Source organism: Epinephelus lanceolatus, chromosome 2 (assembly GCF_041903045.1).
Source record: "Epinephelus lanceolatus isolate andai-2023 chromosome 2, ASM4190304v1, whole genome shotgun sequence".
NCBI lineage: Eukaryota > Metazoa > Chordata > Actinopteri > Perciformes > Serranidae > Epinephelus > Epinephelus lanceolatus.
This window is the reverse complement of record NC_135735.1, coordinates 39,268,461-39,405,189: the sequence shown is the minus strand read 5'-3', so window position 1 is coordinate 39,405,189 and position 136,729 is coordinate 39,268,461. Positions and strand designations below refer to the sequence as shown.

The following is a 136,729-nucleotide window of genomic DNA, read 5'->3' as shown; positions in this document are numbered from 1 at the left end:
TAAAATCTGATCACACAAGTGTGTTAACCATCCCCTTAAAGTCCACAGTGTACTCTCAATTCAGTATTTACAACTTCCAAATCTGGGAAAAACACTTAGATTTTTAAAAAACTATAATTCCCTGGGACCGCGCCATGCAGTTTGATACATATCAGCAACATAGTTGTAGTTCTTCTGATTTGCAAAGTAGGGCTCTAAATAGGGTTGTAAAAAGATATATCTACCCAATATATCTAATATCTAGTAAAGCCGAACTAGTTATTACACTGCACCTAGATGAACTATGTTAAGAAAAAGTAAAGATGTCCGCTAATTTTCGATATTTTAGCTAATACGCTAGAAACAGTGTTTTTGGGACGGTAGGTGTATGCGGCTTGTAAAATAGGGTCGTAAAAAGATACATCTACTGAATATATCTAATGTCTAGTAAAGCCGAACTAGTTATTACACTGCACCTAGATGAACTATGTTAAGAAAAAAAGCAAGGATGTTGGCAAATTTCAGATATTTTAGATAGTATCTAAAAACGGGATTTTTGGGACGGTAGGTTTTTTGCGGCTTGTTGTAAAATAGAGTCGTAAAAGATACATCTACTGATTACAGGCCTATCAAATGTCTAGTACAGCCGAATTATCATGTTATTATTATTATCATTATTATTATTATTATGGTGGGAAATTATAACAGAGGAATATATTTGCCGTTTTAATATCAAGAACACTTTCGTGTTTTGTGTGTATACAGGATGTTATTGAATCAGGGAATTCGTGTGTCCACCACGAAAAAGGATCCTAATTGACTTTACATTGGCATTGTTTCCGTGGTACCAGCACGTAATTTCAACTCATTACGTGCTGCCACAACGGAATGCGGTGTTAAGAGGTCGTGGTCATTTCACATATTTCTGTGAGATCAGGTTGAACTGAAACTCTTCAGGACGCATTTTCAAAGTAGAGATCTGCTGCATTTCTTGCCGCAAGCAGATGGGCAGCTGCAGTGCTAAAAGTGAGTGTGGCATATCAGACAACACTGCTTTAAAATCGGACTCCACAATCAACAGATAAGAAAGCCACAGAATCCAGAGTCAAAACTATTAAAAACAAGGTAAGATGATTACCAAGCTGTCATTGCATTAAGCTGTAATTTGAAAGAAAAATGCAGAAATTCAGTTTTTCTGTCTGTTTTTTGTGTTTAACTGTTTTCTAATTCTATGCAAAGACTCAATGGTGAAATAAATAAGAAAGGCTCAGAAAAACTTGAGGTCTGTGTCTGTTTTTCTCTGTTTTCTTTTTCCCCTGACAAAACCAGAAACTGATGACCGCTGTTCAGTCTGCGCACAACACTTAAACTTGAAGGTGATTTTTGAAAGTGATAAAATCAACACACGGCTCCACACGGACCATGTTACCCTGTCAGTCTGTTTTAAACAGATGTTTTGACAATTCAAAGTGAAGGCATGAGCTAATAAGATAGTTTACAGACTTTTTATGACCTGTATAAAGTTAAAAACAATAAAATGATTAAAGAAACTGACAAAGTCAATCTACTAATCACAGGAACTACTGCAAAGCGTGTGCAAACTTTTGTGTAATGTTGTCTGTGGAGAAAACAACCTCAAGGCATCCAGGCTTGGTCTTGAAGACTTGGCTATGAATTTTAAACTGAAAACAGGTAATTATGTATGAAGAAGACTTGAATGAACTTGCCCTTGTATAGCATCTTCTAGTCTTCCAACCTCTCAAAGTGCTTTAACAGTACTTGCCACATTAACCCATTTGGGTACACATTCATACACCGGTAACAGAGGCTACCACTCACACACCAGTGACACAGCCCCATTATCTTGCCCAAGGATACTAAGACATGTGGACAGTAGGATCTGGGGAACGAGTCACAGCCGTACATAAAAGATGGCTGCTCTGTGCCACTTAAAGATCCAGTGTCTAAGATTTATGGACATTTAGTGGTGTCCAGTGGCAAGGATTGTAGATTGCAACCAGCTGAAACTTCTCCTAATTTAAATTCCCTCTGTCTTCAGTTCAAGAGATTTTTCCTGGAGCTGCATTATCCACAGAGGTTCTCATTCTCTCCAAAACAAATGGACCAGGGGCCTCATTTATAAAAGAGTGCTTAGGATTCATACTAAACGTTGACGTGTGCCCAAAAGCTGAAAATTGTGTGTGCCAAAAAATAATCAGATTTATAAAACTGTGTGCACGCACACTTGCACGCAATGTTCTCTTTATACATCACAGACCTCCTGGAGTTGTGCGCACCCAGATCCGCCTCATATTCCGCCCTCTACACACCCTAGTTCAACCATAAATGGTCATGCAAATCACCTCATGAATGCGATCTGCATATAAATAAGCCGGCATGCGAGTGTTCTTTCATTGTGAGTCACCACGACAGGTGTGAGAAATGAACCAAAAAATGGAATTTCTCCGAGACTGAGCTCGAGACCCTTTAATGGGAGATGGAGGACTGAAGACAGATTTTATTTGGTGGCCACAGCAGCAGGATCACTAATAAAAGAAAGCAAAAAAAGTGGCAACACATCAAGGCTGCTGATGCTGTCAGTTGTGTCTGTGGGACTGTACGGACAGTGACAGAACAAAAAAAAACATGGTCTGATCTAAAGGCAGACCAAATATTTCTACTCCTTTACCAACATGTAGTTAATGTGTTGCTTTTAAATTTGAGGATGTTTGACATTGATGTGTGACATAAAGAATCACATTTATTAAAGGTGGAGGCAAAAAGGAGTATGTGCCAGTGCCATCTTGCACAATTACGCATGAGGGTCACCGCAGTATTTATATGTTTATGACAATTAGTCTGATCAGACTCCCAGCCTGAATTACAGCATGAACCAGTGGTATCCCTGTCCCAAAATACAACGTGAAATTTGAAATACAATTCAAAGATGAAAGTGTAATAGGCGAACACGTATCTTCATGCCGGTTTAGTCATGAACAACACGTCTAAGTAGCGCTGATGAAACGGTTGTGCTTAATGGCTGTATTTTGAGACATGATAAATGCACTGGAAATATTTAGCTAAATAAATAAATATATTCCATGCAGTCGCACCATCCTCTCCCCCCTCCTGCGCTCACAGAGTGGACAATGAGGTGTTAGAGGCAGTGCGGATTAAATACGTACCGGTAATTTGAATCCTCATTCATTCATTCATTCATTCATTCATTCATTCAGTCATTCACTCTGCACTTGCTGCTTTGCATGGGATTGTTGTCAGCAAAAGGCAATTAACGAGGATATTGAGAGTTTTAGAGGATATTCTGTGTGTAAAACTGTGTGTAATATCTTATATTATTTGTGTTCTTGTGAAGAAACCCTGCTGGCTCTGCTGCGCCTTCCCAGTTGAATTACGCACGGCACAGGCGCTCGGATGCACGTAAAAAACCCATGAATGAAGCAGCAGTCCTGTCCTTGTGTCCTGTGCACTGATGTCTAATGTTTAACGTTTGTTGAGCCGTCATCACGTTTAATTGGCACAGCTCTGACAGCCGAAATACACCGGGTACCGGCGCTACACGTCAGTCGGCGGAGTGGTGTGGGTTTTTTTTTTTTTTTTTTTTTTTAAAAAACTTTTTAATTTTTTAATTTCAACTGAGGGTGCAAAAATAATAAATTGATGGTAGCCTACTGCATGCTTTTGCACACTCGCAGAACCGTGGAGCAATTCTTCACGTGACCAGCTGACTTTGCTACGAGCTGATTGGCAGTTGAAACAGGCGACTTGCCTTATGATCTAAAACCAGCCACTGGCGACTGCATGAAAGGCATCTGTCAATAAGTCTCTTCAATGTCTTGAATAGAATCTTGTACAGTAACCTAACTGTATAGATCTGGTCAATACACAGTAGGCCCTACGTTAAGACTTTACTTGTAGACTGAATAATAAGAGATTATAATCACAACTTTACAGGATTTGACAATACACACAGTACAAAGACCCCTCTGTTTTGACGGCGGACAGTCTAGTCAAAATAAAAAAAAAACGGCCCGGCGCAATTGTTTTTGCTATTTTGGGCAAGAGAATAAAAACAAATATTAAAGGGGATGCTGAGCAGTAAGACCCGTTGTGTAAGTAAAAGGGATAATGCACATTCAGCCACACACTACGCTAACAGGCAGGGTCCCCTCTGGTTTACACGTATTGAATGTTGTCGGCTCATGTCGGCTGCCGGAATGTGCGCGCTGTGAGCTGCCTTTCCCCCTCCAACGCCAGTGATTTAGCATAGGCTAACTATGCCATACCCTAAACTTTTGTTTGTGTTTGCGTACTGGGTTATTTGGAATGCGGGGAGAGAGAGAAGACATTTCTACACTGAGTCTTTTAAGGCTATATGGAGTTTTTCGATGATTTTGTGATTTTTCGTTTCGTAGCTTTATTAACTTAATTATTCTGATATTGTAAAATAAACACATTTAATTTTTGAAGTGACGTGACGAGAAGTTATATTGATGATATATATGATATAGGCTATGATATTGATGCCTCCACTCTCCAATACGGTGGAAGGCATTCACATTTAACAGATTTAACAGATTCAAAAGCAACACATCTTTTCAGAAACAGTGACCTGGTGTTATTAGTTTTCCTTAAGTGCTTTCAGCTGAAGTCCCTATGACAAAATATCTTGACAGTGAGGTCTGTGAATTATCCAGAGTACCAGGGACACTCTTTCTACAAAGACAAATTGCTGGTGAACTTATTAAATAACATTTTTACCAGCCGTGACACACCGCGATGCCTGGTATTGTTTTCACCTGTACTTCTGCTTCCAAAGGGTAATACTATTTACACCAGGTCAGGCAAAATCCGTAACTCCCCCCATAGAACCAAGTTGAGTCTTTAAAAAAAACAGCAGCATATTGCACAATTCAACCACAAAATACAATCATTGGACCGCCTTTGAACTTGTTGTGTCTTGTCTTTAATATAAATCCTATGTGTGCAGGAGTATTGCACAATGAACTAATGGCAAGTCTAAAACTGTAAACTTCCAAATGTAGCCAGAGGTCATCTCCATCCCTGTCACTGCAAGGCACTGTGCCAAGCTTACTGGCATATTAAGTGCTGGGCGGCGTTGTGCGCACCTGGCAGAGGTAACAGAGCCAAAACCAACATGGAGGTTGTTTTCTTTGAGTTTCTTCAGCTATAGGGAGAAACAAAACTGAATTTCTACATTTGTCTTTCTTTTCCTCTGAAAACCCTCGGGGAAGTGTGTATTTCAGTGTGGTTGTGGCTGTGCAGGCTGCATACCTCCTGCAACTCAAACTCTGTAGAGAATCTCTTTGTGATCCCGCTGATGAGGTTAGAGAAGGAAAATGATCCACCCCCATACCTAATAAAGAAAAGAAATATGCTGCTTACTTTAAAAGTATAGTGATATAATGATGGTGATTAGCAGAGGGAAATTGTGTATATCCTGCTGTTGATCCCACTGAACATCTTTCTGGGAAAACAACAGATAAAAAAACCTATAAACGGAGAAGTCTGCAAATAAAGGCTGGTGCTGTTGGTGTAAAGGCTCAAAACAGTTCAACATTTTTAGCACTTAATATAGTTATTCATGCTTCATTGTCAAAGACTTGACTATTTTCCAAGCTAACTCAAAAAAGGGAAGGGTCGAAGAAATGCTTGCACACTCAGCAAACTGGGTGAGTAAGTTAAGGATAAAAACCACCATATGCGCAGCTGGGGAAGTTACATTTCTACCTAGAAATCCTCAGCATTTTTAACTTTTACACTCAGCTGGCACCTGTTGTGGATTCTGTGTATCAAATATTCCTCCGACCTTAATTCATTCCTTCAGACTGCTGACTGTTTTTCCATCAAACCCTCCCTGAGGAGTGATCCCTTACAGCTGGAAAATCTGGCTCCATCTTGCTCTGACGAAGTTCCAGGCCAGCGGCATCCCCACAGTGTTTCCGGCGATGTTCTGGATGGTAGAGAGGGCGTCTTGCCTGAGGACTTTACTTACGTCTAGGGTGTACTCCAGATACCTGGCTCAACCAAGACGTTTTCTTACAGAGCAATCATATCCAATACACATTAATAAATTTACTTTAGAAGAAAAAATTACCAGAAGACCACTGAATATAATATGATATAATATTTAAACATGTGGAGCATGTAAAGAGGGTGGCATGGTTGTTACCTTAGTGTTAGGGTCAACTTCCTTCCTGAAATAATACAGTTATTAACTGAGTTGTAAAGGCGTGTTCAGGCAGAATGCAAAGCAGATTTCTGACACCGTTTTAGCACAGCACAGCATTTCCATCATAATTTTCCGATTCGCATTCTTCTTCTTCTTCTTCTTCTTCTTCTTCTTCTGCGTTTTCCGGCGGTTGGCAACCAGCTTGTAAATGCATTACCGCCTTCCCGACCCGGAGTGTGAATATCACCACGGAGAGAGATGCGCTATGTCAGACTTCATTCGAACATAACTGTTTCCATCCCGTTTTGCGAATCAACCTTTTTTGAATCAACCAAAACCCGGCTAAAGCGAGCGTATTTTAGTTTGTGCGAATCAGGGGATTTTAATTCGAATTTTGGCGTTTCCATCATAATTTTCCGATGCGATACTTCTGGATGCGCATCTAAACAGGCTGATGGAAACATGGCTACTTACTTGTGTGGCTTTGTGTCTGGTGACTATAGCCATATATATATATGGGTTTTGGTTGTTGATTCACAAAATGGGGGATGGAAACAGCAGGGGGAGGTGTCGACAGATCCAGCTTGGCGCAGTGACAGTTTCGTGCCAAAAGGCTTCGCCGAAGGTGCGCTAAAAGCTCACCATCTGAAACCAGGTCTACTGTCAGCGCAGGCGGAGTGCAGCCGGTGTAAGCCGAAGTTTGGCTGACCGGCGGACAGTGCGCACACATCACCAAAACCTCACAGGCAGGTTTCCAGAATATCAGGCACATTAACAATGCAATAAATAGCCACAAAACCACTATTCATTGCAACTATCTGCAATCAGCACATAAATGTATCTCTATATCGACTGTTCCTTCACATCTGATGTCAGATCAAAGGGGATTGGCACCGTTTGGCACATTTGGCACGCGTAATGGAAACCCAACCTGATTTGATTAAACAGCTGTAAAATAATGAGTTCACATCCCTCTCAGCCAACCATGAACAGCCACAGCATCAGATAGGGAGTATATATTCAGCATCTGTCATCTTAGAAAAGTCAAAAGAAAAGAAACAGAGTGAGACTGCGAGAGATAAAGAGAGAGAGAGCGCACGCGCACAAGAGAAACACAACATTGATTTACAATTGTGGTGACCTCCTCCCAGGCTACCTTTGCATCATCAGCCCGTGGAGGTCTGCTCGCAGTTCCATATATTCGGACACTGCGAGCTTGGACCTCCCGGACCAAAACATCAGTTTCCTCCAGGGAGAAGTTTGGCTGTCTGACGCTGCTGTTCTCTTCTGCCATGGCGAATTGAGTAAACTCTCATTACACCTTCGCGCGGCGCATTTAAGGGCGAGGAGAGGGGCTCATTTGATTGGTGTGATGTGTGTAAAACCCAGTCCATGCCTTCTCTCTTCCCTCTTTCCGACTTGCGCCGGTAGGAGGGACGGAGGTGGGAAAGAGGAGTAGCTGCGCCAGGCGCACGGTGTGCCAAACTTACAAAATCCACCTGGCCACACCCAGTTAGCGAAGCGCAGGTGCGCTGCGCCCCCGTTGTGCCTGGTCTGCGAAACTAGAGCCCTCGGTGTCTGCAGTTTCAGAAACAACATTTAATACTGGGATCCTGGAATTAAAATAAAGACCAACTGAAAATGCAATATCAAGAATGAAATTTGCCAAAACCAGCACATTTATGATTAAATATGACTAATAAAACATTGAATCCCTACACATGTGGTGCAGGAAATAGGGTAACAAATTAATACTTCCAAGTGAATAAAATCCAAATGTGTTTTATAAAGCAGTTTTATTACATTTTTTATACAATAGGTCCATTCTCCAGTATAGAACTATACATCAAAATGTATTTATACTTGTCTGGCGTATTAGGACGTACACATTAACCCCATCCAGTATCAGCTTTGTGATTGGCCACGTTGGAATGAGAAATAAACTCAGAGGGGATTTATTATGCACATTTCCAGGTTTATACTTGTATTATGGGTTTCTACCAGAACATGTTTACACGTGTTCAGAAACACTTTTCCACCCAGCCAGATCCTGGGCAAGCTAAGAACTGTTTATCTAATATGGGTCAGGTTTGATAACTGACAGAGGAGTGTCACCAGTCTCTGCTTTATGGAGACCATAGTTCACCATCAAGTACCCAGATACATTGATGTTGGCCAGCACCCAGTCCTGTCCCGAAACTCTCATCAGATTGTGAGTGTCTGGTCAAATATCTTAAAGAAAGATATGCAGAATATTCAGTTAATGCCATGACCAGCTTTGGTTGACTCCGCTCATCTGGTAGAAAGTCTTTCCTTCTCTAGTATGCAGGTCTGGCCATACCTATCCTCAGTGGTCGAATTGAGGGGGGATGAGGTGGGATGCCATCCCCTTTGTAAGAAAATCAACCAAAAAGCATCCCCCTTGTTAACCTTGACCAAAAAGCATCCCCCTTGTTAATGTTGCAGTGGCTATTTCCACAGAAATGCCTTATCTAGCTATGCTACTGTTAGCCTAGGCTATTTTGTGATAGAGCTAACGTTCAGCTAGCCAAAGTGAAGTGAAATTGGCCAGCTAGGCAGTCAAGCCAGCCAGCCAGCTAGCTAACTGCAAACTTTACCTGCTTTTCTGCACATGCTTTGGTGACATCTGGTTATGTAGTAGGGCATAAAAATAATTTTGGTATCATTTGTTGTTTGATGATCAGTAAAGCACTTTGGTTCACATATGGGGTGATTGTAAAGTGCTCTATAAAGTACATTTACATTGGATAATGTTAGCTTTCTTCTTTTCAGTAGTGTTAGGCCTAGGCTAGTCTGAGTGGGCGGAAGTTTGCTGCATAGATCAGCCTCTCATTGGGCGGAACAAGCCACCCGCTGAAGTCCTGCCCTACCACCTCCGGTTGTGTAACAGTTTTCAACACGTCCTTTACTAACTTTTGCGGTGTTTGATCTTGCGCGGGATGTAGCCATTTTTCTGCCATGGTTCGCATCCTGTAGGCAATATTTTTGTAAGTGCATCGTTGCTGGCACCGCCAAGAACGATTGTGATTGGTTGAAAGAAATAAAAAAAGCCAGGGCGTTTTTTTCTCCAATCTTAAAGTGAGAGTTGGCACAGCCAGACCTTTCTTTTCTTGAGAAAGGTCTGGTGAGCGAGACTAGGCCTAGGCTAAACGTGTCTTTTAGAGTCAAATCACATGTGTCTGTGAGAGCAAACTAGCTAACTAACTAAGCCATTTTTAGTGAAGTTCATGTATTTACTTTTTTAGAGAATCAAGAGAGTCAGAGAGAAGATGGAGCAGGACAAGAGAGAGCAGGGCACCAAGTAGGAGGAGGAGAGAGAGCAGAAGGACAGGGAGGAGGAGAGAGAGCAGAGCAACGAGGAGGAGGAGGGAGAGCAGAGTGACAAGGAAGAGGAGAGAGCAGAGCAACGAGGAGGAGGAGGAGGGAGAGCAGAGTGACAAGGAAGAGGAGAGAGCAGAGCAATGAGGAGCAGGAGGGAGAGCAGAGCAACGAGGAGGAGGAGAGAGATCAGAGGGACATGGAGGAGGAGAGAGAGCAGAGCAACGAGGAGGAGGAGGGAGAGCAGAGCGACAAGGAGGAGATGAGAGAGCAGAGGGACATGGAGGAGGAGAGAGCGCAGAGGGACAAGGAGGAGGAGAGAGAGTATAGAGAAAGAAGGAGGAGGAGAGAGAGTATAGAGAAAGAAGGAGGAGGAGAGAGAGCAGAGCAACAAAGAGGAGAGAGAGGTACTTCAACAGCAGCAAGGCCAGATGATGGCTCAGGAAGTTCTGGCAGTACCGATTCTGAAAATGATCACGAAGAAAGAACAAATGATGATATCCCAGACTGCTGGACAGAAAAACAAGCAAAGCAGAAGAAAGAGATATATCCATGGCTTGTATATCAAGGTAAAGCACTTGGTTGTTCAGTCTGCAACTAGGTAAATCATGCTGGACCAGAGATGGGTGGAAAACATAAGCATGTAGCAGAGGAGTGGATCAAGGTAAAGGTGGTTCCATCAGGAATAACAAAATGTGCACAACAGTCTCTCCGTAAGAAAATACATCGCCACAGAACATCAGACTTTCACAAGGCAGCTGAGAAAACAAGGCCAAAGTGAAAACGATGGAAACTATGACTGCTGAGATGATGAGGGATCAGTTTTTGATCATTGACAGGGTGTTTAGAACTGTATATAAAATTGCAAAATCCGGAAGGCCATACTCTGACCTAGAAAAAGACATAGACCTCCAAGTCCTGAATGGATTGGACATGGGAAGGACTTTACATTCTGATAAATCTTGTGCAAATATTACCCAGCACATAGCAACATAAATGAGAATGCAAGTAATTGCAAGCGTTTTAGAAAGCGAGTCAAAGATTTCCATTATGGTTGATGAGTCAACCACCATAAGCAAAAAATCAGTACTAATAATCTATGTCAAAGCATGTGTAGGCAACAGCGAAGAGCCACTACATTCTTTTTAGATATTGTAGAGCTCCCGTCCACCACTGCAGGGGTAATTCATACAGAATTGCTCAATAACCTATCTCAAAATGGTTTTACAGAAGACATACTAAAGGAGCAGCTTGTTTGTTTTGCATGTGATGGTGCCTCAGTCATGCTTGGAAGAAAGTCAGGTGTGGCAACCAGAATGACCAATCAGTTCCCTGACATTGTCATCTGGCACTGTATGAACCACTGCTTGGAGTTGAGCGTAGGAGATGCTGTTAAGTAGGCTGCAGGTCTTAATCAATTTCAGTCTTTCTTTGACAAACTCTACAGCCTCTATCATGCTTCTGCTAAAAACCGAAGAGAGCTGACTGCATGTTGTGAGACACTTTTTAATACAGAACTGTGAAAGCTGTCTGGCAACAGTACCCCACCCTATACAAGCACATTTCAGAAGCATCTGTGGACCAAAGCCGAAGCCCTACAGAAAGGGTCATGTTTCGAGGTTTATGTCAAAGGCTCTGTAGTCCAACCTTTGTGCTCAACCTAGGACTCATGTCTGATGCCTTGGAAGAACTGTCTGACTTCTCTCTCTCACTGCAAGATAGGAGTATGACACTTTACAAGGCAGATGCATCACTCGGTCGACTGATTCGGGTAGTGAAATCCATGGCTGCCTCCCCAGGTCTGAAAACACAGGAGACACAGGAGGCACAGCGGGCAGTGAAATTAAGTAACTTTAAAACAGTTGCTCTAGAAACAAATGTCAGACATGACCGTGCAATTAACCAGGAGTTGTTTTTTCATACCCTGGCTGGAAGTCTTGAGCAAAGAATGGGGTGTCTACCAGGCAGGCTGCACAACAGTGAGACATTTCAACAGTTCCTCTCCAATATCAAAACCCTGCAGCCTTCCAACTGACCAGAGGAGTGTGGGGTGAGATATGCTGAAGGAGAAGTGCAGGAGCCCTGCACTTTCTTCAAGCTTGATAGTTGAGAGGCACAGAGAGGTATGCAGGAATACATTGACACAGTCAAGGCCAGTGGTGAGAAAAGTAGTCGTCCTCCAGAAGAGCTTAAGCCTCTCCTACAAGCAGTCAACACACTTGTCGTCTCCACTGCAGAATGTGAACGCGGCTTCAGCCAAATGAACATTATAAGTGAAATGAGGCCCACCCTGGAACTCAGAAGTTTATCAGCTTTGATTTTCATTAAATGCGTTGGTCCTCCCCTGAAACGTTTTTCCCCAAGATGTTATATAAAGTCTTGGCTTCAAAAAAACAAGCATGTCTTGGCTAGTAACATCCAAGCACGAGCATGTGAAAGTAAAGAGAAAAATATGACTATGAGCCAATATGGAGTCTGTTATGAGAACTAGTGATATGTTGAGATTATTACCAGTGATTGAAGGGTGTTTGTGAGACATGAACATAAATCCACTCTGCTGCATAAAAAGGTGCATTTAATGGGCATCATTTTATGGAGTCTGTGAAGGTAAGAACCGCATGGGTTAAGTGGTTAGAGATTTATGTCCAAAAAAGCATTTTTCACTCATGAAAGTGAATTTAGTCTATCATAAGTTTCATGGGGATTGTGTTTAGACCAAAATAGATCATTTTTAATTTGTTTTATACATCAATTGTGGTATCTGTTAACTACAAAATGAGGTAGTACAGCTAGTATGAAAGTGCACCATTTTAGCTGTGGGGGCTAATAAAGTCAATATGGTAGCTATGGGGTAAGTTGAGCAATTTGAACAGGGGTAAGTTGAGCCCTAAGTTTCTGAGAAGAGGCAAAGCTGGATATGGTAAACCAAGCTTTACTTTCAATGAGAAAGATGAGGGATTCTTCCCAAGAAGCGATGTAATCGCAAAACCCCCCAAACCTCAGAGTCCCAGCAGTTTATATTCCCCTGCAACCTGGACAGGTGGGATATTGAGTAAAGGGGCAGGTGGGATATGGATTTAAGGAGGGAGGGTGGTGGATGGAACGAGAGTAAGATGGAGGGAGGAGTTTAGAGAGGATGAAGGAGGCCCTCCTGTCAGCAAGGACCCCAAACTAGGATTCACGTTTACGGATTTAGTTCAGTGTTTTCTTTCCAAAAACACAGCTGTTAAGGTTCTCTTGCTAAGCGTACTTTAAGGCATTCTCAGGCCTATGTTAAAATGTTTTAAAGTTGCTATATGCATTAATAATTAAAAAAAAAAAGATTTGTACCTGTTGAATTGAGTATTATAAATAAAAATACACATTTGAAGAAGCGTCTTATTTAATTCAGTACAGACATGTACGTATAACTGGAATATCTTAACCCAGGGAGGGAGGGAGAAAGGGGGAGGAGAGAAGGTGAGGTGGGGGTAAGGGGGGTAGGAAGGAAGGCGGGGGGAGGGAAGGAGGGAGATGGCTCAACTTACCCCACTGCTATGCTCAACTTACCCCAGACACGGGGTAAGTTGTGCCACGAGACCACTTTTTTTGTTTACACTCATTCTGTTTGTTTGTAGGGATGCACAACATCCTGAAATATATGCACATATATTAGCAACAAAACTATAATAGCCTTGATGTAGTGATCCTGAATATGAAAAGTGGCTCATCTTACCCCAGTCTCCCCTACATCTTTATGTTGTTTTTTAAAGTAAAATGTGCTAATATTTGAGGATTAGTGTTAGTTTACTACAGTTAGGTAAGACTCTATTAATCCCAACCTTGGAAATTCACGTTACAGCAGTTTAGGGCTCAGAGCAGAGGCAATAGAAAAAGGATAAAATATTTTTTAATTACAAATTAGACATAATGAAAATAATAGAAAATTTATATACACCTTTCACTGAAACAGATACTGTATGCTCATGATTAATAGCTGCACAGGATGAGTGTAATACACATGATGTGTAGTATTCTTACTGTTAAAATATAGGAATGTATAGATATCCCACAGGAAGTGGCAAAATATTGCACACAGGAATATCACACAGTATGTACACAGTGCGCAGTTTAAATATAAGGGATGTGGATAAGGATATGTATTTATATATGTATACAGGCCAGTATATTAATAACAGCATAATTATATGATAGAAATGTATTATTACACAGTATAACTATGTGTAATGTGTATATAACATATATTGTTGTCTGCCTTGTTTAAATATGTTAGTCTTTCCTTACCTTGGTGAAACAGCATGTTGCTTTTATTGCTTTAAATTATGTTTTCAATTCTGTCCTTAGTCTTGTATGGTTGTCAAGAGTAATCACATCCTAACATTTATTGATAATGTAATGGTTGTAATGATTTATAACTAATGTTATCTTAATTACTTTCAGTGGGACAGACCGACGACAGGTGACTACCAATGACTGTCAAGTGACAGCACAATGGGTCACTGGGCTAGCAGCAGCAGCAGCAGTAGCAGCAGTAGCAGCAGTTTATAGACATATATATTTTATGTATCTTTGTCTTTTTACTATGTACTTATTTACTATAACAAATGAATTTTTAATAAACTCAGAAACGTGACTTGGATGTCAAGCAGTTTGTCTCTGCCCTTCCTTCTGTGTTGTCCTCTCGTACAGTCTCCACCATGGTGCTGTGTGGGGATGTTCCAGTCGTTTAGAGAGAGAGGTACACATGCACAATTTCTTCACTGACACAGAGATGAGAATTTTTTTTTTTGGCTTAAGTCAGCAGGAGTAACCTGAGACTCACTACAGACTACAACAAAAAAAATATGTGAGTTATCATTCTCAAATACTGCATTAGCACATTTCCACAAACAAATACCACACTATTGGGAAGCTCAGTGTTTGGTTTATTAAAAATAAGGAACAGGGAAAGGCTTGCAAAACCCACGGTGTTGAGACTCAGTGTAAGGGGGTTGTTTCATTGCGGGGTGAGTTCAGGCTCCATTGCATCCCCCTGTTGTTCTTGTGCTGAAAGAGAAAAAAAGAAAGAGGAGAAATGGTTAGGCACACGTATATATGCCTGGGTCTGACGCTGCCTTGTTAGATAAGGCACAAGTATGACAAGTGGCATCAGTTTTAATTGCATTTGTTTGAAGTTGTCTCATGGATATGTAATGAGTGTATATATGTTAAGTAAGTATAAAGTGTTCCCGAATACTGTATGCATTCAACCACTAGGGGATATGTCTGTGGGTAGACAAAAGTGAGTTGTGTGTGGGAAGTCACTGCAGGCACATTTTGATGCAGACCAGTTTGCCAAGACCAAAAAGGGCAAGACAAAGCTTAGAGCAGATTTAATTCCCACCGTCTTTGTGCATCATTCTGTGAGCGCCCCTGCACCACAATGCACCCCTGGACCTGTAACATCATTGTTATTGCCACTCCTGAACTGTAACATTAATGGTCCTCATCCTGCAGCACTCCTGACACGAGGCACGCAGCATCACTGCAGTATAATTCCTTAAAATGTTTATTTATATTTCAGTGTTGGGTGCTGTTGTAACTGATCAGCACACTGGAAACCAGCAGGTGGGTCTACCAGCTCTGGTGTATTAATTTGCACTTGTCATAGTGACTGACTGGCAAGCCAGTTTGCTTTTGTTGTGCTAACCTCAGCATTTGCCTACTGTGTTTCATATGACAGGCCCTCAAATATTCATCCCTATCTCATAAGTTATCAGACTTTGATCCTGTGTCTGGTTGTCCCTGTGTCCACAGTTATCTCTTTATTTGAAAAGGTCTAGGCTATTTAATTGTTTAATATCATCACACTGTTATTTATATAAGCAGGGGATTTTAATACAAAGTTGTAACCACTGTATGTGAATGCGTGAATCGGTCAGATCTGCATTCCAGAGGAGAGCCTTCATTAGACTATGCAATATCACCCACTACTGGATTTGTAAGTTAATGAACTGTAATTAAAGCTCTCTGTGCTTTAAAGTCCCTACAAGGAACTTTCATTTTGAGTTGATTGTGGCGACCCTGTGGACAAAAGCAATAGTGTTTTGCCAGAATGAAGCCTACATTTCCCATGAGCTCTAGCGTGTATTGTCGTAAAGACGCTTACCTGGCTCGCGCATGTGTTTGTTTTGGGGATGAATGAAACAGCATGACGGGAAAACTTTGCCCCCGCTCCTATCGGGGATCCCAGCTCACCTCTGCCGTGCCCCAGCTCCACCTCTCCGGCGTAAGCACCACTGCTGCCGGGGTAAACGTAGCGGTCGGCTGGTAAGGATGAAAGCCTGTTTGGCGAGCACTTCCACGGCTTCTTGGACTGAGTATGGAGCGGTGCCTCACCTCTTTATTTCTTGGCATTCGCTGGACCCTGTCGACGCCTGGCTGTTACCTGTTGTTGGCCCGGATGAGGTGTTCCAGCCCCGCGGCCCCTGCTCTCCTCGTCCCGCTGGCGCGGGGTGAATCTGTGCAACCTGCGGCCTCTGTGTATGGCTCCCCAGACAGCTAACGCTGTGTACCCACCGGCTCCTGCCAGGATTGGGCTGGTAAATGCTAGATTGCTAGCGAACAAAACGTTTATCCTGAAGGATTTCCTGACTTCCCGAGGATTGGGTTTTCTCTGTGTGACTGAGACGTGGCTGACTGTTGGTGAGTCCAGTGATTTCACAGAACTTTTACACAATGATTGCTGCTATTTTAACTCCCCGAGGATGTCGGGTCGAGGAAGAGGAATAGCGACTATTTATAAGAGTCACTAAAAGTAAGCAGCTAGGTAGGATGAAGTGTGCCGTCTGAATGCCGTAAATCACTTCGTCCTGGAAGCGACCTGGGGTGGACCTGGACACAGTTTCCTAAAGGTATGGATATACACTATATAGAAATAGCTTATCTTTACACCGATGGTCTCATTTGCTGTTGTAGGTCACGCACAGACATCAGCAGAAACGAGGGACTTTTGCATATCCAGTTAAAAGTTCCTTGTAGCGGCTTTAATTAGCCGCTATGAAACAACATGACCCTCTTCTATTTTATAATGCCTACTAATATTATATTATTATAATGACGGTAACTGGTAATATGCAATGTATTACATTTTCAAAGTAACTTGCCCAACACTGTATATCATATATTATATATTCAATATAATTACATATATAATTAATATAAAATGCAGTATAATACATATTAAGTATGATTCCTTATCTCTGGAACTACTTGAAACACATCTTGTTAAGTTTTAAGTCTCAGCAAGGTCGACTCAGCACTTATCTGCAGCGTCCTCTCTCACACAGTGGTCCTGCAGCATCACTGCTCCGCCACCACCCAGTGCTCCTACAGCAGGTTACAAATATACAAGATTACATATCTAATACTGTGATAGAATATATGTTTAGCATGATCATATGTATAACACAGTAATATATACATACATTTGGTATTTAGAATAATTCCCCATTTAGCCTGGTATGTTTCATTTATCAAAATAACTTATCTCATGTTTTAAATCTCATTCCGGTCCTCAAATTTCCCTCTCACTTCGCCATCAATGTAATATCAGCTGAGCTGTAACATATTATAGACAGGTATACTCAACAGAATCACGAAACCTAAAAAACAGACCATAAGTTTCGTTTTTGTTTAATTTCACCTCCTCCACTCAACAATCACGCAGCAATGTCATATAACTGAGCTAATAATCAATAATCGCAAAAAATCAGGACTGGAAGCACTCTAACTTTCCAATGTTAGATCAAATGGTTTAGGAAAAGACAATTTAAAACTAACAGGCTGTTCATAGTTAGCATTACCTGTATGGTGTGTACAGTATGTATAGTGTCCTAGCCTAATCTGTTATCTTATCTTTTAACATTACATAAATCTACTAATTTAATGGGAGATAATCCACTAACAAGCTTTAACGCACATGTTAATTTAGATAAGTTGTGCTGATAATGTAAAATTTGAGTCTTTGGACATCTTACTCATTAAAAGTACATCACAGCCGGTGTTGCACCGAAATCTGTGACCGTCGGAATCTGTGACTGCTGTACAGCCATAAGAATATGTGACCTCTGTGTTTCTATCTCTGTGATGATGCCAAATACAAATATATGTGTCCATATTAATGTGAGAGGATGACAAAAGGATTGAAAACAGTTATTTTGAGGTTTAAACTCATTATTATGATTCAGATTCAGTGAGTTCACATATTCTGATGGCTGTGCATCTAGCTCTTTACAGTTGAACTTTGAAATGAAAATACATCTGTCCAAATAATGAGGCAATAACAGAGCACCTGTGTCGATGTTTACTCATTTATTAAACAGTGCATACATTATCACACAAAACGTTGTTATAATAAAAGTAATTTACAACATTTACCTTAAGGCTATCAACTTTCCATTGCCATTGTTGATGGCCATACACACGCAGACAATGTGCAACATCGCCCCCTGCGGTCACAGATTCCGACGGTCACAGATTTCGGTGAAACACCGGGAACTATTGAGAGGATCCGCGAACCGCCATTGCTGTGAAAAAAATGGCCCATTAGAGTGAACGGAGATGACGCGACTCTCTATTCAAGGGATCTGACGTTTGTCTCTGAACAATGAGCACGATTGGCTGAATGGTCAGCTGTACCTGCCCCACGAGGCGCTAGGACCCATCAGGAAGTCGAGCGAAAATGAGATTCAAAACAGAAGAAGAAGAGGAAAAACAGAAGCAAGGAAAATGGAAAATAAAGTAAACACTAGAGTGACTATATTTAAGCAATATCACACGAGAGGGAGTTATGTTGTAATGTATATCGTCACAGCTGTGATTCGGTCATAGGCACGAGGCCGCAGGCTGAGTGCCGAAGACAATTACAGCCGTGACGATATACATTACAACATCACGACCTTGAGTGTGATATTGCTTTTATACAACAGGTCAACAACAGCTTAAACAGCAATGCTGAGTAAGGAAATGTTAAGAAAAAGTGATGAAATAAGTTATTCAAGTATGTTACGTAGCTCCGCGAAAACAAACATTTCCCCCAGTCCGTTGCCAGGCAACGCAGCACACACGCCAGGAACTCACAAGCTACTTTATATTTATATTGATCTGCAACTGTGTAACTTCGTCAAGTTCGGCTGATGAAACGTTGGCACATCTGGATGTTGGCACGGCCGGATTCAGCTTCCACTCTCCCTCATCCTCACCAGTACCTCATCAGATGATCATTAGACTCACAAGTCAGTCTTTAGACGCTTTGTTTAACTAGAGACTGATGTCTTTCTCCTGATTTTGTGTTTAGATGGGCGGATACAATTTCAGAGTTTAAAAAAACTCTCTACGTTGCAGAACCAATAGTAAATTTGCAGGGTGGTCCTTCGGTGGCTCGCTGAACTCTTGTGCTCGTAAACATAGTCCGACTAGAAACACGTGTGGCGATACAAAATGTTTGTTTGTGGCGACACATATCGCCAACTAAAAGAAATCTTTTTCAAGGCCATGACTCATCCGTCCAGCCGGATTACAGAGGGAATCACCTTGTTGTTTACAAATACTTCCAGGTAGAAAACTAGCAGAGTTTAGCTAACGTTATGTACATATACATATATATGTATATATATATATATATATATATATATATATATATATATATCACATTTTTCACGTCACTATATCACCGTTTAGACTAATCTGATGTTTGTAAAGTCTATAAACACAATGATTGAACAAAGATTACTATTTCTGTGTGCACGTTTTGGAATTAATAACATGGTTATCGTAGATTAGCTGGGCTAACCGTTAGCTGTTAGCCCTGTTAGCCGTTAACAGTGTCTGTAATAGGTAATAACTCATTAAACGGTCCGTAAAAAAAGTATTTTTTCCAGTGGATATCTTAGTTACAACATGGTTGAGCTAGCAAAGCAGTTTTGTGTTGCTATGTGGCGTGTCCTTTTCAAAAATGCAAGAGGCGTTGCTTTGTTGCCGGTTGTTTTCGCCGGTGTGTTAAACACAATTTAGAAAGTAGTGTCCCCAGACTATCAGAAGGCGGAGATCTCTGATTGTCTGATGGTGAGACTAGATGATCATTGATAATTCCTGACCGTGTTTGCTTAATTTTTGCTCCTCTCCAGTTTGTCGAGCTCGGCTGATGTTACACAAACACACCTGGAGGTCTGCACAGAAGACTCCTGGCTTTCCTTTTCTTCATCCTCTCCTGATGACCACTCATAATTATTAAATTAAATGTAATTTTGGGGAAAATATCCATCTTCTTGGTGTAACGCTATAGTGTCAGTTTGCATCAATGTAGTGAATGTGACAGTTGGTTAATTAAAGGTTTAATTTATATTTATAACACCTGTGAGCGGAGTGATTTTACTGTTACATGTCCCAGTGATGTTATCAGCACTCACGGACGGAATGCTTCTCATCCAATCAAATTACTCGGTCGAAACTAACTGTTGTATAATTGCCTATAGCGCATCAGTAGGATTGTTATTTTGGTTATGACGGATGTACGATAATTTCTCTCAAAATACGTTAATTTTGAGTCTCTGGTACGATAATCCTACATTTCCCACCTGGCAACGCTGGCTGGAACAAATGATAATTTGAGGCGGTTTGTTTTGAACTTTGGTATACGAAATCTTCTTCCTGATGGGAGAAGTTCGTATTCAGAGGACAGTGGGTGAGTAGAGCCTGAAGAGATTTTTGTTGCTTGTTTCATGACCAACTAATTATACAGATTCTCTATGGACTCATATTGTCTCATACCTATTATTTCATTATTTGATGAATGTGTCGCTGATATGCAAAAATGAACTAAATGACTGTGAGGCAGTGGGCAAGTAATATAATCATAACACCTTTACACACGGTAACCACCCCCCGCCTGGCATAACAACTTCTCTGGCGGAAACCCTGCAAATACTTAAAGGGATAGTGCACCCAGAAATGAAAATTCAGCCATTATCTACTCACCCATATGCCGACGGAGGCCCTGGTGAAGTTTTAGAGTCCTCACATCCCTTGTGGAGATCGGTGGGGGGAGCGGCTAGCACACCTAATGGCAGACGGCGCCCCAGACAAACGTCCAAGAACACAAAATTGAAACCACAAAATATCTCCAACATGCTCATCCGTAGTGATCCAAGTGTGCTGCAGCCCCAACATAAAAAGTTGTTTTATGAACTCTGTTTTTAGCCTCACTGTAGCCTGTAGCTCTGACTGCTTCTCTGTGCTCCGCGCTCACGTGTGCGCGCTCAGGGTGATCGGTGATGCACGGTCTCTGAAGAGCAGCAGTCTCGTCAGTACTGATGTCCAGATTCTCAAGTGCAGGCATTGCCAATTCCCAGTCTGAGCAGCAAAGACTTTCCTCATCCGTTGGCATTGCTTTGCATTTGAGACAACTACACAACAACACCACCAGGTTTCCAGTGCTCGACTCCGGTATTCTGCGGCTGGCTGAGGGTTAGGCTCATGAGCTGCGGCGGCTGCTTCATCCAGTAGCCTGAGTTCCGTCCGTATACTCGGGCTCAAAGAAATAAGGCTCAACAAAGAAATGCTGTTCCTCCTCAGTTTCAAAGTCTTCAGACATGTTGGGCTGTCCTTTGCTAAAAGACCGTAGTGCAAATTATCTTTTAGCTACTGTGGTTACTGCTGTCTCCCCCTGTGGTGCATGTGTCACTTAATGTAAGCACGGGTGAACAAAGCTCATGCTTTCGCTGGTCTCGCGCAAGAGTGCACACGTGAGCGCGGAGCACAGAGAAGCAGTCAGAGCTACAGGCTACAGTGAGGCTAAAAACAGAGTTCATATGACGTTTTTCGGATGAGCATGTTGGAGATACTTTGTGGATTCAATTTTGTGTTCTTGGATGTTAGTCTGGGGCGCCGTCAGCCATTAGGTGTGCTAGCTGCCCCCCCCCCCCCGCCGATCTCCGCAAGGGATGTGAGGACTCTAAAACTTCACCAGGGCCTCCGTTGGCATATGGGTGAGTAAATAATGGCTGAATTTTCATTTTTGGGTGCACTATCCCTTTAAGGAGAGAAAGAGGGAAGTCTGCTTAGGGGCCTACCTTGTGAACAAGCTGTGCAATGAACAAGAAGCTCTGGCCTGACACCTCATGCAACAGCCTAATAGCATAATGGATTTCAGTCATTGCTACAATTACACTGATGGGAGACAGAGTTAGTTAGTTAGTTACAGAGTAACTAGTAATGTAACAAGTATTGTAAGTAATTACTTTCTCCAGGGAGTAATCAAGTAAAGTAAGGGATTACTTTCTTCCTAAGTAATGTGCAATGTGTAATACATAAATTTTTTGAGAAACAACACTGACCACAAGGTTCACATTTATGGGTTTGAATGAAATGTTTCAACAACGACTGGATGGCCATAACATTTGGTACATACATTTATGTCCCCCTTGTGGACTGTGATGACTTTGGTGATCCTCTGACTTGTATCAAAAGTAAACATTAACATTATTAAATGTTATTAAACATTATTAAAATAAACAGCAATAGATTGCTGAATTTCTGTGTTGGACTCTAGCCTGCTTCTCCAATCTGGGAATGTGCTGACCACCATCTATGTAATACACTGACTATGGATAAGTTACTCACACAGCCCCACTTTAAAAGATCCGAACTATCCCTTTAAGATCAGAAACTTGGCCAACATGCTGCTGAACTGGTTTTATTTCACTTCCAGTTCAGATTGTCACTTCCTGTCCAAAGTTGTTTCTCTGTACTGTCCATGTATAATTTATAACTTAATACGGGCAAATTGTGTCTTAGTCTTTGAAGACAGACTTTGTGGATTGATTTTTTTACACTGTTGCTATGTCAACACTGTGATCTATGATGATCCTGAGATGCCTGGAGCAACAATATATAGGCTTAATAACTAAAACTGTGTGGACTTTTATTTTTTAGTTGTGCATTTTACATTTAAATGGACTTTATTTTCCCTGAGGTGCATATTTTCTTACAGAACACAAACTGGGGTCACAACCTTTGTAAAATCTCCAGGATGGCCTCAAAGAAAGTTTCTGTCTTCTCGCTGTTTCTTTCAGAGGAGGTAAACATCCAAGCTGATTCAAAATACTATTCAAATGTGCAGATAAAAAAAAAGTCAAATCTTATTATGGCTTTTATTTCATAGAATGACACAAGATGCAAAAATATATGGGTGAGCACAGAATATCACACTTCTGTGTTGTGACATTCATTCAAAATCTTGAAATTCCTACAAAACCTTTCAAATGTTGACAATATGTACAGTGTTTAAAAATATTTTCCACATATAAAACCAGATTTTGGTATCAAATAGACTTTATTCATAAAAATAATCAAATAGACTTTACATTTTAAAAAAGCTCCATCACATTCAGAACATTTATAGTAATACATTTGGTTCCAGCTGGAGTAAAAGTCAGTGAAACAGTCATACATTTGAAAACTGTGGAGAGTGTTAAACCGCAGAAGAAGTTTCATCGGTGAACCAGTTGAGCACCTGTTCCTTGTTCATGGCCACCCAGTTCATGTTGGCCTTGGTTCTCTCCAGTGCCTGATCAAGAGACGTGGCAATTGTGCCCAACTGTTCTGCGTTGTCTTCTTTGAACTGCAGCAACTGGAGAGGAACGAGGGGAGGGCGTTACTGGGATATAAGAATGTGTTTTCCACATTCGTATCTACATAACAATGCATGGAGTTCATGCTTGTACCGTACCTGATGCACAGCACCTTGCAAGCATTAGTCTTGTTGCCAATATTACAACACTTTTTTAACTTTATGAAATGACATGCTAGGTCATTAGGTCCTACAGTAAGCATCCACAAATATTACAAAAACTGTACCTGATTGTATTCAAACTCAGAGGAGAATCGTTTGGTCACTCCATTAATTAGCCCTCCAAAGGAAAATGCTCCACCACCATACCTGAAGAAAAGGCAAAAACAAGACAGGCTTTGGTCATTTTGCAAACATCTACAGGCTGCGTAACCAGAACTGTTGGACATTTTGATGTCAAGACTAAATAGACAAGACTGAAAGTCTACAGCCATGCTAACAGCTCAGTGAGGCTGTATTCAGGCAAAGTGATACTTTGAACTAAATGCTACAGCTGGCATGCTAATCTACTCACAATGGCAGTGCTAACATGCAGATGTTTAACAGGTATAATGTTTACCATGTTCACCATTTAGCATGTTAGCATGTTAATGCTAACTAGCAGAGGATTACATCTTGACGGGAATGGCATTAGTTGCTGGGATTTGGTCGTAAACCAAAGTATTGGACAAAGTAAAATGTTGTTAGATAAAAATCAGAGGATTACCAAACCATCCAAGATTCATCCTTTGGACACTGAGGACATCTGTGCCAAGTTTCACGGCAAATCATCCAAAAGTTTTTAGATAGATAATGTAGTCTGGACAAACACCACCTAAAATTATCCCTTTGCCTCCATAGCATCATGTTTAACCCTGACCTCTACCAGCTGAGTTTACTGTAACATTATAAACATAAGTGCATCAGGGAAAACTCACTCATTGTATATATAGTCCCATTTGGCTCTGAGAAAGTCCCATGCCAGAGGTTGACCAATGGGGTTACTAGCAATGGAAATGATGGTGGAGGTGGCATCTTGCTTACGGATCATCTTTGGGTCCAGACAATACTCAAGATACCTGAAACACACACACAGAGTGAGGACAAAAGCCAACTGTGCAGCAATGTTTAACGCAGGACCATCGAAACCCTGCAGTAACCATTCTCCGTCTGCACAGGTGAGTTAAAATGATTAAAAAATTTGATTCTAAAGATGAAATACAAAGGGTCTTTGTTTATTCATTGTGCCCTCAGAACATGCTGCAGAGTGCAAAATGACCTGAAGGAGAGCAATGAGGGAACAAGTAATATCCAGCACGATGGTAACACTACTGACCTGTTCAGCAGCCAGGGCTGTTTGGTGCAGGACAGAGCGGACATGAGTTTATCAGCCTCTGAAGCGATGGTGGCGTTCTTGTACATGGACCAAGCAAAGTCCCACTCATCCACTCCTCCTGCTGCAATCGCACTGCAGTACACTGTGTACTTCAAGTTGGGATTAATGCTAAAAACAATTGATAAAGATGATAGAGAGTCAAAGGCAATGACAGCAGTGGCTAGGGAAGAAATCAGATAGGTCGAGTATAAAGCAATGACAATTTGAGAATTAAAATGTAAACAACTGCTGCACTAACATGTTTAGGAAAATTTCAGAGTGGCAACTTTTCAACAGAACCCACCCCCACACCCCAACATTTCCAAGTGGTTTATTGTTGGTGCCACTGTTGCAAAGAAAATCAGATCGCTTTCCTCTTTCCTCAGAGCCTGAAACTACCAACAACACACTGCATTCTGTTTTTCATTGTTACTTCAATTGTTCTACCGTCTGTCATTTCCACTGCTGGGGCTAATATTGATACTCCCTGTTAACTGGGGATAGCTACCAATGGCTACCGGGGAAAACGATAGTGCCGTCCTCTTCCTGTTTTGGTTACACAATGGTTGATGCACTTCCTTTGTGCTGTAAATCAATCATTTTCCCAAGTGATTGCGGCAGACAGAACTGTATAGTCAAGGCAAGGCTAAAGGAAGCCAACCTCAACACAGATGGTGTCACAATTCTATAGTGATTACACTGTACTATCAACATTCACTTCAAATTGATAAGTTAAAGCAAAAGAACTTGTCTGTGTCCACTTTGAGAGAGTATGGAAAAGAAAGAAAGAAAGAAAGAAAGAAAGAAAGGAAGGAAAGTGTGGGATGTGAACATACTTGTTGACAGCTGGGTCTTTCATCCACTCTCTGAACCAGCCAGTGGTCAGCTCCTTACAACCTTCCACACCAGTGTTGCAGGCCAAGGAGATAGCATTTATCTGGTTGTACCTGGACATGAGATAATACAACGGTCAAAAGAAAGTTTGAGGAGGGTCAAACCTAAGGACCTCAGAAGTCTGCAAGTCAGAGGCAAGAGAGTAAGATTCCCATGTGTGAGATGCTGCACTTCCGTCCTTGTAGTCTCTTTTTTCAGGTTTATTTTTACCAGTGGTGTACCTTCTTTTACCAGTATTGTGTGTTATGTGTAACATAATTTATTTATTTCTGCACTGTTTATTATTTTTATAAACAGTGCAGCTTTTCAGTGGATCTACACAGAAGTTTTCCTAGAGACAGAATGTAGGTGAAAAAGAAAATAAAGACTCAAAAGGTCAAATATATGTCATTGAGGATTAATGTAAATTAGAGTAAACACCTTAAAGAGACACAGCGTGGAGAAGGTTACTTGAGGTACAGCTTGGGAAGAGTTTTTTAAGAGGATGGGTAGAGTCTTTGGGAATTATCTAGTTTTCTTGTGGGGATAATTAAAGTTTCATCTAATCTACATTGCATTAATCCTCAGGGATCTGGCTTACTATTGCAATGTAAATTGTCAATTTTGAAAAAAAATTAAAAGATTTTATTTGAGTTTTTTTGTGAATCTTGTGCTTGTCAGAGTTTGCCTTCAGGAAACCCCCAGATGAAGGTATCATCCTGTAAATACTACTCTCGGGGGTTTGCAGGACAAACATCAGTCTAGTCTTGATACCATGATGATTAATTATAACAACCAAACACACAAATTGGAGTCTGATCTTCAGGTGATCATTGTAACATTGTGACAGGAGGATATAAACAGAGGTTTATACATGTTAACATCCTTACTGGTCAGTGTGCTTTTTTGGGATGTCTGTCCAGTTGAGAGTGAGCTCTTTGAAGTAGTTAAACAGAGGGGTGACCTGCTTCTTTAGGTAAGCCTGAGGGATGAAGATACACACATTTTGTTAAATTACTGTCAAACATAGAGATGTGTGGCATCCAGAAATGATTACTCAAAGACATGCATTCAAATTGTGTTGCATATGTCAAGTTATATCTTTCCCAGCCCATTTGTCAGAAGAAAAAGTGGGCGTTGTACATTTCTGCAAACATTATATTTACATGTTCCATACGTATCATTTCAAGGATTTTCAAAGTAATGTTTTATGAGCTGACTTTGTCATCTGGAGATGGAGGGGATGGTGGATGGCATGACACCTAGGTAAGATGTGTGCCAGGCTGCGGACCACTGCAGCAGACCATTGGAGACCAACAAACAACAGCACCAGTTGTGATTTAGCACCGAACATGGGTGTTGTGTAGAGACCTGTTCCTGTTTTTCCAGCAACTTTGTTGGCACCAAATGTAGGTGTTTTGTACCAACCAGTTGCTGTGCTTTTAGCGGCTTTTTGGGCACGAAAAGCAGGTGTTTTTTTACCAAAACAATCACTGGTTTACCTGCTGGAACTGTTTCCCCAAAATCCGGTATTTTGAGCCAAAACATTATCTTTCTCTAACTATAACCAAGTGGTTTCTATGCCTAAACCGAACTATGCATTAACCACATCGCTGTTGAAATGTACATTTTTAACGAATCAGCGACTTAGCATAGCATGCCAATGTAACATATTCGTGGTTTGCCAAAACTTACAAGGCAAACATTTATTTCATTTGGGTTGTTTTTTTCCCCATGTTAACCAATCTGCATTCCTTCATATACAGCTTTTGGGGGTCGGCATTGGAATTAATTTATTGAAGAAACATGAGAAATTATGACCATTTATCACAAACCTGCATGGGTCCATACACTTCACTGCGGTCGAACATTAGGAAGAAGTAGTTCAAGTTGCGGCGGGCTGTCTCCCAGGGCATGTATTCGACCTCTTTATTTAGGAACTTGGTAGTTGTCAGAGCCAGAGTTGTCTTCACCATCTTTGCCCTGAATATGGTACATACAATTGTTCAGCTCTCTATTTCAATGTTTGACAACAATGCTTTGTAAGAAATAAAAAAGAACAAAAACAAAAAAAAAACCTCACCTTGCAAGGTTAAAGGCATCATCGATAATTTGAACTCGGTTGATCACTGGAATATCCTGAAAAGTAAACAAGGAATTGAGCTTGGAGGCTTGGATAATTCTTTTAAAGCACTGCTGAAGTAATGCAGCATTCTGTCCAGTGGGAGGTGTTGTACCTGATGTTCGGAGTTCAGCTTGGCAAGGAGACGCTCCCAGTTTTTAGAGTCATAGTTGACTCTGTAGAAGCCCCTCATATTTATGTTGGCCACCAACCACTCATTAGCACCAAGAGTCATATTTGTGTTTGTTGCTGTTTGGATGGAGACGAATAAAGCATCTCTTTTTACTGTGGTCATCAGCCTTGCAATGCTCTGAACGTACACCTGAAATAAATCTTACCTTCTTTGTCAAGAAGCCAGAACATCTCTTCAGCTCCGCCAGACTTAATCCATGTAATGGGGACAATCCACTCATAACTAGAGCCACATCCATCCAGCCATACATGTATATATGGAGAGAGCAGGTGAGTTTCTTATGACAGGGTTAAATATGAGCACATACAATATATTCAGCACATCCACATAAAACACTAAGAATGTTTCCTACTTGTATGGTGAGGGTCTGTCCACTTCAGAGTCTGGGTCCAACAGGAAGTGTTGCTGGGTAATTTTTCCGGTCTGGGTGTCGATGGTGACCACTGGGAAACCCATCTGTAGTATCCAGCGGTTCATGATATCCTCCAAAGAGTGGGGCAGATCTATACCTGCTTCATGCACTGCCTGATAAAAGGAACATTAAAATATTACTATATAGTATTATGACTTTTTGCTGCTCCCTGCAGAGGAATTCTTTTACTTTTTTAGATATTTTAATATTTCTTCAAGGTGTCATGACCTTTTTCTTCACTGAACATGGGAGCAGCTGGTCTACTAGAGTCTATACTGATGGTTTGATTGTGTTATTGTGTGATTTTGGTGCTTTAAAAGGTTAGTTTGAATTCACCAAAGTAACACAATAACACCAAAAACTACTAATTGAGACAGCAATACACCAGCAGCTCCCGTGTTCGGCAAGATAAAGTTATCGTTTTTGTTAAGGGAGTCTGGCTCTGAAGAGAGCATAGCTCAGTTGCCCGCTAGAAAGAACTGCCTGTTTGGGAAGTACTGAGCATAAAACTGGATTGATGAGACTTGGATTGCAAGAGTTGTGTGAGAGTCTATAAAAGGATGCTTTGCTATAGTTGTGACGCTGGTAAATGTGGTTGCCAATGACTTCAACTCATCAAGAATTTCTTTGTTTTGGATTCTTCATCCACCAGAGGCATGCAAGAATAATCAAACTTTTCTTCACAAATTGAACATAACACAGGATGATTAACTGATACACAGATGGTTGTTTGGGGGTAAAGTATTCCTATAAGACGCTTGTCATACCAGAACAGGCTGTAGCACCCGGCAGACTGAACTATGCAAAGGCGTTCTGTGTCTAATAAATTCGAAGAAGCACATGCTCACTTTTTCTTTCAAAAGTTACATAATAACACTTCACAGCTGCACTGATCAATATTTTATATTAAGATATGAATATGACAATATGAAGTCATTGTAGACTTATGTTGCCTGCCATTTGCCAAACAACAGAAAAACGAGAGAAAACAAGTTAGCCACTAGCATGGTGAACATAGCGGAGAATTTAGCAGCTAAAGAGCCAGATATTTCCTTCAGGAGTTGGTGGAGACCAAAATCAAGCTAATAGGAGAGTGAATATTGGACCTTGATTTTTCTGGTACCCAGAAACATGACTCCAAATGAATATTAATGCTTGCTGCTGGATGTTGTAAAAGGCAGCTGTTTGCTAACATGTTAGCCAGCGAGGTGATAATACATCAGTTTTGTGTTAACAGCTTGTTGGGCCGCTCTGAAGTTAGAAAAAAAAAAAGATTATTCCTGCTTTAAGGAACACTGTTTAAGATTAAGGGGGATTTAACAGCATCTAGCAGTCATTAATTTTACGTAACTTCTCATCCTGTTAGGGGTCGTGGGGAGGCTGGAGCCTATCGGGTAAGAGGCAGGGTACACCCTAGACAGGTCCCCAGACTATCGCAGGACTAACACATAGAGACAGACAACTATTCACACTCACATTCACACCTACGGACAATTTAGAGTCACCAATTAACCTAATGTAGCAGTGAGGAATGTAAATTGCAACCAGCTAAAAATCATCCTACTAAGATTTCCTTCAGTGTTCATTATTCAGCAGAGATCTCCCCCTCTCAGAAACAAATGCACCCAGTGATTTAAACCAGTAAAAATAATGAATACAGCAGTTTCATGTTACAAATCAGTGTTTCTCTGGTGCTATTTGGCATGTCAGAGACAGTGTGCTCATCTTTTTTCTGTGATAACTTAAGATCAAGTTCAGGAGGTTTTTACCGAGAGCCAAATTATCCATAGAGGTCTCCTACTCTCCAAATCAATGGGCCCACTGATTTAAACTGGCAAAAACACTGAATAAAGCAGTTAATGTAAAAATTCAGTGTGCCTGACGCTCTTGTCGCAGAGGGACTGTGCGCTCTGTAGCCAACACGAAAATGCAAATAGTCCTATCTATAGCCAGTGTTTGGTTTGTTTGTTCTGGGCTGCTGTAGAAACATGGCAGTACAACATGGCCATATTTGTGGATGAGGACCTGCTCCCTATGTAGAAATAAACGGCTCATTCTAAGGTAACAAAAACACGACGATTCTTAATTTCAGGTGAATATACACAAAAGAAAACATACTTGTTATATTATATTCCTCTGCTGCCAATATTTCCCCTTAAATCCTACACACTGGACCTTTAACATAAATGAATAGGTACCTCACAATGATTTTAAAGGCATTTTCGTTTGAAGTAGCTGTTTTGTGGAGCATAAGTAGTCATTATGATGATGCTATCTTACCATTTGCAGGTGCTTCCAGAGGTCTGTGTAGACTGCGTTCTTGTACTTGAACTCCTCTAAGTACGTCTGCAGACAAATAACACAACGACCTACTGGTTATGCTCGAGTTGTGCTTTTTGTGGTGAACAAAAGAATTAGTTGATGTTCACAAAATTGTGTTCCAAGAACATTAACAAAATACTTAACAAATTTTAATCTGTTGTACTCACGCTAAGTCCTTTGGAAAAGACAGTCTCAGTGATAAACTCTGAGAGCATCCTGAGGACTGCAGCTCCCTGTAATGAAACGCATGAGGATATTAGCAGTGTCCGTGGGTGATATATAAGATGGGACAGAATTACAGCATTCTGTTAATGAGGATCAGTGATTCATTAGGACTTTAATTCTGTAGCTCCCAAAGAGTGTCAAGAGTCCTTGATTAGGGTCACTCGGGGAAATGTGAACATTTTAATTCATTCATTCACAATACATTCGGGTGAGGAAGTTGTGATGTGTTGTCCTCAATTATAACACACCTTGCTGTATGTGATGGAGTCAAACAGTTGACCGATGTCCGCTGGTGTCAGGACGTCCTCCTCTTGGGAGGAGAGGGGGTGGGAGGAGGCCAAGGCATCCACACCCATCACACCAATGATCTCATTCAGAACTATTAAATCTGTCTGGAAAATACACAGAGAAATATTTGTTATGTTTTGCATTATGGCATGAGCGGACACAATTTCCGATCAACACGTATGTTCAGTATATCCAGCAGGTCTCAACCTGGATGTGTTTCCAGAAGAGAACACAACTCACCATATTCCACAGTGGTTCAGCATAGTTGGCTCCAAGATAAGAGACGTATGTGGCAAAGCCCTCATTGAGCCACAGGTCATTCCACCACCTCGTGGTCACCAAGTTTCCAAACCACTGAGAGGACAGAGCTTCATTTTAATGCCAGGTTTTTAAAACCCATTTCAAAGCTAGACACAGTTACTATTAAAGATATGACTGGCAGTACACCACTGAATGTCCTCATACCATATGAGCGAGCTCATGCGAGATGACTGTTGCCACCCACTCCTTGTCTCCATTGGATGACACGCCTTGATTATATAGGAGGGCAGTTTCTCTGTAGGTGATCAGGCCCCAGTTCTCCATGGCTCCAGCACTGAAGTCAGGAAGTGCGATCTGGTCTATAAACAGTTACAGTATTTAATGTAAAAATGCGGTCTCTGTAGACAGATCATTCTTGTTTTCCCGTTTTGTGTGTGTGTGTGTGTGTGTGTGTGTGTGTGTGTGTGTGTATGTGTGTGTGTGGTTCCTACCTGACTTGCTCAGAGGGTAAGAAGAGTTGTAGTACTTCTGAAAGAATGCCAGTATGGGCCCAGTCTTCTCTAGGGCATAGTTTCCCTGGCCCTCCTCTATAGCCTTCCTGCGAGCCCAGATCCTGATCTAAACACAAACGGTCCCTTATTAATTTGAAAGAATAAAAAGGTAAGGTAAACCAGAGACCTGAGCTGAGCTTTAACTCCAGCAGAGGGCAGCACAGAAACACTGTGACCACCAGGAAGGCAAACGACAGACAAGCCAACATCTTGTATTTGTATTGGTAGTCGTGGTTGTGGCAGTGGTTAATAAAACTGCTAACCCTAACCCAATCAATTATACAAACAGAAACTGTTAAATCTGAAATAGATGCATAGATACACAATTAAAATTAGACCACTGTATGGTCCAGTCAGTACTTTCAAAGCACCTGTTTAGTGGACTAATCCATGGTATGAGGGGACCAAGTTCACAGTGGACCTATTCCACCAAACACCTTGAATGCCATGGAAATCCATTGTATTAAGTTTCATGCATTACTTCCTGAAATTAATGCAGCAATTCTCCTTATGTTCCCTCTCAAACTGGGCATCAACATACAGATCAGATAAGTTGGGCACATGTTTATTATAGACCTATGAATGTGAATATTGTAGATGTTGTGTACCCATATCCATCTGCAGGGTTTCGACTGTAAGATGTTATAAATAATTACCAAAACTTCTGCATCAGGAGTCGATGTATTGAATGCAAAATCGGACACAACAAAAGCCAGCAAGTAGGTTGACATAATCGGGGTGGGTTCAAAACTTGTCTGAATGTGTCCATCCACAGGAGCGTTAACAGGCTCTGTGTGGGGAAAGAGACAGCAACAGATTAATTACAAATGAAAAAATGAGGACAAATAAGCTACTGTATGAAGCAGAATATGTTATGTTTGCTGTTGTTGTAAATTAAATCTGGACATACAAAAATGTAGTTGAGGACAGGTATGTTGCACTTTAAGTTTTGTGTCACTGAGAAATGTTGCACATAGACAGTTCACATGTAAAATGCTGCACTGGGCACTGACACACACTGAAACTTGCCATAGTTCATGCCGTTGGACAGAGCCACAGTGTCATGGGGGTGAATGAGAGTCATGTGAAAGACAGCTTTCATAGCGGGCTCATCGAAGCAGGGGAAGGCTTTCCTGGCATCCGTTGGCTGCATTTGAGTCGTGGCCACAACTCTGACAATAGCAGATAATCATAATTAACACCCACATCAAAAGTTAACCCTCAGTCCTTAGATACTCTCACACTGTAGTCCCTGTTCAATCTCTTCTGAGTTTTTTTTTTTTTTAATTTTTAAATTTTTTACTTAATATACTTTATTAATCCCCCTGAGGGGAAATTCAATTTTTTCACTCCGTTGTCATAAACACACAGGTCCAAAATACACACACATGCACAAACAGGACCTATACATGCACAAAGTAGAGAGATGTCAGAGTGAGGGGGCTGCCTTGGACAGGCGTCATTTTCACCTTTCACCTTTGCCTTGCTCAAGGGCAGCGCGGCAGTGCCCAGGAGGTGAACTGACACCTCTCCAGCCACCAGTCCACGCTCCATATTTGGTCCGGACAGGGACTTGAACCGACGACCCTCCGGTTCCCAACCCAAGTCCCTATGGACTGAACTACTGCCACCTTATTATTCTGTAATAAGGTGGTTGTTGATTTTGTGGTGTACCCACTTTCCCTAAGCCTGTCTTTTTCACTTCTCCCTCTCAGGAATTTTAAGAATACATCTCATGTTATTAACTGAAATATTTCTAGGCTGTTAATGAGCTGTGTAGCAGTTAATTACAGGGGTGTTGAAGAGCAGGGAATACTGAGGGGTCCAGGGGACCCAGAGCTGGACACAGGCGCTGGAACAGGGATTATAGATAAAACCCAATAGAGGATTAGAGAAATGATTATGTACCCAAAGGTTCAAAAAATATCACCACTGGCAGTGGCTGTAGCTTACATGCATTGCTGTCTGCCACAGTGTCCTTTTTTGTACAACCACTAGGGGTAAGCAAAGTGACACTTTTCCAAATCCTGCCCATAGTGGCTGTACATTTAACACTCTAAACTTTGGATTGGGATTTTAAATTCTGTTTAAGTGTTTTTAAAGATAGTTTTAGAATTTCATTTTAGTTGTTTTTTTATCTTGTAAAGCATGCTTTTGCATCCTGGGCCGAAGTTAATTTAAATCAATAAATTACAGACATTGCAACATCTTTGAACTTATTCTGCTAAACAATAATTTTAAGTACTAAGTTGCTGAGGATATAGAGCTACAGATTCCTTTTCATTAATAGCCACCATTATATTATAACATGCAGTTGAGAAGAAATTAACTTTAAATTCAAATAGATAATTGATTCATCTTTATTCTTATTTAAAGGAATTGTGTAATATCTTGGGAAATACACATATCCCTTTCTTGCTGAGACTTAAATGAGGAGATTGACACCATGCTCAGATGGTTATCAGTCTTCTCATCTGACTCTCAGCAAAGAAATCGAATAAGTGCACTTCCCAAAATGCCAGACTTTGTCTTGAAAGGGATAGTTTGAAGTGGAGTTGTGTGAGAAACTTACCCATAGCCTGTGTATTACATACACTAGATGTTGGTTGGCACTCTCCCAGACTGGAGAAGCAGGCTGTAGTGCGACATGGAAGCTAAGTGATGCATTGCTATGGACGGGGTCAGCAGCAAAACGGATTTTAGCCACTTAAAAAAGTCCCATTTAAAAAAATAAAAAAAAAATCACTATCATTTTGAGTTGGTACTTTTTTTGTGTGCACTATATTTGAAATATTTTCACTGCTTTATCCCTACCGTCAGACAGCAACTTCTGATGGGAAAATAAAGCCATAACATTGCTCTCTTTAAAGCCAGACTCCACTGACAAAAGCAGCAATTTTAGGTCGCTGAACACAGGAGCTGCTTGTCTACCCCTGCCTTTATCAGTTATTTTGTTTGTGTTATTTTGTGACTTTGGTGTTCAATTAGTTCAAGAAAGACACACAATTACACAAATTATCTGATCAAGGCAGCGGTAGACCAGCAGCTCCTGTGTTCAGTGACATAAAATTACTGTTTTTGTCAATGGAGTTTGTAGACTTTGACAAGAGCTTAGATGGGGAGCTGAAGCCGTGAACAGCTTCCGTGTCAGAAAGGACAATCTGACAGAGAGGTAAAGCTGTGAAAATACTGTCAATATAGTGCATATTTAAACAGTTGTAGATGTTCTTTTAAACAGCTAAAATAAGTTTTGCTGCTGCCCCCCATCCACAGCTTCCATGTCTGCACTCCTGCTTCACCAAACTGGGAGGCACACCGACATCAACCATATTTGATACACCGACTGGGGATACAACCCCATTTTAAAAAAAATCCAAACTATCCCTTTAAGTGAGGATCTGGTTTAAGTGCCTGCCTGTAAAGCTGTCAAGGTGTTAAAATCCTACATTTGTCCATATTAATATTTACATGTTATTTAAATCCTCAGTGTAGCATCATTCTCAAAATTTTTAAAATTAATTACAGTAAAAATTATGAAAAAAAATCATACTTTTTCACCCCATCTTCCATGTATTCACTCCTGTAAAATCCTCCCAGGTCATCGGCCAGCTCTCCAACAAACTCAGTGAAAAGCTCGTACGTGCTGCCGGCCTGCAGTGGGCTGTTGAGTTGGATCACCAGGTACTGGGTAGGAATCTCCAGCCAGGTGCTTTTCAGGCTGGGCGCAGTGGCTCCATCTAGGCCCCTCAGCTGGGCCAAATATCCCCCGAAGCTGGTGAGGTTCAGCTTGTTGGAGTGGATGAGGATGAGATCAGTCTCCTTCACACATCTGAAGATCACTGTGGAGTTTCCAGTGAAGATGTACAGGCCGTCTGCGTTGGGCTCCAGCCGGGGCCACAGGGTGATATTGTAGGAGACAGGAGACAGGGAATCTGGAAGTCTGTATTTCTGCCAGGGTTCCTTCGGGCTGGATGGTGTGGTGGGCGAGGGGGGGCTGGTACTGGGGCTGGCGGTGGATGTAGGTGTCACTTCATTCTTTGCCTTCTCCTGAGCGTAAACCACAGACAGGGCTATAATGGTGGCCACAGCAGCGATGGCTGCAACCAAACAGGTTAAAGCTACTGCTTTGCTGATGAAGAAGCCCTTCCCCATGTCTCCACCAGAGAAAAAGAAGACAGAAGGAAGAGAGTGATTACTATTTATGCCCTGCCTTTTTAGATCCAGCCCAAAGTTAATGGCTGATTTCCTGGGTGGGGAAAACAGCTGAAAGTCCAAAACATTGAGTTGTAAAAAGTCCTTGAGATAAGAAAGTGTCCTGCCTAATCTGTGAACTTTATAATAGCTTGAATATAGGCTGTCGTTAGAAGCTGGACTGTGTTGTCTCTGTTTATTCAGTACTGTAAATTCTGTGGTAGAGCATGTGTGAGTGCGTGCATGCGTGTGTGTGTGTATATATACAATTTGCAAATGTCAACTGTATACATAACTGGCATATCTGATATTGAAGAAGCCAGATGTTGCATAATGAAATGGGACAAAGATGGATTTATAAAACTGCATACACTCTTATTTAGTTTGTTGTGCAAACTCTGAGTTTGCTTTGGTTGACCAAAACAGTTGTGGCTTGAAGAAATGGAGACATTCCAACAGTTAAACTGAAAACACATTTTGTGCACAGTCGCCTATGTTGAAACAACTGGCACAAAAAAGTCTTTCTGTGAAGTCTGGATTTTGGTCTGCAACCAGAAGTACGTTGCAGTGTACGTGAGAACATACAGTTTATCAGCTCTTGCCCAGTGAGAGGAAGTAAAACAGATGCATCAGCATTTAACTGAGCTGAGTGAAGGATGATGAATCTGACAGTCAGACACCTCTTATTACCAAGAAACCACAAATGTGAAATTCTGTCCAAAGGATGGATAGGAAATGACATCTTTGGTGAGTCACACAAGTTTTTGAGAATTTTGATTTTGATATCTTCAAAAAGAGGTGAGTCACATGAGTCAGATACCAACACTGTATTTAAACAGACGAGGGGCAAGCTTCAGTCCTCCGTCAGGGTCTAGAGAGGATGCGTTCAGGCACCATAATGCTGTGTGGTGAATAGGGCTGCCACAATTAGTCGACTAATCGATGAGGATAACGTTATTTAGTCGGGAATAAATCAGCAGTGTGGAAATATGTTGGATTTCAGAGAAAATGAAGGTCAAAATACAGAGAACATGGCGTATGTAAACAATGATGTCATGAGATAAGATACGACGTAACGTTACCTGCCTGGTTGGGCATCTCTTTCCGCTAATTTCTCACTGCAGCAACATTAGCCGCTCTGTATTAACGATGTTAGGCTGAAAAAACGTACATGAAGGCTGAAATTCAGCATTATTGTTCTGTTGAGTGCAGTGACTTAAACCAGTGGTGAGCAGAAAAATAATAAGGCTATGAGCTATGAGTAAAGGAAAAAAAATCCACTAGCCGCTAAGCTAATTTTGTGCAATGTAAACATGCTTAAGCTAACAGTGGGTGACTAGCAAAAAACAATTGTGTCTGTGAACCTTGACAGTTAATACTGGGCTGAATTTGATACGTATGTTGAATTATGTTGATGTTAATCCATGTTTTATGGCTGTTGGGAGAAGTTTGCCCTCAGGACTTTAAGCCAGTTAACCCTGAAGTTTAAGGAAAAAGATTAGCATTAAGGTTAAAATGAAATTTTAATTTAAAGTAAACGTTACTGCACTTAAGCATTTACAATTACTTATATTATTTATGTGTTGTTTTTACCTTTTATGGCTAAAAGCAAAAAAAAAAAGGAATGGCAGCGTCTTCTGTAACCAAATGTGTTAAATGGGCATACAATATCGTCTCATATTGATTGCAGGCCCCTAAATTGCATCAAATCAAAACCGTATCATGGCAGACCTTGTAATAACAGTAAATACCGTATCATTCTCTAAATCAATATAATATCATATCGAAACTAGTGATTTACATCCCCAATGCACATAGGCAAACATAACATATAGTGGTTGTTCAGAGACGTGTGTTATACTCAGGCTGTTCTCATGTACTGTTCGTATGTTTTCCTACAAAAGCATTGAACCAAACTTCGTACAGTCTCAGATAATAGAGAGGATGAAATTATCGTCACAGTGTAGTTGTAAAGTCTGTCTCAAAAAAGAGAACATTTGATGTCTATTAAACTTTCAGACTCGTTGATCTAACCCTCACACTGGCTTTTCTGGATCATATGTAATCATCTCTCTGTTGTGTTTTCGATCTAAATGCCTAAGAAAAATAAAACAAAAAAGCCAAACCACTCTAAAGAGCCTCATCACATTCAGGCACAGCATTTAACACCAAATTTCAGTTTGATGCAATGACAGCTTGGTAATCTTCTTACCTTGTATGTAGGTAGTATGGACTCTGGATTCTGTGGCCTTTTCACCTGTTGATTGTGGAGTCAGATTTTAAAGCAGTGTTGTCTGCTAAGCTGTACTCACTTTTAGCACTTAAGCTACCCGTCCGCTTGCGCCAAGAATTGCGGCAGATCTCTAATTTGAAAATGTGCCTTGAAGAGTTTGAGTTTGTTGCCAAAGGGGAGTGCTATTTATACCAGGTCAGGCAAAATCTGTAACTCCCCCTTTAGATCAGAATTGAGTCTTTCCAAATAATCAAGCAGCATATTGCACAATCCTCAACCACAAAATACAAACATTGCCCCAGTCTTGAACTTGTTGTGTCTTGTCTTGTCTTGAATATAAATCCAATGTGACGTATTTTGTCACATTTGTTTTTAGCACACACCATGTTCCATGCTTGCTGATGCAGCATCAAGAATTCTTGGTAATTTTTTTTGGGAACAACCGGATCTGCTTTTCTGACTGATGTTTAAAAGTGTTTCACTTCTGCTTGTAAAGCTCAGTAGCTTTGGGAAGGTTAAAGGTGCAGTGTGTAAGATTTGGGGGGATATATTGGCAGAAATTGAATATTAAGTACACTTAATAAGTATGTTTTCTTTAGTTTCATCACCTGAAAATATTCATATCTACATATGTAGCAGGTCCTCATCTATGGAGACCATCATGTTGTACCACCATATTTCTACATTAGCCAAACCAAACACTGGCTCTAGGTAGGGCTAATTGCATTTTTGCTGTTTTGTGTTGGCCACCATAATGAGAAGCTCCTCATCAGAAAAACACAGATTTCTTTCTTCTTTTTTGCTTTATTCATTTTTTTTTTTTTTTTTATCGGTTTAAATCACCAGGTCTGTTTGTTTTGAAGAGGAAGAGACCTCTGCGGATAATTAATCTCTCGATAAAAACCTGCTGAATGTCTGGAACTGCCTGTCTCCAACATGCCAAACAGCATTGAAAAAACACTGATTTGTGATGTGAAGCTGCTTTATTATGTGTTTTCGTTGGTTAAAATCATTGGGTTGGTCTGTTTTAGCGAGGAAGAGACCTCTGCGGATAATGTGGCTCCTCGTAAAATTCTCTTGAACATCTGGTACAGAAATAAGGTGAGCACACATTCAGTTATCAGAGAAAAAAGGTGAACACACATCGCAGGTGTTGGGCAAGCTACTTTAGTCAGTGTTTTTACTGGTTTTAATCACCTGGTCCATTTGTTTTGGAGAGAACGAGAACCTCTGTGGATAATGCGTCTCCAGGAAAAACCTCTTGAACTGAAGACAGAGGGAATTTAAATCGGGAGAAGTTTCAGCTGGTTGCAATTTACAATCCTTGCCGCTGGACACCACTAAATGTCCATAAATCTTACAAACTGGATCTTTAAGTGAAATTGCGCTGAGCAGCCATTTTTTATGTGCGGTAGTGACTCAGTCCCCAGCTCCCACGGTCCACATGTCTTAGTATCCTTGGGCAAGATAATGGGGCTGTGTCACTGTTGTGTGAATGGTTGCCTCTGCCACCACTGTATGAATGTGTACCCAAATGGGTGAATGCAACGAGTAGTGTTAAAGCACTTTGAGAGGTTGGAAGACTAGAAGATGCTATAAAAGTGCACGTCCATTTAAGTCTGTTTCATACTCATTGACTGTTTCCTGTTTAAAAATTGTGCTCCTCAAGCCCGAGCCTACATACCCGTGTGAAGTCCCTTAGGCTGTTTTCTCTACAGAAGACATTACACAACAGTTTTCACACGCTGTGCAGTATTTCCCGTCACTGGTAGACTGACTTTGTCAGTTTCTTTAACCATTTCATTGTTTTCACCTTTGTACAGGTCATAAAGAGTCTGTAAGCTGTCTTATTAGCTCATGCTGTCACTTTAAACGGCCAAAACAAATGTTTCAAACAGACTTTCTCCTCTGTAGTGAGGTGGAAGATTTCCTTTCAGTTCCCAGTAAGTGCTGTAATTATGACAGTGTGATCAGACTGATTTTCCAAAGGAGTGAAGTCATACATACACCCACACAGAAGTATGGACAGGGAAAAAAATTCCGTGTGGAGCCTTTGATTTTATCACTTTCAAAAACCACCTTCAAATTTAAGTGTTATGCGCAGACTGAACAGCGGTCATCAGTTTCTGGTTTTGTCAGGGGAAAAAAAGAGAAAACAGAGAAAAACAGACACAGACATCAGGTCTGTCTGAGCCTTTCTTATTTATTTCACCATTGAGTCTTTGCATAGGACTGGCAAAAATTAGTACACCCTATAGTGCAATGATTTATGATGTTATCAAGTTTTTAAAAAAGGACAAATGACAATAAGACTAATACAAATCTAATCAGATTAATTTATCCAATTTATCCAAATATTTCAACCAGTGTTGAGAATGACGTATATCAAATAAGCTGCAGGCAATGTTAATTTATCATAGCTGTTAATAACATATAACACAGTCATTTTTAAATATGGCATTAAGTTAACATCCCGTCATGATTAGGGTCACTAAATACACTCACAGGTTTCAGCCACTTGTAAAATGAATGCCTATGAACTCTGAAGCTGCTCTGGTGCTCTGCACATGGCTCACATACATCATAGTAAGCAGCAATACGTAATGTGAAGTATGGAGAAAAGAAAAAGACATAAAATGAATGCCTCTCTGAGATTAAAAATAAATGCTTTTCTCTCTGACAATCACAGACTAGGGGTGAAGGTTCAACTTCTTTATTACAGCTACATCACTGATATATGGTTATATAAGTGGTTCACTGATCATAATATGTCGTTTCTTTGTGCTGAATGACCAGTGAGGTATTGTTTGTGTCACTTGTCTTTACCACACCATTTGCTGATCATGATGATTATAGTGATTGTCATTCATTATGTATCCCTGATAGTACAAAAAAAAAAAAAAAAGAGAGAGTGTCTGACTTTGACTTTCTCAGTGTTCTCATGTGGACTCTTCAGTAAACCACCTCAGCACATGGGCTTTGTTCTCCGTCACCCATTTAATGTTGGCTGTTGTCTTCTCTATAGCCTGCTCCAGGGCCAAGGTGGCGGAGCCAAAACCAATGTGGAGGTTGTCTTCTTTGAATTTCCTCAGCTGAAGGGAGACGCAAAAAACAAAGACAGAAAAACTGAAACCTCTGAAAACCCTCAGGGAAGTGTGTATTTCAGTGTGGTTGTGGCTGTGCAGGCTGCATACCTCCTGCAACTCAAACTCTGTAGAGAATCTCTTTGTGATCCCGCTGATGAGGTTAGAGAAGGAAAATGATCCACCCCCATACCTAATAAAGAAAAGAAATATGCTGCTTACTTTAAAAGTATAGTGATATAATGATGGTGATTAGCAGAGAGAAATTGTGTATATCCTGCTGTTGATCCCACTGAACATCTTTCTGGGAAAACAACAGATAAAAAAACCTATAAATGGAGAAGTCTGCAAATAAAGGCTGGTGCTGTTGGTGTGAAGGCTCAAAACAGTTCAACATTTTTAGCACTTAATATAGTTATTCATGCTTCATTGTCAAAGACTTGACTATTTTCCAAGCTAACTCAAAAAAGGGAAGGGTCGAAGAAATGCTTGCACACTCAGCAAACTGGGTGAGTAAGTTAAGGATAAAGAGCACCATATGTGCAGCTGCAGAAGTTACATTTCTACCTAGAAATCCTCAGCATTTTTAACTTTTACACTCAGCTGGCACCTGCTGTGGATTCTGTGTATCAAATATTCCTCCGACCTTAATTCATTCCTTCAGACTGCTGACTGTTTTTCCATCAAACCCTCCCTGAGGAGTGATCTCTTACAGCTGGAAAATCTGGCTCCATCTTGCTCTGACGAAGTTCCAGGCCAGCGGCATCCCCACAACATTTCCGGCGATGTACTGGATGGTAGAGAGGGCGTCTTGCCTGCGGACTTTACTTACATCTAGGGTGTACTCCAGATACCTGGCTCAACATAAAAATTTTCTTTCAGAGCAATCAAATCCAATACACATTAATACACTTACTTTAGAAGAATAATTACCATAAGATCATTGAATATTTTAAACATCTGGAGCATGTAAAAAGGGTGGCACGGTTGTTACCTTACTTAGTGTTATGGTTGACTTCTTTCCTGAAATAGTACAGTTAACTGAGTTGTAAAGGCGTGTTCAGGCAGAATGCAAGGCAGATTTTTGACACTGTTTTAGCACAGCATTGTGAAAGTCAACAGAGAGGCACCGGTGGCTGTGAAATGATGGAGGTTTGCTCTCAGTGGCACGAATTTAAGATTGGTCCTTCCCACTAGAAAGTATTTTAACTGTTCTGAGATTAGCTGACATATCTGATACGTGGCCGGGCGGCATCAGTGTGAAATGCAGCCGGACGTAACCAGTCTCATTGTTATGATATGCCGCTGGATGGAGTCAGGTTGAAACACTGCTGGTTACGACAGAAGGAGCTGGAAAGTCCTTATAGTGTGGGTGGGAGGGGTAGTAGATGGGTCCAACAAACCCCAGACTCTCCCCTGAGAGCCTGGGGTTCACTTGCTGTATGAATGTAGAGCCAAACCATGACGTTTTTTGTTGGTAGCGTGTCCTGGAAACCATCAGCAGATGCAGAAGAATACCTAGCGCGTGTGATGACTTGGGATGAGAATGTGCTGGTATGTTTCTAGCTATAGCTAGAGCTAACATCTGTAGTTACTGAAAATTCACGGCAAATAAATACGCTGCACTAACAGTCAAACAGTCAAATTAGTGTGACTAGTGCAAGGCAAAAATGTGCTACAACCGACCTATTGAGACTATGTAACTTTTCAACAACCTAATGGCACATCTTATAAATATTTTGCTGTGATAGTCTTTCTTGTTCTGGTATGACCGTTAGCTTATGGTGGCTAACGTTATCCAATGCTAGCAGGTGAATATTAGCCTCCTCTTAAACTGACATTTCTGATACCCTTTTTTCAACCAACATTAGCACATGCGTGAGGATTTTTTAAACGTGGGAAAACCTGTTAAAAATAGACACTAAACTCCTTTCCCATTGCCAGTAGACTGGAGCTGTGTGCACGGTTCTGCAGCAGACAAGTGTGTGTGTCTTTGTCTTTTCTAGTGAGTCAGGTATGACGTCACGGACAGGTTGTAAAACAGGAAATTATACAGTAGAAAGCAGAATGGAGCCCAGTGGAAATTTACAGTGGTTACACCTTTTATTTATCTCTTACTTATTTGGCCTTTCTTTGGAAGTCAGTGCTGACTGAATTTCAAAAGATTTTTGAATGCTGCTCTGTTGGAAACGGATGGTATTTTCTCACAGCCTGTCATTGTGTGGCACCGGCAAAGAGGCTGTAATTGGCGTACCCACCTGGGTGTTGTTGTATTTCCATCACTGCTGATCAGAGCTGGAGCTGATAAATTCTGGTGACCTACTGCAGTCATTTGACTCAGGTGTGAATGCTGATTGTAACCTTTTCTATTATAAAAAAAAAACCCAGATGATTGCAGGTATTAGTGGGTTTTTTGTGCAGCGGGAAAGGGGGTCAAGTCATTTTGCTGACTTTAACACCTTGTTCAGACTGCCTGATATCTGGACACATAAATCCGATCTGATCACTTGCAAATAACAGTGCAGTCAGTCGGACTAAAGGTCTGATTTAAGAAACAAATCTGCAGTCTGAACGTAGCCTTTGACTCTATATATCATGTGTACATTTCATGTCTTTGAAAGTACAGGAAACAAGCAGTCGAAGGGAGAGACCTTGTACACTGGTGGTGTACGGATGTCTCATTCAAAAAACTCCTTGAATGAAAATACTCCTACAAATCTGGCTGTCTTGCATACCTGTTCAAAAGCCAAGGCGCTTTGGCGCAGGCCAACGCTGTCCTGAGCCTGGAAGCTTCAGATGCCAAAGTGGCATTCTTCAACATTCTCCAGGCAAAGTCCCACTCCTCCACACCACCATAGGCTATGGCATAGCAATAAACTGTGCTTTTCAAGTTGGGATGGATCCTGGTCAACATCAAGGCAAACACACAGGAGACTGTAGAATGAATACCACAAAAGTCTCTCTCCTCACACACACACACACACACACACACACACACACACACACACAGATGTTTCAGTGGCCCTCTTGGGTGAATTAACACACTGCACACACAGTCAAATTTGTGTGAACATGAAATTTTAAACCACAAAAGAAGTGACCCTGACTGCTGGATACTCACAGGTTGCGATGTGGGTTTTCCATCCACTGTCTGTACCAGCTTTTGATCAGCTCCCTGCAACCCTCCACACCCGCACTGCAGGCTGTTCCAATGGCATTGATCTGATTATACCTGAGAAGAGAGATGGGAAACACAGCAACATCGGATGACAATGCCCAATATGCGTGAGACTTGTGGAAAAGGTAACAGTAGAAATTAAGTACTGCATTGAATTACATCACCAAATGGTAAGTCACCTTTTTGTTTTAAAAATACATCTTCTGTTCTATGAATTCTTACTTGTCAGTGTGTCCTGATGGTACTTTGGTCCAGTTAGCTGTAATTGTCTTGAAGTGCTCAAAAAGTGGTTGGATTTGTTTCTTGAGGTATGACTAAAATGAAAACATATCAGCAATAGTTGTTATGTGAGGCCATTTTACACTTTCCTGTTAGCATCAAAATGAGCAGTATCTATAGTAAAGCAGTATTAACCTGTAAAGCTCCATAAACCTCAGAGCGGTCAAACATGAGGATGTAGTAGTTGAGGTTTCTCAGAGCTGACTCCCAGGGGATGTACTCTCTTTCCTTGGACAGGTATTTGGTTGTTCTCAGGGCCAATGTAGTATTGATTATTTTGGCTCTGTACAAGGGGAACAGATCCTTCACATTCTTTGCAGACATACAATGTGTGAAAGATTCAGTACTTTGAATACTTAGTTTTCTTTACCTTGCTAGGTTGAATGCATCATCTATGATCTGTGCTCTGTTGATAATTGATAAGGCCTGAAAGAAAAACATCACATACATGTTCAAACATGCAGTTTCAGAAACATCATTTAATGCTGGGAACCTGGAATTAAAATTTAAGACCATCTGAAAATGCAATATCAAGAATGAAATTTGCCAAAACCAGCACATTCCTGCATCAAAATGTATTTAGACTTGTCGGGCGTGTTAAGATGTTCACACTAGCCCCATCCAGTATCAGCTTTGTGATTGGCCAAGTTAGAATGAGAAATAAAATCAAAGGGGATTAATTATGCACATTTACAGGTTTATACTTGCATGTTGGGTTTCTACCAGGACATGTTTACATGCTTTAATGTTCAAACAACACTTTATTTCCACCAGATCCTGGGCAGGCCAATAGCAGCTGTTTATGTAATATGGGGCAGGTTTGATAACTGACAGAGGAGTGTCACCAGTCTCTGCTCTGTCCACCCTAACATGCCAGGCTCACCAAACTGTGATCCAACTTTTCAAACCATGGCCTATTTCCCACCTAATACGTTTGCAGAAACACATTTTCTTGTACTGTCTAGCTGTGATTTGAGGAAGTTTGTGACCAGGCCGCCAATGGACGAAGCACCACCGCAACTTGCATGTTTTGCTCAGTGCCACATCACACCTTTCACTGCTCTGATTGGTTGTAAGTCTCTCGAGTTGCGTCCAGAAGCTTTCTCGTCTGCGCCTGTTCATAACACCCCCTGGAAATCAAAAATGAGCTGCCAGGCTACAACAGGTACCCTTTACTCTTAAGCAAGTCTGCAACCCTCTTTATCTTGCCATTTTCTGTATTCATCTAAAAGTAGACGTACAGCACAAACAAAACTGTCACGGAATGGAATGAGAGATGCTGGTGAATGGGGATGTGACTCACCTGATGGTTGGTGTTGAGCAGGGAAAGGAGACGATCCCAGTTGCCAAGATCATAGTTCACCCTAAAGTACCCAGATACATCGATGTTGGCCAACACCCAGTCCTGTCCTGAAACTCTCATCAGATTGTGAGCGTCTGGTGAAAAATATGAAAGAAAGATATGCAGACTATTCAGTTAATGCCATGACCAGCTTGGGTTGACTCCACTCATCTGGTCGAAAATCTTTCCTTCTCTAGTATGCAGGTCTGATCTAGAGGAGAAGTGGGTGTTACTCAGTATGACCATACCCGTCCTTTGAAGGAGCCAGTACTGTTCCTGCTCCACACCTGTCTTCATCCATTTAATTGGGACAAACCATGTGTAACTGGACAGAAACATGGATAACAACAACGAGTCAAAATGTGGAAAATTCTGCTTTTCAGCCATGTTAGCTGCATGGCTTTCAGGATAGCAATGTGAGGCTGTTGGTCAGGCTTTCTGTCGTCCTTTTGGATGTACTGCCATTAAATTTAGTCCATAACATTTGGCATCAAGGAATCTGATTTAATGTCTGAATGGATCTAACTGATTCCTACTTGAACTCAGAGGGCCTGTCCACTACAGATTCTGGATCCAACAGAAAGTGTTTCTGGGTGATACTTCCTGTGCGGGTGTCAATAGTGACCACTGGGAAGCCCATCTGAAGAGTCCAGCGGTTCATGATGTTGTGGACGGTATGAGGAATATGAATACCTGGTGTGTTTTCAACTGCCTAACAACAAAGAGAAAGTCACAGAAAATTAAGAAGAAACACACACACATACAAAGACCATTGCCAAGTAACATCATGCACAACATGTTTGTAACTGTTAAGCCTTTTGACTGTTCCAACCTGCTGGAGATGGTCCCACAAGTCTGTATACACTGTGTTGCCAAAGGCGAAAGTATTCAGGTAAGACTGAAAAGAGAAACTAGTTATGAACAGCAGATCAGGCATCAGCAAGATTACTGTTAAAAAGTTGCATTAGGCTGCATGTTTAAAAACACATTGTGTTGTAAGAGTCCAACCACAGTACACAGGAAGCGATAAATCATCAATTTCAAGCAAGTAATCCTTAGTCAGAGTAACAATAACATGAATACAGTGTGATTCATCATACCCACAGACTCTGTCACTAGTGCGCACAAGCACGCACGCACGCACGCATGCACGCACACACACACACACACACACACACACACACACATACACAGTGACAGTAGTAATTAAGTAATGGGGCTGACAGTGAATACTCACACTGAGTCCTTTGGCAAACACAGGCTCAGTGAGAAACTCTGACAGCATCCTGAGCACTGCGGCTCCCTGACAAGAGCAAACACAGAAACCACAGCAAAGGAGTTTGTGTTCAATTTAATATATTTGAGCAAGGTGGTTCTCTGACAGGGCAACATGGCTCCTGATTCAGGAAATGACAAGATTCAGGACTAGATGAATGTGAAATAGACTCAAAAGTGAGAGTCATTCTGAATATGCTATAATTATTTGGGGTATTTGTACTACATGCATTTTCCAGGGACTTAGAAAAGGGGAATAAGATAAAACTAAAACTTAATGATAAAAAAATAATAAAAAATAATAAAAATTTGATAATAAAAAATAGAAAATCGGCATGAAATGATACCAATATAATAAGATATTTTTGAGTATTTTTTAAATCAAGTAGTTAATAAAAATTAAGTGTGTGAGAGGGAAAAATTCAAATAAATACAACTGTACAAAGTGATGCAGGGTTGATGTTTTATTTTTTTTTTTTGTAGGCCAACCCAGAAGTTAACATCGCCCTGGTTCCCATGTCAAAAAAGTCTGTGGGATTTTTCCATTGGATTTTGGATTATTACAGAAAATAAGCTCTGTGGCAAACAACAGTTGATGACACATTTTGTCCAGCAACACAATCTTCACCAAACATCGCTTTTATGACTTTTTGATGCATAAATGTAATTGCCAAAAAGTACAAAGCTGATGTTGGGTGGGTATTTACTGATGAATTTTGTATTGTGGCACAAAATGTTAATCTCTTAAACTTGATGATAACAGACCTATTTTCCTAGGCATCTGACCAAAAATGCATTAAAAAAACCCATTAACGTCTCAATGAGGGAACTGAGAATGCGAAAAATGCAAATTAATTTCCCAGTTGTAGGACTCATTCCTTCACCACTCTATCAGATTACTGTGTAAAACATTGGCAGAGAAGCAGACCTTGCTGTAGGAGATGGTGTTGAACATCTCACTGATCTGAGCAGGAGTGTTGACCTCCTCTTCTCGACGGGACAGTGGGTGAGAGGTGGCCAGGGCATCCACAGCAAACACTTTGTGCACATCAGACAGTACGATCTCGTCTTTCTGCAGCCAAGCAGAGAGATGAGTTAGGACAGGCTTTCTGACCCATAGACACCATTGATCTGTGAAATGTAATTGGGCCCTCTGTCTTTTCAAGCATGGCTCTTACCATGCTCCAGGTGGGCTCAGCATGGTCAGCTCCAAGGTACTCAACATATGATGCAAAGCCCTCGTTCAACCACAGGTCATTCCACCATTTCAGAGTCACCAGGTTGCCAAACCACTAAGAAAACACAACATAAAGAGTAAAGAGATAAAGAGATTGCCACAGTTACACCTCAGTTATTCTCAGCACATTCTCAAGGAAGGAAAATTCCCACGAAAACTGATGCTGTCTGAAAGTGTGTTAAGATGTTGGCCAACATTACCACTAAAGTTCCACTACAAGAAATATAAAAATCTCAGTAAGCAGGGGCTTACCAACCACGGAATTTGACATCACTTAAGATGTCTAACTATGAATACTTCTGAAAGGGAGCAGGGTTAATTTGTCCCCAGGTGATGATCCGTCATCTGCCTTTGCAAAGGGAGGTTGAGTACTTTGGCTAAATGTATGTTTACAACATTACTGTGTTCTGCACAAGAGAAGAACTGAGACTGCACCAAATCGATGTCCTGATTATTAACTCCCATTATAACTTACTACATGATCTTTCCTCCTTATTACCACAGCTGGAACAGATATGATGATAGCAATTTGAGAGAAATATTATGGTCTACCATGTGTGCCAATTCATGGGAGATGATAGTTGTAATTCTCTCTTTGTTTCCAGTGGAAGACATGATGGGGTCATAGAGCAGGGCAGTCTCTCTGTATGTGACCAGACCCCAGTTCTCCATTGCTCCGGCATGGAAGTCAGGCAGAGCTATCTGATCTGGGGAGGACAAAGACATCATAAAATGATCAGAAATCAGAACTAGAAAGGGCCCACGACAAGACATTTGAAAAAACTGGTGTATTTAGCATGTATGTGATTCACTGATAAGGTTTTAATAATATATGTGTTTAATTGTTTACCATCCACATGTTGTATGTGACACAAGAAGTTTAAAATGAAAAAAAGGGAAGTTAACATACTCTTGAACTGAACTGTTTGCTGATGACCAAAGTTTTTAAATGAAGCTTGGTACAGCAGGGACAATGGAGCAGATTTGGGGAAAACATTTGTGTTGTGATGTCTGGTTTTTGCTTTTTAGTCATGCTAGCCTCATGGCTGTAGGGATCTGCAATATCTGAATATCTGTCTGTCAGTCAGTTGGTTGATCGGTCGGTCCACCACTTTGGTCCAGAGTGAAATATCTTAACAACTATTCAAGGGATTGTCATGGAAGTTTGTACAGACATTCATGGTCTACAGAGGATGATTCTGAATAACATTGGTGATCCCCAGACTCTTTACTGCCACCATGAGGCCTACATTTGTTACTGTGAGTGAAATGTCTCAACTATTGGATGGATTGTCTTTATCAGGTTAAATTTTTACTTTGGTTTATGACCTATATATATACCTATAAAACCTAATGATAGTCCAATCAGACTCAGCTGTACTTTGTGTTTACTGGTAATCAGCAAATGTTAGCATGTGAGCACGCTAAACTAAGATGGTGAACATGAAATATTATGTCACTGTGAGCATGTTATTAAAATTGATCTCAAAGTACTGCTATGCATACATAGCCTAAAGCCTCACAGAGCTGCTAGCATGTCTCTACACTTCAGTCTCAATGATTCATCACGATTTGTTCTTTGTAATGTAGTTGATCTTAAAAGTGACATGTATTACTGGAAGTCATTTTGGATACAGGATAAAACATCCAACAGCAAAGCTAACACATAATGCACAAAATGTTCCTTTTTCCAATTGAATTGAAGACTGAATGCCAAGCTATGTGAGATAAAGGAAATTAGATTAATATTTCTATCATCACAGGAAAATGTTGACCCACCTGACTTGGAGAGCGGATATGTGGCATTGTAGTAATGCTCATAGAACTGAAGGATTGGCCCTGTAACGTTGAGAGCATAGTCACCCTGCTTGTTGTCTATGGCTTTTCTTCGAGCCCAGATTCGAATCTGCAAAGAATTCAGTAGCTTTATTTAAAAACAAAATACCAGTGATCATTTTAAAAATTGTCCCACAATTTTTTCATCCTGTGGTCACATGAATATCCAGATGGTGTGACCTCTGACCCTTGTCATCATTAACACTGGTTGTTTGTACTGCTTTTGGTCTATGATCAAAATTAATGTGTATGCTGACTACACTGGTAATGTAAACAGGGAACCAAAAGTCTCACCAACAAATTGTTGTTAAGGGTTGATTGAATGTCAACAAAGTCACTGACAATAAATGCCAGCAGATATGTGGACATTCTCTCTGTGGGCTCAAATGTAGTCACTCTGACAGGCACGTTGTCAATGACAGAAACCTCAATGCCTGTTCAGGGAGAGAACGAGTTAGAATGACACAGCATGTAGTTGCTGATTTTCCCATTACATGCCCAAGTTGTTAATTATTGACAATCATACTGTCTTACACATGACACATGATAATCCTTTTTAAATAACAAGTCAGATATCTTGTACTAACCACCATTTGTGTTATATTGCAATTACTTAAAATTTTTCACTTCCAATATGTTTTGTGTTCCTATTTGATTCTACCATTTGCTTTTGTACTGACCCAGTTTGCACAGAGAATTAGGATGTAAAAATATGAACTTGTGTTTCTAAAACGAACCGGTTTCCCTGCCGTTGGACAGAGCCACAGTGTCTCGGTCGTGGATGATGGTGACGTTGAAGACGGCTTTCATTGCTGGCTCGTCAAAGCAAGGAAAGGATTTCCTGGCATATGTTGCTTGCATCTGCGAGGTAGCGACGACTCTGCAAAATGTTCCAATTAAACATTGATACAAAGTAGACATCAATCAAGCCAAATACTCCAAAGTCCCACCAAGAGGAACACTGGAACTATAAAAAATACAGTCAAGAGCACAGTGATGGTGCACCATTTTGCAGTGCTGCATCATTGCTTACTTCTTTACACCATCCTCAGTGTATTCACTCCTGTAGAAGCCCTCCAGATCATCTGCCAGCTCCCCCCGAAATTTAGTGTTAAGTACATATGATGTTCCAACAGTCAGTCTGCTGCGTAGCTGAAGAACCAGATACTCCGTCCGCACAACAAGCCAAGACCTTTGTATTGTGGGCGCAGTGGCTTCACCCAGGCCACTCAGCTTAGCATGGTGTCCCTGGAAGGTGGTGAGGTTCAGCTTGTTGGAGTGGATGATGATGAGGTCTGTTTCTTTCACACATCTGAAGATCACAGTTGACTGTCCAGTGAAGATGTAGAGGCCGTCTGCGTTGGGCTTCAGCCGGGGCCACAGGGTGACATTATAGGAGACAGGAACAAGAGAGTCTGGAAGTCTGTAGTAGTCCCAGGGCTCCTTAGGAGTAAAGGGAGTGGTGAAGGGTGTTGGCAAGCTGGTGCTCTCTGTTGCTCCATCTCCAGGCTTGCCTCGATTCTTGGCCCTTTCCTTGTCATAGGCAATGGACAGAGCTATAATTGTAGCCAGAGCACAGGCCGCCAGCACAAGCAATCCGAGGCCCACGTTTTTACTGACATAGTAGACTTTCCCCATGTCCGAATCAGGAGTTCAGAGATGAACTCTCAGTCTGTGTTTGTCCAGCACAGCCGGTCTCTTCCCTCCTCAGTTAATGGTTGAGATATTAACATGGCAAAAAAGACATTTTCAGAACACCTAAGAAGAAATGGAAAAATACGAAGACCTTGGTCATCTAGTCTGCAACCTGGTTCCTAGATTTGCAGATGTGAAGTAATAGAGCACAGTGTCAATTAATGTCACAAATTACATTTCAGTCATTCACTTTCAGTAGTTATCATCAATACACATCACAAGCATCCTCCACTGGTTTTCCAAGATGTTTTACATAGTCTGCCACCAGAATATCTACACGCAGAACTGATATGATATCATGCATTGCAGTCTTTCATGCAAGGAAGCATATGGAAAGGTTTCCTCTGATCAGTGTTGGAAAGCAAGGTACCAGTTGTTACCACTTGTTTCAGTATGGGAAGCGCTGATGACTGATGGAGGAATACACTGACTGCTTTGGACGGAAAATTACCCCATTGTTATGCTTTTAATTTTTCAAACAAACAAATTAAACAGTCTCTTCTTCAAAATTGTATGTGGCTGATGAATAATACTTATTATATTGTCAGGTGCCCAAGTGGTTAGACCACGCCTTCCATGCACAAAGACACTTTGCCGCTGTGGGTTCAATGCCAGCCTGCAGCGATTTGCTGCATGTCATCCCCTGTCAAGCTTCAGTCTATCCCAGGGGCGAAAATCCCATTTCACAGTTGGGGGGTGGGGGGGAGGGGGGGTAAACTGGTAAACTGGTTTATAAACAGTGTGCTGTGAGATCTGCCGACGCACAACAGTTGCGCGTAATGACTGCTCCTCATCGGTTAGACTGCACGTCTTTCATGTTTGTCTCACTGACAGGTGGAGAGCCTACAGACAGGTACCCATTAGCTACGAGCCGCTCCGCCACTGACTGCTCTTGTCCTGTCCTCTCCCTCTTCTTTCTCTCCTGTCCTCTCTGACTATCACTAAACTCTGGCTTTTGAACAATGCAGGAGAAATGGTGCAGACAGCTTATATTATCAGCCTGGGCCTGGGGCTTGTTGTAACAGTAAATGGGATGTGTTGTAACTTGTGTCAGTTAAACTGTGTCTGTGTGAGTGAACATCTTACCCTGCAATGTGCGATGTGGGCAGCGGGTCCAGCCACTCGTTGCTACTGCTGCCTAGTAGCCCCGGCCGTTGGAAAGAGTGTGTGATATACCACTACTAGGAATGGGAGGGGGGGGACTAAATCTTTTAAGATTTAAATAGCACATTATTGCGCGATTATAATGAGCACCGCTTAAATTGTGCTTTCAATAAATACTCCTGCACTGTTCAACAATTATTACATGTGTCTCAAATTATTCTAGGGGGGGACAGCTTTACTGAAGGGGGAGTCATGTCCCCCCGTCCCCCCCGGGATTTCCGCCACTGCACTCATCTCTAATATGAGTTTTTGCATTAAAGTTATGCATCAGACATGTACCCAGTGGCTGGTTTATTTGGAAGAAAGAGTAGGATTTTCATATGTGCTACTGCTATGAATATAATAACCAGAATGAGTGTGTCAGTGCTCTTAACTTGTGCTCTTAACTATCATTGCTTCTAGCTGCCCTTAATCACTGGAGCATGTGCAGCTAGCCGGAGCTGACAGATGTTTATCAAAGGTGGCATTAAGTATTATGACATAGAGATTTCATAGAGATAGAGATTTCAATGTTTTGTTCAATGACATTGAAAATATGTCAATCAATACCCCCACTTGTAAATTTTTAAGCTTTTAGGTGTCATAAAACAGACGATTGCTAACAAGTGGCTAAATGAGGATACGAAGCATCATGACATCAAACCTGGCTTTACAGCCTCATTGCTATAGGAATAATAAGTCATGCTGCGGTGGTGTAGTTAATTTATTACTGCCTAACATTAGCTTGTTATTGAGGATTGCTTTTATGCTTCAAAAATCATAAAAGTGGTGTTTATTTGTGAGGATTTCCTTGCTGAAAAAAACATGTAAGCATCATAAAGTATTGCCACAGAGACTGTTTTTTGCAATAATCCAAAATCCAATGGCAATCCAATCCAATGCAACTTTTTGCTTAGGTCCATGATGTGTGCATATCCTTGTAATCTGTAAATGGGAAACCATTTATTGATTTCTTCTCCTTTTTATTATTGGTCAGTCTGTACTACATGTATATCTAGTACTATATTTCCTAGTATTTTCCATTTCATTTTGTTGTCTGGGCTGCAGATTTTAGCATTGTTGCCTCACAGCAACATGGCTCCAGGTTTGAACCCACTGGCCAGCTTGAGCTGGTTACTTTAAATTGCCTATTGATGTGAATGGTTAGGGTTAGGATTAGGGTTATAATGGTTAGGTTAGGGGTTTGTCTCTATGTGTCGGCAGTAGGGTGGCAACCTGCCCAGGGTGTGCCCAAACTCTTGCCCAGTGTACGCTGGGATTGGCTCAAGCCACCCAACAAGCGGTTACAGAAAATGAATGGATAGATTTTGTTTTCAACTCTTCTGTGTGTGACATTTATTTTTAATAAAACAAAAACCAACAGGGTGGATAAAAGTCATAACAATATCAGGATTATTTTAGAACAAAGACTATCCAGGAGAAAACAGACCATATTAACTCACTTCTGTGCAGCCTAGTACAATTCGACTAGGACAAAGATCACAGCGTGGTGTGACTCTGGTTAATTGTCTTATCATTTAACATTTACAACTGCTATCTGTCCCTGATGCTCTTTGATGTTCTCAACAGTCTGACGTTTTTATACACTCATTCATGCTACAGATCATAAAAGCTCATTGTGATAACTCTGTCAAGAAAAAACAGGCAATAAAAATATCATGGTGATATGATGGCTTCAGAGCAGCTGACGCTTACAAATAAAATTTTAACCACCAAGGTATTTAAACTTAGCAAAACCTTTCTCAGATGCAAAGTTTACCAGTGAGGTAACAGCAGTTTCCTTAAGCTCCTCTGTGTATCAGAATCACTTGACATTATCAGTAACAGCACAGGGAGTAGTGTGGTAATATCTGTCTGTACAGAGTGTGACATACAGTACTTGATAGAAGAAAACACAGACTCAAATCAAACTTTGTTCCTTTTATCATGTGAAGGACAAAATCCTGACTGCGCAGTTTTTGTCCTAGTTTAACATCCCTGCTTTCTTTCCTATCTGACAGCATGTGCAGGTGTTTCCTGTACAACGTCATCATGTAATCATCGTACCGCACATGTGGAAGCACATGACAAACACACAGAAATGTCAGTAACCCCACCAGTATTTTAATTATTACACAGGTCTTTCCATCACATACATACTTGAGATTAATTATACCCCAACTAATGGTTAATGTACAACCCATGCTGTGTTGTAATAGTAATCTATAACAGTTAGCCTTTGATAGTGAGAGGCTACAGCTAAAGATTTCCTTTGTTACAGGAGCCTATATTTGGAAACAAGTTAGCTGACTACTACTACTAGCTACACTCCCCAAGAATCTCGTATGTAGGCATCTGTTTATTAGGCTTTATTTGTATACAGATAATATTCCATTGGGCTATTATGTTGGTAACAGACATTCCTTGTGATAAAGGTACAAAGCTTTTCATGAATTCAAGATTTTGATTATGGAAATTTGAATCTCTGTCTTAATATTTCCGCCTATTACCTTCTGTATATCAGGCAGCAATAAATGAGATAGTCATATTACAAAATCTAGCAACACTTTATCAGGGTTATCTACCATTTTATTAACAAAGATAAGAAGGCTGAAAAGATCAACGAGTCCTTCAGACATCAAAAGAGAAAATAAAGATCTCAACACCCAACAGGTACAGAGCATCTGGAAACTCTCTACAGACCAAGACTACACAAATGTAGACATTCTAGGATCTCACTATAATATGAAACATGCCCTTAGCCACCTATGTTCCTACCATGCAGTGTCTAAAAAGATATAAGACCTACAGTACAAAGGTAGAGAGCTGTTACTACAGAAGCAGTGAAGTTAAGGAAAAGGGGTTCGAAAAGACAGCTCACCCAAACATCAAAAATACATATTTCCTAGAGATTTAATCCAATTGAATAAAATATTTTTTTCTGTACAATCTAAAGACCTTTGACATGAATAGTTATTAAAGGCTTGAGTTATTGTTAAACCCTGTGACTATGACGAGGTGTCAAATTTCCATGTTTTGCCTGGGAACAGGAAGTGGTTTGTAACCTGCCTTCAGATGGTACAATCTGCCTCAAACTTCTCATGTTCGATAAGAGTCCGACCCTGAACACATCTATATGCCAAAATGTTGTGATAGTTATAGTGCTACCTAATTGAAACAGAAAATTACACGTTTTATGCTATGATTTACTTCTCCTAGCAGGTTGACCAGATCCACCTCACGACCTTAATGATGCTTTCAATGAAAGTTGTGAGTTTTTATTGAAAGACGTTGTCCAGCCGTAGTGGCCATTTTGAACATTTCACCAAAAAACATGAAGTTGTAACTTGAGCATACATTGTCCAATCTGCCAAAAATTTCCAGGTTCTTGGTATCTGCGTGCCAAAATGAAGTTGTAGACTTAGCAACACCTTCTGACTACAGGAAATGTTTTCTACTATGACATACTCCTCCCACAGGAGTGACCAGATCCACCAAAGATTTGGTCAGCATAGTTGCAAGACCTTGATGATGCTCAGTTGTGAAGATTGTGAGTTAACATCGAACAACGTTGCCATGGCAATGCCTAATGCACCATGAAACAGGAAGTTGTGGTTACTTAAGTGTACTTTTCCAGTCTTCCCCAAATATCACTTGTTTTATAAGGCTCCGGGGCCTGAAGACGTCAACATGCTGATGACGTGTCATAGTGACTGCGCCACTACTGACAACAGGAAGTAATACCTTGTTAGACAGTTATTATTTGATTTACATGAAATTTACATGGTGTGGAATACAACTGACTTACAGCAACATGACATATAATTTGTGTGTTCTCCAGTGCCACATAGTGAACACAGAAAGTTGGACAAAATGTGAAATAGGTCATTCCAGCGCCCACGCTCTATGAGGGGTATGCCATCTCACTGCTGCATGCAGTGTTTGAGTTTCACGGAAATGAACTAGTTTATGTGTTTTGGCTTTGTTTTCAGCTCTCTTTTGCAGTTGCTGCAAAAGCAGTTTGCACAGAAATGACACATTTCTGTGACATATTTTTTTTATACAGTAAACAACAGGTGTCAAAAAGTTAGATTAAGGCCTTCTCCCTCAATTTTGGCCAAAGGTGTAGATAATTACTGCAATTTGTAGTCACAGTAACCTTGTCTGTTCTGATAAATAATAGGAAAGTTCAACATTTACAAAACATTTCCTAATAACAGGTAAGGTTGGGCTTGTCATGACATGTCTGACTCTATGTGTATTGATAATATATTGTATGCATATATATACATACATATATATATATATATATATATATATATATATATATATATATATATATATATGGATACACAGTATTAAATCTCAATGTAACAGACCAGAAGGATTTTGATGCAGGTGCGGTCAGTGCTGTAAGTAAAAAATGATGTTATTGTTCGTCAGTGAAGATGGTAAACAAGGGTCAAGAAAGAAGTAGAGTAAATGAATCACGTCTGTTAGATAAATGCTTCTAATGTCACAAATATCCCTTTAGGCCAAGTTAATAAGCAATATAAGCCAAACAAATCACAAGCACGTTCCCTCTGCCAGTAGAGAGTAGGATAATCTTGTGAGTGGGAATGTTTATCTTGGGCGTGTAAAATCACATTTTTTCATGGAGTAAAAAATGACAACAAAAGAACCATGTGACCACCTCTGCTTTGTGGTGTGATTTTAAACACACTCTGCTCTTCGGCTCCCTGCAAGTATTCTGTATTCTTATTGGTCAAAACCTGTGCGAGGATATGAGTAGAAATCGTGTGCTCCTCACGATAAGCCCTGTGCTCATGCATGACACCCGTGCATCAAAATAGGAGTAGTTAGTATTGGTAGAAGTATTCTGCGGTTTGCACAGAACTGTAAATCACTGGTGATATCTGGGAAGAACTAAAACTGGGGCCCTGCCTTCTTCCTGTAAATCTTCATTTGCCTAAAAAGGGGAATTACATCACCAGCGTGACACACTCACTTCTCTCACACTTTGCCCTTTGACACTTCAAACAGATATCGTGTTAGGGATCAATAGTTCATCTTATCTCAAGAATGTGAAGGTAAAATACCTTTTACTACCTATACACACTTTTGCATCATCGTTCTACCTGCACTTGAACCTGACTTACATCAGCTCTGTGTTGCCTCAGTTCCCCACTGTGCAGATAAGTTTCAGCCAGCTGTGGGAGTTGCAGAGTTTACCTCCAGTACAGTCCACAGTGGATGTTGACAACCGTTTAATCCAAAGCAGAGCCAAGAAGTCCAACTGGGACCTTAAATATACAGTCTTTTCTCAGAACTGCATTGCACAAGCGCTACTAATGGTTTGCATGACACTAAAATAGTGGTTACTAGCCTTGATCTTTTGTTTGACGTGGAAGTAGTGAATCCATAGAGGAATAAGGGAGAAAGAGAAGCAACAAAGGCTCAACTGGCTGCTTTGTAGTGACATCAGAAGTCAATCATCTTTTTTTCTTTTTATCACTGATGTCCATACACAGCATTTTGTGGTAAATTTATTCTATCCATGCTGCATTCACACACCATTTGCAAATAATCAGTGAGCACTCTCTGCTGCAGGCCGATTCTAAGAAACCTTCTTCACTGTTAAAGAAGCCGCACAACATTGCACCAGATGCCAAAGGCTGTAAAGCTAATACACAGACAGGCTATCACTGAACCTTTGCTGTGAAGGAAAACACAACTTGCAAACAAAAGAGGTAACTTGGCATGCAGCATGTTGGATAAATTAACATGTCAAACATGGTGAAAAACAGCACATACCAAACCTCGTGTAGCTGGAAGTCCACCACGAGCTCTGATTTAAGTCTGCATGAGACACAGAAGTTGAGCTAAAATGAACCCGGCTGATGTGTAACACTCAACAGTCTGCATCTGTGAGGGCGGAGGTGGGAGGTTGAGAGAGCTACCACAAGTTTTTCTGGGGATGTAGGGAGGGAACGACTCCCTCAATTCCACCCCCCCCAAAAAATCCCTAAATTAGTGGGAAGGGGGGCTGAAAGAATGTGGCTGTATCAACAAGACTGCAAACTCATTGTGGTTGAGCTGAAAGAACTCGGTGTGTATGATTCTCAGAGGTACAGAGTGTTCTGACCGGTATGGTGCGAGCTTCACGTGATGCTGGTTGACCACAGCCTGGTGACTCAGTTTACCTGCTGACAAAGTAAAAACTCCAGGTTGAATAAGAAGACACACAACAAAGCACAGCCACATGGATTTTTGGTTTTCATTTATTTAATTTACCTTGGCAAGGAATGTCTTTGACACGGAGACATTTGCCTTTCTTGAGAGGCTCAACAGAACTTAATGGTAAAACTCTACCAGAGTATGGCTGAAATGACTTTGAATCTATGTGACCACTAAATACAGTCAACCAGACACAAACACACTTTATACAAACACTTTAACATACTAAAAAAGGTCAAAGTTAATCTCCTGCCTCTGAGCAGACGTAGGCAAGATCCTAACACAGCACATGAAAACTTGGCTAGAACTTAACAGAATTTACATTTGCCGTACTGAGCACATTCTGCACTCAGGAGAACAATAATATTATTCACAAATCACAAAGATGCCAGAGACACAGTATATTACAGAGATGGAAAAATAAATTGTGACAAGCAGTGCAGTCTAATCCCAGTGTGTATGAATACACACTTTGAACAGGAGATAAAGATGTGTTTGAGTAATTATAACCAAATATAGAAGCCGAAAGATCTTATTACAGTGAGCTGTGCCGAGTCCAAAAGCTCACTCCAGTCAGGGAAAGTTTTCAAGCCTTGAACGGCACGACCACTGATGAATGTCAGAGATTTGGAAGAGTTGTGCAGGAAAATACAGTGAGCCAACATAGTTCATTTTTCTTTTGGAGAGAGAAGGAAAACGCTAGAGGAAAAAAAAGACTGAACAGCAGAAAATACACAGATATTAATATTCCTCTGGATACTTGATAGACTTTACATTATTGTGCAAATCCTTCAACTGGAGCAATATGTAACATGTATACAGTAGTACTCAAAAGTAATTCACTGCTTATCTCCCGTTGATGTAAGAAGATAGGAATGAGTGGGAGAATAAGCAGCCGTGGTTCCATGATACACATATAAAACGGTTTGCTCTGTATTAACAACAGAACTGGGTGGAGGGGAACTGCATCAGTAGTACATCGACCCCGCGGAGCTCAGCGGGAGTGCTGCTCAAAACGGGGAGAGGCTCGGCACTTTGATATTGATGTCTCCGATGTTGATGTTGCGGGGAATCTCGGGCAGGTTCATGTTCTTCACGGCAGAGACGGCGCGAGCGGGGGCCGCTGATAGACCTCCCTGCCAACACAAAACGACATGGAAAAAACCTTTACAGCCACTGTGAGTGGGATATATTATAGATCCTGCTGCCTACACTTTTGACAATGTTGTGAGGAGCTGTTCACAAAATGTCTTTTTGTCACTACTGAAACTTAAAGAAATAGTTCAACATATTGGAAACTAGTCTCATTTGCTTTCTTGCCAGGAAATAATGAAGTCCAGACCTCATTTTCCATCAACGTACAGTAACTCATAAACATGATGCCTTTTTGGCAATCTACTCTCAAATTTTAGGTACGCTTTAGGAATCTCCCACAGGCCCCTGAATGCATCAAAAAGGAAAAACAGCCCCACAAGTGCATCACGATGACAGAACATAAAAGGCTTGGCATTAAGGCAACAGTAAGTTGGCCTGAACTGCCATTTAATTTCATTTAGTCTGACGTGTTCATGTGGAGGAGGGTTCATTTGTTTTGCCCCAACCAATCAGTAGTGAATGACACATCTGTCCTGCATTGCACATTTTCAGTTGACTCAGAAGCTGCAGAGGCAGTCACTAAGAGCTGTTAGCTTAGCAGTTTTCACAGTGGTTTAAGAAAAATGTTGATTTTTGCGCACCAAAGTCTGTTTCCAGGTCTTGGGAGGGACTGCTGAATGTGTGGAAAAAGTTGTCTTGAGTCTTTTGTGGCTCCAAAGGGACCTACATATGGTGTGATAAACTGCCTCAAAAGATGTCACTTGAGTCAGTGTTGGTTGGGTTTGAAGACTACAGGTTGGAAAATTTAAAATAAAAAACATCCGGTGTTGTAGCGTTAAAAGAAGTGAGCTTACCAGACCTGTGTAGCCAGCAACTCAAGGTTACTTTAACCACTACTAGCAAAACACATCCAAATCTCCAAGGGAACTGTAGGTGGGTGAGTTGCATTGTGGGTAATACAGGCACTGAGTTACAACAATGAAGAACAATGCATGGAATTAAAAGATGACATCTCTGGTTCTGCTGCATTTTTTTGGCCCTTATGAGGCCTAAGCTGTGTCGGTCTCATTGTCGCTCCCTTATTTTTCATGCATGTGGCTAGCTAGCTATGTAGGAAGCTGATGTCCCCATTAATAGCCACTACGCCTACTAAGTTTTGATTGGGCAGCAGTTTCTTCAACCACAGAAAACCCGCATCAGCGGGCACAACGTCGGACCTCACAAAACTAATTTGAGATGTTGGTGGCAATCCAGAGGTCAGGAACCAGGCTAATAATGACAGTGATTCAAGCAAGCTTTAAAGTTTCAAATCCCATGATCCACACTCATGGGATGGTTCCACAAGTTGCAGAGCAAAAATATGCAGAAACATGGGCGTGGTCCTTTAATGTGGCTAACATACTGACCTCTGACTTCTCCATGCGGTTCTGCACCTCGACCTGGGCTACGATCTCATTCATGTTGGTCTCCAGCACCATGCCTCCCATCACCACCTCCTGCAAGATGTAATGGACCTGCAGACACACGTTGTGCATTCAGAACACACTGAACATAAGAAGTGACCGAACATTTTAAATGATGTTAGACATAAAATCCAGTAAACAAGATTACACAACATCTGGCTGCCAAGTGTTTCAAGAGGGTGAATCTGTGAGCTTCACAATCCTGCAACTCAGCTAATTTTTGTTTCTTTCTACCCAGTGATACAGAGGGGATGCAAGAGGTATAAAAATCTAATGCTGGAGAGAGGTCAGTCCTCTTTAGAATGTAGCTCTCACTCATAGCTCACTAGGAGACCGTTTCAATTTTGCTCTGAAATTGAGATTTGTGGATTCCTGTGGGCAGAAAATATTTCGGGGGAACATGAGACTGTCTTCTGTTGCAAGACTACTTTGAGGTTTAGAATGAGAACCTGGAAACAATCATGCCTGGGACAGCTGTAAAATCAGTAAGGTAAAGTATTCCATAAAGCTATAATCCTAAATGTTGGACTATATGAGTAATAGCTGGATGAAATGACAAATGGAGAAGAAATTAAAACTGGTGTAATTTATTAATCTGCATATGTCCACGACAGAGAAGTGATATTAAATCTGCTTAACCCTGCATGCGTGCATATATTAGACTTTTACGATGCTATGCAGGGCGATGTTGTCCAGCTAGCAGAGCCCTCCGAGAGCAAAAGGTTTAGTAGAAATATTTCCAAGTTTCATCTTGGGCACATTCCTAAGGCCAAACCCCACTGCACCACATGACATCGATTTCCTGTTGAGAAAATTCAATCAAGATGGCAGTAGATGTGTATGATTAGTCTCCAGCAACACTTGTAGCTCAGCTCCAGGCAGAGGAAAGGAGGCTTTCTTGTAGCAGAGCTTCCCTCTTAAGGACACAGTTAGAATGCAATTTTTTAAAATCCATCACCTGATAAAGTATTTACAAGAAGAAACTGTTTTTGTCATCATTCCTCATGATAATTCCCATTTCAAAACAAAAATGCAGCCCTCAGGCACTGACGGCTCTTATTTTTCTGAGGGGGAAATGTCAAGAGGAGGAGGAATTTCGGAGCTGCAGAATCGCTCGTGAGAGATCTACTGTATGACCTCAGGAGCTTACTTTGATATACAGTATTAGTAAAAAGGCTAGGCCCACACACCAAAAGGAAATGGATCAATCATGGCAACACAGCTGTTCCTGAAAAAGCAGCTGGCTGAACGGAAAAGACAAACACACACGACTGCGCTGCACATTAGCTAGGGGTCATATCTCTCAACAGCTCACTCATAAATCCAAAGTTCCCCCACATCTGAACCCATTATTGAATATGAAAAACATAATCATTTATAACAAACTGTTTTGGAGTTGGCACATGAGCAGTAAACATAATGGAATAAACATGAGGTGGTTTTTGACATTTTGAGATGAAAATAACAGACTTGTGTGTGCAAAGGCCTTGACGTTCCCATAGTGTTACAGAGCCTGGTTACCACGGGCTTCATGTTTCAAGGTACAACACTGGGAAAATGTGCTTTCAATTGATTTTTGCCTTACCAATTTGCTTGCATAAAACACAACCAGAAAATAGTAGCACAGAAAATGTTCAAATGTAGAAGTTGACCGATTGGCTTCAACTAATCTCTGGTGATTGAGTCATTGCTTCCTTCAGCTGTCTTGTAAATCTTTTATTGTAAAGGCTACACTGAAAGTTACTTAACGTCACATGCAAGGGTTGTTGTTCCACAGGTTAAAAATTAACAGTGCAGCTTGTTCTGACACTGAAAAGGGACATAACCTAGCCAGTCATCACGTGCTGCTAATCCACGTCTAAGTCAAAGCTCTGCGCACAACAACGTGGCACCAATAGTAGCATGTATGTTGTGTGTTGCTCCCCTGTTCCCCACTCACCTTGTCCATGTGAAATATGAGGTCCAGTTCACAGACGTTTTCGAAACATTTATCCAACGTTTCCACAAACACCTGCAACAACATGGATTTTGAAAGGTTAACATCCCAGAGCCTTCAAATGTTATCAGACAGAGAAACATTTTGAAGATTATTATTTGAGATTTATTATTAATTATTTATTTTCTGATTAAAAGTCTGCTGAATGAATAACAAAGTAACGATGGTTATGATCCAAACCTGCAGAATGTCTGTGGTTGATGCAATGACTTCTGACTCATACTATATATTTTTAAGAACACAGAAACGGTGACTAATTTATTGACTAATACCGATGACATTATCAATACAGAGCGATGAATTTACAAAACTTTTCCATAATATTTAACCCCATTTTCATGACTTTATTTACATAGTAAAATAAGCCTGCCTGGACACCTCTCTGACAACAAGTGATCTCAAGTATGGCACAATTCCGAATGTGGAGAAGTACATAAGCTTGATTTTCCCACAACTAAATTTGGCCACTATTCTGCTCAGCACTGAGCATGAGCCATGTATTATGGTTGTTCGAAAGCTAATACGTTATTAAACAGCACTTGCGATTAAGCAAACTGCGAGTGATACTAGTGATGTTTCAATGGTCACACAGTGCAGCACTAGATTTTAAATTAGTAATACAAGGAACACCGTTGGCTCAACATTAGAAATGTTTTGGGGATTTTAATGGTCATATTTTAAACCATAGCTGGGATAATGTGTATTCAAAACTTTTCCAAATGATTCTGTTCATTCCAAATCATTTCAAGGCCTGGAAAACAGTTTTTCTAATTTCATAACTTTTCCAGGAATTTCATGACCTTGGGAACCTTGGATCAGTCATTAAAAACTCTAAGGAGAGCACCTTAAGGGATCCCACAATCTTGATACATACACAGGTTATTTAGTGAAAGTATTTCTGCTTTTTACCACGTGTTGGTTCACTTAGTGTGAAAGTAAGGAACATTTCTAGGACAGATACTCTGTGTGGCTGTGGTTAGTTGCCGGTGGTCGTCACCCACTACTTTGAGAATTTCAATCTTTACACCCCAGTGGGTGCTGGTGAGTCTTCTGTTCCACATACCATAATTCTCCTTGATTGATGACTGCAGATTGCGCTGGTAAATATCTAATGTCAGTGTTCCTTTAGATGTGTCAGTGGGAGTACTGAGCAGGTCAACCCAATCTGAATATGATGTTGCTTAACTTTTTAGGACACTAATGTTGTAGGTGTGAATGACTTGTGTCCCTTATCTTTTATCTTTACTGTCTTATCCAGAAAATTTTCCGCTGAGGTCAACAGTAGAGTAAGTTTCATTTCTTGGACCGCAAGTGTTCAAACAACCAGTACAGAGGCAACAGGTTTGTTTCATAAAATGAATCAGATACAGCATTAGGTAATGGAAATAAGCTTGTAATGGAAATAAGCTTGTTAAGTTGCTCAACCAAGAGACTGGGAGTCTTCTTTTAATGCTTGGAACATTATATGTGAAAACAAAAGGTGATGTGCGATTTTACTTCAAAAACACACTTCACATATGTTGTTAAAGCAATTAAATAAAGTAGAAGCTGACCTGGATCAGGTCCAGAATGCCAAGCTCACTCTCAGACGAGTCCACACAGAAGACAAAGTAGAGGGTTGCGTAGTGCCGATAAATCAGCTTGTAGTCAGAGCCACCAATGAGGCTGCAAGAGGAGAGAAATGTGACCTCACCGGAAAATTCATGTGTAGCTTTGTGCTGTGTGTCAATGTGACAGCAGGAATGAAACTTGGTCAAACAAATAAATGTATGCTATAAAATTCACAGCTGGGGTTTGGTGTGTAAATGACCTGAGAAGAGAAATGAAAAGAAGTGACTGAGACCAAGTCTATTTTTGTGGATTTGCCTCCATCTGTTGGTTAAACCATGCAGTAGCATGGTTTAACCAACAGATGGTTAAACCATGCTACTGCATCCGCAGTCAGCTGCTGATCAGCTGCTCTCTGCTGTCATGTGATGTCAGCTTCTGTGGTAACATCAAACCAAATAGAGAAAACCCACAAAAGTGGCCCAGAGATTTTTTTTTTTTTTAATAATAACTCAGATTACAGCTCTGCGCTTCAGTCTCTGGCAGCACAAATTTAAAAATCTCCCAATGTAAATGACCTCACATTTAGCTGTCACACTAACACAGTCTTTGCATTACAAAATCCCAACATAAACAAAACAAGTTGAGTTGCAGCAATTTTCTGATAGTAGCGCATCGCTCACCACTAACAAACACATCTGTTTTTTCATATGTCCGTGTAGTATACATGCTTAGTTATTCAAAATGTGATATACATATACAACTATAGCAAAAAAGCAAGACTTGCCTTCCACCCTCCAAGAAGTTGCAGACATTGTCATCTCTCTTAGATACCAAATGGAAAGTCTCCCGAATTATCTGCTGCTGCATGTCCTCCGCCTGCAAGAAAACATGTTACACAGTCAGCAAATTGTCGAACATTGTAGGAAATGTAGTCTGTGTTTGGTTAACAGATTCACTCTACAGACACCTATTATTTTGCATCATATTGTATTTTTAACATTTAGTTGTCTGACATAGTAGTAAAACTTACACAAGGCTCTCATGGCACCATTCACAGATAGCAGATACATATTGTTACACCATTGAAGAATGGGTGATGAAAATGAGAGCAGTGATGCCCACCGATACCTGATTACTTGTGAATCAGGTTGACATTTTTGTATACTTGCTAATAATAATAGTTTTCTTTTTTTTTTTTAAATCCAGACACTTCCTTTAAATTGAAGCTTTGAAAACAAGAATAAGTCAAGTTTAACTGTGGCCACTGAAATCTTACATAACCATAGCAATTATCCAAAGTGGTGCTACATTTAAGTACTTACGGAAAAATAGTAGAGGGGAGTTATTATAAGTCCTGCTATTCATATTCAATTCACTGATCACCCTTTACCTGCAGTTATGAGCAACAACATCAAAAGGCAGATGATACTCCAAAGTCATTTGCCTGCTAATTAGGCCAATAAGTAGGTAGTTATAATGTATTTGTACAAAGCATAAAGGCTTGGCGAAATTGTATCTACGGTTAAATAGCATCGGTTCAATACTGCTTAGGGAAGTATGCATAAACCCAGTTACAAAGAGAAATATTTCCTTTATCAGGAGGGAACTGAAACTACAGTGGCTGGATGAGCTGTGAGGTTTGCTCCCCTTCACCATAGCAAGCTAACATCAGCTAACGCTATTTGTAGGTTGTAAGTTGGTTAGTGACGGAGCTGATCCCAAACTGACTCCAAACCAAATGAGAGTGATGACAGCAATAGAAAAATGCTAATGTTTTGAACAGCAACCCCCAAAATACTTACAAAATACTGATAGAATCGGATCAGCCGCGGCTTCCCGTGGTTGTTAAATATCAGGATGGCTTTAATCATGTCTGCTCTTTGGTGTTGCCAAATAATAATATCAAGTAATAATTGAAATGGTAAGGTTTTGACTGTACAGACGACGTTAGCTAGCTGTAAGGCTAAACGGCCTATCTGCTGCCGGACGAGTTAACTGGTTACATCCGGTTGGGTATTCACATTCGGCAGCCGACCTCAAACAAGTGCTCCGCAATACTTAGTTCCGGTAAGGTCATTGAGTTTATACGTGCGCACTTGAATCCCGGGCATGATTTTTGGAGTATCCCGGTTATCTGTTGTATATAGAAAACTTAAACCAAGTTTCTGATAAGACAGGACTCAACACAGGTGATCAGAAAGTTGGACACTGTAGCATCATGTATAATTATGCACGTTTCTCATCTTCCATGTAAACATCATATCCCGGGTTAAGGCTAAAAACATTGGGCACACACATTAAAATGACACATCTTCAGACTTTAGTCTACATAAAATATAAAAGGCCTACTAAAGCCATATAGTATAGCAGTTTGGTGATGCTCATATTTTTTATTGAGACTTTTTTAGGTTATGCGCAGTGTTGTAAACTAGTCAATATCCCATTACGTGTCAGCATCAGTGAGAGTTTACACTGTTTCTCTTCTTCTGTGTGTAACCCTATAACCCCATGAGTCATCAAAGAGTTCTGAGACTTTTCCCTGCCACATTACATAATTTTGCAGTCTTTGTGGCTAATGCACCAGCAACTGAGGCACCATGTAATCACTGGACCCTTTGTACCTTTGTCAGCTGCTTTACACTGCCTTGAAATCTCAAAGCAGTGATGTCACACCAGCTGCACCTTTCTTTGTTGTGATCTGTAACAGTTGGAGAATCTGATCGACAGCTAAATTATGTAATACAGCAATAACATATGGCAAATATCAATATGATACATATTGGCCAAAGACAGACAAACTGTATTAGGCAAAAGGACTGACTCATTTATTTACAGTAAATTTATCGTGAAGCATTTTTTCCCATCCGCTGCATGCACACAGGGGATATTTAATATTTAATCGGGGTCATGGGGGTCATTAGGGAGCTGAGCACAGAAACAACATGGGCAAGAAAACAGTAATGCATTTTATCTATTCTTTCCATCGACTCTTTAGATTCTCCATCTGCCTCACCTGTATGTCTTTGGACAGCTGGATGAGACCTTTACACAAATCCCACACAGTGAGCCCCGGGGTCAGCATGTAACTGTTGAATCTTGGTGTGAGGCAACAATGCTAACCATCTGCCCTGTTAAATAAAAATATCATATAAATGGGCACAGTGGTGCAGTGGTTAGCATTGCCGTCTCACAGCAAGAGGGTTCCTGGTTCAAACTCAGGGTGGGGGGGTTTGAAACCTTCAGGTGAGGAAGCTCTTCTGTGTGGAGTTTGTATGTTTTCCATTTTGTCCAGCTTCCTCCCACAGTCCAAAGACATGCAGGTTAATTGGTGACTCTAAATTGCCTGTAGGTGTGAATGTGTGCATGAATGGTTGTCTGTCTCTGTGTGTCAGCCCTGTGATAATCTGGCGATCTGTCTAGGGTGAACCCTGCTTCTCACCCAACGTCAGCTGGTTGAGGCTGAGTGGTTATGGAAAATGAATGAATGAATATAAATGCTGACATGCGTCTAAAGGCAATAGGCCTTTGTTCAATGACAGGCCACAGTAGGAAAAGCACAGGTGTAAATGATCAAATTAATAATGGCTGCATTTAGTGTTTCTGCCTCATTGTGACAGTGTTTCATTGCTCACTGGGACACTTGAATAGAACAGAGACACATTAATGTTATTAGTAACCCCCTATACAACAAGTTAAATGTCTAATTGAGATCATAACAGGAAATATTAATATTTAATGGACCACATTGTGTTGTTCACGTGTGTGTTTATTTGAATATAGTCAAAATAATAACTAAAATTGTTACATTAAGACAGACATTGCTGTGGTATAATAATAATCATAAATGAACTACACAAATTGCCTATTGATATTAGTGATTATAGTAGAGTGTACTACAGTACTGTATGTAGTTTGTCAAAGTGGTGTTGCCATACCCCAGTAGAAGCCATTGCTTGACATTAATATATATATATATATATTTTTTGCACTGGAGTTGTTATTTCACAGCTAAGTTACCTGCAGTTTATTGGCCACACATTTACCCACTGGCCAACTAACAGTGCTCATGGGCGTCTTTGACTAACGTTGATGTGTAGGTTATGTTATATTTGTCAGATGACCCAGGTGAAGTCTGAATAAAGTCTCAGTCATTTATGCTGCACTGCATGTGTCATTAATTTATGGACAGAGCAAGTTTTCATATATTACGTATTCCTATAGTGTTCTGTATAGCTGTATTGCTTATGATTATTAATATAATATAATATAATATAATAGGAAATTAGTTTTACATTTTTACATGTTTTTCTGGGCCCCCTGACCCTCCCGCAGATTTGGTCCCTTCCTAGTGTCAACTCCATGGCTACGGCCTTGATGTGTGTGCTGTTTATTGGCAGGCTTTTGCCTTAAACTGTACTGGATCTACAGTGTATGGTTTAGACAGGTATCTGCACAATATCATCCCTTACCTGTCAGATGGGGGCTCATCAGTCAGACAAAGCTTACTGGTTCTGTGGTCTAATGTCAGTCTATCTGGGGATTCTTGAGCCACAACTGGACCACTGCTTCCAAACCAGGCCAGCCGACATCCTGTATATCTGTGTGATCAGACCCAGCAACATCAGAGTGTCAGACCACATTTCCTGTTCTGATTTCATATCCATTAATTCTCTGTTCAACGTTTTTCATCATTAGTACAGCAAAGCCACCCGGGCTGTTGTCTGCATATCATCTATTATTTCCCCTCTAAATTCCCTTCCTCCTGCATGAGCACAGTGGAAAACAAACAGACGCTCATTAGCATGTGTGACCCGTTGGTGGTAAACAGGCTTATTTCCACATGAGTGCAGTGCGAGAATGGATTCCATCGGGACAGTCAAGGTAGGTGGGCCCACCGGCTGCCTTCATGGGGACTTTAATAGGGACTTAACAAATGCAAGTGGACAGGCACAACATTCTCTGGCACAGGGAGGTCATGTTGGTACAGTGAGCACTTGTTAGAGGGTGACTCACTGTATTTGGACTCTTGGGTGGCCACTGATATTCACTTCATTTTTAATGTGCATTTTTTTTCTCTCTCTCTGTGCTAATTGTTGGATTGTGACGGATGCCGAGCGGTGTCTGCCAGAGCTGAGGTAATGTGTGGCGTTCAAATAATGCCTCTGTGCTGTGCTCTGTAAAGTGATGAAAGCAGCCTGTAATTACAGGGATAATCAAAACTGTCAGGGGCTCTTCTATGGACGGTTTTGTTTACTGTCTGCTTCTCTCACAGCATCACAAGCCGCTGGCCCTCCACTTCCTCAGCCTGGACCTCAGACCTCAAAAGATCACTGCAACTGTACCTGTCTGTGTCTCAAACAAAGGGGAAGTCAGTGTGATGAGATGAGTTGTTTTAAAATCCCCACATACAAAGGGTGCAACTTTAACTGTCCTGTCTCCCTATATATATTTAGCTCATAAAGCTACAGTATGACATTGTTTTACTGACACTTTTGTAGCTTTTTTGGGAGCTAATAGACCATGCAAGGCCATGGTAAACAGATGAAACCCCTCTGACAAAGCATTAACACTGTCATGGTTACTGGATTTATACTCACTGCAACCTCCCATAATAGCGACACATGCAAAGGTTGAAGAAAATCACATTTTAAAGAATGTCCGCTGGGGGAATACATTCATATTTTCATAGTTTTTCGCAACAAAGGTTTTAAATTTCACCCCTCCTGTATTAGGCTATATTTTACTTTAACAGGCTGTGGATTGTGAGCCTGCAGTTGGGTCCACTCCCCTCAAGATGGCAGCATTTCGGTGTCGTTTCAAAGGGAAACCCAGAGCCAAGTGTTTTTGCATGAGTTGCTCCAGTACCAAGCTCCAAAACACATGACTACGTGATGATTTTTGTGATACAGGCCTAACATTACACAGCATGGGGATTCAGAACAAAGCGATTTTGTGATTTTATAGTTACTTTAAGTATAATATGAATGATATTCAAGTACAATGGACAAAACTAAATAGCTTAGAATCACATCATAATGTAAAAACAACCATGCCCACATGTTATTTTATGCCAAGATACCAATAAAACAGATGGAACACAGGCACTTGCAGGTTAATCCCTAAGAGCAATATATGAATATGAAGATGAAAGCTATGTGTGTACATGTCTGATGGACAGGCTTATAAATGAAGTCAATATACATATGAAAACACAGCTGTGACTGCGTGGATTCAAGAGTGTAATTACAGGTGGTGCAGACAGACACGATCTTTGTATCAGCAGCCCTCTGCTGTGTGTTTGTGAGCAGCAAAACAACCCTGATCCTGGATCAGCATCCCGGCTTTCCTTCACACCGCGTCGTAAACGGAGTCGCTACGGCGGTGACCAGAGAGGAGAAGGAAAAGTCAGAGGTCTCACTCTGTCTACATTTTTTCATGTTATGGTGATGTGGATGTCTATGAAGAAGTGCACAAAATAATGTATTCGTCAAATTGCAAAGTTTGTTTGTTTATAGACTGCAGGTAGATAAATGACGGTACTACTTTGTAAGCCCTGCCTCGGTGTCTGGTGTTGACGCACGACAACAGTTGGCGCAGTGAAATAGCCTAGCGTTCCACCGGTGCAGATGATACTGACAAAGTAGAGACATGTGGTGTCCTCTTGTTGATGTTGTTTACAGTTTATCCTGTTAAAACACAGGGATAAAACTGACCTTGTGAGTGCCAGACTAGTCACTATGGTAACTGCTCTTGTGTAGTTTGCTGAACTGCAGTCAGAGTGACGCCCACTTTAACAGAAGGCGGGGCAGAAGCCGGAGTGATTCATCTTTTGAAACAGAGACGATCTCTGCGCAGGGCGCCGTGTTTACAGCGAATACGGCAGACTGCAGACTGGCCGAAGGAGACCGTGTATGTACCTGTACATTAATCTGTCCAACTGCGCTGCCCGTTCAGCTATCTATCGACGGAGGGCATTAGATAACCAACTGACTTGACCTAACCTGGAGCAATAAGGTCAAATACTCCATTTTCCGTTGATATGAAGGTGATTTACTCTTACCACAACAACGCGGTGTGTGTGTGCATGATGAGCGGCTGAGGAGGAGGAGGAGGAGGAGAAGAAGAAGGAGGCTGCGGTCTGAAACTAGATTTTATCCAGGATATTTCGAAACAAACGTCGTGTCTTTCACGCAGGGGAGCTGCGTATTGATTTAATATGATACTGAATCGCCTAGACAGCCTCTTTCCATCACATTTTTGAGGGGGTTTGACCCGTGTTCTGCCTCCAGAGGGTCCTCCAGCAGCGGGACGTTGAACGTTTTTCCTCCAGATATGGAGTGTGAAGATGCGGATTACAGAGGAATCCCCGCCGCTAGTTTAACCGCATTGGTTTCATCACACACACCAATGCGGCGTTGTTTTTGGCAGGAATAGACCCGAACTATGAATTCACATTTTCACACCAGAGGGATAAATCGGTGATTTTTTGGAGCACGACTGGACTCCCATTAGGAAACGTGAGAAAGCTACCCCAGCTAGCCCGTTTGTAGTAGCTATTAGCTCCATTAGCCGGCTAACTGCTAAAAGGTGCTGGCTGGAGATTAAAAAAGCTTTTTAATAATTCTGAGCAGGGTTTGTCCACGTTTCCCCCCTCAACATATTTATTTACAGGATTTGGGAGGATTTACTCATCCAGGAATGAGGTCTCGTACGGAAAGGAGCCGCTTGACCTTGTTTTGGGGTCTGATGCTGGGTCTGTCGTCCTGCCTCCGGCCCGCCACCGCAGAGAGTAAGTAATACTACTCCACATTACTACACATGGGGAACATTGTTTTTTTTACATCCTCCGTGTCTGCTTCAATAGGGGAAATAAAGTTAGCGTCCGTCGCAGTGGAAACACAATGCTTTACTAACGTTATATACGCTGTGTATACATAGTGCAACACTGTAATGGGTCGCATTTATGGCGAACATAGAAAAATAAGTGTTTGTAAACAGAGAAGAAACATGCTGTCATTGTAGCTATGTGGCTAAAGGTTAATAAAAGAATTGCTTTTATCTTAATGCATGGAGATCATGTGTTAAACCATTATACAAGGTGCATCTCTAGAAATTACTTTTATATCAATGGGAAAATAATTAAAAATGTAATGTCTTTGTGTGCAAATAACTGAAGATGACTTGGTTTTGGTCAATACTGTGATACAGACTGTAAAAAGACAAGTTGTAATATTGTAACTTGATTTTAAAGCACGCCACAGAAAATGAGTCAGTCCAAGTGTGTTGGTAAATACATTGCCATGACTCAGCCAACGGAGAAAGTCAGTCAAGCTATATATACACAGCACATTGTCAACTCTGAGTCACAATGAGGTGGATTAGAATCAGGCAAAAGTGGAAGGTATCTGTGATCTCAACAGAAAACAGTAAACAGGATTTGAGCACTTAAAGTGTAGGTGATTGCTGGGTTCAGCCGAAGCTTGTCTTTCTCTGCATTCAAAATTTGATTTATTATTGTCATACCCAAGTGAGATAAAGCAATGCAAACTGGGTGCCAACATAAATAATTTGTTGCTGCATGTAGTGAGAGCCTTGACAAATTCAGCTCTGTATATGCTATTAAAGATTAGACATTTCAATTTATTTTTTTAAACAGCGCAGGTCACAGGAAATGATTGTCAGTGAGGTGAAGGTGTAATGGTTGTACAGCCTGGTCCAGTACATTTGGCGCACAAGGTTTAGCATCAAAACATATATATGCCACATAAAGAGAGCAATTGAGCTTTTGGTTAATTTTGTATAATATAAAAGCTTAGCCATTTTCAGTCATTTTATTAACTTCCCAAGGTTTCTGATGAGACAAAGTAGACCTTAACTGGGTGAATGCAACACAACATTGATCTGTTTTGGGCATTCTCTTGTGCCTGGGCATCCTTTCCATTTTGATATTCCCAGTCATTTATTCTCCTTTACTAAACAAACCTGGGGATACCTTGACCTTGGAAATATTTTCATGAATGCCGGCATGCTGCAGCATCCACCCATCCGACAAACTAGTTACCACAGCTCTGAGGTTATGGAGTTTAGTTGGATGTTAGTTCATTGAAGTAATCCATACTTCTTTTAAAGTTTGACGTAACTTTGAGAAGCACCAATTGGCACTGCACAGATGTCCTAGTGTAAGAAATGGGACTTTCTATAGACTTTCTGTATGGCAGCATATATACATATTCTGTCAGCATATAAAGCTTCAAATTGAATGAATTTAAAGCTTCTTTATATATTCAAATTTTCTTTTTATGTGTTGCCATCTGATTTTCTCCCATGTTTCCAGCTAAACTGTAAACTAGGCTCCCTGATTCATCCCATTCATCATGACATGTTGGGGAGGGGTGGGTTGGGGGATTGAACCAGGGTCTGGGTTTTAAAATAGAACAAGCCAAAGTACATTCGCAAGCAAAACAGACTAAGTTCTGTTGATTGGAAAGAGTGAGGAGCTTGTGAACTGTGTGTCATGGGGTTTACTGTTAGCCCCAGTGGTTACAGGACAAACCTGGGAGAAGCAGAGAGGTTCTCCCATCGAAATCCTACGTTTATTCTCGCTCCGGTGTGGAGCTGTCTAAAGGTTCCTTGTGTGGCTAAACTCTGAGCATTCCTGCTGGTTTGCTGTATCAGTTGGAACTAAAGGGTTAGTAGGTTTGGGTTAACCAGGTTCAGCTGTGGTGCTGCAAACAAAGCCTCTCAGATGAATCAAACAAGCTTTATCTGTCAAGAATGATCTTTTGCTAAAGCTTCCCAGCGCATTTCTTCTCACCTTGCCTCTCATGTGGAAAAGTATTTATGAATACGTTCCCCCCCTCGGGCAATCTGTCACTAACGGGATGGAAATGAGGAGTAAATAGACTTGCTGCAGTCTAGTGGCAGTGTATGAAGCACCAGATTAGAGGGCGTATTGCTTCCTATTTCTTGTCTTATGACACTTCTAGTGGATTTCCTCTGATTGTCTGCGGATAGTCTGGGTGCTGCAACCAGCTGGGGAAAGGTTATCAAAAGTAAATATGTGATCTGGAGGCTCATCAAAGCTGCAGAGATAGGCTTGTGTACTCAGCTGTTTAAAATGTGTCAGTATGAGAGGAGAGGGAGGGGGAGTTATTAAGCTGCTACACCTGCTATCCAAATTTTCACTTAGCTGAGCACAAGATGTAAATTTTGATCAGAAACTTGTTTAGTGTCTTCATGAGCGTGGTAAGGAGCAGTTCCCATGAAAGATGGCCATGCTGGCGTTGCAGTGAGGCCACAGAGGGTGAGGCATTAAGGCTGCTGTGATGTAACGTCACTAGGCAGTGTGTCTTTTTACAGGCCCGGGTGTTGGGATTGTATTAACAGGTATGCAGCTCGCTCAAGGCTGCTGACAGTGTGCACTGACAAGTAGATTATAGAGAAAGACATAACAGCCATACCAGCACACTGCCTGCCTTAAATCACACCAAAGGCATTTCATAATGGCTCACCAGAGGCTCTCACGTCCTCTCTAGAGGAGATTTAAACTCTCAGCAGTTTTGGTCAAAAAGACTACAGTTCTTAACCCGCTATTTTATGTGAGAGACAAATTATCCCCAATTAAAAAGCCAAATGCAAAGAAAGGCGATACAACTTTGTCACATTTTAGCTGGGCACTGGTACATTACAAGCTACAGCTCCAGTGTGCTTTGAAGCTTATGTCACAAGTGGGGTTGAAAGAGGTCAATCTTAGGGCAGTTTTACATTCGGTATATTTGTTGTCTGTAGACTTACTATTGTAAAGCATGCTTTTTGGGGAATGAATTAAAGGACAATCTTTAACTTGTTTTCGCCAGTTTACTCACCTAATTTGCACAAATGGGTCCAACTTTCTTTTGCATTTTTCAGAGAGGAGCTGTGGGTCTGTCTGCCCTTTTTTATTGGTGTCTGTTGCTTCTTTCTATACTTATTTTTAACATTCAGTCAACTGGGCTGACTAGTAGTGATTAAGTTTTCAATTTTGACCTGTCACAAATATATTTTCCTATGTAGAAATTACATTTCTGATTTATAGTTATCTTTGATTTAATTATAGATATCAGGAATTTCTTTTTCACCAGTAAGAATAACATTTACAGGTATCTACAATTAAATTCCCACATGTTGAAAAAGGATTGTGACTAGTGGAAATGTAATTATCCATTTCAGATATCAACAACTGTATTCCCGATATGTCCAACATTGTAATTATAACACATCAAAATGGAATTATAGATATCTGTAACTGAGTTTGGATAGAGATCAATGGTAAAAGTTCGCTAGTTGTATTTAAGTTACAGATATCTACAGTGAACAGTTCCACTAGTAAGAATAAATTATTGATATCAAGAATTAACATTTTGAATAGTGAGAAGTGAATTGGAGATATCTTTCATTAGAGTTAGAAAACTCAAATGAAACTTGCATAGTTAATATTTGGTTGACAGTTGCAGTCATAGACAAAGTTCTTAGACACCAGCAGACACTTTGTGTCTTCCCTGGTAACTAACGACCTGTCAGGTGCAGCCACCGTCACTTGTTGCTTCACGTTCTGTGTGCAGTTTTCAAAACCAGGATGCTTAATAGGAGAAATTTTCCCTGAGCCAAGATTACAATCTGAAAGATGAAAAAAGGTGTCATGCTTCCCGTTCTCTGGGCTGCATTTTAGGACTGCTGTGACATCAGGAATTTTTAATACCTGTTACATACAGGAGATGCTGGTCGGACCTGCGTCACTGTGTTAATGTGAACTGGGTATAGGAAAGTTACCATCTTTTGTGAACTTTGCTACTGCTGAGTTAAACTGTAACATTGTGTTGTTCACAGTTACAGAAACGTGTTTGATTTTTTTCAAACAGTAAGCACAGTTAGTACAATATATTTTAGAACAGCAGACATTTTTCTTTAGTTTCTCAAATGGAAAAGTACATTTCAAGTTTCTGAAAGTTAGCAGGAACATATTACCTCCCTCACGAATAAGTGAGCGATCACTATAGGAGGGTTACTAGTCACACACACTCGTGAGTTTAGTTGTTTTATTACTTACCCTCAGTGTGCAGTAGGGCAATGTCACACAGTCATAGTATTCAGATTCAGAATACTTTATTGATCCCCGGGGAATAGCCTTTCCTTCTGTGTGTGACTGACCGCAGAGCTGCTGTTTAGTGAACACGTTCAGAGCATGTGAGCTGCACAACTAAAAGATTTCAATTTCTTAAATATCATGTTGGTCATGAACTTCAGTAGTGGTTAACAGTCTTGTTTATTTAAGGGTGAAGCATACAATCTTTGACTATAGCAAAGCATTCAATTATGTTTTCATTTTCTAATCCACAGTAAACCATTACTGATTATTAAAGCTAAAATTACAACACACTGTATTGAGAATATAAAATAGTGATAGGCTTTTCCAATATTGTGATGTGTCATTTTGTGCTATGCCGTCGAACCGCATTGGAAGGTTTGGGAAAAATTTCCATTGCCAGTAGAAAAAGTTCAGGGTGTTCTTTTGGAAATTAAACATTGTTCCACCTCAGAAGCAGTGTGGGTTTCTCGAGAAACAACACATATGGTTTGCGGAACTACAGATTTTGGTATCAGTAATACTGTCTTATTATGTGCATTTATTGGTCTTACTTATTCACATTTAACAGTTTGTAAAGTACTGTCTAACTTGTTTTTCTACTCTTTAAACTTGGACAGTGATGCATAAAGTATACTCATTTGCCTTACTATAATTTGTTAGAGAATGATTGGAAGATTAAAATCTAAACAGTGCATTTATTGTGACAGGTTTATTACATATTACACTATAACTTATTTCCCTAGATTATACAGTGATGTGTACAGCCTTGGGGTACAACATCTAGTGTGAGAATATGTGTAGCTGTTGGCACATTGCACAAGCTCCAGGTTTTGCTTTTAGGGCAATCCCCTGATTAAACAAAATGACATGAATTTACACCTGCAACACCAGATCAAATGTTTAATTATAAATTGTATTTTGTTAATTAAGACAACCATTGAATGTTTGCTGGTTATGTATAGTCTTTTCCAGACCTCTCTGTGTTGCAGTCATACAGTAAAACTTTATAGACGAGCATTAAAGCAGTAGTGTGACAACCTGTTAGCTGGTTGGTGTGAGTTTTCCATGACTCACTGCCCTCCAGCTTTTGAAGTCTAAATCCTCCTCACAGTGATGTGTGATAATGGCCTCCATGTTTCTGTGGGTGCTGCTGGGGCTTCAGGCGAAGTATTGTTTAGAGCATAGCACACAGGTGGGAGTAAAAGTTGGAAAGGCAAACACTCCACCGATCATCACCATCATGCCGTACCAAACTTTTCCTAATGCGGGTTTGGATTTAGAGCTGTGCCTTTCATACACTCTGTTCTGCAATTGATTTGGTTCAAAGTATTTCTTTGTCTAAATAGAGTCAAACACTACAGTCTCAGTAAATAAAGTACGGCTCATGAAGTTAAAAACCAATCTAAACAAATGTATTTTACAGAATGCATTAAATTGCAGCTGTCCTTTGTTGTCTGTTCTTTGAGCTGAAGCCCAGAAATGTTCACCTCTGCTGTACATCATTCTTCAAGTCATTAGATAGTAGTGAATACAAAGGTGCTACATGCTCAGACTTTTCCAGGAGGGCATGCTACACTGCATCTACAACAGCTGCTTTTATCCATGTTAGCAGTAGAGCTGCAACAATTAATCGATTGATTAATTAGGTGATCGAAAGAAAATTATTTGCCAACTATTTTGATACACAATTAATCATTTCAGTAATTTTTCAATCAAAAAAAAAATCTGGTTCCAGCTTCTTAAATGTGAGAATTTGCTGCTTTTCTTTGTCTTTTACAAAGGTAAATGAACAGTCTTGAAGTTTTAGACTGATTTAAAGATGTCGCATTTAGCTCTGGGAAATTGTGATGAACATTTTCCGCTTTTTTTAAATGACATTTTATCGATTTAATGATTGATCACTCGTAAAAAATAATCAGCAGATGAATCCATATTGAAACGGAAATATCTAGTCTATTGGCTAGATTGTCACTTTACACATTCATGCTCCCCAGAGGTTAAATCCTACTTTTCCTCTAGGGCCTCTCTAGGCATGGTGACATTGATTGACATCTGTGATTTTAACAGGTGATTTTGAATGAAACGTCTTCTCAACTACTGAATAGATTGTCATGAAATTTAGTACAGAGGTTGATGTAAGTTGTAACAAATGGAGACTTGACTTGAGCCAGTACTTTCTTTACAAAAACCTGCATCAGCCTCAGCTGTACTTTGGTTTTAGGGCCAATTAGCAAATGCTAGTATGCTAAAATGCTAAAATAAGATAATGAACAGGGTACACATTATACCTGCTAAACGCCAGCATGTACGCATTTTTATTGTGAGCATTGTAGCATGTTGACATGGGCATGTTAGCACAAAACACCGCTGTGCCTCACGGGCTGTTGCCTTGGCTGTAGACTCTTGTTTCGTGAAGAATGATGATGACCGAGCACTTGTGAAACTCCCTCATGATTCATTTTGTCCTTTCATTTAACAAGTTGCTTTGTCACATACACTGTATTTGATCAACCGAGTGTGCACAGTTTTTTATGGATGATGTATTTTATAGTTGATTGTTTCTATTGCTTTCATGTGTCGTAAAAGCCTGACTAAAGCAGACAGTGAAACAAAAGGCTGGGGTCATATCAGGTGGACACAAGAGCAACAATAGCCTGAAGGCAGAGTAATGTAAACTTTATTGCACTGTTAACCTGAGCTTGAATAGAATCTGACCCAAGTATTTACTCTGTCACGCCATGTCAAGATGACATTGATGATGAGAACTGCAGGGCAAACATGTTTTGTCAACAACTGCACAATTCAAGTGCACTGTCAATATTTAAAATACGTACAAACAAGCATCTCTTTATAAATGTAACTATTTCAGAAATGAACAGTGTTTTGTTAATTGTAACATTTAACATTACAAATAGAGTGTAAATAAAGTGTAATATGTCAAGGTCATTTGTAAGAATGTGTTGACTTTTAGCAAGAATAGGCAAGGCTGTTGTGATGATGAAGCTGTTATGATCCCTGCAGAGGGCATCACATAAACGGATACAGCAAAGAAATAAGTAAGAATGGAGCAAATAATGTTTTAGATATTTATGTTACTGTTGAGTTTAATGCATCGCGGCCCCTCAATCTCTACTTTTGTTTGTCTCCTACAGTCTGTGGCCCCAGCATCGACATCGGGAATGACATCAGTGAATTCAGGCGTCTAGAGAACTGCACAGTGGTGGAGGGCTACCTACAGATCCTCCTTATCGGTGACAAAAACAACAACAACATCAACCAGGAAGTCTTCCGCTCCCTCAGTTTCCCAAAGCTGACCATGATCACAGACTACCTGCTGCTATTCCGGGTGTCCGGCCTGGACAGTCTGAGCACACTCTTTCCCAACCTCACCGTCATACGAGGACGGAACCTCTTCTACAACTATGCCCTCGTGATCTTTGAGATGACCAGCTTGAAGGACATTGGCCTGTACAACTTGAGGAACATTACCCGTGGCGCCATCCGCATTGAGAAGAACCCCGAGCTCTGCTACCTGGACTCCATAGACTGGTCCCTCATCCTGGACGCAGAGTTCAACAACTACATTGCCGGGAACAAGCAGTCCAAGGAGTGCAGCGATGTTTGTCCAGGCATCATGGAGAACAACCCTCAGTGCAGAAAGACCATGTTCAACAACAACTATAACTACCGCTGCTGGAATTCCAATCACTGCCAGAAAGGTAAGCTGACTGTCACACATGATAGCTCCTCAGGGATTTGAATTGCAAATAGATCATGCAGACAGTCTAGCCTTTGGCCTGATTTGTGTAGATGTGAATTTGGGAGTGTAATGAACGGCTCTGTGCCTACAGCTGTGGCCTGCTACCTGTCACTTTAACTGCTTTAGCTGTTGTGTTTTGGCTGCGGGGAAGGAGGAAAGCAGGGGGATGTTGTTATGCATGATTGGCTTGTCTGCAGATCTTTGCTGTAATATATCTCAGCTGTTTATCCGAGTTAAGGAAAGATGAAGAAAGAGCTAAACAGGGGCATTGTTGAGACTGCAATTTTGCCTCAGCCCATGTTGTTGTTGAGAAAGATTTTCTAAATGTAAGCGACTACTGGCTGTAAAGTATCAACCTCTGTTTACTTAAATGCAAAAAACTTGTATTTTAGGGTGGCTACCCATAGTAATTGCAGTTTTCTCAACAGAGACAGTAGCTCACATATTTGGGTGTCTTGTGGCGTTCGTTTGATGCCATGCAAGTTCAATACAAATGTTCTCATCTGCCTAAACAAACTGAACTAAAGGAGTAAATGCTCCAGAGTTTAATTAAACTACTCCAGCACAATGAGTGTGAACTCGCCCTTTAATTTTGTGTTTACGACTGCAGCGTTTTAGATGACTTGTTTTGCTGGTGCGTTTCAGACAATGTGTTTTGGCTGACTGAGTGCGTGTGTCTGGCTGAATTGTTTCCCTGGTGACTGGCGCCTTGCTGCAGACTCAGCATGTTGATGTTTTCAGTCTTGTGACATGGAACTGTCGCAGGACTGGCCTGGATTGCACGCATGTACATACACACATAGACACACACACACTGTCACCATCATTAAACATACTCGAAGCGCAGACAGAGATGCAGGCACACACACATGCAAACAGACAGATCACAGAGATGCAAATATGTCTGACTGTCTGACATATGCACATACGCCGGCCCTCTTTGTGGGTTGTTGGAGTGGCAGAGTGTAGGCATGATGGAAAAGAAGCCAGGAGGTGGAATATGTTGGAGGAAGACATGTTGGATGGATGGAGGGGGTGTCAGGTGGAGGAGCAGAACTCTGTGCTGTTTATCATTTCTCTTGTCAGGAAGAAAATATTAAAGGATGTCAAGGTCACTCAGCAGCAAAACAGGTGAAAAAGATCAAGATAGTTAAGAGCTAAAGTCTACAGAAAACAGTGTTACAGTGAACCACCACATCACCGAGTGATCGAGAGAAAAGACAAGGAAAAATAAAGGGAACCTTTGCTGATATTCAACCAGCTATATGTCATCAAAGTGTGCGCAGGTAAATGATGTTTGGCTTCTCCCTTGCCGTTAGCGCCTGGACCTTCGCCAGTGGATGAGTGGGGAGCTCAGGGAGAGCAAGAGATTGTATGGAGCACAGCTGTGTAGTTGTTGGACCCTTGTTGGAGCTGGCCAATGCTTCGCAATGATTTAATGCATTCAAGGGGTGGGACCTAGCAAATGGTCAATTGCTACATTGTTAGCATTACCAGCAACTAGAAACTTGGAGATAAAGTTCATCAGTGTGATATTTATATGGTGTGTCTAAGTATTGTTCGGGATTTTGTCTGACTATTATGATGATAATATTGATGAAAATTATGAAATTGACATTCAGGCACTTTGTCTATACATATATATGCAGTGTTTCTCCTATAATTGTACAGGCCAACAGGACACCTGTTAGGCCAAACAAAAATTTCTTTAAATGTCAAAAACAACGCCAAATATCCATTCCAGTGTTTGCCTTATAGTTATTCTGCAGCAGAGCACTATGTGCTATGAAATGAGCGGTGTATCGCCATGAGTCTGTGAATGAGGCAAGTGTCTGTGGTTAGTTGACATGTCTGTAATAAGAGCAGGACAGTCTGATATCTAAATTGCTTAAGTCGGTTGAATACTGACCAGGTCAAAGCAGGCAACCTAGGGAAAACACTGCATATACTAGTATGTGGTAAGGAGGTCAAGTGTAGCAGCACTGCACAAGGACGGCACAGGGCCATCTTTCTGTCTCCACTCTGTTGAGACTAGACTTAAACATGTTGTTCAGAGGGTGGGGGCTGTGAAGGACAGGAAAGAGATTTGGATATTATTTTAACTTTTATCTTTAATTTAATAGTAAATGAGTTACTCATGAGAATATGCTAAGTAAAAAGGGTAGGTATTATAAGCAGAAGCTTCTGCCTCCACCTTTTTGGTCTGTATTTTTGGTTTTCCTTTTGATTTAATGCTGTGATGTTATATATTCTTAATTATGTGCATTGCTCTTGGAAAATTATTAACAACGGCCAAAATATATTACCCCTACTACTACTACTACTACAGCTACTACTGAATAGCCAACAACTAACACAAAATGCCTTGACTAGTAGTACTTCTGTTACCAGTGCTAGTGCTGCTGCTACTACAGTTTCTCTTACTATTGCCTCAACTACAAAGCCATCTGCTGCTCCTACTAACTACTATTACTACTACTTCTCCCACTAAGATTACAACAGTTGTCTGTGGATACTGCTTTGTGTACCACTTTGCTACTAAAACCATTATTAACAAGTAATAGTTCTCGGGTCACATTCTTTTTGTATGCAGCTGTATGATGTCAGAGCCCAAATAGACACATGTACACACAGACCTCTGCTCCACTGTACTGGTGACTTACTGGTGCCAGCGCAGTTTAAGCGGAGTGAAAAGCATCCTCTTCTCTTAACTTAAGAAACTGTACAATTAAACAGAAAAGAGTACAAGGAAACAGGAGGGACTCTCAACCTGTCAATCTGGAAAGGTGAGACACTTTTAGGAATAACTGATGTGTTCAGTTGGCATCTCCCTATCCAAGAGGTTGGTATGTATTGTTAAGTTTAAGTAGACTAAATATAGAAGAAGTGGAGAATGATCCCGTGAAGATGCATAAGCAGTCAACCAGGCTCCTGAGGGAGTGTGCCAGCCAGGGCAAATGGGCCATCATTTGCTGCTGCCGCTGCCTTAAAACAGCATTGATCTCAAACAACATGAGCACTACTGCTCTCACTGCAGAGACTGCATTGTTGTGCTATTTATTAGGCGGTTTATTGGAGAAGTCTGGTGGTAGTAAAAGCAGGCTTCATTAAAAAGGGGAAGGCCGATAGCTGGAGTAGTTTTAGCAGGCTGACCAAACAGTGCTCATTCCCTCAAGTTGTTGTCTGGCGGCTCCAGTACCTGCAGATCAGAGGCTGTTTATATGTATGCTATTTAGTCTTGTGTGTTAGTTTGGAGCAGTAAAAATAATAAAGCCTGATGCTGCTATACTTGGAATCGTGTCTTTTTACTTGGTTTTGGACCAGTATCAGCAAACACTTTGACAATAGAGGATTAAATTATGATGGTTTTCATTTGTCTCTGCAGATAACACCCTGTATCAAGCTTCAGTAATCTTATCTGGGATCTATTGTTTAAATGTGTGCCTTGCTTACAGGCCTTCTGCTGTGCTGGCATGGGAGTCAACTTTGTATTCAGAGGCATTTTATTTCCAGACCTGGTCATTCATCAGATCAATAAATGAGGGAAGGGAAAAGTGCAAGCCCTGGTTTTATGGAGTTAATAATATAAAGGACATTCTTTCAGCCAGAACTCATTCATAAAACTGTTACAAGGAAAAGAGGGTTCAAAGGCTGTTTCCCTCTCTGGGAAAGTGGAGTGTTTTTCAGTCGTGGTGGTGGGGGCTACATTCTCCCATGTTTACTTCCCCCGTTTGTTTTTTTGGAATCTGGTTTGGGTGTTTTGTCTCGTTCATAACTCATAGGCTTCTTCTAAAGAAGAGCCATGTCCGTGCATGCTGGGAAACAAACACACACTCTCTCTCTCAAACACACAAACCCGCACACACGCGTTCTCATTGAACAGCATGGGGGATGTTTTTCTGGTGCTTTGTATGGTCTGAGGAGATGAAAGCACATCATTAAAGTACAAAGTAGGTCTTCAGGGGTTTACTGGAAGGAATTTTTGTCTTTTGTCAACCCCTGGCTGAAGGGATTACACATTAAACTAGAGGGATTGTCTTCAGGGTTGTTGCTAGTTTAATTTACTGCACTTGACATGTCAGTGTTTGCTCATTTATATTTGTATTTAAAGTATGTAGTTAGCAACAGTAGTGTTGCTAGTCAGGATAGAAATCAAGTATGGAAACAAATATTATGTGTAGGATTTGAAAGTTTTGGCCCCTGCAAGACTTGGCCCATATGGGGTGCACACTCTACCAGATAAGCTGCTTCGCAATCTCTAATGGTGGTATCAAAAAAGACACTGGCAGACACACACTCGGCCTGTTTAGGGCTGCCACATGATTTTGTTTTGAAAATAGAAAACTTTTGGCAGGAATTAGTAGATCGTTTTATTTGCTCACAAAAAAAGTACGCCTTTACAGTTTAACTGTGATGTAAAAACAGTGATCTGTGCTGACTCAAAGTTTTTGATCTCAGTAAATGGTACAAGACTTGGACGGTATCGAGTTATTACATTATATCATGGTATTTAGAAATACTGTCAGAAATACAGGCTATCCTCTTTCCATTAAACTGATACAGAGATGCTGTAGTGAGGCGATGTGTTGTAGTGCACAGCACATGTCACCAGAGGTCCATCTCTAGAGGTGGAACAGGAAGCTGAGAAAGATAGCGACTTGGAGTGGTGGGGTTAACAATACCATATACAGTAAAATTGAAAAATGCCTCTGCTCCTGTTTAGCCTACTGCTGTTTCGGTATCCACTGCAGCAACAAGTGTCATTGGATCTTAAAGCAAGAATCCATGGAAGAAAGGCACTTATTTCCTTACTTGCATTATTCTATGGGCTGTAAATATTCGAACCCAGCAAGACTTGTCAAAGTTTGCTTATTGCATACACACAGCATTGTAGGCTAAACAATGCCATAAATGCTATAATGACTTCTATCACAAGCAGCTCAGATTTACACCTTTTTTTTTTCTGTACAAATGTCGTCATGTAAGGCATACCCCAGTGAAATGTCAGGAAGGTTTAAAAAAAACGGATACTTCCCAAGCCTAAATAGATAGAAATTTCTAATAGAAAGTCCCTTAAGGTACTCTGATTCACTGTTAATTACAACATTGATAAGCTTAGTGCTTAATTGCTTTTATTTAGCACACAAGAAAATGATCAACTTCATTTTTCCTAGAAATATATGTCTTTTTGACCCACAGCAGATGTATTTGTATGGTGTATATGTTGGCTGATAAGTAACAAGAAATTGCAGTGCTCATGTACCAAGATAGGTTTGAGCCAGTTTGAGTAACTGCCACTAATACATAGTTTATCCAGCAGTGAGCACTGACAAAAGAATTTTTTAACTGTTAAATATCCCACTCAGTGCTTATTTTGGTCACAGGTTTTATCAACCAAGATTAAGGGGTCATTGTCAGAACGTTTGTTTTAAGGTGTGTTTTTATGCTGTACTGGCAAAAAAAACATTGGCCTATATTGCTGTCCGATGTTTTTTTTTTGTTTCACAATCAAACATTAATATCACTGTCTGCTTATGAGCTCTTATGAGTTGGGGCCTTCTTGGTATTTGAGGCACATCCCATATAACTACAACATACCAGGATCAGTTCCAGGTGAGGACCTTCATTTCATGTTATATCCCTCCTCCTTTTATTAGTGTTGATAAATGGGGAATGACGTCTTCCACCAATTCTCAGCATGTCAGATTGTCTGTTTATGCATTATGCAGAAACAAGTAGTGCTGTTATTTTTTTTAATGGAAATCCTGAACACATTGCTGTGGTATCAGTGAAATTGTGCGTGTTAGCTGACATGCAGGCGACACACTATCAGCTGTCTAGCAGGAAAACGCACACTGTGTGTGTGAAAGAGAGCTTAAGAGAGTCACTCACCACAGAGGGTGAGTGAGTTGTGGATTCAGTCCCAGCAGCCCCCCTCCCTCTCCTGTTTTCTGGTTGGTTTTGGATGTGGTAGATCCAGTGTTTATTTACCCAGTGCTTCTCTAGTGCTAAATGTGAGGCCATTTTTAAACTTATATTTTCTTAATGTGAACTAGCTGTTTTTCAGATTCTACCTCACTAATAGGCCCGTTTCCACTGAAGAAGTTCCTGGTACTATTTGGGGGGCAGGAACTACTACAGGAACGTCCTCTCGTTCGGCCCTCTCAACCGCCGTGTCTCCACTGAGTGGAGTACGAGGAAGGTTCCTGTAAAGTTACGGGCTGCCTCTGGATGTGACGTAATCGTTGCGCGACCATTTTGACCGGGGCAACGTAGGGACACTGTTAGCCGATAGCAGTGTCTGTAATAACTCACTAAATGGCCCGTGAAAAAAATATTTTGTCTTACTTACAACATGATTGAGCTAACTGGAGTAGTTTCATGTTGTATCCGACAATGGGAGGCTTTTAACAGATGACATCTTGATGTTAGCTGCTGCTGTTAGCTGTCCCTGTCAGCTGATGCTTTCTAGACATCGTGATTTCCCAAAACTGAATAAATACCACACATAGCAACACAAAACTGCTTTGCTAGCGCAATCATGTTGTAACTAAGATATCCGCAGGAAAGAAAAAATTTTCACGGGCCATTTAGTGAGATTTTTTTTACATGGCGGCGAAAGCTATATGAACGAGCTAATCCTCGTCTGCTGAGTTTTAAAAATGCCGGCTATTTTGTTGCTTTCTGTTGACGTCACATCCCTCCTTGAGTATATCCAATCAGCACCAAGTAATCCCCAAGCCCCAGCCAGGAGTCTTTCGGGGCCGTTCTGAGTACCTACCCCGAGGCAGGGACTTGTTTAGCCCCCGTAAAAGTTCCGTAACTCTGTCCCTCGGGGGTGGTTCCTACGGTGGAGACACGCACCAATGGCCCCGGCCCTGTAAAATTACCCTGGAGTTCCTGCGGTGGAAACGGGCTTAATGTTTTGGGGGTTTTCAGTAGTGAACCATCCCTGCTGTACCTCATCTCGGAAGTTCCTGTTCTCTCCCCGCATCTTTAAGATGAGGTAGCTGGGATGAATATGGATTGTGTTGAGGCATTGATGTGGACTATAAAGTGTTGGGTTGTGTTAAGACTTTGGGACTGAGACATAGTTCCATTGATGAACTTTGTAATAATACTTCCTCCTTGCGCCTTTTGAATACAACCAGGCGCTGAAACCTGGTATTAAGTAGTGTTGATAACCTCCCACAATATCTGTTCTTTATCTTGTACTTTTGTAATACCTATACCACTTAAAATTTAAAATTATGTGTTGACCAAGTAGCGTCAGTGTTCAAAATTATATTTCCTTGGCTCAGTCTGTCATACCCACACACTCAGCAAATTCATCATCATTCCTGTGCCAAAGAAAATACAGACAGCCTGCCTAAATGACTGCCACCCAGCAGTAAACATTCTGTTGCTGCCGTTACACAGGTCAGACGCAGTGTTAGTCCTTGAATGAGAATGCAGCTGGTTTCATCAAAATCCATCTGCTCCGTCTCCCCAGACAGAGTACTCAGACTACATTCTGGCGCTCTGAGAGAGTGGTGCTCTGAATAACTGAATGGTGTATATATACTCCAACAGCGCCCCACATTAACAAACAGTTCTGTTTGTGCCAGAGTGCACTCTAGCACAAATTGCACAGGGTGCAGCTCCAAAAATAGAAAATCTATATGTGGCGGTAGTGTTGATATTGTGGTGGGCCGCCACAAACTTAACTTGTGTGTGGGAAAACCTGAGTGCTTTGAAGGGCTGGTTAAGGATTACATCTGCTCCTCACTTCCAAGCGCATTGGACCCACTTCAGTTTGCCTGCTGTCCCAGCCAATCAACAGATGACGCCATAGCACACATCCTCCACACTGACCTCTCTTTCTTGGACAAGTAAGGGAACTATGTGATATTGCTGTTTATTGACTACAGTTCAGTATTTAACACCATAGTTCCCTCCAAACTTGTCACAAAGCCTAAGGAGCCGAGATCAAGGTGGAGAGGGTGGACAGCTTCAAGTCCTTTGGTGTCCATATCACAGAGGGCTTGACCTGGACGCTGCATACTGACTCAGTGGTGAGAAAGGCAAGGTAGAGACTGTTTCATCTCAGACGCTTGAGGCAATTTCAGGTATCCCCTCGAAAACTGAAAGGGTGACGTGGGAAAGGAGTGAATGAGGAAAGGAATGTATGATAATGTGATATACTGAAGCAGTGAGTGTTGATGGATACATTGCAGCTACAGCTGTTGTTTCACAATGTTGAAGCCTTTAGACACAGTTCAGTCCAGATGATAAGTGTTATAGTGAGTTCAGAAATAGTTTTTTCTCTACTTTTGTTTTTAAGTGAAGTAGGGGAGTGACACCTGCCAGGGTTTATTAGGTAAAAAGGAATAGCCAGTTGTAACATAATACAACAAAGACATGATGAATTGAAAGTAGAAGAAAACAATGGTGGTAATTTTGGTGTATTTCACCCTCTCCAGCCTTAAATATTTATTATTCTATTTTGATATTAATTAAATATGTCTGCCTGCAACAAACAAAACTTTTTCAATTTTATCAGTTTATCAATAAAAACACACATTGCACATGCATGACATGGCTGTGTCTAGTCTTATATTTAGATATTTTAGTGAGAACATATACAAGTCACTATGTTGGCTATACTAAGAGCACTCGTAGTTGGTATATCCAGCCCTTAGGTTTGAATCCAGGCTTTGAAAAAGCCAGTCACATCTTCAGATATAAGTCATATTTGGTTAAATGATCTGTGAGAGAACTGAGTTCAGATCCACTCTTCTTGTATGCTCTCAATAAATGCCATAATTACACTAGATAAAACCTTTCAAGATACTTTGATATGATGTTCTTGTCCTTTGGGAATTGTATCAACAGTTTTATTGTCTTCTCCTACAGCAGACATTTTAAAAGCAGTTATTGGTCATCACAAAAAAATCACATCAACATGATGATCCACAACTAGCCATGCACCCCGTACCCTGACCCAGAACCCGGAGGCTGTCAGGGCTTGTAATTATAGGGACTACTTTGTAAACCAGGCACATCCATGACTACTTTTAGTGAACAGTCACACCCATCCCTGGAATTCCTGGAAGAGAACATTACTGGTTTGGCTGTGTTGAAGTGCCTACTGTAATTATGTGGCCTTTAATTGTGCTCTGTTAACACCGTCAGATTCGGATGAGCTGTGACCAGGGACTAAGATGAGTCTCTTGTTTGTGGATTTGAGGCTGGATGGAATAGTTTATGTTTTGTTATAAGGGCTCATTTTCCATCACTTCACTCCGCTATGATCACAGTAAAATTAGAATGAAAGAAGGAGAAAAAAAAGGCAAAATACTTTGGCATTGTTGGAAGTTTTGTGTCCTCTTGTTTATGACTGTAGTTTTGCATTGTCTGACCAATTGTCTGTAATTGTCAGGATGTAACAAGAATAAAAACAAACTGTTGATACATTTAGGCTATCTAGAGCTCAATGAAATGTTTTAATTTTTCCCAGATTCCATTTCATTTTTTTCCAAAATCTGTTTTCCATTTCATTTTTTCTGAACTTTATGTTTTACAATTAAAGGGTGATTTCAAAATGCCTGACAAAGATCTGTGTTAGATTGAAATGTTGCACAATCGAAATTACTGTGAGCTTTTAATACAGTGTACGGATCTCCTGTCTGGTTGTTAGAATTTAAGCACATCGTCACATTGTGGATAAATACAATTTCAGCAGTTCAATAGAAAATATTACAAATTGAATGAATATAAATACATTTGATGTAAAAACATTGCATTACTTTTTATTTAAAAAAAAGTGCGTCAATACCATTATATAAATATAATATTTCATTCTGTTGTAAAATTAAGTGCTTTGTATCTTAGCTTCATAACTCTCTGCTCTAAATGTAGCTGTTAGTTAATTCCTCAGTTTGTTTGGATGATTAAAGCCTTCTCAGGGGGACTTCAAAGGCCGTGACACACCAAGCCGAAGTTTGCCCATTAGTTATTGTTGGGCTGTCATTGAGCGTCTGTAGGTGTGGGACATTTCACTGTTGCCCCGTGTAGGCCCTGTCGGCTTTCTTTTGCTGATTCAGCGTGTTGAATTGGCAGCGGCAGAGCCTGTCAGTGAATGACATCACTGTCATTGGTAGTTCAGCTCAGCGCACGAGAAGGGAAATGGAAGTGGGGAGTCAAGAGGAGGTAATATCAAAACAATCTTGTTATATAAGGTAATATTATTTTTCTTTAGCCATTGAACTCTTTAGCTGAAACATTTCCTGATGGTTTGTGTTGTTGTTCCCTGGTGCATGGTAAATATGGTTTGTTCTCTGAACACTGGATACTGTTGGTAATATGCTAACTAGCATCGAGATGGTTTTTAGTTTCCCTTTTTGAATGACAAATACAGACTATCGCCATCTGCTGGTGTGGAGACTTATTTCTTCTCACACAGGCGCAGAACATACATTCTGGTTGGCTGTCAGCTGTAGTCTTTGTAGTGTGTTCATGTGCAACTTTCTGGCCGAGCCACAGGCATCATGGGGCAACACATCAGTCAGCTTTCATTGCTGCTAGTTCTCTGAAGTCGATTTGGTGTGTCTGGGCCTTTACACGTTACTGCAGCCTCCGACAATAACACTTCCTGTCAGGATTTGTTTTTTCAGCAAACCATCATTAAAGAATAAAGCAATTTCTCTCACAATTCAGTGGGATTTCCTAATTTATAAGCGTGGCAGGTTGCATGTTTCTACATCGCAGAAATCATAGGACCCTAATATATTGAGCTTTCCTGTCGCAGTTTCAGATCCAATTGGTGCGCTCATTACTAATAATCTTCAGACAGGTTTGATAGTAGATGACATGGGTATTCAGTACCTGGTGACCAGGTTCTGTCTTATCAGTGATAACATGGAATCGTTCACTGACCTGTTGTAGTTTCAGTCTGTTGCACCTTGGATCAACCCATGCATCACAGTTGGGGTGTGGCTGGCATTGGTTAGAAGTTCTGATATGTCACCCTCTTCATACAAGGTAATCTATCAGAACAGGGTCGCTTTGAGAATCTTTGTTGATGTGAATAACATCCAGGCTTAGAATTCTGGTTGTGATGAGATGCCCAACATGTGGTAGGTCATTAATAAAGCCAACCAGGCCAGGCAAGCTGCCCTTAAGGTGTAAGGGAATCGTATCCTCTGCCTCCTTAATCCTTTACATCAAAATTCCAGAGATATTGACACTTCCTGTGCCAAGTAAAAACACAAATACAAAGACTCAGGAATGAAAACAACTCCTTGGGATTCAGCCTGTGAGTGTCTAAGTTGCTGGCTTGATTATCAAGACTTACATTTAGCACATTTTGAATCTCTTCAAACAGCTTCATATACCCATTGATTGAAATGACAGTTTTAGACTCAAGCGGACCGATGTAGGTGAACTCAATCTGTGTTTGACACTGACTCTGTTGATTCACTTTGTAGGTCTTGGAAATTAATCTGCTGAACCAAAACTAAAAACTAGAAAAGGATGTGGCTAGTCATGTGGATAACAGCAACTATAACAACAGCTTCAGTAGTTTGTCGAGGGCAGAGCTGTTAATGAGTTGAAATTGAACAAGAACATGATACAGTGAAGAGGAAACCAGTCCAAGTGAAAATACACTCAGTGATGGTCAGGCTGAGGATTGGCTTTATTGAGTTTGTTAATATGGAAAGCCTGGGTTCAATGTCATGTCCTTTTCACCTGAGCAGAAACAATGTGATGTTTCATCAGATTTACTATATTATTGCCGTGTTTCACTCTGAAGTTGAGTTATTTACATCATTACATTACAAATACAGGCTGGTTTTAACCACTCTTTAGTTTTAGAAATTGTTTTGGCTTTGAGGATTATTGTCCAACTGTAGTTGTACCCTATGGAAGAGCTGCTTTTTGTATGAATGTCAAAGATGTTGAAATCACATGTGATGACAAACAGCATCATCTGTATTTACTGAAGACAATAGTAATGATCCAAGAGATCTGTCAGTGGTTGAAACTGTCTAATTAGTTACTGGATTTTGAGCTCAGTCCTCTTCCTCCTTACCCTTCAGTGCTGCCATGGCTCAAAACTGAGCTCAACATGTGTTGCTTGCATGTGTCATTGCAGCAGCTTATGTTCATCTTTTGCTTTGTGTACAGTTTGAATCATGTGCTTGCATTAGCTAATACTTTATTCCTGTTTTCCTAGCAAGATGCTCCCAATCATCCTTATGATATTACGTAACACAAATTCAAAAACACATGCAGAGACACCCAAATTTAGGGTTGTCTGTATGCCACATTGGATTTACAGTAAAAGTTTAGCAGTTTAGTGAACTGTCTTTTGAATGATAAAATCAGGTTTTGTGTGATTTCTTGTCATATCGTGTTTGAGCCCTCATCTTTATCCCATCACATACAGTAAAAGGTCAAACCTTCCTCACTGGACAAGACTTTAAGAGTCTTTTTTGACCAAGACATCACCCTCAAAAGCTGTCTTACTGTGGCTTTTGTTATTTCTGCAACTCTCTGTCCCTCTGGAGCTGTAGCCATATGTGATATCTGTCCTCATCTTAACTTATCTTTGAGATGTAGGTTTTAGGAAACAGCTGATGTGATAGCTCCTTGTAAACCCCATCCACCCTGTTATTGTCTGGCCTCTGTGGAGACTCTGGGGACCAGAGTATTTGATTTGTCTTGTCTTTTCCAGGTCAGACAGCAGGGGGATGCCAGGAATTCCCTTTGTCTGTAGTTATCCTGTAGTGTCAGCTGATCTGACAGATGTTTGGTCCTAACAAGTTCCACAAGGCTAACTGTTGGCTCTGTTTAAACTAGCTTTATCAGGATATTTTTCTGATGTTGTTTCATGTGCTTTGACTATTAGGCTATTACAAGGTATATGATTAGCCCGGCCCTTCTGACACCACATTGTGTTGTTTAATACTGTTTAATGGTGTTGTTGATAAGCATTGTTTTTAAATTCCTGAAGTGTAGTGGATGATGGGGCTTGAAGGAAAAAATGGAATAAAGTAGGTATGAAAGTTGTAAATGCTGCTGGTTGTTATCATTTTATAAGCTGTGTATGGTCGCCAAACTGGATTAGTGTTTTGCACTGAATGAAGTATTTTGTTACATAGTCTGCACTTACTGCACATGTCAAGCTGTCTCTCTTCCTGTCTAAAACTCCAAAACATAGTCTCATTGGGTAGGATTACAAATGGGCGATGATATGAATTGGTAGTGTTTGCAGATGGGAAGCCTGTAAAGGATTTTTTGCTTTTTTCTCCTGCAATAGTAACTCATACTTGTTGGAGCCTGCTTAGAGGGGACTGGGATCCGGTTAGGATACCTTGAACTGATCAAGTGGGATAGAGATACTGAGGTAATGAAGAGCTGTGTACCTACGATAAGGACTGTTGTAAAATTTATTGAATACTCCAAACTAAGTTAAAAAAACAAGAAAAAGTAAACTGTTGCGGTAGAGAAAATGAGTGCTGCTGTAACTGTTGTACAGTCCTGCCTAAAGGAGAATAAACAACTGTCATCTGTCCTTGTGATAAGCCTTCAAACTGGGCTTCCTGTTTGCACTTTATCTTTTCACCAGTTCCTTGTGGCAACTTGCCCACACCAACAGAGACTCTTGCAGGTGCTTCGCCATGTCAACACCAAACCGGCTATACATCTAATGTTCATGATGTAAATGCCTTGCCTTTCATTTTATTTTCTGTTTGCTTTGCTGACAGACAGCCGGCTAGTCGTGTTAACATACAGAAACATAGCGCCCACTGCCAACCGTGTGGTCTCCACTGGTTAGCTAACGTTAGCCTTGGCCACTCTGGGATCTAGCTAGCAGCACTGCTCATTTAGTGATTACCACTAGTAATCTGTTATCTTTGCTGCAGATGGTGACCAACCTCCGGCCTCCCTTTAGGTAGCCCCTGTTAGCAAGTAGCTTCAAAACCCCTTTAGCACGGTTACCTATGCTAGCAACACTAGATGTGTTGACCTTGCTTACAGCACTTACAGAGCTTACAGTGGTTAACAATGCTAAAGGTGGTTTCCTGTTAATAATTGAGCCACTTACTAATTAGGGCAATCTGGGAAGAAACCAGGGGGTGGGCATCGTGTTACCACAGCAACACTGTTGGGTCAGGATGGTGATAGAAGCGGTAATGGCCAAACGAGCGGTACCACTATTTTAAGTTTGCTCCCGACAGTCATGGATGGTGCGCAGTGCAGTAACTTGAAGAGTGGCAAAATTAACCTATAGACCACCATGTGTAAATATAAATATATGGATATATTTTTAATTCAAATTTCAGATTTCTGATTTTATCAAATTAGTTGACCTACTCTACATTATTTCAATTCATATCCAAACAACGGTAAAAAAAAAAAAACCTTGGTGTACATTACAGGTATTCACCTGTAATTATACTGTCACATGACTAAGTCTCAGAAACTGCAGTCCATCTTGGTATAATGTCATGAGGTGACAGGCAGTAGGGTCCACTCTCATCAAGAGGGTGAGCCAGAAAGAGAAGCATGTCCTGCTTTTCATCACTTACAGGAAAGATGTTCTCAGAGCACCTCTCTTAGTGTTTTTCCCTTTGAACAGACTGTAATTATCAACAGGAAGCTTCAGACCACACATCTCCTGTGGGATGTCTTCTCACACTGGGAGCAGCAGAGGGTGAGAAGGAAATCCAGCGTTAGTTTAGATATTTTTGTCAGCAACACTACAAACTACATCTCTTTACCTGGTTAATGGTTATATTGTTAGTACTTACTCAAGTGTTTGCTTTTGTTTTAAAATAAACCAGATATTTTATTCTGCTTAAAGTGTAGTAAAGCCTTTTTGGAAAACCCTTTTGTGCATGATTAATTTATTAATTAAATTGGGACAGGACCAAGTCAGGCTGTCTCTATGAGTCATGTAATTGGAATCCAAAAAAAGTACTTAGCACCAGCCAATGAAAACTATACCTCCTCTGTCCTGTTTCCAATCATTGTTTCCGTCCAATGGTCAGCCATCAAGAGTGCAGAGTGGACTGAATAAATGGAGATCTTTGTTCTACTGACGCAAATCAGCCTGTAGACAACACAGACACCACTGACTGACTGTTTTTCTGAATGACTGATTCACTGACTGAACCTACACACTAACAGACTTCCCAGCAGCAACAGAACGCACTTTGTATCTTTGTAGGAGACTGGAAACACAGCAATATAGGTGTGTTTTCTGTCCATCATCAACTTCTGGTTCAGTCTGAGGAGCCTGTTCTGTTGCTGTTTATTACCTGATTCAGCCTGCATGGTGCAACGCACTGGAAGAGTATGGAGTATGGGGATTTTGATGCAGGTGGTGGCTGGTAGCCAGACCCAGCTGACACTGGGTGAGAGGCAGGGGCAGGTCGCCCATCAATCACAGGACTAATACATAAATAGGAATCCCAAGCACTTAGAGGAAACCCATGCAGGCACAGGGAGAGCATGGAAAAAAAAGACAAAAACAAAGTGAGTGTGCAGTTTGTAGTGGGCCTTGTAGGCTGGTTTTGTGTCAAGTATGTTTTGGTGATTTCTGTATTTTCAGAAAAATTATTAATATGCATATATTTGGGCCTAATTGACACGTTTATAAATGTAAAAGACAGTGTTGGTTGGGAAAGGCAGCAGATGCAAACTTGGTAATACAGTACCATTTTTCCATACAAATGCTGGCTAGGCTTGGCTTGGCTACCTGTGTCAGGTGTGTCTTTACTATGGATGAGCTGAGTGATGGCATTTAAACACAGCAGGCTGATCCACAGCTTAAGCCCCCCTTTATTTTGTGTTTTTCCATCACACAGCAAAGCAGGTAAAAGAGGTTTACCTGTTGGAGGTGAGGTGTTTGCAGAGATGCAGTAAGAGCCTGTTGTCTGCAGCTCTTCATCTAACATCTCACTGTGGCTGTTTCTGCTTTAACTCATCCTGCCTGTGGTATTAGTAGGCTTATTTTTGTTTAAACATTTATTAATAGCTGCTAACAAAGTCCCATTATTTTGATGATTAACACAGTTCATTTCCTATACATTCCTCACAATAAAAGTCCCCCTGTATTTTGTTTGTAGAAGCTTTTATTGTGAAGCAGCAAAATACGGTGATGTTGAGTTTTCATCAGCAGTAACTTAACACAACTCCTATATAGCTGAAAGTGAACACAAAACAGTAAAATAAAGCAGATATTTTAAATATACAAGACAAAAATTAAACTCCAAAACATAGATTCAGCTAGAAGCTACACAAGTACTGAGAACTGAACACACAGAGACTTTAAAAACATCTGAGTGTTTTTTGATGGGGACATAGGGGTAGAAGAAGGGTTGTCAAGAGTTGGCTGTGGTCGGTGAGACATCACCGCTACCACTGCTTGGAGATGGCCGGGTGGGCTTTTGGCCCTACTCAGGACTCAGGAGTTGGCCCATCTCAGGCGCAGCTTGGCATGCTTAAACTGACAATGGAAACACAAATTGGCGAGGGATAGTTTGGCTCGGAATACTCCAAAGTGCCAATGGAAAAGCCCTACAAGCTTGCATCTGCAGTTTGTGATTTGAGTCAAAGAAAGAAAAGAAAAAACTCCTGATATCCCTCCTGAATAATCCTGAGGGAATTACAGAGAAATTACAGCTTGCTGGGCCCAAAACCACTTGGTTTCAGAGCCATTTGAGTTCAGGCTGAGAATCAAAGCTGTAGTGCACATACAGTGACTGAGGCTGAATGTTGATGAATGAAATGGTGCAGATCAATATTCCATTGTCTGCTGGTCAGTAGTAACAGTGATGTGTTGTGTGTACTTTTTTTGGTAGTGGTGAGTTTATTCATTTTCAGTTCTGTTTAAAATAAAACTCTGGAGTATTCTTTGATATTACTTCTGGACAGTGACAGGGAGAATCAACAGAGACTACTTTAGGATATCTGACTTCTGCAAAGTACTTCTGACTGGCTATTGGATCTCAGGGCCTTCTGGTTTTGGTAGTCACTGCCTGTCTCATTCATCTTGCCCAGTTTCTGCAATGAAAGCACAGCGTGACACATCATCGTCTATAAGAATTGTTTAATTTCCATGTATGTAAGGTTGTATTTAGAGATTTTGAATTTACAAATCATACAAGATTGCCAGTCCAACGTCAAGTAAACATTAGAACAAATCTTTTAATTAGAGTTCAGATATTTTTTTATATTGATATAAGGAAAAGGACAATGTTAAATATAGTTTTAAAAATACATAAGCCAGATCAGTCATTTATCATTTATCATGATTATGCCTGTAACAGCTTGTCATTTCAGGCATAATGGTACTGCCCTGTCATATTGGGATGGGTAATTACAAAACCAAATCATACAGGAAGTTGTGGGAGCCCCAGGGGCCTGTTCCTGGCAGTCTTTGTCACTAGGGCAACACAATTAATAGCAACCCCTCCCATCTCAATCCAAATATTGACTACAGCCATTTCCATCATTTCCATCTAACATCCTGATCTAACATCCCAAGTTGCTTATGAAGCCCAAAGCTACACATCGGAACTTTTTTGATCCTGTAAAACCACAACAACAGAATAGAAACAGTCATTTTTCTATATATGTACCTACCTCCTCTCTACTCTTAAGCAAAAACTTATGATGTCATGTTTGCCACTTAAAGTAGAGATAGAGTGGGGTTTCATTATAATAAAAAGTAACATTGTTATTGCGATATTCAGCAACATTATAGCACAATTCCCTAATATCATGCAGCCCTAGCAAAGAATGGGGTTATTAATCTGATTTTTTTTTAAAAAAAAAGACAAATGTCACTTGTCCTACCAACATATCATGTGGGTTAAATTTACACTTCTGAAATATTAGCTGATGGATTTCCAGTTGGGGCCATTGGAACTGTAGCCAATACAGAGCTCTATCTGTGTTTTTGAATCAGCTCTGCTGTCATCAGTCTAGACATCTGCCTTTGCCTGTTATTGTTGTGCTGTGCTGCTGAGTAGTACACACTGCTAAAGCCTGGAGCGTCATCACAGCAACTATGTGTCTATGTGGGACATCCTGTTTCTATCACCCCGAGGATGGGGGCTGAAAACAAGGATTAACAGTTAGAAAGGCTTTTAATTCTTAGTTGATCAGCTGATCGAGAGAGATAGACAGAGAGACAGAGAGAGAGAGAGAGAGGGAGACAGAGGGAGAGAGAGAGAGACAGAGAGACAGAGAGAGAGAACATCAGTCCACCTGCCATTTTCATTGTTTAACCAGCCAGCAAGATATTTAGAATAATACATGACTCCGAAATCCTGTTTGATTCTTTCCTGCCGTTTGGCTGGTGACTGGCGTGAGTTTCCCAGCCTACCTTCCTGCTGGGCTGGTATTTCTGTTTGCCTGGAAACCCTGTATTGGCTTTTTGACCCACAGCAGCGATCTTTATTGCACAGCCAGAGTGCTGCGTGATGACAAAAGGTGAACGGTTTTACTGTGTGGACTCCAACAACTCTGTAACTACTTACGGTAACTTTCTACAACCCAACACTTAGTTTTTTAATGCTCCTTCCAGGCTGACACAAGGACACAGGAAGGAATAACCCATGTAAATTAATGTGTCATTTAAATGATAAAAAATAGTGTAGTGTAGTGTAATCGTGGAACATAAAAAGTTATCACAGTTTTCCCTATGCAAATGTGCAAATGCTTTGATAACAATGGCCTATATATATCCTCCATGTTCTCTTCCACACATCCCTCTCCTGTAGTTCATTCTCTTCCTCATCTATCCTTTACACTTCCTCCTTCTCAATCTCTTCCTCTACCGCTTCGCCTTCCTCCTACTTCTCCACACACTCTCCTTGTGCTGCAGCTCTGCATCAACCTGTCTCTGAAAGTGCAGTGAAGGAGCGTAAAAGCTGGGACCCATTATGTTGCAGATGTCCAGTGGAATGCTGGTGTACACTGTATGTTCCCATCAACCCCTCCGCCACCCTACACTGGTCAGTCAGTGGGTTGTGTTGAGGAGGCCACAGACAGCTCCAGCCTGAGCCAAAACTTCAGGCACAGATTATCTCCTTCCTCTCCCTCAGCTTCCTCTGCCTACAGGCCCGAGGCTGTACATTATCACATTGCAAAATTACACCTTTCCAACACAGCTCCCATCACCCCATCGCAGAGGTCAGAGGGCGAGATGGAGTCGGGGGGTGGCGGGCCCTCGGAGCAGAGAAAGAACATTCTGTGCCAGAGAAACGCAGCACTAGTTCCCTCCCGCTGAGCACAAACAGCCTGCTGAATGGTTGGTGGGACCACACAGTCTGAAGGTTCTGATTGGCTTCTGAGTCAGTCAGGAGGCGGGCTGGAAGGTCATCTCATGGGCACTGTCTGATGATGAATGTTTGTCATATCAGAGGGACAGTAGATTTCTCCAACATCCTGAATACGGCTGTCACTCATTAGCAACTGAAAAAAATAATGAATGACCAGAGTGCTTAAGATGCCTGGCAGAGGCATGGATATTGTATTTAATTTTTTGTATGCATTTGACAATGCAAAAGAGGATTTCCTGAGCAGGTGGGCCGCTTTTGGTTTCACAGATCATCCAGTATTTGGTTAATATCAGTATCCTATTTGATCAGAAAAACATGCGGACTGACAGCCTGTTTAGCATGTACAAACTCAGTCAATCAGTGTTATGATAAAATAGTATGAGATTAAATGGTCATTGGAAGCTTTTGTGGGGTTGCAGCTCAAAATGGCCGCTTTTCCCTCCATTTTTGGAACATTTCTTTCTGTTTTTCAAACAATAGTCAACCCAAAAGTGTAAATGTGCAGTGTTCTTAGCATAGAAATGCTAATAGTTTCACTTGTGTCTGAAATGCTACAGTATATACAAATCCTTTATCAATTTGTGATTGAGCTGCAATTATAAGTTGATCGACAAAAAAATGAAAGAGCACCTAAAGGTATTTTATAAACAAAAATGCCAGAAATGTACTGGTTGCAGATGTGTGAATGGTAATGTGAATTGGCTAGTCTTGTAAGATATTATCATATCTCGCAATTTGCAGTGTGCAGGGGCTGGTCGTGAATCATATGGTCTCAACTTATTTGCTTTGAATCAACCCACTGGTTGCAAACTAAAGGTGCCTGATGGATGTCAATGTAAGATATTGTGTTGACTGACATAATTCAACTATGCTTTTAGTGGCAGCCACTTTACCCCAAAGCACACTTCTTTAAGCCCGTGGCTCCAAATTTGAGAGGTAAAAGATCAAGCAGATGGTTGGAACCTCTCTGCTGGGTTACACACCCAAGGAATGACTTCCTATTCCAATTTGACATCTGGTTTTTGGGGGGCTTTTTTTTCAAAGAGCCTTACAGTCAGCAACCAGCTCTCTTAGCATCAGTTTACACATTTTGAAAACAGTAATAAAACAAGTAAAAAATGCTGATATCCTGACCAAAACATTGAGTCTGGAGTCATGACGGATACATCACTAAAACATAATAATAATAATAATAAAACATAAATAAGAGGAGTAGCAGTAGGCATCTCTTCCGGCCTGGAGTCTTCACTTTGTTTGACAGAAAGGCTAGAGGCAACATGTCGAAGCGTGTTTCAGTGTTTTATCACTCAGCATCCTATAAACAGCACATCATTTCCCATAACTTTGTTTGGTCTCTGTTTAAACACAGCCCTGGCTAACCTAAGTGGATGACATAATCCAAATATACAGTTTTTTTGTATATCTAGTTGTTTCTGGTTCAGATATGCCTCTCCTTTTGTTTATGCATTACAGGACTCATAAATAATTTCAAGCAGCGATTCAAAGTGTTTCCATAGCAATTAGTGTTTGTTTCTGTGGCAGACGGTTAAAGGGCTTTGAAGGTCTCATTTCTCTATGTAACCTGAGTTTGAACCAATCAGCTTCTGTCTCTGTGTGTACTGTTCTGTTGAACCAATGAGCAACTGTCAGCAAAGCCAGGTGAAAAGTTTAATGGTGATGATGAAGGTGTGCGTCAACTTGTTGAAATGATCTGCTGTAGCGTCTGGTTGCTCTCTACCTCCATCATGTTTGTTTAAAATTTCCCTGCCGTAGAGACAAAGGCCACCGCGAGGTGTGGCTCCTTTCTTTACTGTACGTAGGTCAGTTCAGTGTTTTCCTTCTTGGAGCTCTTCAATCAGTTTTCCCTGTCATCAGTTACAATATCCTCTTATTTAGAGGGACACCACAGCAACTGGAGGAGTTATTTGTAGCAGTGCTCAGTGGAAAACCCGGAGCGGAGAGGCTTTTGTCACTGTGGATCTGGGATGAACTACTGGGCTCAGCACCAGCCCACCCAGCAAACAACTGTGTTATCTAATAAAAACAACCTGTCAGAGGCTTTATCTACAGTTTTGTAGCTGTATTTGCATTTTTAGAGAAGAGAAACAAAGTTGTCGGTTAGATTTGAAGCAGCCCGCATGACTTCCTCGTGGTTTTTTAGCCTTTTACAAGCTGGTTTTGGAGAGATGATGTGTGTGTTATTATGTGTGTGTCAGCATGTGTGTTGTCAGGCACTCTCCACTTAATGCAAATCATTTGTTCAGGACTGTAGCCAAAAGCGTCATGCCACGGACTAATTCAGGCTGAGTACTGGCTGGTTTATTTGTTACATGCTGATGTATCGTAAAGTAGGGAAATGCCCCTTTATTGTAGGGGGAATATTGTGTTTCCTGGTTGCTGGATGTGGATTAAGAGTCACAAGAACAGGGTGATTCAGGGAAGTGTTATTAGTGATACATTGAGCTGATGTGCAAAAACAAGTTGTCTGCTCAGGATGTTTTTAGTACCTCATGTGGCTCAAATTTCTTTGCAATGTAACTCACAATTCTTTAAGTGCACCAGCTAGTTAAAACACCTCTGTCATCACACTAGAACTGTATCCTAATACTTAATGGTGGCATTTCACATTTTGCAGGTGTAACCACAAAATGTTGAAAATGAACCTATTATGTACATTGTGTGAATGAGAGGGCGTCCCATCTAATCTAAAAACAGGAGTAAGTGAATCTCCCAAAAAGGTCAAACGATTTCTTTAAGGAGTAGCTGTAGGTGTAGAATATATTTCCTTAATGGAGAGCTTTTCAGCTGTCAAATGGCTTTGCTATTTTTACTCTGTGTAGCTGGAATATATTTCAGAATTGAACCAGGATTAGGGGCAAAAAAAGCTGACATCTCTATCACAAGTTATACTATATAATTTTGGATGGACGTTCTAAAGTGTCATGAAAAAAGTAACATTATTTATTCATCTGCATCAGTAAAACATGTCCCCTCTCTCTCTGTCTGCCCACCAGAGTGCCCGGAGAAGTGTGTGCGGCGAGCGTGCACAGCGGACGGTGAGTGCTGCCACCCTCAGTGTCTGGGCAGCTGCACAGTCCCTGGTAGTGACACAGCATGTGCAGCATGTGTGCATTATTACCACCAAGGACGCTGTGTGGCCGACTGCCCTCCCGGCACCTACAAGTTCGAGGGCTGGCGGTGCATCAGTGCTGAGCTTTGCTCCAAAGTCCACCTCCCCGACTTCAACAGCTTCATCATCCACGGCGGCGAGTGCATGTCTGAATGTCCACATGGGTACATGCAGACCGCACCCAACAGGTGAGCTGCCATCCACCCAGCTGGCTGAAATGGAGACACTGGGTGGAGGTACTCTTATTGTTGGCCCGACACTGGTACTGATTCCACACCCCGCTATTAGTTTACATTCTTAAGTCTCATCAGGGAAAAAGTGAATGTAACAGAACAGCTACGATGAACTGCAGTAAGTGAAGAGGCAACCATCCATCCTTAGTAGCATTATTAAACTGTAGTAAAATAAAATAATGAAGGTTTCTGGTTAAATCTCAGAATCTCTCCTAGACATCCTTCAGCTGGTACTATCAAACATTGACACAAAACTTTTCAGGGACGAAAATAAAAAAAAAGTTAAAGGTCAGGGGAGAGCAAGAGTTTAGAGAATGAATGTACGTCAGTAACCGGACATTTGCCGTCTCCTGTCCCCCTCTGTCTGCCCCTGTCTGTCTCCAGTATGTTCTGTACAGCCTGTGATGGCCTGTGTGATAAAGTATGTGAGGAGAAGGTCATTGACTCCATGGATGCTGCTCAGTCTCTCAAAGGCTGCACTGTTATCAAAGGAAACCTGCATATCAACATCCGCAGAGGCCGTAAGTACTGCAGTGTCCCAAAACAACACTACAGTTAATACTAACATCTCTACACTGCCTCGTTACATATTGTTTGTTACATATTGTTAAACCATAATAGGTGACAGCAGTAGCTCCTGAAGGCATTGGTCCCGGATTCTCATAAAGTCAGCCGTTACTTTACAACACCTCTGGACTTGGGTTTTAAAACACTTGAGACCAAATAGGGTTTGTTTCACTGAAAAGCTCTGTGAACATAAATTATTCTACAAAGGTTAGACTAGACCAGGGCTTTGATAAAGTTCTAAAAAAAAGTCTGGGAAGTCTATAATTTCCAAGTGAAAGACCTTAAATACACATGTTAGGATAATGAAGAAAGCCCAAGGGAAAGGGGATGAGAAAGGATAGGAGAGAGGAAGAAAGAAGAAACGCAAGGGAAAGAAATTAGGAAAATAAAGGCATTCCAGGTGTATAGCTGTTTATTATATGATTTATGGTATGAGGTGATTTCCAGTAAATCTCATACAAAAAAAAGATGTTAAAACCTTGGAAGTTCCAGATGTTATAGATAGTATGAAATATAAAAGCAAGATTTATAATTCCAGGAGTTCAGGAACATGAATGTAGTAAAAACAGAAGGTATAAATAGATTAAACAGGTGGAAAAACGAGGTTGTACCAGTTGTATGTCTTTGTGTGTGTGTTTAGACAACATCGTGGCAGAGCTGGAGAGTTTCACAGGTTTGATCCAGAGGGTGACCGGTAACGTGTGGATCAGACATTCCCACACTCTGAGCTCCCTGGCCTTCCTCCGTAGCCTCAGATACATCGACGGAGAAGAGCTTCTGGACGAGTAGGACCACACACAAACACACATAAACTAAAGTACAAGCACAAACACACAAAATCACCAACAGCTCACCATTGAGACTGATGTTGGCGTACACACTGGTTACACTCTGAGTTCTTCTCTTGTGTTTTCTTGAAACATCTTTCATCTATAAAGGATTCTCCTGAATAGTGTACTGTAGTGAATACTACTCAGCTCCAGAGTCCGTAGACAAATATACAAACAAAATATTGACACGAAGAAAAGTGTTTTGTTGCCACACTCTAATGTGAGGACGACACTTGTCCCTTCTTATTCTCAATGTGCCTGTTGCTGTGAGAGTTGTCGTAGAAACCGAGCAGCGTATTTGTGCAGTGTTGGTGTTCTAATATGGCTCGCCGAGGTCATCGCTGAAAGGTTTGCAGGATGGAGAGAAACTGAAAGGATGTTTTGACTGTGAGGGTGCAGACTGGAAAGTGTTTTATGTAGGACAGACTTACTTGTTTTGGGTTGGTAACTGTAATATCATCACTGAAATGAACAAAAAAACCCACTTGAGTCTGTCTTTGTAGCTGGAAAAGTAAATATACTGGCTAAAGCTAATGGCAGATGTCCCCCTTTTTTTATAAGACCTTGAATGCAGCATAACTTCCAACAGTCCAAGGAAAGGTTTTCTCAGGGTCACAGAGAGGCCTTCACTCCCTCCACAGTCTGTTTCTCCTTGAGTTTACAGGAATCTTACTGTCCCAAGGTCCACATTACTCTCATTCCTGAATGTCTGGGTGTTACCCAGTGACTCATAAAAACTGCACCTCTCCTCTCCTTTCCAATGTAAAAAAGCAGTCCCTGGTTAATCTGATTTCCCAGGTTGATTTTATCCCTCTGTGTGAGCCAGTCCCCCTACTGTCTAACTGGGTTATTAAACCACCAGCTGAAAATTTGGAGTAAAGCACTTCACAGCTACCTTTTAGCCCCTTATAGAAAAGTACTAACAGATATATAGGACTTTTACATGCAGTCTCTGTTTGACATCTCATTGTGTGGTTTTCCATCATGCACCAAATAAGGCATTGTCTTTAATAGGAGAGGTGGCCTTCAGCTCTGCACAATTCACAATACACACAATAAACCAACACAGAAACATTATACAATGAAGGGAGATTCACGAGGCACATTGTTAACTATCATTCATTCATCCTCTCTTCTCTCTGCCCTCTAGCATGTACGCCTTCTTGGCAGTTGACAACCAGCAGCTCCAGTATCTTTGGGACTGGAAGCAGCACAACCTCACCATCAAGGCAGGAAAGCTGTTCTTCAGAGCCAACCCAAAACTGTGCATGTCCGAGATACGTAAGATGTGGGAGAAGACAGGCATCCAGGGCCACTTTGATGAGAGTGATTTCCGAAACAACGGCGACAGAGCCAGCTGTAAGGGTCACGAATTTCAGTCTGACAACCACAAGTTTGAAACTGCTACGTCCAACACATGTCCAGCACATGAGCCTGATGTTGTTCTGTGCCACATGACAGTGTTTACTGCACTACTCTCTCAACATGACTTAATGCTGCAGTGTTAAACAGAAACATATTTAAGGTCTTTGATTTTAGCTCACCCCCGTGTTCCTGTCTACACAGGTGAAAGTACAATCCTGAAGTTTAAGTCCAACAGCACCAGCAGTACAAGGATCAAACTGACCTGGCAGCGCTACCGGCCCCCCGACTACAGAGACCTCATCAGCTTTATTGTCTACTACAAGGAGGCGTAAGTTCTTCAGTATCACCACAGTTGTTGCTGGTTCCTTCCTTCTATTGATTGTAGCAGTGATGAGAGCTGCACCATGACTCCCCCTTATTAATCGACTTGTTTTAAGGCAGTAATCAGGGATCTATTGGAACCTCGCTATCAGATTGATTAACAGGACTTAAAATACACTGAACAACAAATAAATCTAATTTATTAATAGCCAAGTGTCCATCCAGATTTGGCATGAACAAAAGATAAGAAAAATAACATATTAATGTGATGTCACATCCACTATTGTTACTCTTGATCTTAAGGAGAGAAACGGTTGATGTTGTTAATCCTGGGGTCAGGTGCTGTTAAACCATTGCAGAAGAAGAGGGCACAATGAGACAATGTCATTGAAAGGACACCAGTCAAACCTCAAGCAAACAAAAAAGATGTAGAAATGTGATTGAGTCAGATCTGATATTTTCTGCAGCTGCAATTTTTTTTTTATTATTTTTTTTAAATCTCTTCAGTGGAGTGGCAGCTCCAGTCTGTTGTCATTGCACTTCAAGACATTTTTTATAAGCAAATTGCAAAAGGTGCATTAAAAAAAGAAACAGAAACACACTTAGTATTTTCTAATGCTGTTTAGGGTTTGTTTACATCAATGATATATGTAAACTCATGAATAAAGCAGGTGTATATCAATTATAAATACATGACAAACACAAATTTTTGAAGGTCAGTCTCTTCAATAATATATGAATACCACTGTTACGTTAAGAATTAATTATGAACCTTTTCCTTCTAGGCCGTACCAAAACATAACAGAGTTCGAGGGGCAGGACGGCTGTGGCTACAACAGCTGGAATATGGTGGATGTGGAGCTGAGGCCGGACAAAGAGACAGACCCCGGAGTTCTGCTGTCCGGCCTGAAGCCCTGGACGCAGTACGCTATATTCGTTAAGGCCATCACACTCATGGTGGAGGGCAAACATTTGCCGGGTGCCAAGAGCAAAGTGGTCTACATCCGCACCAGCCCTTCCGGTAAATATAATGTTATAGGTAACCAAGGGTTCAAGCAACAAGTTGTTAAGTTGGAGGTCAAAGTAGCTGATGTTTAACAAAGCCTCAGCTAAGCTTAAAGGAATCAGCAATGAAGGAGAGTGTCTTGAAGTGAGACATTCACATGCAGTAAGTGGCTGATACGTTGGTCAGAAGTCATTTCTTAATGTGGGTGGACAGTAAAGGAAGAACAGGCGATAGTGGTTGTTGTGGTCCTGGAAAATTGGAAAACCATTAATGCTGCAATTCATTTGTTTCATTATGATATTTAAGTTCTCATTTCTTCAGAGCACTCACTGACATCCAAACGTTCTGTCCACATTGCTGCTTGTTTGTCAAATAGCGGCTGGATTGTTTTATGATGACAGTGTGCGAGCATTTCTGGATGCGATCCAGAACATAGTGTAAGAGGATGGAGAGGAACACTGTTTTAGTAAACACAGCTGCAACTCTGAGAGATGGAGAAAAATCTGATTTACAAAATCTACGATATAATTAGATGAAATGGAAGATTGCTTCAAGTAAATCCAGCTGCACTGTAAAGACATAGCAGCCCTGTGATGTGATGAGAATCACATCTGCGCTGGCAGACTGTTTATCACAGCCTGAAGGAAGAAGGCAATGAAACTAGGTTTACTGTATCAAGCAGGCAGTGACACCAAGATCAGAATAATTCAGGTTTTTTGTCTGTCTTTCAGCGCCCTCCATGCCTCAGGATGTGCGAGCGTACTCTAACTCATCCACACAGTTGGTGGTGCGTTGGTCGCCCCCTGTCTCACCAAATGGAAACCAAACTTACTACCTGGTCAGATGGCAGCAACAAGCAGAAGATCGAGAGCTGTATCAGCACAATTACTGCTCTAAAGGTACACACACAACTTAAATACACTCTTTATAGGTAGTTGTTGAGTTACACCTGTCATGAAAGATGTCTTTTCCACCTCCTCCAGAGCTGAAGATCCCCATAAGGATTGCGGCCATAGGTGTGGGAGACCAGGAAGAGGACACCAAGCCCACTAAGCCAGATCCCGACGGACCAGACAAAGGCCCCTGTTGCCCCTGCCCCAAATCAGTGGAGGTTCTGGAAGCTGAAGCTGCTGATGCCTCCTACAGAAAAGTCTTTGAAAACTTCCTGCACAACTCCATTTTTACACCAAGGTAAGCGACTCATTGTCATTGCTTTTTTTTTGTGGCACTGGGGTGGATTGGTCATGGCAGAGCAACTTCATATTTATTGATTTTCTTTTCTAAACCAGGGTGATGAAGAGCTGCTGTTAATGTTCATTTCTTCTGTAACATCTGAGGGCAACATTCAAGCTAACTTAGATCAGTAACTGTCTTCAGTTGTTGGTCATCATGTAGTTATGCTTAGTCGTAAAAAGAAACATGGCCCATTTATGTACACATGAAAAGCTCTTTTCGCCGCTTTTCTAAATAATGTTTTGGCTTCTGACTGATTTAGGGAGTCCGCCTGCTGCCTTTCACTTGAGACATCTGGATCACATTATGTCTTTTTGTCTTTGCACATGCACAAACACTCACACACAAACATATGCAGAGCTTGGCCCAGTTGATGTTATTTAGTTCTCAGTATGTTTTGTAAAAGAAAGGGATGGATATATTTTCTTCTAAAGATAAACAGCAGGTGTCATCATATTTGTCCCCTCAGCTGACCCCAGACCCTGACTGTGTGAGAACAGACATTCGTGTCACCTTGAACTCTGAAATGTCTCAGACTGTGAGAAAAGAAAAACATGTTTGTCCTGAAAAGAGAAATATAGTTTAAGGTGAATACATAAAGCCCTTAAAGGATAGTTTAGGTCTTTTCAAGTGGGGTTATATGAGGTACTTATCCATAGTGAGTGTATTACATACGGAAGATGGCAGCCACCTATAAATAGTCCCACCTAAAAAATTCACTATCAGCTTAAGTGTACGCTATATTTAGAATAATTTAACTGTCCTTTCAGTCAGGCAGTGATTTCTGACGGGGAACTGAAGCAGTTATATAGCTCTCTTCAAAGCCAGACTCTATTGAGAAAAACAGAAATTTAACATCACTGAACAACTGGAGCTGCTGCTTTACCGCTGCCTCGTTCAGTTAGTGTGTTTGTATTATTGTGTGACTTTGGTGTTTTGAATGGTTAGTTCAGATTCACGAAAGTCACACAATAACACAACCTAACTAACTGATCAAGGCAGCAGTAGACCAGCAACTCTCATAGGTGGCTAAAATTCCTTTTGCTCCTGCCCCTGTCCACAGCAGTGCATTGCTTATGTTCCATGACAGTACTCTCGCCTGCCTCTCCAAACTGGTTGCGTGCCAACTGACATCTACTGTATGTAATTCACTGACCATGGATAAGTACCTTACATAACCACAGTTCAAAAGATCCAAATGATCCCTTTAAGTAATTCTGTTAAGAATGTGCCTACCAGCTCGCCTACCATTTTCATACTGAATAGAAATGATCACAGACTGAAGGTTGAGCGTGGAAGGATTCCTAACAGTCTTTGACAGTCCTGTCTTGTGCTTTATCCACTTCTGTATACAAAACTTTTGTACTCTGTTAACATTTACTCTTGGAAATTTTGACATTTTAACTTTACCTTTATCATTTTCTTTAAAATTTCTCTCTTAATCTTAAATTGTCCTCCATCCTCTCTCTCCTAACTTTCTCCTCCATCCATCCATCCCATGTAACCCTCTGTCTCCACTTTACCATGCTCTTCTTACCTCCAGGCCACCAGATCGTCGCCGTAGAGATCTCTTTGGCATAGCCAACGCCACTCACCCCCGCCGGACCCGGCTGCACACCAACAGCAGCAGCAGCAGCAGCACCATCCCTCCTCTCCTAGCCACTGGTAACAGCAGCACCTCAGATGTGGAGCCAGCTGACAGAGAGTTTGAGTTCATAGAGCAAGCGGTGACAGAGCGAGAGCTGCAGATCTTTGGCCTGCAGCCGTTCACAGTTTACCGCATCGACATTCATGCCTGCAATCGGCAGGTCCAACGCTGCAGCGCTGCAGAGTTTGTCTTCTCCAGAACCAAGCCTGCAGGTTAGAGGAGGAATGATTTGTTGATCTGTAGTATAGTGGCTTTCAGGTATTATTTCTGCTGAAACGCTAATGGTAGCTAGCGGCTGTTAGGATTTACTAGCTGCTAAATATGTAGAAAAATTCGCTGGATATACACAAGGCTGTTGCAGTAATCAAACCTCCGACCTCTGTGTTCATCATGGTAACCTATTCTCCCTGTGTGTCTCCAGAAAAGGCAGACGACATACCTGGCCCAGTGACCTGGGAGGGCCATGAGGACTGGGTGTTTCTGCGCTGGCCAGAGCCTCCTCACCCCAACGGACTCATCCTCATGTATGAGATCAAGTTTAAACTGGCTGCTGAGGTAAAACAACAAGCATCTACCTTCCACATCACTAAAGGCCTGCTGTTTTTGACAAGAACTAGAAAGCCAGAAAATGAATTCAAAAGTCATGATTATTCAGAATTCTAAGAGTTTATTCATCAGCACTGTCCACAACTGAGCTCAGTGTTGGTTGACCCCTCTGTCTGGCCAGCTGTCAGTATCCCCTTCATGCATATTGTATATTACTCGTGCTTCATAGGCTAAGTTAGTCTGTTGCCCCTGGGATATTTCATTATGTCCATCTAATACTGTGGGCACTCCATACTACCTGATGAGAATGTTTTGTTGTTGAGTCCATACTTATTATTAAGTACATTATACTGATCTGACAGATGAATGACCTCTCGCAACTGGAGTGTGAAGCATTCCACTAATAAATGGATGCAACATTCAAGCGTAACCTAATGTCTGATAGTAGTGCAAGCGAGGTAGATCTGGAAACACAAAATATAATGTAAAGATAGTACATGGGCATTTTAATTTTCTTAACACAAAGCAGTCTCAGTGTGCTTTTTGCCCCTGTCACATTTTACTCACTGTGGCCTCATTTTTCTCTGCAATATACAAGTCTTGCACATCTATGGAAACAGCTCCATTCATGACTAGAAGCAGAGAGAACTCAAAATGTCTTTGTGCAGTATGACACAGTTCTAATGCTATAAATCATAAAAAAAGTACAAGTTGAATTTCTCTGAAAAAAAGTGAAATCAATATCTACTACAACATTTTCAAGTATACTGGAAACTATTTTAAGCTTAGAATTAGTTATGTTTTCTGACTAAGGTGTTTGTTGCACCTGATATGTTGAAGGACCATTGGGAGATTTGAAAATTTCAACAGCTTTTGGTCATGAACTCAAAGAGAAAGACATTACATTCAGTATACACTGACCCTGTAAACAGTAGTGAAGTATCAAAAAAACAACCCAGAAAACAAAGAAACCACAATTTAAAGGTCCAGTGTGTAGAATTTAGTGGCATCTAGCTGTGAGTTTGCAGAATTGAAACTTCTTCGGTGTGCCAAGCGTGTACAGTGGCCGACCAGAAAGTGTGAATGGTCCTATCTAGAGCCAGTGTTTGTTTTGTTCGTTCTGGGCTACTGTAGAACAACATGGCGGACTCTGTGGCAGAGGACTTACTCTGCATGCAAATATGAAAAGCTAATTCTAAGACAACGAAAACAAAGCGTTTCTTATTTTTAGGCGATTATAAACTAGTGAAAACATAGTTATGAATATTATGTGGGATTTCTGCCGATAGATGCTCCTAAATCCTGCACACTGAACCTTTAAGTGGCTCCAATTTTTCTTACGTATATATTGACCAATCAACTGACCCAGTGACCAGACATGGTGAACCATGTTAATTATTAATCAAGAGGGAGGATAAGTCCGAAACTGTCCTTCCTTTTATTGATGAGATGAAAAACAGCAGGTCTTGGATTCTCTTTTAGTTTTTGCATTTGTCACATTCTGTCTTTAATAAGCCTTGTTTCATGATTGTGTGTGTGTGTGTGTGTGTGTGTGTGTGTGTGTGTGTGTCAGACCGAGAAGCACGAATGTGTCTCTGGTCAGATGTATCACACACAGCGTGGTGTTCGGCTGTCCAACCTCAGTCCAGGAAACTACTCAGTCAGAGTGAGAGCCACGTCACTGGCTGGCAACGGCTCCTGGACACACGCTCTGGATCTCTACGTGGCCGAACGTAAGACACACACTTTCACGTGACTGCATCACTCCTTTGTATCTGTACATCTGTTTTTGAATAGCACAGAATTGATGATGACTGTGATCAGTAAAGTAATCAAAGTGTTTGCCTCAGCAGGATATGAAAACGTCCTCTACGCTATGATCTTCGTTCCCATCGTCATCATCCTCGTCATCTGCCTTTTAGTCTCAATGCTGGTGGTCCTCAGCAGGAAAAGGTGTGTGTGTGTTTCAGTGGCAACTAATGGAAAGGGTCCCTGCACAGATAGAGGATAGATGTAAGGAGTAAGATCTTTTTTGTTTAACCAGAAACAGCCTTGAAACTGCTATCGTCAAACCCACCAGACTCCTTTTAAATAAACAGCAATTTTATCATTGTAAAACACGCTTCATTCAAAGGCAACAAAAACAATATAAAACAACAAAACCAATCACCTACTCTGGTTAAAATAATCTCTTAATTCATCCAGTTAGATGTGGAAATATGCTGCAGTGAGTGCAGTAAGTTGCCAGTCACTTAAAACAACAATCACTGACGGTGCAAACATGTTCCAAGTGGTTACATTGCAGCCTGTTTCGCCACGGCTGATTGCAGCCGTCTCGCTCAGAAGTGGACCAATGTCAAAAATTGTTGTTCCCATTAGTCACTTTGGCACCATGGGAAAACAGGGTCAGGGTTGAAAAATACTGAACTTACCCTTTAAATTGACATAAAAAAACACATGAAGCAAAAGCACGTGTATCTATGTGATTTAAACTCTGGGAGACATTTTTGTGATATAAAGAATTTCATTTATGCAAGAAATTAACAACAGTCACGCTGAAAGAGTTATTTATTGTTTTCTAAGTTAAATCAATATTTTGAATTGCTTCAACCCCAGAAGGATTTCAGAAATGTTTCAGTGTTGCGTTGCCAGTAAATTTTGGAAGGTAAAACTGTGATATGCACGATTATACACCGAGCAAATCCCCAAAGTATGCATGCGCATGGTGTGTGTGTGTGAGAAGGTATGTGCAAGTGTGTTTGTGTGTCTGTAAACACTTCTGTTTTTGTTTTGGTCAGAAACAGTGACCGGCTCGGAAATGGAGTCCTGTACGCCTCAGTTAACCCAGAGTACTTCAGCGCTGCAGAAAGTGAGTGAAGTGTGTGTGTATGTGTGTGTGAGAGAGAGAAATATAGTTCACAGTTTTATTGGTGTTGTAAAAATAACTGAAAACATCTATGCTGCGTCTTTAACATGTGTTTTGCCTGTGCAGTGTACGTGCCTGATGAGTGGGAGGTGGCACGGGAGAAGATCACCCTGAGTCGTGAGCTTGGCCAGGGGTCCTTTGGCATGGTGTACGAGGGCTTGGCAAAGGGTGTGGTCAAAGACGAACCAGAGACGCGTGTGGCCATTAAGACTGTCAACGAGTCGGCCAGCATGAGGGAGAGGATAGAGTTTCTCAATGAAGCCTCAGTCATGAAGGAGTTCAACTGTCACCATGTGGTATGAACACACACAAACACACACACAAACAAACACATGCATTAAGATCATACAGAGCAGTGGTGGGGTGTGCACGTGCTTCATAGAACAAAGACAAGGGTGTCAATTCTTGTGTCTTGGAGATATGACGTGCTGTGTTTGGTGCAGGTTCGTCTCCTGGGAGTGGTTTCTCAGGGACAACCAACCCTGGTCATCATGGAGCTGATGACGAGAGGAGACCTAAAGAGCTACCTTCGCTCCCTCCGACCTAAAGAGGTACTGAGTGACTGAAATATGCATCGGCTTCCTTCCACTATGTACCTGTTGTTTGTACATTGATTAATGAGTCAGCTTGATTTGATTGTTGTTGATTTGACAAATGTCTGGGTTCTTTTTTTTCAGTTGTTAATAGCTGAATGGAAACATATATAGTTAAGATTTGGGAGAATGTAGTCACCGGTCATAAGACTTTTAACAGGGTCTTGTCAAATACACTGATGTCCTAGTTTGTGTCTGGCTCTGAATCTATGACCCCCCTTTACACCTTGCATTAAAATGTGTTTTGGGTGATCGGATTTCAGTCATACAGTGCTTGACAACATGAAAGTACAGGTGCAAATGCAGCCCAAATCACTGTGAGGACAACCAAACCACCTCCCCCGATGGTCAGGGACACATTGTGACCACATAAAACACAAATGTATTTTCAATTTTTGTAATCGTGCCAGACTCTTCCTGTTTGGAATAATTGGATCTCCATTTGGACACAGGATACATATATTAATACCAGGTGTAAATGTAATCAGGTTAAATCACATGTAGATACAATCTTGATTTGAGACAAGGTGTAAAGGGGTTAGTGCACGCACATTTTCCCCTTAAAAACAACATCTACAGTCAGTCGTGCCTTAATGATAAGAGTGACAAATGTAAGGAAAATAAGCAGTTTTTTATCATCTGTAACAAAGCATAAGAAGTATCAGGATGCATTTATTAGCCAAAGCTGCGGTAGAATGCGGGTCAGTTTTAGTATAAATACAAAATCATCTTAGACTTTTGTTTTCTTTATAGAACTCTCTATTGTGGAGTAGGTGCACTGTATACAGTAAACACTGAGGGAACTCAAAACCTTTGGCTCAGCTACAGGACCTTGCTCTTCTTCTGAAAACCTACTCACTCCGATCTGTCTGTCTGTTTGTCTGTCTGTCTGTCTCCAGCAACAGTGGTCGAGCCTGTCTCTCCCTCCTCTAAAGAAGATGCTTCAGATGGCCGGGCAGATCGCTGACGGCATGGCTTACCTCAACGCCAACAAGTTTGTCCACAGAGACCTGGCAGCCAGGAACTGCATGGTGGCCGAGGACTTCACCGTTAAGATAGGAGGTAAAGAAGTGCAAGGCTGTCAGCGGTCAGCTATGGACCAGAGGTGGGAGGTGGTTGGGAACATGCCGATGAAGTGGAAATGTTTTAATTATCAAGTTACCGGATGGCCAAATTGTCAGGGTAACTTTAATTCCAGTAAAGGGAACGCTGTAGGGGCAGTAGTGTAGCTCTGTCAACATGTTTTCATCCCCAGAGCTGACCTCCTTGGTGGAAATGTGATGCAAGTAAACATGTTTCCAGATGTATTTCCTATCAGAGAACAGGATGAGACCCATATGAATGTGTAAACATTTTGAGTGTGAAAAGGTCATCATCAGGACCATTATTATTCCACTGATGTGCTAGGAAATTTAAAAGTCAGTAATGTCAGTATAGAGTAATGTACAGGGGTTACAGTAATATGTCTAGGCCTATAATCTCATTAAAGAGCGCCCTCCAGTGGAATATGGACCCACATGACACGACGATAACCAGCTGTAGGACTTAGAACCATCTTTACCAGATGCTGTGGATGTTTTTTTTAATAGATGTCAATGCTTCACTCCCTCTGTGTGTGTGTGGGTAGACTTTGGCATGACCAGAGACATCTATGAGACAGATTACTACCGCAAAGGTGGTAAGGGTTTGCTTCCTGTCCGGTGGATGTCACCCGAGTCTCTGAAGGACGGAGTCTTCACCACCACTTCTGACGTCTGGTAAGCAGGCGCACGTAAACAAACACATTCACATGGTGGCTTTATTGTCTTTGTTTATCTCTGCCAAAGAATATGTTCAGAGCATGACAGTGATAATAGAGACGCAGTGATTTAACCCCCTCACTCCACTCCTTCCTTCTGTGCAGGTCATTTGGAGTTGTACTGTGGGAAATCGCCACTCTGGCAGAACAGCCCTACCAAGGTCTGTCCAATGAGCAGGTGCTCCGCTTTGTCATGGAGGGAGGGCTGCTGGAGAAACCACAGAATTGTCCTGACATGCTGTAAGACACCAACACACATACAATCAGCAGATTTCTCACATTTCTATTGACAAGCCAATGTCTTCCTGTCTGCCATGTTTTCCTCTGCTTTGCTGACTGCAGTTTATTCACACAAACAACAAAGTGAAACTTCTGCCCGTCAGCCTGCAGTCATTGGGATTTCCATACCACGGTGCTGATTGCATTCAAGGCCCGTCTGTTTGGCATCGTGTGCTTCACGATGTGTTTGTTCTTAATATGAAACAGCCCAAGTATAAATCCACATCAAAAGAGTTGTGAGCGTGGCAGACAAATTTGGCCACCAACCACACAACACTGAGGAAGAATCAGATGGTGAAGTCATGTGGAGAACAAATGTGATGGCTCAGGATTTGCTGTGGGAATAATGACGATGCCTTCCAAAAGCAAATTTTTATTGATGAGACAGTTCTCTAACAGCAATCATTTTTAAATACAGTGGCCATAAACTTACTGTTAAACATATAGATACAAGCACTTTCATAATAATTGCAATGTGATTGTACAATATTTCTAAGTCTTGTACAGCTTAATATTAGAGTTGAGGCAAATGCTTTGATGTTTGATTGTTGCCATGGTTATTGACATGGACATATATATACAAAAATCCAACATGCAGTCCAACAATTATTCCTTATGCATCAACATTATTTTTAGTTATTCTCAGACAAAGACATTTAAACTTCATGATAGTTTTGTGACTTAAATCTCATCTAACGTCTACTAGTAACGTCAGTCACTAGCAGTCCAGCACTCCTTAAACTGGGACAGTTTGACCACACATGAAAGTTTTACAGATAGGCCAGCAAGATGTCAAAAATGTCAAGTGTCTGGGATAGTTCCAAAAGTTGTGAAGCTGACCCCCAAAAGTCGAGTGCCAGATACCCCAAAAGAAGTTGGCATATCACAAATCTGCAGCTAGCTTGGCAGTCACCCAAAAACTTAAAGTAATAGCTAAGTCATCTTGCAAAGTATTTTTTTCTAGCTGTTATGGTTAATGTGTGATCTGCATGCAAATAAAGTGGCTAAGTGGCTTATCACGTGATAAGGTGCATCGACTGATGTTGTCATCTCTCATTTAGCCCCCTCCACCCTCAAAGATTTAAGTAATCATGAATATTTCTCAATGAAGCTTCGATGCCCAAAAAGTATTCGGGACAGCCCTCTTAATTTGTAGCTTTGCATTAGATTTTGATAGGTCTGCCATTGTGCTTGGATGGTATCTAATTTTAATACCTTCCTGAAATTTCACGGGAGTATACGGTAAATTATGGTATTAATGTGCGGTGCTATCTCCCCCCGCTTGCAACCGGCAAGTTTGCTACTTTCCTCAACCTCTCCCAGCTTTTATAGCATAATTAATACACAATAGTTATATTTATACACAATTTTTTCGTATTAAACAGAAAAATAGAATGGTACACCTTTTGAATTCAAGTTTCTCTTTTCATTGAACTACGACTAACATTAATAACGCTTAATTGCTTCATCAACTCACAGTGAAACACATTAAATTCAAGCTTGACAGAAACAGAGTAAAATTCACCCAAACCATCCTGGTTAGTCTTGTTTGTCATTTAGTTAATGCAGTGTTCCAACGATCACAGACTCTGATTTAGTCAAAATAAACTCTTAATTCACAGAGGTAGATGTGAAACCATGCTGTTTTCCCTGCTGTCTATCTCTTTGCTGTTGCTAACTGGCTGTTTACAGTCCAATGACGTTATCCCTAATACCACCAGCTGCCTGTTCCAACATTATAGATCAGAGACTGACCTCAATGAGTTTAATAGAAAGAGAAGGACCTGTACTTTTGATGGTGCTGGAAATCATATCGTTGGGACTTTTAAATACCGTGGTATACCGAAATATTGTGATACCGCCCAGGCCTATCTGTCACTGCAACTCTTAATAGCATAGACAGTAACCATTGCAACCATTTATTCCTCCTTAAAGTAATAGTGCAACATTTTGGGAAATATGCTTACTCGCTTTTGTGCCACAGGTTAGGGCCTCTGTCCAAAGGTAACATGATCTACCTATCAGCACCTTCAAAGCTCACAAATTAGCATGTCATATCCTTTTTAACCACACAAAGACTGAAATGTAAAAATGTAAAACATTTTAGGGAAGGCCTGTACGTCTGGACAGAGCTGAGCTAGCTTTTGTCTTTGTGCTAAACTAAGCTAAATGGCTGATGCAGTAGCTACACAGTTAAATGTGCGAGTGATATCGACCTTCCCATCTAACTCTCAGCAAGTATTGGCATATCCTCCAAAATTTTGAACTAATTCACTTATCTTGCTTGCTGTCACTGTACTCCACCAATAAAAATGATCTTTTAATGGTAATTCTGTGCCACAAACAAGAATCATTTAGCTAATCAATACATGCCATTATACAAGTGCATTGAAAGAAAAAATAAATGACAGATGAACTGTCACAGAAGACTGGCTAAAACAGCGTTTGGTTTACATCACATATTGTGATCTTTGTGGTAGCAATCAAAAGCAAAGCATATCAGCATCTCAGCCAAAAATGCTGTAGCTTCTTTGATTTAAAATGAAAGAGCTTCTGTCAGAGAAAGCATTTGCTACACTTGATGTATCATTCAGTAAAGGTTGCCATCTTGGTGTGTCAGGCTTGTCAGATCCAGGGTTGATGTAGAGCTCGCCGTGCCAGCTGCTGGACCCTGGTGAAAGCAGCATCAGCTCTGTGCTTCATAAACAAGAAGCAGGGGGGTCACATACGGCCGTTTTAGCAACAGAAAGCAAACATTTGGCAAAAGTAAATATTGGCTTGTTGGTAGGAAGGCACAGTTCCTCTGGATAGAGTAATTACTACAGGAGACCATGTTGTTGATGTAGACTGAGCTAAACTCTGTGTGTGTGTGTGTGTGTGTGTGTTTGTGTGTGTGTGTGTGCAGGTTCGAGCTGATGCGAATGTGTTGGCAGTACAATCCTAAGATGCGTCCATCCTTCGTGGAGATAATCAGCAGCCTAAAGGATGAGCTGGAACCAGCTTTCAGAGAGGTTAGTTTCTTCTACAGTGCGGACAACAAGCCGCCTGATGCTCCGCAGCTCCACCTGGACAAGATGGACAACATGGATGATGTTCCTCTGGAGCCCCCCTCATCCACGCAGCCACAGCAAACCCCAGTCCCCCAACAGACCCCACCCTCCCCGAACTCAGAGGCTCCACCCGCCCCCTCGTTAGCCCCCAGCTCCCCCTCCTCTCCCTGTACGTCGACCGCTGCCATGGACAAGCAGCCCTCTGGCCAGCAGGCAGCCAATGGGCTGTCGGGGGCGGGCCTAGCAGCGGGGTCAGGGGTGGTGCGGCCGTCTCTGGACGAACTGCCACCGTACGCACACATGAACGGAGGACGCAAAAATGAACGCGCCATGCCCCTCCCACAGTCCTCTGCCTGCTGATGGGACAGAGACACCCACCGGACTGCAAACCCTGCCACCTACGTCTCTACAGAACCTGATGTCTCAGTGGGTGGGATCTCTTTAAAATAAAAAAAAAACACTAACAGCAAAACCATGTCCACCAGCTGGGTGTGGCTACTCAGTGAGGAGCAAAGACTCACAGGAAGGTAAAGAAAACTGTCACTAAGTCCATGTTCTGCTGTACCTCCACACACCTTTTTCATATTGATCTAGTTTTGGTTTCTACCAGCTGGCTGTCAGACGTGACACTGCCCTCGCTGCTGAGTGGGAAGACCAAAAAGAAAACAGAAAGAAAAAGTTGATTTGAGGGAGACCGCTCTCTCTCTTTATGGCTGAACTTATTTTATAAATTGTTGTTTGTTACTTTTTTATACGTATTTTCAAAATGGGAAAACAAAATGTGTAGGCCTTTATAAATGATCAGCGTCGTGGTCGCTTTTGGGCGGGCATTATGGTGAAACTGTCAAGCATATCTAACGAAGAAGCACTTCAGAGAGGTCAGCATCTAAGTGGTCATCCAGTAGTGTTGTTGCTCTGCAGGCTGGGTGTCAGCGTAATGCCGGGTCAACAGCCAATCCGCTGAAACAAACAACCAGAGGGAGAGAGGTCAAATCTGCCAAATTTGTTGCCAAAATTGTACTTCTTGTCAAATTCTCTCCTCTGCAACCCGGATTGAAAATGGAAGCAAAAAAAGAATTTTGATCTGCTCCCACATTCTTAAAATGTGTGATCAATGGGATATTAACTTCCCTCTACAGTCCTACACTATCCACAGCTATTGTACTCAGATGACATTGTGTGTAACCTTGGTTACATCAGTTTATCTGAAATCGAGCCACATCCTCTCACAAAGTGCCGTTCCGCTACGGTCTAAACACCAAATCCAGTCAATAAAGAAGCAAAAACAAATAACCTTAAAGCAAGGACTGCGGAGGGAAGCACATTAAGGAGAAAATCAAATACGAACACTAGATCTACAACGGCGTCGTTGTTGTTGCATACAAACAGGTACTTTTTTAGACTAGTCATTAGTCTCCAACATCTCTATGTGGGCAGATCATTTATGTACGCACCAGTTGTTTGTGTCACTTTTCTAACTTTTATACTGTTGGAGACATTCATCATGTACAGAAAGAAGCTGCTATTCCTTATTTCTCTTGTGGTTGTAATATAGTTGATATCTATATATATATATATATATATATATATAAAAAGAGAAAAAAACTCCTTCAGGTTGGATCTATGAACGTTTCCACTACAGTCCTTTTTTTAAAAAAAAATGCTTGTAATTGTGTAAAGTGTATCTGAGCTGGTTTTTGTTTCTGTGTTTGCGTAAAGGTACGACAGTTTGCCTTGTGTTCTGAAACACCGGTGACTTCCCCTCCCATCTGACTCTAGAACAGTGATGGTACCAATGATCGATGTTCTATTCTCTCAGGACGCCTTGGCCTCTGTCCTCTGGGGTCTGTACTGGGACTCCTTTAAATTTGGTACTCTCATGGGTGTGGTGCTGCAGGACACAGCAGAACAAGCTTCAGATAGCTGGTAAATTAGGCAAAATAGCCTGAATAATACACCCATAATTTATGAGGTCAGTTTACTCCATGTATATTAAGTATACTTACAGAATATATGATTCATATTTTCCTAATATTTGTTAAAGTGCGGTCTTCTGTGCGTTTAATCTTGGTCAGGCTAATACACATTTTATAGGTTACGGTTTGCTAGCTTATTCAAAACGTGAGGAGAAAGCCCAATGCAAGCCAACGAGAAGGTGTGTCAGGCACACAGGATGTACTGCACTGCCACCCAGGTGAAAGAAGGAGTCCCGCTCTAAACTCACACCCAGAGGCTAGAGGTCAGGCATCAATGCTGAGTCCCAACTAAATCTCAGGTCAAAGAGAAAAGTGAAATCCTTCTCTAGTTTTTTTTTTTTTTTTGTGCTGTCATACCCAGAGACATCCAGCCTGGTGTTTGTGTGTTAACCTCTGTCTGGTTCTGTATCCCTCTGACTCTGTTATTTCATTTTCTTTGATCAGTAGAAAGAGCAATGTTTCTTACAACGGTCTGAAACCAGAAGAGGGTGTTTCCAGTTTTGGGTGGGTCCTTGCACCAATGACACTAAAGCCCCACTAATGACAAAATGTAGTCAAAGGTCATCAGACTTGTCAAAATATAACTGAATACATCAATAAGAAATATTGTTAGTTAACTAAGATGGAGCTTTTAATTTCACACAGTTGGTATATAAAGACAAAATGCTTTTTGTCTTTAGATGAATAGAACTGAATGGTGATAGAAGAAAATAACATTTTATATATTGTGGTATACAGTAATATTTTTGATGTATCTCAATACTTTGACAACGTTTTGTGAGTTTCAGGGCTCCAAGTGTTTGTGCAATGTAAGAACTCTGAGTTCAAAGTACAAATGAATGCAAAATATAATTGATTTAATGTAGCAGTCAGAATATCTTATTTTTCTCAGTGCAACAACCTGTGTGTGGGATAATTTCACTTTCTGCAATCAGCTTTTCTCTTGGATCAGGGGTGGTTTTCTGTATGCTGCTGGAGTTAATCCACATTATTTATCTTTTCTCAACATATTAACATGTTTGTAGACGATTGCTGATGTTGAATTGGCTTGAGAAACGGGCAAAGTGGAATTATCCTACAGCTTTAAGAAAAATAAGATTTCACAGTTGAGGGTTAAAGGACTTGACAGTAACAAATGCTCATGAGGCTCTTCTTCTGAATGTGTTCTTTTTATTACATCTAAATTCAGCACAACACAATTGATGAGAGAGCTAACTGTAACTGGAGATCCCCATGCTGAACATCTGAGCATCAGACAGACTGCTTTATTAAGGTTTACTGAAGAAACCCATGGCACTAAAATATGAAGACGATCCGAGAGGACCGCGTGGAAAGAAAGGTTTGGATTCCCAGCCCAGATGTTTCTAGGTTATTTATGTTGTTTTTTTTTGTGAAGTGTAAATCACTGTACAAATTCCCCACACATTTTTCTTCTCCCTCTAATATTTTGATGTTCTTTTGCTATTTTGGGGGAAGGTTTTGTTTTTTTATTCCTTCAACCATCCATCTACCTCACTTTTTTCTCTTTTTTTTCTATTTACATGTACAGAAAAACAAAACATCTCACCTCTGTGTTCCCCGCTGTAATGACGATCATACTGAGTGCTGTTAATATGGTCAATCTCAAACCACAAACCGAACCATCCTGGAGGGGAGAGGGCACAAAACATGGTAGTTAAAGTGGAAAACTAGGTTCATGCTGGTAGATATTTCTCTTTATGTGCAGATAATCAGCAAATCTTAAGGTTTTAATAGCTGCTGGTTTTCTTGGTGTCTGGCAGACTAGATGCTCTGTTGTTAGAGGAGCTGTTAGAAACATGGTAGAAGGAAGGAAGTGCAGTGTTCTCCCCCTGTTATTAAAACCTCCTGACCTTTCCCTTCTGCCTCACCTACTCCTCCTGTCCCCCAGGTACTGCTCCTTTTTCAAACCTACAGTCTGAAGTCAACCCCCACACTGTGCCTCTCATGTATGGTCATGACATTTGAGTCACATTGCTCTGCATCTGCTTTTTGATTCTTGGAAAACCCAACTGGTCATTTTACAACACTTCCTGCTGTTCTATTTCCAGAATGCTCAAAGACGTTTTCCAAATTGGGATTAGTATAACTGATAGTAAAACTTTGGATTAGGAAATAGAGCCACAATTTGACACATGGGTTTAAAGTCCTTTTTTCGTATGCTGCAGACAATATTTTTTAGTCAGGATGTTCAGAAGAGCCTTTGAGGATTCTGGAAAATTTTAGAAACGGTAAATGTTGTTGGATGCTTAGCCCTGTGATTCGAATGTAATGGTTATACATCAGAAGCACAAACTGGGACTACTGGAAGGTGTCAGTTGTGAAAGAAGAATCCACGACATGTCAGAAGGTCCATGCTGTCTTTAAGCAGCAAGCGAGTTTCTAACTTGACGATTTCAGACATTGAGTCTAAACTCTGGTTGAAGCCAGCGTCTTGACAGGAATGCTGTAACTGGATTCTTTGCGACATTAAGAATGGAATTGGAGGCATGTTGTTTTGGTATGACGATTTTCACTACACATAAAAGGACATTAAGCGATATCTCCTTTTGGCGGGGTCTGCATGTCCAGTTTGAGACAGTTTACACTGGTTACCTCTCAACATGTTCCTCAGTTCTTACCACTTCTTGTTTTTGCTACAGTGAAATTTATCCAAAGACATGCTGAGTGTTCCAGTTTCCCACCCTCTGTTAGATGAATTAACTGACAGGTAATCTGTATTCCCACATACTCAGCTGGGTGTAAGTGTTCACTGGAAGCTATTTGTTCTCTATATTACTTCCTCCTCATGTCTTTACTGCCATTACAAGACTTTTGACGCTGTTCCTTGTGCCTAGACTTGTTGCCATGGTGATCATAATACCAGTAAAGAAAGCATCCCTCTCCCTCCCCTTACACGGCCGGTTTGTAGCATCAGGCTGGGAGTGATTTTAGCTCCTTTCACCCAGTCCGACCACAGCCGACCATATGAGACCAGGATGCATACTTCAGTGTTTGTGGTCTGATTTTGGCCTCACTGTTACCACTGGAACACCACAGAGTGGACATGAAATCGAACAAATTTTTCTTTTTCCCCTTTTGTGTTACATTGATGGCCAATTTGTTACCAAGATTTTGATGTGTGTAAGTTATTCATAGCCTTCCAACTCTTGCGTTTCTATTGAAATGATCTGTTAGATTGAGGTTTCATTTTGGTTTTCTTTTGTACATGCTGTTAAAAGAATTTTTCCTGTTATCGATATATTCTGAGTACTGGGAAAAATGATTGGCTGAAGGAAAAGAGAATGTCTGTTTCTCTGATTCTTTTTTTTTTATACACAAGATTTAAGATGAATAAAAATGTATGCAAACTGTTTCACTGCTTGTGTCTGTGGGGAAGTGTGTATTATTTGTGCTTCCACTGCCACAGTGGTACTGCCATATTTGAAACAATGCAAGAGAGGGGACACATTTCCACACTTCACATTTTGTCCAGCTCTGTGACACAAGGATTGCCTCAAACATCATTGCCTACACAGTACAGTAGCCATAAAGCTAAACATATAACTGGATCCACAAGAGAAGTGTGTAATGACAAGGACTGGTCCCAGCAAATGAGGAAATAATGTGGGTATATCTGGAGTCAGAAAGGATAAATACCCTTTACTCCACTATAACTACAGTTACAAGTTACCACTGCCAAATTAGGTAATGCCTGTACATACAAAATATAAAGTGGAGACATCCTGCACTCAGTCCTCAACATACACACCAGGTTTAATTCCTATCAGTTAAAGGGAGGTCAGATGGTGGGCCTTTAAATGTGCAGTGATTTAAACTCTGCATCATAGACTGTTGGTCTCCTTCATTCTTAAGACAAAATTAGACAAAAAAATAGTATAAAGTCCCTTCTGCGGGTAGTTATTATTTAAAAATACATAATATTTTATCAGAATACCATATATAGGCTACTGTATTTAAATCTTAATCTGCAAAATAACCTGTAGTTCTCAAATAAATTTTGTCATTTACGATGCAGTTTAATAATGTAACAGCAGGTGGCAGCATCAGTGCGCAACAGTGTCCTGCCTGCAGTGAATTAAGAAGAAGAAGAAGAAGAAGAAGAAGAAGAAGAAGAAGAATGAGCGTGACGTTTGACGCAACAGTGACGTCTTACGTTGTTTACGACCGCTGGTGTTCAACAGCCCATTACAGCCCATTATTAGCTGTTGTGCTTTTGCAAACATATATTGAGCATTAGTGTGCATTTGCTGGAAAAAAGAGTAGAATAGAAAGTTTCTGCACAATTAAGGTAAATAATTGTTTTCTTCGCGGCTTATTGTTATCGACAGTAATGTGCTAATAGCAGCCACTTAGCTAGCATGGTAATGGTGCTAGGTATGACAGATGCAACGTTAAACGGGTAGAGGCGAGCATCATGTTAGCGAGCTGAAGTCAGCTTTCACTAACATAACAACAGATACAGGCTGTAGTGTCTTTTTGTAGTATGTGGCGTCTGTAACAGCAGCTCTCCTGCGTCGTGTTGTCAAAGCCACCAGAAAACTGGCGGTAATTTAGCTAGAAGTGGCCTGTTAGGCAGCCATTGCCTCCCACAGCAACATAGTTTGTCATACATACAGAAGTTAGAGGTCATTTTTTTTTTTTATTTTGCACGTCACGCTCCTGTGTGTGTGTGTGTGTGTGTGTGCGTGTGTGTGTGTGTGTTTGTAAAACTTTAAAAGTTTAAAACTAGTATGTCCTCGCAGAGTATGCTTGTTATTATCTAGAGTAATTCACAGTGCAGTTATTTACTTTGTACTTGGTGTAACAATATTTGGTCCTAATGAGGCTGCTGTGTTATCCTGGTCTGTTCAGCCCCACTGGTCAAATAAGCTAACACTGATGTCTCTTTGTGCCTCTGTTCAATTGCTTTTCTTTCAGGAAGCAGTTATGTCATAGTGAAAAGAGTCACTGTCCATTCTCCTCCACTGGGGAGGAGAGGTTTTCTCAGAGATGGCAACTGAACTCCATGAGACTATTTGCATGGCCAAGCAGGAGCGCCACAAAAATCTCTTTCTTAACTACAGAAACCTGAATATTTTCCCTGTAGAACTGCTGAAGGATGAAGGCCTGCAGTTTCTGGAGAGACTGTACATGAAGAGGAACTCACTCACAACACTGGTATAAATGGAGTGCATGCTACACGAAGTATATCACTGATGCAGTTAATTGTTACAAACAATTTACAGCTGTTCGAAAGTCTGCTAGTTCAACAAAAGAGGCAGCAGTGAGCAGGGCATTTTCACATGTTTATTTTAATGTGAAGCTTACAGACTATTTCTGCTTCCTCTTTCTATCAGCCTGACAATCTTGCTCAGAAGCTCCCAAATCTCATTGAACTGTGAGTATTCAACAAAGCTGTGTTTTTTGTACAAATGATAGCAGCAATTTTTATTTGATAGAAAAGAGCTGCTGTGAAAAGTTGCATGAAACTGCATTACTTTATATTGCCTGGTTTCCCTGGTATAATGGGAAGGTGGCTGATGAATTTATGTTGTGACTATCTGATGTATTCCTGAATTGCAGTTCTGACAGACTATTACACTTGGATGGTTGCCCAGCAGTTCAAAATGACAATAATAGGCCTTACACTGTTTTTGAACAATAACCAGGAGATGTGAAATTGTTCGGCCTGTTCAAACTGTAACTTTTTTTCTTTTTTGTCATTGAAGGTATTTGCACTCAAACAATATAGTCATTATTCCTGAAGGTAAGTCCTCTGTTATGACATAATATATGCCTGTGTATACAATGATTCAAAGCAATTTAACAATATAAAATAAGGGACTACTGAAATCTGTTAAAAGTTTAAGAAAAAGATTAAATGAAGCAAAACCAACAACCACAACCAGAAAAAAGATTGGGCGCTCAGGCTGTAGAAATCCTCTTTGAGACACATTAATTTATTAACAGTGACATGGCATAAGATGATACAGAATGTTATATTAGTAAGACCTTTAATAAAATGGAGAGCAGAGGAATTTAAACTAGAGAAATTCTGAGATGAGGTCAGCCTGACAGTTGTATTTGACTGCAAAGCCTTTATCTGTGCTGGTTAAATTTGACTTTTTACAATAAAGAGAGCAACTGTGGTTTAATCCCCAGCTATTGGAAACTTGGCCAGACTGCAGTCATTGGACCTGAGCAGTAACGCCCTCCAGTTCCTTTGTCCAGAGATTGGACGACTGAGGTCTCTACGGCACCTGAGACTGTCCAATAACCAGCTGAAATGCCTTCCTCCAGGTAACACACAGCGACTGTCTGTCATTAATTTCTCACAGTCCTCTCCAAGCGCAAAGTCAGGTTTACCTTGTCACTTTAATTATGTTAAAAGCACAGTTGAAATTTAACAGTGGTTTTCCATGCCCGCTGTAACTGATAAATGTCAGACCAAACATATGGTAAGAAGAAAAAAAGATGTACACATACACATCTTAATTGTGTGTGTGTCAAATATATGTGCACATATAAACATAGTTATACACATACACTGACCAGCCTAAACATAAAACCACTGACAGGTGGAGTAAATAATTTTGATCATATTGATACGAGATTGTTATGCACCACCCACCTACACAATGTAACAATGTTGTAGACCAAGTACCCCCTCACACAGCAACAGAATTGAGTTGTAAGTATTGAAATTGCCAGCAGAGGGCAACAGAGCTTCAAAAATGAGAAACAGCATTACTGTACTGTGTGCCCGTAACACAGTGAGAATATGAACATTGTGTCTTTACTACAGATGCAGAGACCAGGCATTATAACTGAATCTAAAATCCAGATGAATTTGTTTTCATATTTTTACAATTATGGTTTAACTTGACATTTTAATGTTGTATTACATTTCAGCATCAGTACATTTTTTTTTTTTTCAAACAATTCAGGAACATCTGTGACATTTCAGCAGCCTATTATTAGTAACTGACAACAAGAACATCCCACAAATGAATCTGTCTATACTAGTCTCTTAACACGCTCAGTCAGACAGCGATCTGTTTGCCATCTAAAGATATTTTCCATTTCACTGCCATTTACAGCCATTTAATGCAAAGTGCAATTGTTTTGCTAAAAATACAGTTTGATACCAAAAGGTCACAGATACGATCACAGCAACAGTCTGACTGACTTAATTCCTTTTGACCTATCCTCATGTCACTGAATCCTCTGTCTCACTGTCAGCAGGAAAGGGTAATGTGATATTGAGAAACACACAGGTTACAGCCCAAATATCAGAGTGTTCTGTCTTGGTTTCAGACTATTTGGAAATATTAGAGGACATAATGCTGCTGTTAGTCAGCATTTAAAGTTACAACAGATTTAGTCAGCTAAAACTGTCAAGTTCCAAATCCTCCCATTAAAAACACTTTGTCACATTTTGTGCTGTTTTATTCCGAGATTTGTTGTTGATTTGGGTTTTTTACAAGGTAGAGATCTAATTTTGAAAGACTGTGTCAGACTCTCTCTCTGTCATCGTGTCTGTCTGATACCTTCAGAGATCGGTGATCTGCAGGACCTGGAGACTCTGGACGTGTCAATGAACCAGCTGATGTCGCTACCTGACCGGCTGCGCCGCTGTGTCTCTCTGCAGAATCTGACGGCCGATCACAACTCGTTGAGCCACGTTCCCCGGCAGCTCTGCTGGCTCCACCGCCTCAACCAACTCTCCATGGCTGCTAACAGGCTGACCTTTCTACCGCTCGGTCTGTAATACCCCCTTATCTCTGTGTTTCCATAGTGATGTAGCTATCATGAGGGAGGCATTGTTAACATCTTTGTGTGTTTCAGATCTGGGCAGATCACGAGAGCTGCAGTTTGTGTTTGTGGACAACAATGGGGATCTGAAAGGCCTCCCCTCGTACCTGTACAACAAGGTCATCGGCTGCAGCGGGTAATACAGTCTATTCAGACAATTCAATTTGATACAGAGCAGTATGAGTTAATTTAGCTATGCGTTGTTCGAATAGTGGAATTAAATTATTAAAATGAAAAAAAAATGTGATGGTAACAATATAGAAAAATTGCAGTCACACAATGTTTCACATGAGACTTAAAAAAAATATTCAGCGAGCATATGTGTGTGTGTTGCTGCTGTTTAGGTGCGGTGTGTCAGCCCAGGTGTTGGAGGGTGACATTGGTGAGGCACTGGGTGAAGAACTGAGTGAGGCCCTGGTCGGGCTTCCGGCTGAAGTGAAGGTGGTGGGCTCAGAGACGGATAACGTGATCCCCCTGGAGGAGATCGCCTTGAGGACCCTGCACCGCATGTACCACCAACGCCCATCCGGTGAGGAGTTATACACCCCCTACTGAATGTACACATGTGGTCAGCTGTGCCTCATTAACGTAGAACCTACACCTAACTTATATTTTGATTCGATTCAGGGGCCTGCGATCAGTATGAGACGACATTATATGATTAGATATTTAACACAGTCTGTCACAGAAGAAGCTGCCTTTTGCTTTTGGCCATAAAAGATAAAAACAACACATAAATAATGTAAATAATTTTAAGAGAGATGCTTTTATTTTAACTTAAATCCTTGATCCTTTTCCAGAAACTTCAGGGCTATCTGTCCCTGAAGGCAAACTTCTCTCAACAGTTGTAAAACATAGATGAACAGCAACGTCATTTAACAAATAAAAACTGTCAAGGTTCAAAGACAAAACAACTGTTTTTTGTTAGTCAGCAGACTAACAAAACATTTATGGCATTGCATAAATTAGCGCAGCAGCTAGCAGAGTTTTTCTCTACTCGTAGCTTAACAAATGACATGTATTACTTCAACTTTTTCTTACTCACCATTGGTTAAAATCACTGCATCACCGGACAGAATATCACAGTTTCATTTCAGCCTGCCTGCACGTTTTTTACCCTAACATTGTTGAAACCGAGCAGCTAATGTTGTATTTTAATGTAGTTAATGATGACCATGCTCATTATCCATAAGTGCGACAAAAAGGTCAATTTATCAAACACTTAAACAAACGGAACACAAACTTGCAAAATGTCTTTTTCTTCTTCTTCATCTCTGCCCACTGTAACTTGCTGCATCCCCCTAAATCCGCATCCAGTTTGCTTTACACACGGAGCTCGTTATGCTAAAGAACTTTTCTTATCCTCCAAAACTAAGTAAATAGTTGACATAAAAAGACAACACATCGATTATATGGAAGTGATTTGAATTTCTCAAAAGCGATGAGGTGCAGACGGTCTGCAAAATATGCTGTTGGTCAGCATTATCAAACCGAATATTTTAATAGATATTTATATTTTTCAATATGGAAAATGATATTGTGATCATACAGATACAGTTTTCCATATTACCTAGCCATAGAAAAAAGTGTGATAAGCAAGTTGGTTACAATCAAGTTTCTGAATATTTTCTTTGTTTGACTGCATATAGTAATGAATGCTTCCTGTACGGTTGTGTTTTCAGACCTCAACTTGCTGCCTCCCATCAGCCTCCCAAAGAGCCTGCTGGACCTGCTGCAGTTCCCCCTGGGACACTGCCACCGATGTAGCCAAGCCATGTTCATCATCATCTACCCCAAACTCTTCCCCCTCCGTGATACTGCACTGGCCGGAGTGCACCGCAGGTCAGAACAAACACACCTCCAATCCTTTGCAAAATGAGTGCGACAGATTGCTGACTGGTCCTACTGGATTTAGCAGATTTGCTCTATTTCACTCCAGTGTTGAAAGATGACTGCAAGTCGCAGCTAAACATGCATGCTCATCTTACTCACACTTCTCTTTCCTCTGAAGGACGACTGTGAGTTTTGTGGCCTATTGCTGCTCCAGCCGCTGCCTCCGGACCTTTGACCTCCAGTGATGACGTTGCTTTCATTCGCTCAGGAGCTACTGAGTGGTTTCCAGAAGGTGGCAGATAACGGCTTGTAATTTGTGTGGACCTTGAGCGTCTCTGAGCTCTGTGCTTGACTGACAATACTAAGAAGCACAGAGAAGCAGCCTGTGTGGATGTATGAAGGTCAGATGACGGACACACGGCTCATTCAGCAACGTTTCAACACACTTAAGTCAAAACCTCAAACCTACATGATGTCCCTGAATCCAACCAACTGGGTGGATTGTATTCCTCTGTGTATGGTGGGTTTAAATAATAACTACAGTGTGTGAACAGCGAACTAACAGTATTAGACCTGAAGTACTCACTAATGGGCACTTTTAAAACAAGTACTGTTTGATTTTTGTGAAATCAGCAATTTCTCACACAGAGGTGTATCGCAGCAGACATCCCATTGACTGTGTAGTCATATTTGAGGTATTAACATTTTCTAGTACAGTTTGTTAAACTGATTACTGAAGAAAAATTGAAGGATTAAAAGAATGTGTATCTATTTCGTGTATACATTTTCAGCAGCAGGCACAGGCACCTGTTAGATAATTATTATGAAGCTATTTATACCATCTCCATACCAGTCAGTAAAACGAGCCAAGGATTCGTCTCACGTATTTGTCAAAAAGGTAACAGAGTTTTGTCAGAGTTTGTACTATCATATTGGACACAGGTATCCATTTTGGAAAATTGACTGATTTTGCAGCAGAATTTATTATGTAACATGTTAAAACTAATATTTTTATCTTTAAATGAGTGTTAATGCACTATGTGTGAAATTAGCAAACACCCAAAAATGAGTAAATCTTTTGCAACAGTTTTAACGTCTGCAGGACCGTTCAGTTTAGGTCAAAGGTTTCTGTCATCATCAAGGTTTGAACACATCAGAGGCACTGTGTGATTCTCATGTTAAACTGATGCTGTGCTTGATGTTCATTACTATGTTGTACACTTATTATTTATCATTTGATTGTGCAGCATTTGGCAGTAAATGTTGACTGATCTCAAAAACTTTCTGTGAATTTGTATTTTTTTTTTTTCTTCTTCTTCTGTTTTTTTTTTGACACCAAAGAGTTTGTCATAGTGGATGCATGGAAAGGTGTTAATGTGACAGTTGGACAGTGGTGAAAGAAGTATTCAGATCTTTTACTCAACTAAATGTAATACTGCAGTGTTTAAATACTTTCTTACAAGTAAAGGCCTGCATTCAAAATCTTGAGTAAAAGTACAGAAGTAATAGCATAAAGATATACCTGAAGTACCAAAAATAAAAGTACTCATCAGGCAGAATGGCCCATTTCTGAATAATATATATTATTTTATTGGATTATAATTATAGTTGCATTAATGTGTAAGCAACTCTAATGTTGCTACTTTAAATACTGCAGGGTAGCTAGCCATAATAATACATAATTTATTAGATGATTGATTTATTTATATTTAAACCTGCAAAGGAAGCTTGTTTTTAAATAACTGTGGAGTAAAACATATAACATTGCCTCCAAAATGTAGTGAAGTAAAAGTATAAGGTAGCATAAAATGAAAAAAAACTCAAGTGCAAGTACCTCAAATGTAACAGTACTTAAGTGCAGTTATTGAGTACTTAGTTACATTTAACCATTGCAGTTGTTGCTGTAAAAAAAAAAACACTTAACTGTTACAAGTTTTAAATATTAATACAAATCATAGATCATGACAACAAAAGTTTTACATCCTAAACACCTCCATTTCTCCTGCTGTCTGTCTGTGTGCCCTCTGTCTGGTTCACAGCAATGAATGTATGTATACATTTGGAGTAATAACAGCTCCTTAGCTAACATCACCAGCTGTCTTTACCGTGAACTACATGTCACTGTGGCAGTCAGTGGCATGTAGTTGTCAATGTCAGTAGGTCAAGCTCTTTGGCTTCCCTGCAAGTGGGATACACACCTAACACACAACCTGGCAACAGGAACTGTTGCGTCAAATGGCCCTTCCTTTCCAAGGAAGCTTTGCATAACTCCTGATTCAGTGTGTTCCTCTGCCGTACCAGCTATCTTCTTTAAGAACACTGTTAAGTCTCACCTGTATCATCTTCCTGTATTGTAAAGGATGTAAAGTCCAAAGACAATGAGGCTCTCTTGCAGAGACATTTTAAGCTTTAATTCAAGTTGCACATTCATTATGAAAACGGCGGCCATGCTAAATGGTAAAGCTATAAACAAAAAGGGTTTTACTTCAGGTATGGTGATACACACAGGCTTCTGAGGTCGAGCAGTATCAGGAAATGCATGTTGCAGCGAGGCAATGCAACTAAGACCACATTCTTGTTGAACAATGAGGGTGCATTAAAAAAGGAACGGCCACATGAAGCCTATATATAGGGGTGTGGGGGTGTGTGTGTGTGTGTATGTATGTACACGTGGCAGGCATGTGTATGTCTGTATGTGAAGAGGGTTGTGGTTGAGCAGAAAGCAGTGCGGCTCCATTACCAGGATCGATGGAGTGTTCAGATGAGTATGAGACTATGATCCTTTCTCCGCCTGATGCTTCTGCTCTCTGCCATCCCTGTGGGAGTATCACATCTCTGCTGACTGCACATATGAAATAACACGGACTGTCATGCTACATGTTCATATGAAAACATAGGCACAGGGTATACACACACAAAACATGATCTAAGTCTATATAAAGAATATTTTTCAAGACTTTAATGGATGACAGAGATGTTTTCAGAGGCTTTTTTGTAATCTACAGCTCTTAAATTCAAGTTAATTTTAAAATATAAGACACAGGTTTATTATATGATACACTTACATGTGACTATTTGATTTAATGCATTACATTAGCATCAGTTTCAGTCATAAAGCTTACAGTTACATCTCTGCTTGCTAATTTTCACCCATTCTCAGTCACAACAAGTGGTGTTCAGGTGTTACAGTGGACTCAGTATGTGGATGTATTTCTCTACAGATACATAGACAACATATTATGTAGTGATATATTATCATGTGCCTGATAATTTATCATCTCAGTGTCACTGCACAGGGTTATAGGCACTCAAGTCGATACACGTAACAAACCGCCGTGTTAAACTGTATGTAACTCTGAGTGGAGCCCATATTATGAGACACTCCATGGCATTTAGATACATCATGCAACACCACAGTAATTTCCTGTGGTGAGTCAGGCAGGGCAGAGTGTGAAGGGGATTGGGCGGGGGGATTAATAGACTGAGCAACAGCTGACTCGAGTGCTGTTCAGCCTACTGTAGATAACACGGACTGCAAAATGTCACGTCATGAATACAAAACGATTAGTCCGGGGGTAGCGCCTGTGTGTGTACTTTTAATCACCTGTCTCAATGGCCTAGCCTGAGGTCTTCTGTGAAAAAGTCTGCCATTTGTGGGCTGTGTTCCCTTGTTCATCTCTTACAATACATGTGTGTCATATTCACTAAGAACACTGGTCTAAAATCATGATGTTCAAGGTCTACATAAAAGCAGAATTGTACAGCCTTACCATCTGTGACACATAAAAGAAACTGCTCTCAGATGAATGTCTTTTTTACTGGATGTACTGTGTTGCGAATAAATTTGCACGTTTGAAAGCACAACACCCGAGGAAAGAAATCAGTTGTGCTTTAATCAATGGCAATACAGAGAGATTCATTGTGCTCGGACTGAAGCACATCGGATCATCAATTTGGGGAGGGAGGTCTTTAATGGTTTCTCCGATGGGCTGGTAATGATCTGAGCCACACGTGGAAAAGGCTCATCCATCACCTGTGAAGATCAGATCTGACGTTTCTTATCAGACCTGAGAGTCTGACTGGATGTTCTGCTGTTAGAAAGAAATGTCTGTGTAATGTTGGTTTTGTAGGGCAGCAGAGACAGAGTGGAGGGGGGTGAGAGGATATCAGCTGTTCATCTACCCTATAGCTCTCCATCACTATATCTAGGTCTTACATGACCTCTCTGACATTATCCTTCCAGAGTAACAGAAATAATTAAGGCACTGTGTCTCTGACCTTTGACCTTTTGTCCAAGGATCATCTTTTTTTTTAACTGGCTGTTACTGTTCCCTTCTGCAAGATGTGGACTTTTGGTATCAGCACATTTAACTGAAGGTACAAATCATCTAAAGAAATCCTGTGGTAAAGACAGCTGCTTAAAATGTCGATGTTTCTGGCTAACCATCCAAGAAGATACAATGAATTGATTTTATAAAATTATTCTGCTACTTAAAGTCCAAAAGGCTGTTGTTGAAGTGATTTTCAGCAATGCTTTAAAGGTCCAGTGTGTAAGATTTAGGGGGATTTAGTGGCATCTAGTGGTGAGGATTGCAGATTGCAACCACCTGAAACTTGTCCTGGTTAGGATTCCTTCAGTGTTCATTGTTCAGGAGGTTTTTACTGCAAGCTGACTTATCCACAGAGGTCTCCTACTCTCCAAAAACAAAGACTGGGTGATAAA

The 136,729-nt window shown here is 40.9% G+C and overlaps 5 protein-coding genes across 8 annotated transcripts; 2 read left to right on the top strand and 3 right to left on the bottom strand.

The window, feature by feature from the left end:
* Positions 1-22,705: 22,705 nt before the first annotated feature.
* Positions 22,706-35,978, bottom strand: LOC117260030 (aminopeptidase Ey-like). The gene is made up of 20 exons (XM_078161623.1): positions 35,350-35,978; positions 32,829-32,971; positions 32,456-32,589; positions 31,740-31,866; positions 31,453-31,607; positions 31,228-31,341; positions 30,948-31,091; positions 30,642-30,707; positions 30,433-30,498; positions 28,093-28,265; positions 27,886-27,962; positions 27,663-27,796; positions 27,509-27,564; positions 27,261-27,408; positions 26,316-26,407; positions 25,389-25,499; positions 24,514-24,681; positions 24,116-24,256; positions 23,426-23,507; positions 22,706-23,198 (listed from the first exon to the last, which is right to left on the bottom strand). The coding sequence occupies exons 1-20, from the start codon at positions 35,949-35,951 to the stop codon at positions 23,040-23,042; spliced, it is 2,892 nt and encodes a 963-aa protein (XP_078017749.1). The 5' UTR covers positions 35,952-35,978; the 3' UTR covers positions 22,706-23,039.
* A 4,428-nt stretch (positions 35,979-40,406) lies between these two features.
* LOC117257196 (aminopeptidase N-like) lies at positions 40,407-59,255 on the bottom strand. Of its 3 annotated transcripts, none has more exons than XM_033627198.2 (21): positions 59,106-59,255; positions 51,487-52,211; positions 51,191-51,333; positions 50,748-50,887; positions 50,397-50,523; positions 49,170-49,324; positions 48,559-48,672; positions 48,309-48,452; positions 47,343-47,408; positions 46,938-47,003; positions 46,642-46,817; positions 46,354-46,430; positions 46,067-46,200; positions 45,134-45,189; positions 44,899-45,046; positions 44,707-44,798; positions 44,428-44,538; positions 44,042-44,209; positions 42,020-42,160; positions 41,418-41,499; positions 40,407-41,315 (listed from the first exon to the last, which is right to left on the bottom strand). In XM_033627198.2, the coding sequence occupies exons 2-21, from the start codon at positions 52,089-52,091 to the stop codon at positions 41,163-41,165; spliced, it is 2,898 nt and encodes a 965-aa protein (XP_033483089.2). In that variant the 5' UTR covers positions 52,092-52,211; positions 59,106-59,255; the 3' UTR covers positions 40,407-41,162. The 3 variants fall into 3 exon arrangements, with proteins under 3 accessions (XP_033483089.2, XP_078017746.1, XP_033483097.2); XM_078161620.1 differs by having other exon boundaries at positions 59,111-59,226; XM_033627206.2 differs by lacking the exons at positions 40,407-41,315; positions 41,418-41,499; positions 42,020-42,160 and having other exon boundaries at positions 44,130-44,271.
* Positions 59,256-59,554: 299 nt separating this feature from the next.
* On the bottom strand, positions 59,555-67,641 carry ap3s2 (adaptor related protein complex 3 subunit sigma 2). The gene is made up of 6 exons (XM_033637423.2): positions 67,436-67,641; positions 66,418-66,509; positions 65,636-65,747; positions 64,026-64,097; positions 62,030-62,137; positions 59,555-60,664 (listed from the first exon to the last, which is right to left on the bottom strand). The coding sequence occupies exons 1-6, from the start codon at positions 67,502-67,504 to the stop codon at positions 60,539-60,541; spliced, it is 579 nt and encodes a 192-aa protein (XP_033493314.1). The 5' UTR covers positions 67,505-67,641; the 3' UTR covers positions 59,555-60,538.
* A 4,845-nt stretch (positions 67,642-72,486) lies between these two features.
* LOC117253608 (insulin-like growth factor 1 receptor) lies at positions 72,487-121,460 on the top strand. Of its 2 annotated transcripts, none has more exons than XM_033621173.2 (21): positions 72,487-73,422; positions 80,910-81,476; positions 103,872-104,175; positions 104,605-104,741; positions 105,428-105,572; positions 106,768-106,976; positions 107,184-107,310; positions 108,089-108,324; positions 109,041-109,208; positions 109,293-109,500; positions 111,086-111,402; positions 111,612-111,745; positions 113,310-113,469; positions 113,590-113,689; positions 114,535-114,605; positions 114,729-114,958; positions 115,106-115,213; positions 116,155-116,317; positions 116,883-117,012; positions 117,159-117,293; positions 120,238-121,460. In XM_033621173.2, the coding sequence occupies exons 1-21, from the start codon at positions 73,332-73,334 to the stop codon at positions 120,740-120,742; spliced, it is 4,245 nt and encodes a 1,414-aa protein (XP_033477064.2). In that variant the 5' UTR covers positions 72,487-73,331; the 3' UTR covers positions 120,743-121,460. The 2 variants fall into 2 exon arrangements, with proteins under 2 accessions (XP_033477064.2, XP_078017739.1); XM_078161613.1 differs by having other exon boundaries at positions 114,541-114,605; positions 120,238-121,456.
* Positions 121,461-126,525: 5,065 nt separating this feature from the next.
* Positions 126,526-133,286, top strand: lrrc28 (leucine rich repeat containing 28). Its single transcript, XM_033634195.2, has 10 exons — positions 126,526-126,667; positions 127,297-127,536; positions 127,716-127,756; positions 128,088-128,125; positions 128,521-128,658; positions 129,915-130,121; positions 130,207-130,309; positions 130,518-130,702; positions 131,856-132,015; positions 132,185-133,286. Exons 2-10 carry the CDS (start codon positions 127,369-127,371, stop codon positions 132,249-132,251), a joined length of 1,107 nt encoding a protein of 368 aa, XP_033490086.1. The 5' UTR covers positions 126,526-126,667; positions 127,297-127,368; the 3' UTR covers positions 132,252-133,286.
* The last annotated feature ends 3,443 nt before the right edge of the window (positions 133,287-136,729 follow it).

What these genes read in the sequence shown, in the direction of transcription:
- LOC117260030 (XM_078161623.1), bottom strand. Translation starts at nt 35,951, where the DNA reads ATGGGGAAGGGCTTCTTCATCAGCAAAGCAGTAGCTTTAACCTGTTTG. An exon ending in TCTGGAAGCACCTGCAAATG is followed by an intron (nt 28,266 to 30,432) that starts GTAAGATAGCAT and finishes TCCTTTTATCAG; the next exon opens with GCAGTGCATGAAGCAGGTAT. An exon ending in AGCTGAACTCCGAACATCAG is followed by an intron (nt 27,565 to 27,662) that starts GTACAACACCTC and finishes TTTACTTTTCAG; the next exon opens with GATATTCCAGTGATCAACCG.
- LOC117257196 (XM_033627198.2), bottom strand. Translation starts at nt 52,091, where the DNA reads ATGGGGAAAGTCTACTATGTCAGTAAAAACGTGGGCCTCGGATTGCTT. An exon ending in CCCATGAATTGGCACACATG is followed by an intron (nt 48,673 to 49,169) that starts GTAGACCATAAT and finishes GTGTTTTCTTAG; the next exon opens with TGGTTTGGCAACCTGGTGAC. An exon ending in CTGGCTCCTTCAAAGGACGG is followed by an intron (nt 46,201 to 46,353) that starts GTATGGTCATAC and finishes ATTTTTCACCAG; the next exon opens with ACGCTCACAATCTGATGAGA.
- ap3s2 (XM_033637423.2), bottom strand. Translation starts at nt 67,504, where the DNA reads ATGATTAAAGCCATCCTGATATTTAACAACCACGGGAAGCCGCGGCTG. An exon ending in AACTTCTTGGAGGGTGGAAG is followed by an intron (nt 65,748 to 66,417) that starts GCAAGTCTTGCT and finishes CTCCTCTTGCAG; the next exon opens with CCTCATTGGTGGCTCTGACT. An exon ending in GCATTCTGGACCTGATCCAG is followed by an intron (nt 64,098 to 65,635) that starts GTCAGCTTCTAC and finishes ATGTTGTTGCAG; the next exon opens with GTGTTTGTGGAAACGTTGGA.
- LOC117253608 (XM_033621173.2), top strand. Translation starts at nt 73,332, where the DNA reads ATGAGGTCTCGTACGGAAAGGAGCCGCTTGACCTTGTTTTGGGGTCTG. An exon ending in TATCAACATCCGCAGAGGCC is followed by an intron (nt 104,742 to 105,427) that starts GTAAGTACTGCA and finishes GTGTGTGTTTAG; the next exon opens with ACAACATCGTGGCAGAGCTG. An exon ending in GCACAATTACTGCTCTAAAG is followed by an intron (nt 109,209 to 109,292) that starts GTACACACACAA and finishes CACCTCCTCCAG; the next exon opens with AGCTGAAGATCCCCATAAGG.
- lrrc28 (XM_033634195.2), top strand. Translation starts at nt 127,369, where the DNA reads ATGGCAACTGAACTCCATGAGACTATTTGCATGGCCAAGCAGGAGCGC. An exon ending in GCTGACCTTTCTACCGCTCG is followed by an intron (nt 130,122 to 130,206) that starts GTCTGTAATACC and finishes TGTGTGTTTCAG; the next exon opens with ATCTGGGCAGATCACGAGAG. An exon ending in GTACCACCAACGCCCATCCG is followed by an intron (nt 130,703 to 131,855) that starts GTGAGGAGTTAT and finishes TTGTGTTTTCAG; the next exon opens with ACCTCAACTTGCTGCCTCCC.